This window comes from Lonchura striata, chromosome 3 (genome assembly GCF_046129695.1).
Source record: "Lonchura striata isolate bLonStr1 chromosome 3, bLonStr1.mat, whole genome shotgun sequence".
Lineage (NCBI taxonomy): Eukaryota > Metazoa > Chordata > Aves > Passeriformes > Estrildidae > Lonchura > Lonchura striata.
Window position 1 is genome coordinate 4,966,106 of NC_134605.1, and position 144,179 is coordinate 5,110,284.

General features: G+C 41.1%; 2 protein-coding genes and 1 long non-coding RNA gene across 5 annotated transcripts in view; all 3 read right to left on the reverse strand.

The window, feature by feature from the left end:
- Positions 1-10,782: 10,782 nt before the first annotated feature.
- Positions 10,783-31,709, reverse strand: BTBD3 (BTB domain containing 3). Of its 3 annotated transcripts, none has more exons than XM_021527823.3 (5): positions 31,668-31,709; positions 20,242-20,506; positions 19,594-19,684; positions 18,978-19,096; positions 10,783-15,168 (listed from the first exon to the last, which is right to left on the reverse strand). In XM_021527823.3, the coding sequence occupies exons 2-5, from the start codon at positions 20,382-20,384 to the stop codon at positions 14,136-14,138; spliced, it is 1,386 nt and encodes a 461-aa protein (XP_021383498.1). In that variant the 5' UTR covers positions 20,385-20,506; positions 31,668-31,709; the 3' UTR covers positions 10,783-14,135. The 3 variants fall into 3 exon arrangements, with proteins under 3 accessions (XP_021383498.1, XP_031360087.1, XP_021383497.1); XM_031504227.2 differs by lacking the exon at positions 31,668-31,709 and adding an exon at positions 22,205-27,124; XM_021527822.3 differs by lacking the exon at positions 31,668-31,709 and adding an exon at positions 21,155-22,180.
- Positions 31,710-51,656: 19,947 nt separating this feature from the next.
- Positions 51,657-81,634, reverse strand: LOC144245985 (uncharacterized). Its single transcript, XR_013339573.1, has 3 exons — positions 81,522-81,634; positions 52,401-52,435; positions 51,657-51,673 (listed from the first exon to the last, which is right to left on the reverse strand). It is a non-coding gene; the product is annotated as an uncharacterized LOC144245985 (long non-coding RNA).
- Positions 81,635-114,187: 32,553 nt separating this feature from the next.
- The window catches only part of KIF6 (kinesin family member 6), a 149,702-nt gene continuing 119,710 nt past the window's right edge, over positions 114,188-144,179 (reverse strand). Inside the window, exons 16-22 of the mRNA XM_077781856.1 lie at positions 141,374-141,424; positions 128,840-128,921; positions 127,751-127,886; positions 126,178-126,266; positions 119,167-119,256; positions 117,118-117,227; positions 114,188-114,293 (exon numbers count right to left, since the gene is read on the reverse strand). Coding sequence (XP_077637982.1) covers positions 114,277-114,293; positions 117,118-117,227; positions 119,167-119,256; positions 126,178-126,266; positions 127,751-127,886; positions 128,840-128,921; positions 141,374-141,424 — 575 coding nt within the window. The 3' untranslated portion in view covers positions 114,188-114,276. The remainder of the gene's footprint in view (positions 114,294-117,117; positions 117,228-119,166; positions 119,257-126,177; positions 126,267-127,750; positions 127,887-128,839; positions 128,922-141,373; positions 141,425-144,179) is intronic.

The window sequence follows — 144,179 nt, forward strand, 5'->3', positions numbered from 1 at the left end:
GACACCCATGCACAGAGATGTGCATCCCTTCAGCCTCCGACCTTGGTAGTGCTGCCCTCCAATAAATTGGTTGTAACTTCACTGCAGAAGAGTCTCCTCTGCCTTCTTCACCCAGTCCCTGATGCCTCATCTCGGAGCACCTCTGTGGAGCAGTGAGCTCTAAGGTTCTGCCCTTGGCTATACCCAGCCAGAGCAGTTCCCCACACTCACCACTGCTCCAGAGCATCAAAAGAGCGAGCCCAGACTCCAGGAGGCAGTGGCAGGCTGCTTCAGGAATTACATCTTGCCTTTCCCAATTGTTCCTTTTATTTCTAATTCTCCAGCACAAGTGCAGACCCACACACCCCCAGCAATTGGCTTGCAACCACCTGGGCCAGCAGGATCTGTCTGCTTTGTTGTGCTCCATTTCCCACATATCTTCTTTAGAAACTCTTTATTAAGATCTTAGACCTGATGTATTTTTAATTCGGCTGTGAAATCCTCACTTAGGGAAGATGCTACAAAGCTTCCACCCATCTCTGGCCCCAGACCATGCTCTTTCCTTCCTTTCTCTTTCTATAACCCCACTTTTTAAGGAGTCTATTTTAGACTACAGAAATAAACTCCCTTTTCCCATCCTGTCTTCACAGTGCCTGGTTTATACTGCTTACATAACAGCTCTCTAACTACTAAAGGGTAAAACTGCAGCCACAAAATTCATACTGCACATAGCTCTAAACTTGAGTTAGCCTTCCCTTTCTTGTGACAATTTGTATTGAATTACACGGTCCGAGGCTTTGCTGACCATTGCCAGCCCTGACCCAGACCCATAAGTCCACATGTGATTTCTGGAATATAAGATTCTGTATGACATAATGTATCCTATCCTAATCCTGTTTGCAGGTGATCCTCCTCTGCGTTGACTGGTCACATTTAGCCCAAAAAGGCCTTTTGCTCCTGTCCTGCATATGAGCATGGAATCTCTGAAACTCCCTGGAAAAGTATCACCATTCATGCCTTTGGCTCCTCAGACAAAAGGAACTAGACGACCTCACTGCAGAGTTGTACTTTCAAGGCATTTCCTAGGGCTTTTCCCCAGGGCATTTCCTGGATTGATGTGGGAAGAGATGACAAGAGAGTCTGCAATTTTTGGGAGGGGTGATTGGCTGCAGCCCTTAGCTGGTCATTTTGCAGCTCACCCTCTGTAAGGCATCTCTGTTCCACGTGGTAAAAAGGCTTTATTTATTCTTCACACATCTCATCACAAATGCTTTCAATGTATTCTAAGTAGACCAAGCAACCAACTTCTGTCCTTGGATACCCAGCCCAGTTCTCCTTGACATCACTGGCACACACAGACTATCTGAGGAAAGAATTCAGCTCACTGTAACATTTACACTGCATGCTGGTTATTAAAACAGCCACCGGCTCCTGTTTCATAAGCAAAGATATAAATTCCAGGCCATTACATAAAATGGCTTTACAGAGCATTTACTTAGCTACAGCTATAACTTGCAGAGCTCTGCTCACTTTTGGAAGGAGAAGCACAGACAGCCTCGCTCCCCTCTGCTGCAGAGGTGCTGGTACAAAGCAGGAGAAACAGGAGAAACAGGAGAAACAGGAGAAACAGGAGAAACATTGCACATCCCACTCACTGCCTGGCCAGTGGGAACCTGAGCTGCATTCTGTGGGCAGCAGGGGAGGGAGTGACTGGTGTGACCCCAGCTGCAGGGCTGTGTCCAGATCTGGGGTGGCCAGCATTGGAAGGACACAGAGCTGTTGGAGTGAAGCCAGAGGAAGCCACCAAGACTGTCAGAGGGATGGAGCAGCTTTCCTTGAGGAAAGCCTGGGAGATTTGGGGTTGTTCAGCCTGGAGAAGAGAAGGCTCAGGGGTGACCTTCCAGTACCTGAAGAAAGCCTGCAAGAAAGATGGAGAGGGATGTTCACTAGAGCATGGAGTGACAGGAGAGGGAGGAATAGCTTCAAACTGACAGAAAGTAGGTTTAGATTAGATATTAGAAGGAAATTCTTCCCTGTTACAGTGGTGAGACACTGGCACAGGTTGCCCAGAGACGCTGTGGATGTCCCATCTCTGGAAATATTCAACGTCAGGCTGGATGGGGCTTTGAGCAACTTGGGATAGGGAATGGTGTCCCTGCCCATCTTGGGGGGATTGGAACTGGATGATTTTTGTAGTCTCTTCCAGCCCAAAGCACCCTGTGATTCTGTGGCATATCAGGAAAACCAAGTGGAGATCTTGCAGCTGATCCAACTAACATGTAAAGATGAGATGGTGCCTTCTTGAGAGTAAGGCTGTGCTATAGAGCAGTACAATTTCCCTCTCAGGTGTCCTGTGCCTCATTTCTTCATCTGTAAAATAGGGCTAATACTTCCTTCTCACGCAGGTGATAGGGAGATGAAATATGCTCAAAGATTAAGTATAGTCCATAAAAACATGACAAGTTTGATTCAATATAAGCTGGCAACCACTGTAAGTTTCAAAGGCAATTTTATTCACAGATCTTAGTGCTGTTTCAGAACATTAATGTCTACTCTGCTACTGCAGTTTCCTTTGCAAACCCACAGCTGTCAAATAGAAGTCATTAGGAGAAGCAGGGAGAAGCCAGAGTTTTTGTAAGGAATGATCAGGAGCAAATTAATTCATATTGGCTATGAATTTTGCATCAGTAGATTTCAGTGCCAATCCAGTGGTAATAAACAGTTTATATTCTTGCACTGGTTATTGTTTTGAGCTTTGTTCAGATGCATACTGACACCCCTAAATTGCTTCATAGGCTGTTAACATCGCAGAGATTTTCTTTGCAGCTGATAACCCAAGGCTGGAACCTTCAGGCTAAAAGCTGACACGGGAGCTCATGTGTACCAGCTTACTGGAGCTATGCTGAGGTTCTGATTTCTAATTAAAGAGCAGAAAATTGACTTCTGAAAAACAATTGTGGGATGAAGGTGAAGTCTGCTACGAGCTCACTGGCCCTGGAGTTTCGGACAACAGCTTTTAAATTTTTCTGTGCAGGGAAGCAGCTTGTCAAAGGTGTGTGCTTCCACCACCTAACCTGTCACAACCCACTGCCCACACAGTTGTATCAACAAACAGAGCACAATATTCCAGGCTGAATTTAAAAGATATTAATTCTAGCTAATTTACCTAATCCAGTCACAGCACGGCTCTAGAGACAATTTCATGAGCACAGTCAAAAGAGCAGGAGTGTGTGTACATCCCTAAAACTGAGGATTGTCTGGGGATACAAACCTACTTCTGGTGGCTTTCCCAGCAGGTAGCCCTCACAGAAATCACCCTCACCTGATACCACCAATAAGCAAATGATGAGAGCCCTTAGACTAGAAGTCAATTGTAAGGAATGAAAAGAAAAGGCAAATAGAAGCCATCCTGACACTCGCTGTACAGAGCTTCATGTCCATTGTTAATAGCAAATAAAACAGAAATTCTTTGTGCCACTTCTACTGCCTCTCATACTGCTGGCTGGTGGCATCTGCAAAACTCTTCTTGTCAGAGCTTTAAACAATGCACACAGCTGACTCCAACTTAGATTTGACACTTTTCCTCAAGATTAAATGGGCTACTTGCAGAGACAAACAACTCGGTAACTTTAAAGCTCCCTGCCTGAGCAGCTTCCCAGTGACTCCTCCTGAGGGATAAACCTGTGATATTTGCATTGATTCATCTTTAAATGTAAAGCAGAATAGATTCTGTTTCTTTAATAAATTTTCATATTATTTAAATGGGCTTATTTTAAAAGCCAATAACATGTTTGCTTTGGGAATATTTTGCATTTATATTTACCTTTTGGCTGGCAGCTCATTATATGGGAAGATCTATTGCAACTAAAACAGTTGAAGATTATAAAGATTCTACAAAGGATTTACATGTGAGGCCCCTTTGATTGTGATTTTCAGCAATGTTACTTTTCCCATTTAGTGACATTTAAGGATGTTGGGAACCTTTTGGTGACAGAGCACAGCAGCAATCCTTGGCTTCTGAGAAGAGGGAGCTTTGCTGCACCAGTCCTGGTTCCTGCTGCCTATGGAGCAGGTTTGATCAGCAGGTACCAGATTTCAGATTTCCTTTTTGCAGCAGGGGAAAATGGGATACAGAAGAGTGAAGGGAACAGCAGAAGAAGGGTAATTTTTTTCTTGTTTGCTCACAAAAAACCCCACAGATTACAAGGTGCTAACTCATTCCTTCCTCTCCAATTATGGCAAAGTGCTTTGAGACCATTACTGGGGTATTCCTGCGATACCAAGTCTTGTTTTAGGATTCATTATCCAGCTACCTACGCTTTCCTCTGCTGCCAGGGGAGCTCTGCAGCAGAGCAGGTGTAGAAGGGATGACAAATCACCCCAGTGCACTGTCAGCACTTTAGTTTAAAAGTAGACTTCAGTAAAATGTGGAAGGACCTGAGGCACGACTCGGTTCTGGATGCATGTGCAAATCTGTGAGCTTAGATATTCATCAGTCATGGAAAACCTTTCTGGGACTTAGCTCCTCTTGAACCCAAAGGGCTTCCAGGCACTGACAGCACTGAGAAAACAGAAAACTCTGAGAAAACAGAGGTGCTGTGCTGTTTTCATTGCTGACCCAGCCTAGAGCAGCAACATGCAGCGTCACAGGGCATCAGCAGTGACAGCAGTGACAGCCCACTGCTTGAGCAGCTGCATCACTCCCAGCCTTTGTTTTAGCCTCTGATTAACTGTAAGAAATTAGCTGTCACACAGAAAACACACAAAAATCCCAACCCACAGCTTGGAAATGGTATTTGTGCAAAGATTCTCCTAGGCAGACATGAAGTTCTGTATTTTTTAATAAAACTCACAACTGAATATTATCAAGTGGTGGGGAAATCAAAAGTTTGGTCACTGGGTAAATACTTTGGAGTTCTTTGCTGGCTTTAAGATTTACTGTTTAGCCACTCCAATTCCTATCATGTTCAAATGTTTCCTATATTAATGGTAGAAGAGTGATTTGTGGGCAGTAAATGGGAAATAGGACATCAATTTAACAGGGCCATTTGGGGTTAGCATAAAATTACAGAACAGTAGGAAGCAGTTAAAAGCTTCTCTCCCAGCAATCAAAGCCCTGCAATTTTGAGTCTTCTCCTCCAATCAAGTGGTGTATTGATGAGAAGCCAGTTCTGATAATGACTTTTGAAAGACCTCATTCTGGCCTTCTGGTGTAAGTAATTTCTCTAACTATGGTGTCCTAACAGGAGCTCAGCAAATTCATGTCATCTATGCAATCATTTGAGATGGATAAGAAATGGCAGAAACCAAAGCTAAGAGACTTCTTTTTCCTTAAATTGGATATTTTTTTTTCCTTTGAAGATGCCTGATCTCAGCCTGAGTTGCTGGTATTGCTTTTTCTGTGTGCTGCTTCCTCCACTGTCTGTCCCAGCTCCTTGAAATTATGGATAGACCATCCTTACTAATTCATCAGTCCTCCTGTGACTCAATGCATGAGTTCCTTCCTGTGCTGCATATTTTTAAATCTCATTCTGTAAGGCTGCTCCTAGATCAAGTCACACTCACATTTCATTCCAAGCTTTATTTCAATTAATATCACTTTTTTGGCAGTGCTGAAAAGAAACTCTCATTCTTCTTTCAAAAGCAGACATGGAGTGAGGAGTGCCATACTTTCTAGAAAGGAAATGGTGTTTGCTCCCAGTCCTGCTGATGTCAGGAGATGTATTTCATTACACAAATACACCTTCAATCAGTGACAACAAACCTGCGAGCACAGACCATGCTACTGGAAAATCAGAATAACACAGTAGCTTCCAGCTGACATTCCTGACCCTTCCACAACCTGCTTTTTGAGCTCCAGTTTGCAGTTGTGAGCCTCTGCCTTTTCCCAAGGCTCCAGAGCCTGTGATACCTATGATCACCATGACTGCTCTGATGGGGAATTCTGCCTGTAAAATGGGATGAAAAATGAGCTGGTAGGAACCCCAACTTCTAACTATCTCATGTTGCACTTCACTGATTTGTAAAGCTCCTAATACCTGCTGAGAAATGCCGTGAAATGCTGACCTAGTATGATCTCTGTCTGTCAGTTCACATTTGTCCAAACCCTCGGTAGGTGTTTTGCCAGATCTGGGATCATCCATCCCCTGCAGCTGGCAGAAGGGTGACACAGAAATCCCAGCAGAGGCCAGCCTGTGTGCCCCAAATAATTCACCACAAAGGCAGAGGGTGAGCCCATGCACAACTCACACCAAGTCAGGACAAATGTTTGATAAGGGGTCACAGCACCCTGCTATGCCAGCCTGGAAACACAGCAGGGTGCAGAGAAAGCTTCCTCTCCCAGCTGTGCCTTGGAACTCCTGCCCTTTGCCATCTTGCTATGAGGCAACAAAGGTCCTGTGTAGAGGGATGAAGGAGAGTGCTCAATAGGACAATTACAGACTATACTTGGAAAGCATCTTCCTAAGCAGGGTCAACCAACCTGCTCATCCTCAGGCACTGAGAAGAAAAAGCATGTAGCTTATATTGTAAAGAAACTGCTGAATGGAGCATGGAGGACAAAGCCAAAATACGCATGGATTGTATTCCAAAGCAGCAAAACAAATTCTCCCTTTGTAGGGTCTAGGGAAGTCTTGAGCATAGTCAACTTTTGAAAATCATTTAAATAGTTATCATGACTATTCTGACCTTCTGTCTGTTAATTTGGCTCCCCTGATGCCTGAGTAGCTCTCCTGAAGCCAGTTTACTGTCTATTGTCTGTGCCTGATGAGAGCTGTTATTTCTGATTAGATGCTTTTCCTTTGTATTCCAGATCTCTACCCTTCATATCTCTCCCTCAGCATATTTTTCCCTCAGCACTAGTGGTGTCTGACTTGAGTACTACCCCTAGCATGCCCTGGTGAGTAAGAACAAAAGCAAGAATGTGCCACACCTGAGCCTAAGGCTTCAACCAAGGGACCATAACCTCACATCTGGAAGTGCCTTCATGTTGTCCCCTGGAAGTCCTGTGGGATTTAGTATTTCTAAGCTAAATTTCCATTATTCTTTTATTCATAAAACATCCCACTACAAAAACAAGCCAGACATGCCAGGCTCTAGCTCTCTGTGAATTTATCTTATAGCATCACAACTTCCTGCAAAGAGGGTGTTAAAGAACAGGTTTGACTGCTGCAGCAGAGGGTCCCCTGTGCTTCACACTGACTGGTCGATTTTTATATGATTTTTCTTGCCCGAGGCAGAGTCCTTTTTCTTCCTTTTTGGACTGCACATATTCACGTGGAGTTCTCTTCTCTGTGGCAAGTTGAACAAAACATGTCTGGAGAGTGATGAACACCCATGATTGTGTTCCTGGAATTTGGTATGGAGATGTATCTCCCTCATGGCTCTGGCTATATAAATTTTGGATATTTATTGTGTATTCATCATCCGGGTGTTCCTTGGACCACCTGGATGGATGATCCATCTCCAGGCTGGCCACTTTCATTTGCTTGTAAATGAAGTCCTCCCTCTCTTGTCCAGGTGGTTTCAACATTGTGTTACAATGCCTGTTGCTGGCTTGTGCGTTTTAAAATCTTCTTATAAGAGTATATCTTAACAGCACATAACTATAAAATATATGACAATTTTATTTGCACGAATTATCATATAAACATATAGCATGGATATCCGTAATACTTTGCTTTTTATTGTCTTGTAATTGTCCTGATTCTAAATTTTATTAGTCTTAATTGTATTAATATTTTTATAACCATTTTATTATTATTAAACTTTTAAAATTTTAAAAACCAAGTGATTGGCGTTTTTCACAAAAACAAAATGGGATTCTCAGCTGTGAAAAATCACAATCACGCGCCATTCAGCAGCCCAGCCATAACCCTCCATCACCAAGGGTGTTGTGATACAGGATCACGGTTTTTTGGCTCACAAAATCACCTTGCTCACCACAGCCCCACATGCACGTGGTCCCCAGGGCACTTCATGCTTCCAATCCCTTGCAACTGCTGAAGTGTTTGACACCATGCTCAGCAGGTAGTCGCTGCCACCACAAGGCAAGACAAGTTGTTTTGCCCTCAGGGAGTGGGAACCCTTCCTCTCTACATAGCTGTCATGGTTTACAAGTCAGGTGTCTGCTAGGGAAGGCAGAAAGCCTCCCTTGGAATGGAGAATGGAAACTTACTCCCTTGAATTATTATCATTTTGAAATAAGGGGCTCTCAGGCAAATATATGGCAATAGGACGCCTGGACGATGAATACTTGATAAATATCTAAGATTGAGATAGCCAGAGCCATCAGAGAGATACACCTCAATGCCAGGTTCCAGGAACTCGATCATGGATGAAACATCACTCCCTGGACATGGCTTTGTTCAGTTCATCGAAGAGAAAGGACTCCACATGAATATGTGAAACTCTGAAAGGAAGAAAAGGGATTTGGCCCCAGGCAAAATAAACGGTATAAAAACTGCTTGAGTGGAATGGTGGGTGTGAAACACAGAAGGACCCTATGCTGTAGTGGTCAGACCTGTGTCTCACCCAGCACTGATCCCAGGCTCTGTATTGTCCTTTTCTTTGTGGCTGGCTCAGATTGAATTTAATCACTAAGTAAAAACTATTTTTAATTTTTAATTTGGCTGGATCAATCCTTACTTATAACAAAGGGACTATGGGCAATTTACAGACACTTACTAATCTTAAAAGTATTTTATCCGTGCTATGCATCTTATGTTCTAGAATTCTATACACAGACTGTAAAAATATACATAAAGCCTTGTACAAATTTACTGTTCTGTCTATAGATTCATGGCTGAATATAAAGCATTCTAGCAGAAAAGCTTGGGGGCAGGGCACACAAAATCTGAGGAGCAGGAGTTCTGTTCAATTTAATAGAAACATTTCTACCTTTATTTCAGATAATCAGATTATAGTGGGATTTCAAAATTAATTTCCCTTTCTTTGGCAGTTTTATTTTGTGGTTTGGGAATAATCATACAAAATGAACACTACAAATGAAAATTCTGGATTTATTGAGGTCACTAGGGCAACTCCTACTGATTTCAAGTGGGCCAGGGCCTCATTTTATGAGGAAGTCTCGGGGAGAAAATAAATTCAGTCTTCTAGAAACAGAGCAACATGCCAAAAAGCCTTCTCTTAATTTTATTTTGAACATGGTCGCACTGCCATCTGAGAAAACAGCTCCTTTCATTGCCTTCAGGAAATCAGCAGGTAGTCCTGCTGCCAGTGATTTCCTGCAAGCATGCAAGGACAGGCTGGCTTTCAAATCCACTCCTTTTCACCATGGCCTGATACTGCTGATGGGCTCAGCTGCCCATCGTGTCTCACCCTGGGCCAGGATCTTAGCTCCCACCAAGTGCTGGGCTTGGGACATCCCAAAGGCTCTCTGAGCTTCCTTAAGCTTGCCCTGGGCTGTAGGATAGCTTGCTTGGCCAGGAAATACTACAGGTTCCTACACTTGAGAGCTGAGTATTCAGACAGGACCTTGCTCTCATGAGCAGCAGCAGCTGCGTGCTCCTCAGCAGCTTCCAACCATGGGGGAGCAGGGAGCCTTCTCCATCAAGCAGGACAAACAACTGAGTGCACCTCTTGGAATCCAATTCCTCCCAAGTCAGAAACATCCTAGCACTCTTTCCTTCCACTTCAAACTTCCTTTGTTGCTGGCACAAATAAACACGTGATTCTCTGCCTCAGAAAGGGTGCAATAGACTGACACTGCTCTCCCCAAAAATCACGTTCCAAAGCAAATGTCTTATCACTCCCATCATAGTTCAGGCAGAAGCAAAGGACAAAATGTCTTTGGATGACACAGGCCATCCTTCATTCATCTTGTCCACTTAGTTCTGGCCTTTTTTCCAAAGCATCTGAGGCTGCCAGCATGGTCCTTGCTGCACCACATCCCACTGATATCTGTAGTGTCATCAGTACAAAGCACAGGACAGTTCCTGCTTGAAGCCAGTTCCAAATGAGAAGTGTTGGGCACGTAAGAGAACTTGGATCCAGAATGGAGCAGTGCGGTGCCAAGTACTGAAATAAGAATTCTAGAAAGGCAACTTACCCAAAGTGGCAAATTTAATGCCTGTAAACATGCTTCAATCAGAATTTTGGATGAGCTCTGAAGGTATTGATTTTTTCTGGGGTAGACCTCCTCAAATTTCCATATCTCTCTATCCAACTGTATTTTTTATCATTAGCTAGTAATATATGAAAGGTCTTGGAGATGGACATCATGGAAGTGAGCCTTTAAAAGTGACCTTTAAAGTCAGTGAAGTCTCAAATCTTAAAATGAAGTCTCAAATCTCCTGGAAGAAAATTGTTAACACTCAGAATTCTGAATAATATTATATAATTAACTTTTCAGCAGAGAACAGCCTGTTGGTACTAACCATGTCCTTTCTGATACATCAGAGACTGAAAAGAATGGCCTTTCCTGTGCCAACTGTCTTTTAGAATAAACAAAAGGCCCTTCCCCTTCATCTCCACATGCTTAATAATATTAATAGAACATGAAAATATTAATGCTAGTAGACAAGGTCTTTCATAAGGTACATAAATGAATTCATTCACTCTAGCTCATTAGCTTAATCGTCAACCTTTTTACAATGTAACTGATTACCATTTTCATTGTTCTTTGATTCTCCTTAGACTTTTACTTCTTTGGGGATCAAAAGATCTCTGAATGCATAAGCTCAATAAATATCCTTGCACAACTGTACAACAATAGGAACTGTTAAAAGAGATAACTAAGGACTTTCACAGATCATGCTTCAAAGATACTGCAGGAAACAACAATTTAAGAATCATTTTTATTTTTAACATGATTATACACATTCATGAGTCCAACAAGATCTGCACTGTGACATTAAAGATACAGTACAATAACATTCAACATGAGGTACTAAATATATTTATATATATATCTGTTCCTTTATAAATAATGCTGTAAGCCTGCTAAGGTCAAACACTGCTTCAGCACAAATGGGTGCTGGGACCTGAAGTGAGCCAAGTTTATCACAACAACAACCAAAAAAAAAAAAAAACAAAACAAAACAAAAAAAAAAAACCAAAAAAAAACAAACCCAAAATAGTTCAGTGCAATAAGTGGGTAGAAATTAAAGGGTTTACTTAAATACTATTTTAGATATGCAGAAAGTATATTACATTATACTCTCTTATCACAGATTCCTCTCACCGGCAAATCAAAGATACAAGTAGCAAAGACAATCAGGAACAGTTCAGACAGAATCTTCCAGGTGATTTCTATCGACATTATGTTTACATTCCAGGCTGATATGGCTGATGCTTGCAAGCTGTAAATCAATATATTCAAGCTTGGGTGCTTCTGCTAAACCAACCAAATCACACTGAGACACCTACTGAAGTGCCCTGATGTCCCAAGGTGAGTGGCACTGGCCACCTTCTTACATCCCAGTACTTGTTAGCATCACAAAGTGCTCAGAAGCAAGTTATCCTGTGAGCATTCAAAGGTGCTTTGGATGCCTTTGTTTGATCACCCATACTTGAAACCTTTCCTGGCACCAGCTCCCAAAACCCGGAATGGATTCAGAGGAATTAAGCTAGAGGTTGCTTTCATCCTACCTCGTCAAAAAGACTTAATAAAAAATGAAATTAAAATAATTAAATAACAGCTTATTTTCTACATATTACAGCTACAGAGTATTCTGATCTCTGAACTTCTCTTCCAGCCAGTGAACATAGCAGATATGTCACCTTTATTTGCAGATAAGTCAAAATGAATAATAAATTCAAAGTGAGAACCCGAGACTAGGTAAACCAATGCAGTACTCTCTGACTTGTCCCACCAGCTGTAGCACGTTTTTCACCAAGCAAATTGGAATGCAGCTTGCTACCACAACCTGTCAATCTGCTTATCACTCTGAGTAATTACATCTGCATCAGCCACTTGCTGTAGAAAAATTTAATCAGATGATTAGCATCTTTCTCTGCTTTGAAATGTATGTAAATAAATGGAACTGCTGCTCAGATGTTGCCTAAAAGTAGATGACCGTTACCTCATCACAATCTCAGATTCCTTTCTACATCTCACAGCAACCCTTTCTCCACTCCACACCATTTACATTCTTGTCTATTTTCAGTTGTAGATATAAGTAACTGGAGGCTTTTATAAATCTCTCCTTGGGAGTTTTCCACAGAGCATTCTGTTTAGATTTCACAAACAGTCTGGATTATGTACATCTGTTACAAAAAACCAAAACATTTTTCTATGTATTTTGAGGGTATTTACATTTCAGAAAGAGAGCTGCTGACACACACATGTATGTATGTATACAAAATATTAAATGCTAAGATGGATGAAAGGCATAAATTCTGTGGAGTACTTTTTTACCTGGCTCTCTTTTTTATTACCTAGAGATCTGGGCTTTGACTACACTCCACTTTTCCTTACTGCAGATGGTATTTTGGACACTACAAAGATGCATTTTGGCACTTTCTGATGGCCGAGGGCCAGGATTTCAACCATCAAGCAACACTTAGAGTAACAGTATTAAACTGGTAAAATAATATGAGAAAAACATTTTTATTACAGAACTGACAAGTGAATTTAGGGTTATGCTATATTAATGTGTTGATATACCATAACATTAATCTTCAGCAGGTCTAAAGAATCATTTGGTCCTCTCATTTTGTAAAAAGGTACACAACAAACAGAACCCATTTCAGAGGTGAAACAAGATGCTTTACAATGGGCAGTGTAGCCTTTGAGGAATAACTGTCCCATTGCAGTGATGAAGGATTTTCTGATGTTTCAATAATACCTATAGTTCTTATTTATACTGGTTCCCTGCCCTCATACAAGGAGAATCCCTCATACTTTTGTAAAAATGATACAGACATGTAACTTCCTGTTACATCATCAAAAATGATACAGACATGTAACTTCCTTTGGGGGGGGAAATCTCAGGCAAGGAAAAGGTTCTAGACCACATAATCCTCTGATTGATGTGTAGCCATAAGCAATTGCAAGAGCTCCAACAATAATCCAATAGCAGAGACTTCTTCCTCCTCACTGCAATTGGATGGTATACACTAAGTGTAATATGACCACAGCTGGGAATCTTCTGTCTTTGTCTAAATTTCAACTCGTAATAAAAAGAAAAAAAAAATCTCCTCTTACAGAAAAAAATCCAAATCAAGATTGATACATTCTTTTGTTTCTCTAAAATCTGCCTCTACCATGTTTAGGAAGAAGAAAAAACCCAAACAAAAAACCCCAAAAAATTACCCTGCATCAGATGATTGATATAAATTCCCATTTATTTAGCAAGGATTCAAAGAAATGCTGTTTAAAGAGTAGATCAACTCCAATGTAGCAAAACCTGGGTCATGGGAGTAGAGTTTCAAGAGCTGCATACACAGTTTGAACACATGCAAGTACTTCCTTACCTTCAAGGTGGGATTCCTAGAAAATGAACTCCAAGGGCAACTTGCCCAGCCCACATCCCTTCCTCACCGTGAACATGAACATGCACTGGGGATAAGGCCAGTATGCCGTGGAGCTTCCTGAAAGAAGCTTCCTTCTTCCCATCTTCCCCTGGAGCCATCCCAAACAGTTGGCTACAGGAGAATCTCACAGGATGAAGGTTTAAACTTGTGCTTTTTCTGCTTATAACTGAAGGACTTCTTCCAGCCCCCATGTCAAAAGCAGCTTGGTTTACTGGAATCTCTAAAGTCTGCAGAGCAGACAGCAGAGAGAGCTACAAAACAAGACTCTTCATTTTCTATCCCTACCTCCCCAATACAAGCAGAAGGCAGAAAATGGAGAAAGAAAAAATAGATGAATGAAGACAGCGTTTAGTGAGATACAAGAGGGGGACGTCCTCTGGTGGTTCACCAGTGCATCAAAGAAAGGGTCAGCATCACGAGCAAACAGGCACCCCTCTGACAAAGCCTTTAAAACTTACTTGTTTCTAAGAGCTTCCAATTTAAATATTACACTTAATCACCAATGATGCTACAAGTATTGCAAACCAGGAACTTGCCCACAGCACTTAGTCACATATTCCCTGTACTGATCACATATCTGCAGATAAAAGCTAAGAATCAGTAGACCTGAACCAGACAGGCTCTTCATAGCAAAATGCTTTGTATCCACACACTCCCATTCAAGCATAAAATATGAGTTCGGGAATTTGTCCTCCCTGTACCCCTGTGCCATTTGTACTGTCCGAGGAGCACTGAAACTGAACAGTCACCTTGCCACACTGAACTTCTGTCATTCCTTCTTGTCCAAAATAGCTGAGTTCATTACCATCCAGAATCACGCTTGCTGTGTAAAAGGTGTCAGGCTCAATCTGCACTGGATACTCAAACCACACAGGAAAAGTGTTACTAGAACCATCTGAGAAGTATTTACTCAAGTTCTGGCCCAGGATAACTCCTTGTCGCTTCAGTTCAATCTTAGCACTGTACTCTGCTGACCCACAGCTGGAGCCGTAGAGCCCAAAGCCAGCAATAAACACTCTCTTATCGACAGCGAACTGGATGCTGTCACAGCGGCCCCGGTAGCGCCACTGGTTGCTGCGGTAGGCGCAGGACTGGAAGCGGTGGCAGCGCTGCGGGACGAGGCCTTTGCGGGGCTTGCTGACAAACTGCAGCTCTGGTTTCTTGGCAGCCGTGTACCAGAGGAAGATGTCGTTGGTTTCGTTCAGAGTCAGGATCCCGGACTGAGCGGCGCCGTTGGCGAAGTCGTCGAGGGCCATGGTAGGAATGCGGATCAGGTAGAGAGCCTTGCCCAGCACCTTGCGCTTGTTCTCGATGGTGGCCGTCAGCTCTTGTCGCTGGCACTCCACTTCAGCCCAGTTCAGAGCTGCCTCAAAAACAACAATTTCTTTGGCATTCAGAGTCTCCCTTCGGAGAATGCTTTCAAGTGTCTGAAAATCAATGTCACAGAAGCCCTCAGACTTCAAAGCGAGCTCAGCTTGGGCATCAATCACTTCCCAGCAGCGCTGGGTCAGGTCAGGTTCCTCGAATAAGCAGCTCTGGGAAAGCAGCACACAGGCATTCTTTGCACTCAGACTTGTCTCGAGAAAGTTAACGCAGGCACGGGCCAGGTGAGGGACAATGTACTTCTTGGCAGCATAAAGAGTGGCCAGGACAGTGTCTGCGGCCAAATCGATCTCATCACAATAGATGTACCTGAAATGAAGCACACAGGTGTAATGCTGCTGCTTAATGCAACACCAGTTTGTCAACAAGGAACACATACAAAATCATAAAGAATATTTAAATGACTCCACAGTAAAATCAAGCAGTGCTTTGGGGAGTATTGATTAGGCCCAGAAAGAAAGTATAATAAAAATTCATTTAAATCTAAATTAAACTTTCCATTTGGAGTGCATGCTATGAAACAATTGTTTAAAAAACTGTGGCCCCTGCAGCTCTGTGCTCCTTCCATACAAGTCTTGGCTCCCAGGCAGGAGCTCCTGCAGGGCTGCCTCACTTGGTTACCACAGGAGTCTGGAACATGTGCTGTCAAGAGTCCTTGGGTTGCCTGTCCCCTGATGGTGAACCGTGGTTTACTAAGCTGTATGAACAAACACTGGAACAAGTTTGTGGAGAGTAACTAGGTAATCTAAGAGAAATGCTATTTAAGTATATCAGGTGCTATCAATTTCTGTAACTACTGGATTGGGTTCTTTTCAGAAGTGACTTTTTTGGTTTTTTTCTTCAAAGGGTTATGAAACATATCGGAAATGGAAGATTTTCAGGTTTTTAATGCTCACAACATCCTAACTCAACAAGCACAGCATTTTCCCTCTGTCTCACTGCATAAGGATGAAAAAACCTTTATTGCTATGGCAGTGTGGTGGAAGAGATGAAGGTGAAATTCTATTTATGTGACTAAACTGCTGGGATTCATTGCTCAGAGAAATGAAGCATTGTACAGTTTGTTCTTTTCAATATCTCATGCTTCAGGGCTCCATTTGCAGCTGGTGAATGCAACGTGCTAAAATCATGCCAAATGCAATTTCACTCTTCACAGGGATAAGCAAGACTTGATGGTTACAGCTGATAAAATTGTCTTCCTCCAGAAAAGCTTAAGTTGTATGCAGCCCTGTACGAATTAAAATTTTCTAGTTAGCAGGTTTCCTTACACAATGAGTTTTCTGCAGAACAGATGTGCCTATAAAGAGGAATTAGTACCTACACTGATCTGATGATAGTTGTAAATAACTATTTGTATTTTTGCAGCTGTAAGATAGTATCCTCCATGCTGCACTTGGAAAACATGCAGAGGAGATACTGCTCCAGCTATGTAAAATCTAAGAGGTTACAGAGAAAAGAGAAAACTTACATAGAGCAAAGCTTATTTTTAGTGTTTACTTCTTGGTTTCAGCCTATTTGTGAAACCAAAGAACCCATCTGTATATCAATGGTTACAGGCTCAGCTCCTTTACTGCCCAAAAAAAATTCCACTTTCAATTAATTTGTTTTTATGATTCTCCTCATTGCTCTCCTACTCTTTCCTCCCTTCTATTACTTCTCTTTGCCCGATAGTACAAGAGAGAATGATGAGATCTGTTTTAAATTGAAACAGTTCAAGAGTTGCTATTTTAATATTCCTGAAAATAAAGAACTAATATCATTGATGTACAGCAGACACAGCACAGATCAATTGTCAGCAATGCTCCACACCTCTTACTCTGCCAATGCACCTCGGCTCTGGTTTGCAATTACTGATATTTTGGTTTCACCCTGTTCTCAAACACAGGATTCTGCCAGACCACAGGGTTTGATGGTTTAGTAACACATTTAGCCTGGGATGAGATGAGATCACAGTTCTAACTTGAACAGTCAAGACTGAGATAAGATATAATACATTAATGCACCAATTCAGTTTGGCAGCTAGACTGTGCATTTAACCCTGTTTTTAAAACTGTAGAGGACAGTCAAAGCAGTTTTACTGGGAGAATAACTAATGTCTACCTGTCATAGTATTTCCTATGTTACATCTGGCAATAGCTTGTTTGTTGTCAGAATGCCCGCTGTATAATAAAACACAAAAAATATTTATGCCATCAGAATTCATTTGCCTGGGGGGAAACAAACCAAACTTCTCGAGCAAGACGTCAAAACCAAAAAACCAAGGCTAAATATATTTTCTGACAAAGTTTATGATGCAGAAAGAAGCCTGTGAAGGAGAGGCTGCTTTGGCATAGGTAAAGTCTTTCTGTAGCAACATAGCCTTGCCATCCATGGCTCACAGCAGTTGCAGGAAACACTCTGGGATGGTTTCCCAGAGTGAGAGCAGTGAAGAGGACAGTGGCTCCCCCTAAGCTCCACATGCAGTGGATCCTGTGATTAGGGGATGCTGCACTGCTGAGCAACATCCCTGTGCCTTCCCTGCACCATCCTGGTGCTGCAGACCCTGGGGCACTCTGCAGCCTGACACACTGCATCAGGGAAGACACCACTGGCAGGGCTATCTCAACAGCCACACAGACCACAAACTGTTTCTGGTCTTTACGTTTTTTTCAATAAAAGCTGAGAAGGTGAAGAATCCCATGGTTCTGGCCATGCTCTCTTAGATAGTTTCCTAAATTGCCATGGGCTAAATAATATGCCAAGACCTAGATGTCAGTATTAATACTCTTTTCTGCACACATTTCTTAATGATATTCAGAAAGCATTCAGTTTTTATACAGCACATCATGTTTAGCCACAGTGAAATAGATTAGCTGTTCAAAAAGAAAGAGGGGCCGGAAGAACCCAAGTATCTTGTATTTGTGATTTGTAAAATTCAGCATGAAAGTGAAGTGTAAGTGAGCTCTGCCACAAAATCAAAAAGGCTCAAAGCAAAGATCCATAACACATCTCCCTACCTAATGTCACATCTTAACTTTGTATTCCAGGTCTACAGAACAGATGTGCAGCTCTTCTGGCAACTACCAATATTTGCACAGAGCACTCCTGATGTTGATTAACCTATAAGAACTCTATAGGCAACTTTGAATGTTCATCTATTATGCCAGTGAAATGTTAAAAATGAAAAAGAAACTCTTCTGTAATCACAAGTTAATCAAAACAATCTATGAAATACAATAAATTACTAGCTAGTGATTATATCATTACTTGCAAGAAAACCTGCAGCATATTAAAGGGATATACTACTGATGTATTTTTTTCTACAGGAAAGCAACAGAATTTATTAAAGCTGAAGAAAAAAAAAAACAACAACTCAAAGCCACATCATTTCATATGATAGGGCATTTCTCCTCAATAATCAGAGTTTACAGATACATTTAAGGACAATTCAGCAGGGAAGCTGCTTCATTATGCCCATTTAGGAAAAGAGAGCATTTCTTATGCAGTTTGCAAGAAGAAAAATAATGATCACATAAACTGACTTGTTTTCCTTGTCAGATAAAATTCCCTATTCATGTAAACAGCCTTTTTATCACTTTTCAAACACATCATAAAGAGAAATTTATTTTTCAGAGGCTATGCTGAATAACTTAGGGTCATTTTTCTAAGACAAGACCTGTGTACTGCAGGTTTATAAAAGAGCTGTAATGATGTCAATCTTCGAACCTAGCAATTTAGTGGGTCTGAGGGGGCTTTGTGCATACATTTTTAACTTTTCTCTATGCTTGCAAAGTAGAGGAGTTGATTTGGGGTTTTTTGTTACAGCTGACAAATCTTTTTAGTAACTCCATTCCTTTGTGTAACATTTAGTGACAAATCAGATCGATAGGCATTACAGTACACAATGTGCCCAAAGATCCCCTGTCAAAGTCATTATTTACAACTGCCTACATTAGTCTAATATGTGCGTGCCTGGAAGTACAGGGGGAGAGCAAAAATAGGTGAAAGTTTAAAACACAAAAAGAGGAGTATTTCAAGCAACTGCTTTCTTTCAGTTTATATGCAAGTTCATCTATGACATTGGCAGTGTATGTATACATCAGACAGGAACACGTATCCAGCAGATGAATGATGCTTACTTCAGCATTGCAAGAAAAGCAGCAGGCTCAACATCTGGTATACGGATTTCATCTTTGTCCTCAGCAAGCTCTCCATAAAACATTGCATGGAATACAGAGCTCCCAACAGCCAGGACATACTGTTGAGAAAGGGAAATCTTATTTCATGCTTTGAACTGAAAACACTGCCAACACAAACAATGTGGGAGAGCCACTCTGAGCATACTGGGCTGCACTGACAGGCTCTACAGACACACTTCAGTAAGAAATTAAGTCCAAGTTAAGAACAACTTACACGTTTTCCTTGTATTTTACTCTCCTGGGCATAGATGCATTAGCTACTGGAAAACACTCAGCTCCCCACAGAAGTTAATTATTTCTAGGAAATCTCAAGAGCAGTATTAATCAACAGCACAAAGCAGTATTCCTAACTCTACTGCCTTAGCCCAACAAATGTGCTGTTTAACTAAAAACACAAAGAAAAGCTAGGGAGAGATTATCCCACTGCATGTAGCCTTTCCAAACACAGACTGCTGCTTGTCCCAGAAGAGCTGAGCCTCCCACGCTCTGTCCTGCTGTAACTGTGGGAGCTCCCTCTGGCTCTCCCCACCCGAGCAATCATGCAGCTGTTGCTTACTTTGTGTCCTGGCAGCCGCTGGGTCCCACCTGGTGGCCCGACCACAAAATGAACATCTGCCATCAAGTCATTGTTGAACATCACTGCATTTCTACAAACAGAGGTAGTATGTTAATTTGTGGCACCCAGACACTCTCTCCACATGCCCCAGACCCAAGAAATTTGATTTTTTTAACAACTTCAAGTTGCTTGTTAGCAAAAAGAAGCAGGTCACACTTTGCTTCCAGCTACTTTACACATCATTGCACAAATATACCAGAAAAAATACTAAGGAGGTAAAAGTGTTTCTGCTCTGTGCAGGTGCAATAAAATAAACCCCCAAACTGCTGAGAACTTTCCAAGAAGTGGAAATCAAAGTCCAGAGCACTTATCATTGAAAATTCCCACTGAGGTCTAAAAGGAAATCTTTATGGCTATGCTGCAGCTTTTAGCAACGTTTTTATTAACTCAAACAGATGCACTGACTGGAAAAGAGATATTAAAATATTTTTCCATTACCAAAATTCTTTCCCACACACACATACAGGGACAAAAAAGCCCAAACAAATAAAATATAACCATGTTTTCTTCAGCAAACAAATGCATTCTGGACATTTTCCTACTTTTCACCCCTTCATTCAAACACCAAAAAAACTGCCCTGAACTTACCTCTCTCTGATGGTTGGATAAAGTCCTTGCCAATTAGGTGCAGGAATAGTGTTGTTGTTATTGAGATTTTGCTGATGGTACTGCTGGACAGCAGTTGTATTAGTATTAGCTGGTTTCTTTCGGGGAAAAATATCAGCAGCCATCTTCTTCTTCTTTTTGGTCTTCAAGGTAATGATTTCATAGCAAACTGGAGGCAATTTGCTGTTGCTACTGCTACTGCTATTTCCTTTCTTAGAGCTCTTCTTAGACCTGCTCTTGACCGTCTCTGGAAGCATCAAGAAGAAGGTGAGACATTTCATGTTCTTTCCTTTCTCATCTACCATCAGTATATCCGTGTGAAAAGACCGACAGCCTAACTAGCTAGGAACATTTAGGAATGCATGTGGAAGCTCTAACACCGAAAGCAGCAGAGCTGAGAGTCTGCTTCTTTTCCAGCAAGACAAGGTGACCTTTCCAGCACCCAGAGTAAGAACCCGAGTTTAAGTTTGATCCAGTACTTGAACCGTTAAGTACATCCCCATCATTCCCGCCAGCTCGCTCTCTTTCCAGCTTTGCCGATGGCGAACGGGCTGGCAGCGCTGCGGGCCGGGCGGAGGGCAGGAGCAGCGCAGGGTGGCAGTGCCAGGCTGCCGGCAGCCCAAGTTGTGCGGAGGCGCTGGGAGCGGAGCAGGAGCGGCCGTGTGCCGGAGCCAATGGCTGCGGGCACGGAGCGCGACTGGGCTCGCACGCAGCGACACCGACCGCAGCCTGCGCCGCTCCCCTGCAGCCACGGCAGCGCTCCCGCAGCTCCCACGCAGCCGGCCGGAGTCAGTGGCACATCTCTGTGCGGCTGTGAGCTCTCCTCGGCGCCGCTTCGGTTTTCACAGGCGAAGCAGAAAAAAGTTGAACTCGGGTAGAAAGATCTATTTATTACCGTGGGAGCTATTTGCACGGGCATTCGATATTAGCACAGCTTCCTCTGCCTCTAGCATTCCCACAAATGCCTCCTGTGAGATCTGTTCGGCGGGTGTGCGACAGATATCAGAAACGAATTAAAGCAATCGAGCAGCAGCACAGACAGCGATGCAGCCAAGCAATCCCTTTCAGCGCAGCTTCTACTCCAGTGTAACATGAACAGGGATGAGGTCACAGCTTCAGCTTTAACTCCTTCTGTTTCCAGATAACATAACAGCCTTTGACAGGGGTCCCAAATCACTAAGCAGTGCTAATTAAGCCAGCTTACACCAGACATGGCTGCACCGTATCAGAAGAAAACTTCTAGATGTGTAATCATATTAAAGCAAACCGGAGTGAATATATTTAATCAGTATTTCAAAGCATTAAATGAAAGGGTCTGAATAATTTAGAGAGTCTCAGGCAAAAATCACTCCTTGAGATGCAAACAGTCTGATTTTATTCACAAATACTTTCTGAAATAAACAGGATATAAGCTATGCCAACCAAACCATTTAAATAAGTCTATTTTTTAGTCATTAGTTTACTCAGAACTTAAATTTAGATCAGATTTCTTTAATAGCAGTCAGATGTATAGCAAACCCACCAAGTAAGCATAGCCAGTTAGAAACAAACACAGGGAAGTAAAAAATACGTGGTATGAAGTACCAACATATCATACCCTAAAATACTCAACACCTTAAAATACGGGAGAGCAGAAAGTTAAAATATTTTTTCATAACTACTTTCAGTTTTAAAGAAAAAACCCTCTGCTTTCAAAGCTAATTTAGCTACATTTTGCCTTAATTAGTTTTGCTGGACAAGAGTACAGCAGGGAAATTAAAGTGAGAAAAGGTTGGTGAAGAAATCTTGTTGAAGCCCCTGACAAATCTGCCACTGACTCAAACAGAAGTATTACTCAGGCTGTTTATTCAATCTCCATCCCAACTGCTTGAATCACAGCTGTGGCTGTGTAACACACACTCAGAATGTCTTTAACCTGAGGATATGCTGGTATTTCAAAGATTACCAGGTCTCCTTGGGAGATGCTCCACTCCAAGCACTCACTGCACGCCCCAGCCATCTGGAGGCTTTGCTGCAGTGGTTGGGGATGATGCCATTCCCAGACACATCTGTCCTCTCTGTCTGAAGGCACTGCTTGTGGAAGGGGGAAACACAGGGAGACGTGTCCATGGCTCAGCTGCTACATTTCACAATCCCACATCTTAGTGCAAAATGTCCTTGACTGCTGCTTTAAAGGAAGCTGGTGGGTTATGCCTGAAAGGCAGAGACATGTTCCTAAATACATTAAGGGGAGGTTATGTAACTTACAAAGAAATATTTCTAGCAACCTTTTCTTTTTCCTCCACACATTTTCTTTTTTATCTGCAATACACTGATTAGAAAGGGAAACTAAAAACCTAAACCATATTGAACTATAGAGAGGGAAAAGAAGGGGTAAAGGAGAAGAAACACATCCCACAGATGGGATCTTCTAACTGCTCACAGCTGAGTTTATAAAAGGAACACAGCAGGTATTCCCAGCACAGAATTTGAGTTTGTGCAAGTTTTTTTTTTCCTCTCCTTATGTAAATTTCCAGCCCTTCCAATTACAACAATAACTCTTTTGCCACTGCACAGGACAAACATTTCAAAAGGAAGAAATCTTTAAAAAACGTCTTAAAGATACAGAAAACCATAGACTCCAGAAAATGTGGTTCTCAACATTGCAGTTGGCAGAAGGCAAAAGACAGCAGAGTTTGGGAGATTTGATTGCCATTCCACAAATCCATTTTATAGTCCCCCAAAGTATATATAAATCAAGGTCTTGGCAGATTTCTTCAAACCAATGGCCAGGACAAATCCAATGATTTTACACACACACCACATAAGGTCAGTGGGAGGCTACAGGAGATAAAAAGAATGAGGGACAGACTGACCAGTTAACTCCATGTGGGAAAGACAGATTGTAAGCATGAACCGACAGGAATCCACCAACCTTTGAGTTCTGGAGAATAACACACATACACAGCACATTGTGCTTTCTGGGAAAGGAAAGGAGAGAGAAGCTGCAGCTGAAGCATGTTCTGCCTGAACTCAGAAGTCAGACACACCCCATTAGACCAGAAGTATCTGCACTACAGGATAAAAAAAAAAATCAAGTCCAGTAAATAAAAAGCCATTATCTGCCTGCTCTTAAGCCACCTACCAAACTACTCCAACTAGAAAATAGCACAGATTCCAGAATAGAATCTAAATAGATTTAGATTTTCATAGAATTTCTGTGAAAAACTGCAAACCTCTTACAGGTTCATACACCTTCCACTGCACTTCATCACCTCAGGAACTAAGTCTCATAAACTACTCATTAGATGGATGTGAAACAGGAAAAACAACCCCAAAAGAATTACTGCTGTTCTCTGTACATATGGTGTTTGTGGTAATTGGGCGTGGGGCTGCAGCCCAGCCTCATCCCCAATGGGCACAGCTGTAAGAAGCAGGTGAGCAGCACTGACACAATGAGCCACGGAGTGCCCAGGGCACTGAGCAACCACCAAAGGGCACAGAGGGCACACAGGGGCACTGCATAGCATCAGGGGTATAAAAGGTTGGGCTGAAGAACAAGAAGGGCAGATGCTTGCAGCTTTCTGCTGTGGTATGATGTTACTCTGTCTGGGCAGATGCCTGAAGCCTTCTGATGCTGTATGGTGCTACTCTGTGTTGTGGCCGTCTGGACTGCTGCGTCTGCTGCGACAATTCTCACTCTCTATTCCTTCTGTTTTGGCAGCAGCTTTCATTTCCTTTCATACAACGGTGTTTTATTATTTTACTATACAAATATTGTTAATGAATTTAGAAATTAATACCCTGGCAGTCAGTAAAACAACCCACGAACTACTGCATGCTGAAAACCAGTCAAAATCCCCAGTTTAGATCAGTCTGTCTCCAACAAGAGGATCAAGGAAGGTCACCTTCTTTGACTCATAGATCTGTTTCTGAAATCTTATTAACAACCTGCTCCTAATCTTCTTCAGCAAGTCTCATTTTTCTTCATTAATTATATATTAACAGAACTAAACTTGATATATACAACTGAGAAAAAGGGAAATACAGTTCTTCAAAGGCATGTTACTTTTTATTTTACAATATTTATAAAATTTATATTTAGTCATACCAGAAATAATTCAAGTTAAAGAATATAGGAAATTCCATACTTAAATCTTTAAGCTGGCCTAATGGGTATTCAAAATGCCAGAAGAATTAAGCAAAAGACTATATTCCCAATCTGAAATAATACACATCAAGTTACGTGTCCCTTCCAAAACATTAGGAGCAGGTTATGAGCCCTTGGATATCAGTTCCTGACTAAACATTGTGAAGTGAAGCAGCAATTTTGCTGTTCAAACCCAAGTGTATGCAACACACCTGCCATCCCAGCTTATTTATCCCTTAAGAACATAATATAACTTGTGTGGCACAGGAGGCACAGTATAGCCCAGCTCTTGGTACAACTTTTAATAGCATGTTACTACTATAATTATGCCTTTCTAAAGATAACTCCCAATTAGGGAAATCAGTTTAATTTCCAGACCTGATGGGAGTATTCTTCCTTATATTTCATCAATTTCTCCTGTTGCAATAGCAAGGATACCAAAGAGTTTCTATTTTTTTTTCTCCTTCTAATAAGCTGACTTTTTGTACATCTCTCATTTACAGGCCTTTTTCTCCATTTTTCTCTGTTTAGTACTTCATGTAGTAAGATTAGCTACACAGTTCTATAAAAAACAATCTTTCATTAAAATTCCTAATTGTTTATTACAACCACATCATGAATAAAGGAATGAATCCTTAGTAAGCAATGAGGAAACACATACATTTATTTTTCTGTAAAATTGCCAAGTGTCTTCTTTGGCAGTCACTATGCATATGCAGTATTAACAGTTTAAATTCTGAATTTCCCCCACAAGGAAACAAATTTCAGATGACACATCTTGATTAAACAAAATAAATACACAATGTTGCCCTTTAACAAATCTACCTGTCTGTCCACTGCTAGCTTTAATTGAATTCAAGTTAACTTCAAGTGCTCATTTAAAAATAGAATATTCATGTTCAAAAACTAACTAAACCAAAATAAAACCTCAATAAATCAAACACACACAGCTGTGGTGCCTTCTTCTGTTTACCTCCCTATGAATTATTTAGCCACTTGGAAGAGTCCTTCCCAATCACCATTCCAGCCCTTCTGTTTGTAAAAACAGATTTGGAAAGGGCACTGATAGCTCTACCCTTCATTTCCTCAAGTAAAAAAATGCATTGCAGTGGACAAAATCTTCCAATCTTCTCTCTCCTAAGTTTCTTATTGGCAGCACTGGAAGAAATTAAGATGGCATCTGCTTCTGTTGGCTGCATAGAAAAGCTGGCAATGATGTCTTAGTCAAGTCTTGTATAGAAAAAAAAAAAAAAAAAAATTAAAAAAGCAACCAAAAGCAGGAAGAAAGATGGGCATAATTGTAAAGGCTCTCAAAGAAGCCAAAATAGATGCTAAAAAAATAGCAATTACATCCCAGAATAGCAAAGAGGTGTGAAAGAGTAGAATAGTATCAGAGTAGAATTGTATCTTGAACAAAGACTAGAAGCTTCAAAAATAAAGTCAAAAACAGTTAAATACCATTTTTCTATAGAACCCATGCTACGCTAGCAACATACTTGTTACCAAATATTCTTTAGTGTTTATGAGGATTTAAATAGTTTGCAAAACATTATCCACTAACATAGCTTTTACTTTTTGTTCTTGAATGCCCTAAATGCTTCAAAGAAAACAAAAGCAGAAAGTCCTGAGAAGCCTAGTCAAAAAGTAAACACCAACTTACATAAAATAGAAACCTAAAGAATTAATATTCACAATTACTTTTTACTCCTGTAGTATTTCCTAGCATACAGCTGATACGTGGTATTTGTTTTAGTCTCTCTACCAAAGCAGCCTTTCTATTAAATCTTTTTAATATGTCATTAAGCAATATCCATTTTGAGACAAAGCAATCACAATAAAACATATAACATTAATATTTACTCCTATGTTTACCTGCAAATAAATGTGCACTTTCTTTGGATGGATTCCAAGTCACTTTGCATGAGCCTGTTCCTACCTCAACTGCAACATCATCTCTTCTCTTTTTTTCCTGTTACCTTTCTTGCTTAGCTGCTTGAAGACTGCAATTTAACTTCAGTGAGAGGTTGAACACATAATATTTATGTCCCAAACACTTTGCTATGCTGGGTCTTTTTCTTTAAAGTTAAAGGTTTTGTTCCCTAATGGACCAAAATAACGCATCAGAGTGAGGAAAATAAAGTTCAAAATTTTCTTGTATTGCCATTCTGATTTGAAGACCATGCCTGCTGCAGAAATTATAGTCCATATAAACCACAACTGTGGAAGGAAGGCCTACATTTAGACAACCTGCAATGAACAATATACTTGATCCCATTACAGTGAATCACCCCACAGACATTCTCTTCTGGGCATATGGTACAAAATAATGTCAAATGCTTCATTACAATATAAAATATATTATTTGACAAACATGCTAAGAGATATTCTCCAATATCATAGTTTGGGAGCTGCAGGAAGAAAATATCTCAGAGCAAAATTTGCAATGTATTCTACGTGCAGTAACTTGTTTATTGATAGTTCAAAGTAAAACAAAGAATTATAAATGAACTCTGTGAAGAGAAAACCTGAAACCACAAAATGATAATTCAATTCAAGGTCACAGGAGATAAACTGTTTTGTTACTAATTTAAAAGAGACAAATTATGCATTTGCTCCCCATCATGGCTACTCAAGCTTGTCCATTTTATTTCACATAGAGCTTTGCTCTTGACAGTCTGTGGGGTCAAAAAATAACTTCTTTCTTAGTGGCTTTATTTATTTATTTATAAACATGATATTGCAAACCTGAAAGCACTCAACCCTTTTCCTTAGGCAAAGGTCAACTTTAATTCTACTGTGCCTCCTACCAAAACTGACTGACAAAGGAAAGCTCAGATAGCTCAGGAAATTGGTAATGAGATACACTGGTTTTCATCTCTGGGTCACTAATTCTGAATTGACTAAGGTCAACAGTAATCAAAAGTCATTAGCATTTAATGATCTTTCAGTGCGCTGTGAGGAAGAAGCGAGTGATCTTAGCACACTTCAGAAAAACCACCACTACAATCAGCACTCACATGCTGCCTGCTTCAAGGTAGAGGTTGGCTCAGATGACTACAGACAGAACTTCCAATCTTGCAGACAGATCTCACCTCGGTAGACAAACCTTTTACTAATTTTAACTTGGCTCACTAACCATTATTTTCAATGGTTAAATTAATACAGGAATAGTTAAATTAATATGGGTTCTCTGAAGGGCAGGCTGTAAGCTGTCTGGTCCTGCTCCTGCTCCTTCACATCAGCAGCTCCCAAATGTCTTTGTTCCCCTGCACACAGCAAGTCTGAAGAATGCAAATGCAAACAGACCCTTCCTCAGAGAGGAAGGTTCTCACTTGTGAGAACCCATGGCATCAGAAGTAACTACTCCATCAGTAGTTCACAGAGGAACTGCATCACAGTTAATTATGTTGGTGTATAGCTCAAAGACTACATTTTTCATGTGCAGGTAACCTACATTCACCACATCACACCACTGTGTTGAAGCTCCCAGTGGGACAGAAGGGAGCAGAGGATATTGCTATGCTGCACAACCACACCTGCTCTGTGGCCTGCACCCTGCAGTCTCCTGGGGCTGTCATGGCAACACCTTCAACAAGAGCAAGGAAAACGGAGGGGACTTTTGGAGAGCTTAGGTAGATGTAATGTATGGGTCTATAACGGAAAACCACGTTGTGCCAATCCATAGTTTTACATCTAGGCAAGGTTAGGGAACATGCAGCTTAAAAACCCCACAGCAGATGAACAACCTGTGTGTTTATAGCAGCAGAGCATCACAGCTGGCAGCATTCAGTGTGTTAAAGAGGAAAAGTCTGGTACAGCATCTTGTTCCCACTGCATTTGAAATTAGAGAAGAGGAAAATCACAACAGCGAAAGAGGAATAGGTCAGTACCTTGGCAAACCAAGCCTTTGGTAAGAAATGCATTTTCAGCCACAGCGGCTCACGCTTCTCAAAAGTGAGAATTAAAACCAATGAGTAACAACTCTAGCAGTGATTTTACAATTGAATATTACCCCCAATTTTTAGATATGAGAAACTGATTACTGCTAACCTGAGCCTAATCCAAATAGTTTAAGGGATGGAACAGACATGACATCCATTAAACTGCACTGTCCTGAATGACTCTCCCTTCACCACACATGAGAAACTGTGTATCTTGTTACTTGGCCTTAACTGATTCCAGACTCTTCCAACACACACGGCCTCTGTTTGAATCCACAGGGAGATAAAGATGTTCCCAAATTTTTCTCTTATCCTCTGCTTGAGAAAAATGAAATTTATTTTCCTTTGCTGCACATAGTTCAGTCACACTTGCCTTCCTTAGTAGTCAGTTAAGCTTCAGTATTTCCATCAGTTTCTCCTTTTTACAAGTGAATGGCAGCTACTGCACCATCATGAATTTTCAAGAAAAACACATACGTACTGCTCAAATTCTGGTTTCAGAATATATTTTTGTGCCTTAAGATGTATTTGTCTATCAATGTTAGGATATCTTAAATATTCTTCTTCACAGTCACTCTGTGACACATCAGAACTGCAGTAGAGAAAAACTATGGAAGGGGCAAGTAAATAGAACAGCATAAGTAGGGACTGTACAAGATAAACATAAATACCAATTAATTTTATGTATTATGAACTTCTATATAATATGATAACTTTTACTTTTCCTGGGTATACATAGGGTAGTATCACTTTGGTCTCACAGAAGTGTAAAGGCAAAAGGCAACGAGCTCTAAGGAATCCTCACACCTCTCACACATGCAAACATGCCATCTGCCTGAAGGACTGCTTTCTTTTCATACTCTCAGAAAACCCTTGCAACCAAGCAGAGACAGGACAGCTCTAATTCCAAAGAAAGTACTTTTTAAAGACAATTACTCCTTCAAATTGCTTTGGATGTGAAGAGGAGAAAGTGTAGCTAGGGTGGTTATGGAGTGTAACCTGGTACATAAGTATCCCATCAAAGAACCATGTTATCAGCAAGTCACTCAGCCTGGTATTGAAGTGGTACATGATACTCTAGTGAAATATTTATTCAGGATATCAGGTAATCTCAGGCTACAGGGCTGGACAAGGTGATGTCTCTAGATACCTTCCAAATCTGTTTGTTGGTTGTCTTCACCCCACACAGCCAGGACAGACACCAAATACTCACAGACTGCCAATCAGCTCAGCTCCCCAGGGTTTGAAAATGCAAACACTTTCTGGATGTTGGACTGGCCTAGTTGTCACAGCAGCTTGCTGAGATAGCAAACTCAGAAAGGGCAGCAGAAAACAGATGAGCCAGGACCCAAAAATAGGAAGTTTGCAAGTTTGAATGCAGTGATGTCATACTTAAGCCTCCCCTCTCAGTTTCCTGACACACACATATAAAGTGCTTTTGTAACCAAGGTAGGGGATTGGAATTCAACTTAATGGCAGAAAACACAACCTTTAACAACTTCCACCACAAAAAGCTTGTAACCTTATCCTTCCAAGATTCCCAAATCTTATACCCCTTTTTTGCCTCATCAGCCCTTTGAGACAGAAACTGTTGCTTTATCACTCATTTAAATGCCTCACAAAACAGAGCTTCCACACCAGCTCAGGGACCCGAACATTTGTAAAACAGAACAACAGCCAGCCAAGTCCAAAGAGTTATCACAGACAGCATCATGGCAGAATCATTTTGAATTACCAAAGAAAGCTAATGCTGGCCATAAACAATATTCTGCTGCCAAAGTTATTTGCACAAGTTTCTACAACAGGTGATCTAAATTTCTTCTGACAACGTAACACATGGCCTATCATCATCAGACCTCTGTTTTTAGTGAGCCTATCCCTACGACTGCTGTTTTCATTGTAACTGGTAAATTTAGAAAAAAAACCTGCTCACAAGCTCTAACAAGCAAGTGGCCAAAACATAAAAATTATTGTTGCTACTTGCATTTTTTTCCCCCCCAGCCTTAAAGGGCAAGCTAAATGAATCCCACGTTGCTTCTGGAAGGTGTTTCCTCTGGGGCAGAGCTGACTGGCAGGGAAACATAAGGGAAATTATTGTGTAGTTAGCTGTGTACTTACTTACTTAGTGTACTTACTGTGAGAGATTTAAAATGGGGAAAAAAAAAAAGTAAGTACTACAGCTGACATTCAACTTTGGCAATCCTGCAGAACTTAGTTCAAATGGTGGCCCCGTGAGATTTGATTTGCAAAGCTAAATTACCCGGTAAACCCCAGATACTGCACACTGCAACATCCTGCACATACATTCTGCAGGAAATGGTGAGACCAGTTCTCTTCCACTAAAATAAAAGCTATTTTGAGCCTAACTTTGGCATAAAAGTTTAAGAAATGCCAAATAAAGTATTGTACACCTATAACCCATCACCATCTCTCTACAAAAAACAATAAAACCAAAAACGGAGCACAGATTAAAATTTAACACACACATCACATGCTGAGAACAAAGTACTGTGAGGACTTACTACAAGGAAAGAAATCCACACCAGCATTTCTCAGATGAGACAGACTGAATTAGGCATATTATTAACCACACTTTAGGAACACTTAGGTGTCTTAACTCCAACCCAAACTTTTCCTCGAACTTGCAACAACCCACTACTCTCTCCTATTTTAAAATGCAGCACTCAGAAAATTTCAGCACTCAGGAAACACTACAACGAATTGAATTTGTAAACCTCGAAGTTCACAGGTGGCTTTTTCCAAACAAAAACAGGATAATGGTGAATTGTAAAGGTGTGTGCCCTTAGATGAAACTAGCGAATCTTCAGAGACAGGTACAGCAAGAAGTTCGGCCAACAGCGTGGGGAAGGCAGGAGGCATTTATGCCAAACCGGCTGCAACTATTAATTGTTCCTCCGGGAAGGCTACCGAATTAATGCTTAAAGTACTTCTTCTACAAAAGAAGCTTTCCTTTAAGCAGGAGAAGAGCCGCCAAGCCCAACTTTGGGGCTGTTCCCCGGTGCCGGGGCTGCCCCGCGGCCCGGCCGCGAACCCCGCGCCGCTGCACGAAGGGCGGCGCGGGGACACCGCCGCCCGCCGGGGACACGCACCGCGACCGCGGCCGGCCCGGGCCGCGCCCGGGGCTCTTTGTGCGACGCGGCCGGGCGGCCCCGCTCCCCTCCCCGCCGGCGCTCAGGTGCGCCCGCCCCGCCCCGCCCCTCACGGCGGCGCCTCGCGGGGCGCATTCCCCGCCGGCCGCCGGGTCCGGGCGGGGCGCGGGGCCGGCCGCCGGGTCCGGGCGGGGCGCGGCCGCCCCGGGCCGGCGGCTCCGCACTGACCTGAGGCGCTGCCGGGGCGGCCGCGCGGCCCCTCCTCGCGCCGCCGCGCGCGCGCGGCCCCGCCCCGCAGCGGCGCGCGGGTGGCCACGCCCCGGCCACGCCCCCAAAGGGATGGGATTCCTGCGGGATGGAGCTCCTTCGGGATGGAGCTCCTTCCCCTTTCCTTCAGGATTGAATTCCTTTGGGATGGAGCTCCGTCAGGATGGAGCTCCTTCCCCTTTCCTTCGGGATGGAGCTCCTTGGGGATGGACTTCCTTCGGGCTGGAGCTCCTTTGGGATGGAGGTCCTTCAGGATGGAGCTCCTTCCCTTTTCTTTTGGGATGGAGCTCCTTTAGGATGGAATTCCTTCGGGATGGAGCTCCTTCCCCTTTCCTTTGGGATGTAGCTCCTTCAGGATGGAGCTCCTTCCCCTTTCTTTCGGGATGGAATTCCTTCGGGATGGAGCTCCTTCCCCTTTCCTTTGGGATGGAGCTCCTTCAGGATGGAGCTCCTTCCCCTTTCTTTCAGGATGGAATTCCTTCAGGATGGAGCTCCTTCCCCTTTCCTTTGGGATGGAGCTCCTTGGGGATGGAGCTCCTTGGGAATGGAATTCCTTCGGGATGGAGCTCCATTGGGCTGGATCTCCTTCGGTATAGAGCTCCTTCGGGATGGAGCTCCTTCCCTTTTCCTTCGGGATGGAGCTCCTTTGGGATGGAATTCCTTTGGGATGGGGCTCCTTCCCCAAGGGGCGGCCCCGCGGTGCAGAAGGGCCCTGCAGTCACCCCCACCGCTTCCCACCACAGCATCCCAGCACAGCAGGGAGTTGGGGATTCCATGTGCAAATAGAACTGGGAAACTACACCTTTTTTTTTCTTCCCCCAAATTAGAAATCACATTAGTGCCCGAAGAGGTAGCATATTCATACAGCCTAGACTTATGATTTCACCTAAGAAATAAGTTGGGAGACAACCTAGCTATACCTAACTATATAAGTTTTTTCAGTGAAAAACGAGGTTCGCTCTCCTGTAAAAAATCTAAAAAGAATTTTTTTTAAATTTTAAAAAAAAAATTAAAGTTTAATAAAAGACAGTAGGAGACAAAGACAATAAAGCAAAGATTTTACTGACGGCTCCTTGGCATTCCACCAAGAACACACCTGCTATTTCAGAGACCCTTTTAAAATACCCTTTCTATTGCATCAGTCTACTGCATATTCATAAACAATTATACATATTAAAACTTTTCCTCAAGCTAGTTCACATGTTCCAAGAACTGTTTAGCATAGCTCCTTCTCAGATCTGACTTTTTAGAGGATGTGTATTTCTCGGCTGTGATTTTAGTCCGTTCTTGTTATCACCTCCAGTTCGGGCTTTGGTCTGTATTTTCTACAGACAGTGGGTGGTAATAATTGGCATGTCATAGCAGGGGTCTCCATCATATGACTGTTATCCCAAACAAACAAGATATTTTAACACAAGCATACTATATCAGTTATTTCACTGCTATGTCTAAGTGTAGTTAACAAAAGAAATTAAAAACCTGTATCTTTATAGCAAAGTTTCTTTAACATTATACATAGAGCATCCATTTTAATATTTGTGAAAAGCCAATATTATAATATGTATTTATAACTTTTCCAAAAATGTCAAATCCTTTTTTTTTTTAATTAAAAATTCTGTTAGTGCTTGAATTGAAGCATATTCATGCTGCGCATATGAGAAGAGATGAGTTGGGAGACAACTAACAACATCTTTTTTTAAAACAAAATAAATTAGAAGTGACATTTTTTAAAATTAGGAATCTCATGAAAGTTCAAGGATATTTATGGCTTATTGCAACTAACCTGTTTGAGGATTTGCCCTCTAAGAAAAAAGTGATCTGTTTTTCTGTATATGCACCAATATCTCTGAAGAAGAGAGCTCACTCTTCCAAAGACAGCAGCTTTGTTACATTTTTAAAAGTTATAAGGAAAAATGATTGGTAGTTGAAATCTTTGTGTTTGTTCATCCACTGTTATTCACAACCTCCAAGCAAAAACAAAACAAAACAAAACAAAACAAAACAAAAAAAAACACAAAAAAACCCCCCAAAAAAACCCAAACAAATAAACCCCCCAAACAAACAGACAAAACAAAACCCAAACAAATAATCTCCAAACCCAACAGCTCACAGGAGAAACTCCGCAGGCAGCTGCAGCCACATTTCATCCCAGGGCAAACAACAGGCAGCCAGAGGGAAGAAACACCCTTCCCCATCTTTTTTTTTTTTTTTTTTTCCCAAATAAATGCAATCTTACAAGAAGAAATTAGTGACATACACCCTTCCTTGCAGGAGCTGGTCCTATCCTGCTGCTGATAGGGTGGCTTGGTTAAAAGAAAAAAAAAACAAAAAACTAAAAACCCAACCCCAAACACCAAAACATTTTATTTTTGTGCTGCTGAAAAAATAATGAAGAGGGATGGAGCATTTTCGGGACCAGCACCCAGGATTATCCAGGATTTATCATATAAATAAGGGATTTCTCATCATGCCAGTGTATGTAGACACAGGGGAAATTAAAATGCATTGCTAGCATTTATTTTTAAAAGCATAGTATAAGGCATTGCTTGAAGCTTTAGGGCAAGTTTGGGTTTTTTTTTTTTTATTATTATTTTCTCTCTGAAGAAACAATTATTTCTGGAATTGCTGCTGTGTTCCAGCTTTAGTCTCCCATGAACACTCATTGCCTATATTATATACACATTATTCTAGCAGATAACTTCACTATGTGGAATTAGGCATATTTGTGGATAATCAGCACTTTCCTTTTCCCATTTTAATATTTTAACTATTAAAATAGAGAAGAAACCAAACAGCAACAATAATGACTGTACACACACACACACACATTACACTTTATAGCTGTTATGGATTTTACCAGCAAAGGACACACTTTAAACTGCAGTGTGTAAACGATCATTTAATTGGGTCCTGGGAAGCCAACAAAATAATCATTGTCTGAAGTGAACTTAAACACACTGTAGGAAAACAGTGCAATTTTCCATCTTTTTTGAAGGCTGAAGGTAAAAGGCCCTTTTGCAATGGGGGTAATTGAGATGGGCAGTTGTGGGGAGAAGCTTTTCCTCCAGGTTAGAGGAGATTATTCTGTAGTCTGAATTCAAAATCCCATAGTAGGAAAACATATTCTGGCTTTAATTCCAGCATACACAGGAGTTAAAAGGTGAAGTTCTGGAACTAGATCATCTTTAAGGTCCCTTCCAACTCAAGCCTTTCTGTGGTTCTATAATTTTTTCTGCACATACATTTCTGATTGAGGGGCAGTTAGGGGGGCCCAAATTGGGGACTCCACTCAGTAACATTTGTTTTGATTTTTTTTTTGTGCTCCTCCTGCATTTCCAGCCCAGTCTTTTTTTGCTGTGCACAGTGGTTTGCACCATGACTGCCCTAGCTTCCCCTAAAGAGCCCCAGGCCCTGGTTTAATACCAGTATCAACACGGAATTGCAGTCACCACCACCTTGTTGGCTTTTCTGTCTGGGTTAGCACACCTCACTGTGTTTCTCAGGGATGCCTTTACTTCCAAGCACTGCAGTCTGCTGACAAGTTTCAGCTCAACTCCAGAGCAAATGAACCACCAGATAAGCCACGTCTGCTCAGAGCTGCAGAACTGGGGCACCAAAACCATCTTCCAGCAGAGGAGTTAAGGTGCCAAGCTCACAGTGCTGCTGAGTGTTTGTTCTCTCCTTGTGCTCTCACCCTCCGGGGTGGCTGTGTATATAAAACCTTTATATACAGCCCAGGAGGAAGGTGAGCCATAGCCCAAGAGCAGCTGCAGAGAAGGCCTTTGGAACACTCCCCAGATTTGGGGTTTTGCCTCATCCCAGCCTAGGTTCCTGAACAAGTTCCAGCATTGCCAGTGGCAAACCAAGGGCTGCACTACCAGAGAAGGTAAAACTCAATGCTCCTCAACGTGTTGAGGAGTCTGATCAAAGGATTTTAGCTGGTGTTTCCAGAGCCATTTAATTGGGATAGGTTCTGCTCCGTGGTGTTGGTGGAAAAAAGCCAGGTATTTGCATTGAGTCACATTCGGACTCATCTGTTCTTGTATTGTGGGTCTATTTTCCAGGTTTTGAGCAGTGTTACAGTGAGCTCATGGGCACTCTATTTCCCCTGTCCCCGGGACCCTGTGACTCTGATCAGATAACCCTGGACCCCTCCCTCCTGCCCCAATGGGGTTGGCAGAGAGCCAGGGAAGCCCACCCTGTCCAAAGTCTATACAGACCCCTGACATTTCCTGTTCATCCTCTTTTGCCCCTCTCTCCCCATGGACACCACAGAACAAAGAAGCTGAACCAACGTATTTTGGGGTAAGAGCCTCTTTTGGAAATCTTTGCCATCTCCTGATATTCCTCCCCTCCCAGCCTCGGACCTCTGGGCTAGCCTGATATTCAGGGGGCTGTGCAAGGGGGGGAACGTCAGAGCAGTGCTTTCCAAAGACTTACTAACTTGAAGAGCCATTTAAATATTCATTTTCCAGTTGAACTTGCATGCTGGGTAGGTTCTTCTCAGTGCTCCAGGGTATAATTATTTCCTCCAGAAGCTTCTTCCTACCAGACACTTTGCTAAAACCACATCTCCCCTCCTCCCCATTCTCAAGCTTCACTGAATTTCTGTGTATAGCCTCCCACAAAGGTTATTGTCTTATGCTTAATAGGGGGAAAAGCACACAAGATTTACTGCAAATGGAAGCCATTACTGGAGCAGTTATCAAATGAAAGAACAATACAATAATGTCTAGTCATAAAGATATGAAGAGTTGCCTGTCAAAGACAAACACCTGACTTGTAAAATTTGCCTGTACAGCTGCTGGTGCTTTTGGCAGGCAGGATGAGATCCTTGCAGCACATGGCTAAGCACCCAGGTGTTTTGCAGCTATCTGGGCTAGAAACTGGGCACCCAAACTGGGACCAGCTGGAGGGAGATGCATCGACATCCCAAGGCCACAGGACATTTCTATGAAGCAGAGCCAGGGGGATCAGCTCAGTACATCCCAAATATCCCCAGTGGGGTTATGACATCCCCTGGGTTGATTCAGGCATTGGATGCCTCTCAAAGCCAAATATGTTATCTCCAGCTCCAGCTGAAGCTCATTGAGGCTGCTGACCCCAATTTTTTGGTTAAGTATTAACTAACTAATAGCAGATGGTGTTGAATTTTGTCTGCCCCTTGACCCATGAGGTCAGGTCACACAGGCTGTGAAAGTGCAGCTAGAAGATTTCCAGTCTAGTGTGTGAACACAGATTTTTTCTCATCTTTCCCAGCCTTGCCCTCCTGCTAAGAGTCGGGGCAGAAACCCTTTCAGGCTTAACCAAATGGTCATTAACCTTTCCAAAATGAAAATATATGGACAAATTGGTACCAGTGCCCATCACAAGGGAGGAAAGTATTATATTATTAGCAGAGGGATGTTGACTCCTCTGTGAGTGCTGACATCTCCTATCAAGGACTGTCCAGCTTCTCTTACCACACACACTTAGCTCTTCCCCATCCCCAAGAAAATCACTTACTTTCATTAACACAGTCAGTTCTCACAAGGCCTTTTCCACCAGACAATTTCTGTATCAAGCTCCCAGACCCCTTTACAAGAGCTTGTGCTTCTCCTGCAGCTTTTATAGCTGGAATACGTCATCCTTAAGCTCCCAGTACAACAGTCCAGGTGCTTTTTAACCTTTTCTCATCTATTTCAGGAGGGTCAATGATACCTGTGGCAGCCAGAGGTGTTGCCTCTCTATTTGGTGAGTGCAGCGCCACTTCTGGTTTCTGGATGTGGAAGTGTTGGCCACTGTGACTTGTAAAACAGTTTCAGACATGGAACAAAGCCTGGCAGGAGCTGTCCCAATGCTGGCTGCTAATAGAGATGGTCAGCTTAACCTGACATCATAGAAAATCCCATCACTGCCTTGCTAATAATAATTGCTTTTAGACAGCATGAAGATTGATTCCTCCTGTCTTTAGCCAAAGCTAGAGAGCTTGAGAAAGAGCTGAAGTCCCTGTAGTAATTTCAGATGCATCTGCACTTCTCAAACATGCCAGACTAAGGTGTTTGGTGAAAGTCAAAGGGTCCAAAACCCAAAAAAGCTCTTTTTCAGCATTGTCTTTTGGAGACAGAGTTCAAAGTTTGTCTCAGAGTGAGTCCTTATGTTGTCCCCAGAGACTAAAAAGCATGGAGGAAATCTACGCTTAACTTGAAACTTTGTCTCAACCATCCGAACTACAGAGAGACTCCATTGTCTGCACGATAGGTGAACAAATTTCTGCTTCCATCAGTAAAAAAATACACATAAAAAGATGAGACATGTTTTTTGTTGTTGCCACGATTAAGGGACCCAATCTGTGGTCATGTTATTTTTTTTTTTTCTAGCAGAGCTTTTCATCAAAAAAGGGAAGATGGGAACCTGAGATTTTCCAGATAAGCATGGGCTGAAGCACACCTGTGGTTTTCCCCCTGACCTTGGAAACATAGAGAATTAAAATATATTCTCCAGTCCCTGTTGAGTAATGCCTCCCAAAATCTGTGGCTGTTCAAGCCTGCCTCAAGGTCCTCAGAAATACTCTTTAATAACTGGGAGGGTCTCTGCAAGCAGCTGCTTGGAGGATGTGATGAAAGAGCTGCACAAGTTTTCCCAGTTTCTGGCTGGTCCAGCCCACAGAAGCTTAACTTGCTTCTGAGTCCTGATGATGAAATAAGCTGGTGCTTAATGGAAAAACTAGACAGGAAAATGATTATTGAATTTTACTGCAAAGCCCCAAGGCAAGATGAAGAGTAGGATGTAAAACTGTTTGAGGATATTAAACCAGCAATAAGGAAGGGCAGAGTGTTAATAGAAGTAGCCCTAATTATCCCAGCTTACAATGGGTGCACCCTGTAAATTATTTCAAGCATCATTCAAGTGATCACAACAAGTTTGACCCAACTCTTCTTAAATACAGTGCTGTAATTATTAATACTCCTGTATTATCAGGAGCTGCCAGAAACATCAGATCAAGTATTTTATTGCAGAGCAAAAACTTGTGCAGAAATCTCACACTTGGTAATTTTCTGCATGTGGGCTATGGACCAAGCAGGAGACAGAGGGTGTGCAAGAGGGTGCACACAGCATCTACACAGCGTGTGGGAGGGGGTATGGGTGAATCTTAACATCCTGCAAAGTGACTGGAGATCACATGTGCCTTGTTTGTCCACCAGAGATATCCACTCACTCTTCCCCATCCATCCCTTTGCATATTTTTTGATGACAGTGTAACAATGGGTGGGTAGTTCAACCTCAGCTCCATGGGGAGGGCTGGTAGTTGTGATAGTCACTGGCTTTGCCTGCTGCTGAGGAAATTTGTGGGTTTTAATTCCATCCTTTCAGTGCCTGGGGGAAGAGAACGGGCTCCCTCTGCTCCTTGATTCTGTGCAAGAGGGATGGATTAGCCCTGAGTGAGGCATCTTGAGACTGGTGACCATGTGGCTGTCATTAGTTTGACTTTATTTGATGAAAATGGACAAATGCAATGATTAGTATAGCAAAAACTAATTAAAAAATAAAGAAAAATAAACGAAAATAAAAAAGATTATGGTAATTGAGGACATATTTTTAAAATATTTTTGCATGACTCAAAAAACTCATTAATTAAAATCAAGGCATTTTTTATTTATAGAATCATGAATCATTTAGGTTAAAAAAGACCTTCATGATTATAAAGGCCAACCACTAACCTAATATGGCCAAGCCCACCACTAAACTGCGTTCCCAAGCTCCACATCTACACGTCTTTTAAATCCCTCCAGGGATGGTGACTCCATCACTCCCCTGAGTAGTGTGTTTTATGCTTAGAAACCCCTTTGGTGAAGAAATGTTTCCTAATATACAATCTTATCCTCCCCTGGTACAACTTGAGGCCATTTCCTCTTGTCCTATCACTTGTTACCTGGGAGAAGAGGCAGAATCATTTTCAGGCAGTTGTAGAGTGATGAAGGTCCCCCCCTGGACATCCTTTTCTCCAGGGGCTCACCCTCATCTCCTTCAGCTTCTCCCCACAAAATTTGTGCTCCAGACCTTTCACCAGCTTTGTTGCCCTTCTGTGAACATGCTCTAGCACGTCCTCAATGTCTTTCTTGTTCATATTTTTATTCTTTTATTGGTTATTGTGTTCCGGCACCACAGAGTTCTTCTGTTAATATTATTTCTTAATATCATTTGTTAATATCATACTGTATCTTCGTACCTTAGAACAAGGTTAATCTCATCTCTGTGGTCCCTGAACCTGCTGACCTGTCCTCCACTCTCTGTTCCCCTCTTCCCTCCTCCTGGTTTGGGAAGCCACTGGATGGAAAATGCTTTGAGTGTGATGGTCCTGCCATAGCACCACCAATATGTGGTGGATGGTGCTGCCACCAGCCCCTGCTTGGGGGAAAGAGGGACAACCACCTTTTTTTGTCCATTTCATAAGAAAAACCACAACATTTGTTTTAAAAGGCCATGTAACAAAGAGGATTAATGAACCTGAAAATTATTATTTGGCTTATGGGGACTTTTTTTTCCTACAGTCTTCTCTGGTTCAGCCAGTGAACCAAAACTCCCAATTATTTATGACTGAGTTACACCAGCACTCAAGAATTAAATGCAATTAAATACATGTATGCAGCCCAAGAGCAAGGTGATTTCTCTGTGAGCTGTCTTGCTGTGTATTAAGAGTTGCTGCTGGTGGGCTTGTCACTGAGTTACATTATTTCCCCTGAGATCAAAACAAATCAACATTTCCCCACTCGGTGTTTTTGAAGACGATGTTTCAGTAATAGCTGAACAGCAGGGTCTAGAAGAAAACAGGAATATAGACAGAATATTAAAGGAGGAAAAATTCAAAGACTATAAGAACTCAAGGAGAAGAGATGGAACAATTATTATTATTATTATTATTATTATTATTATTATTATTATTATTATTAAGTAATTTGATAAAACCAGATCAGAATATGGCCAGGGAGATGAGAGAAAAAAAGATCAGGAGGTTCAGAAATGAGGGGACCAACCTCTAAACATGCCAGATTTCTTGTTCTGAAGGAAAAATCACAAGAAAAATATAACTGCAGGCTCTCACATAGGATACCTTGCAACGTATACAATTCTTCCATTTAGGGAGTAACAAGGACATTTTATTGCTGTTTTTTTCTTTGATTATACACATTTCTCTAAGAGGTCAACATCTTAAGATTATCTTTTTTGTAAAATGTTCTGGGAGCATTTTTACTGTGCTTTTCCTCTGTCAATCTTCAGCTTTCCTCTTCTGAGAGTTGCTGGCTTCCCTAAATGAAGGACAGGCTTTTCTGTAATGAAAGATGCTTTTTCCTTTAGGAAAAAAAAAAAAAAAGTCAAAACACAGAACAAGCAGGGGAATAGAATTGTACTCATCACCTGCAGACAGATAGATTCCAATTTTTATTTGATGTTTCAAGGATATGATGAAAAGTCCAGTTTGCTTATCTGGGTTTAGTGGGAGAAATTGAGATGGTTTACTGCAGGTGCATGAGAAACTGTGGGAATAAGGATCCCAGGATCCCCACAGACTCTGGTTGGACTGATACCCACAGAGGACATCCCTCCTCAGTCAGGACAGTCTTCCATCTCTTGCTCTGCCTGGTACCCATAACCAGTGTGCTCCCAGGTTTTTACAGGACTGGAAACCCCTGGAGGAGATAGGGCAGGCTTTTTGCTAGGGGTCTCTCTCAGTTCTTAGGGTGATCATTGCTCACACCACACAAATATCAGCTCTATTTTATCTCACTGGGAGCAGGACAGGTCTTGGGGTCATCTTCAGCCTGAGGGTAGTGTTCTGGTACCACAAGCATAATTTATTACTTAATAATAAGTGTCTGTATGCATTACTTTTATCATCCTTAATACTCCTGTTTGCAAACATCTTCATCAGAATTGGTGTGAGATGCAAATATCTGTGGGAATCCAGGGCATCCCTCTGGCTGCCCTGGAAGGTCTGGGACCCTGGAAGGGGTCAGGAACCCCCCTGGACAGAGCCCCCAGAGACACTGTCTGTAATCTCTGTCCATGGAAAAGAGTTTTCAATCTTACAGGATGAATTACAAGCTCTGAGTGTTTGATATAAGTAATAATGAAGTGTGGCACGGGTGCAAAAGTAAAATTTTAGGATTCTAGATTAGGAGTCCAAAGGGGACAAGATGGAGGAAATTGGGTGTGCCTTGTCCTTTTTCTCCTTCTTCATGCCCTCCATGTTTCACTGTGGTGTTGGCATTTTTCTGTTGGTTCAGGCTGGGGACACACTGTCCAACGTAGGTGACAGATATTGGCACGTTATTGTAAATCCAGCCCAGGGAGTTTCTGGTATTTAATGTTTGTAACATCCCACTGAGGGCAGAGCCCCACACACTGCCCTGCAGGACAGAGCTGGGCAGGGCAGCAGAACATGTTAGAGATTAACAGAATAAACAACCTGGAAACCAGCACAGACCAATTATGGCTTCTGCTTTGGCAGCGGGGCTGACAGACAGAGACTTTCTACAATCTCGGAATCATCAATACCTCAGATTCTGACAAATATCTTTTAATTTGATCAAATAAGCAATGTGTCCCATCTGGCTCAGCTGGCTGGAGCACCCTCCAGCCAGAGCAGCTGCACTGCTGTACACTTGCAGAGATTTTGGCTCACATTTTGCTATAGCTGAGCCCCAGACAGTAAAAGCTAACAGTGATTTTCAATTCTCCTAGTAGCAAAAAATGGGATTTTTTTTCCATGTTGGCAGGTGGAAGAATGTTACCACTGGAAAGGCTTTTCTAAGCATGGCACTGGGCTACTCAGCCTCTGGCAGCCTGCATGGTAAAGAGCATGGTCCCACAGAAATTTGGGAAAAAAAAGCCAAACTTACATTCAACAGAAATGTTTCCTCATATGTAAAAATGCCATTTATTTGTATCTTGGACCTACCTGAGAAGAAATAAACTCTACCCTAGGTGAAACCAGGACAGACATAATTCCTCACAAAAGTTTTTCTGGCATGTCAAGGCCTGCATTCCAATCTATTTTCCCACTATATAATTATAATATGGTGTGTCCCACCTGAAATACATAGAAAATTAGTTACATGTCTTTCCATGTTTCTGTCAGAAGTATCTTAAAATTTTTTAAGCTTAAAGATTACTGAGATCCAGGACAATGGCAGAAAATGCCAGAGAGCATCAGTATGCCCAAAATTATATTTTTGATGATTTTATAAACAATTCTATTTAATTAAAACTCCCTGCTTAGCTCCCAATGTCAGGCTATTTATAGGTTGTGAGCAAAGGAAGCTTTATCGAAGCTGTACTGAAGATTTGCACTTAAACCACAAATAAAACTCTTCTGTTTCACAATCCATTGTTAAGTTTAACTTACATATTATGGTCATGGGTTTTTCAAGGAAACCACAGCTTGCGCATCACATCCTGTATGAAACACATTTTGACTTTTCCCAGGAAGCAGTTAAAAATCACATTTATTAGCCCTGTCAATAGCAGCTGTGAAAATACTATAGCCCAGCTTGTTCATTCTCACAGCTGTAGCTCCTCGAGGAGAACAATGAAAGGTCAAAGGCAGTGGCTGCCCTTTTTCCTGCACTGAGGTCTAAGTTGTTCCTCAAACCTTATCAACTACAGTGGGAGAGCATAGCCTTTAGCAGCACAGAGCAGGTGAAGACATCACTTGCCCACTCTCTCTTCCAGCATAAAGGAAGTTTCTTTAAATGGCCTTAGATTGAGCTGCATTCAAAAAGAGGCAAGAAGAGATTTCAGAATCTTAGAATATTCTGAGTTGGAAGGGACCCACAAACATCAGTGAGTCCAACTCTTAAGTAACTGGCCTGTACTCACAGCCTTGGAGTTATTAGCACCAGGCTCCAGCCAGCTGAGCTGGGAGAAGAGCTGGGGCCTCCCTGACCAAGGATGCCAACGCATCGGTGCTCACTAAATTCAGGAGCAGCACTTGGACTGTACGAGCACTTGGAAATCTCATGAGGCCTAACAGAAAGGTGAAACAGTTTGAACCTCTTGGGGTTGAGGGAAGAGAGCTCCATTCCTGCCCACAGGCTTCAGTGCAGGGAGCACAGAATCATGAACTGGTTTGATTTGGAAGGAACCTGAAAGATCATCTGGTTCCAATCCTCCTGCCATGGCCAGGGACCCTTCCACTAGACCAGGTTGCTCAGATCTCAATCCAACTTGGCCTTGAACACTTCCAGGGATAGGGATGAACTGCAAGGTAGACAGAGACTCCTGCCTTCTCATGCCAAGAAAATTTTGAATACTCATCTTGTGCTTGACTGGTCCAAAAGCCAATGGAATCAGCTCTCTGACTATCAAGGGGCTCTTCTACTTACACAGCAGCCTGAATTATATAAATATGGGAATATGGGAAAAAAAAAAGGCTTTTGAAGCTTGATTGTCTCACTTCAGCAGATGAGAAACTGCAGACTTGTCTCCTTCCTAAGCTCCACTAAATTAATTATCTTTTGCCCTCAGCTCCAATTCCGATGCAGACAGCATGGACTGGCCCTCTGGCAGAGTGCTTGGGGAGGGTAAGAGCTGGTCGCCTTGAAGTGGCACACTCCAGACAGTGGCCTTGCAGAGCAAACAGACCTTCATTTCACACCAAGAGGACAGCAGAGCAAACTGAAATGCTCTGGGAAGCAATGCAGGCAGCATCAGTTTTCTGCCTATCTATTGTATGCACTAAAGACAAAACAGCTCCCTAAACCTCAGCATGCAAGTGCCAAAAGCAGAAAAAAGAAGAGACAACTATTGCATTGCTATCCATAATAATTTTATGTCTCAGAATCCTCTGTGTATGAATTTTTCATTTTTTTTCCCCAATAAGTACTAGCATGCCAGAAAGTATCATAAAAGAGAGAACATCAGGGATAATACAGGGAGAGGAATGAGTAAGAGCGAGCAGGCCCCACAATCTGGAAAGAGAGCTGGTTCTCAGACATTTGAGGGTGGAAACCACTTTTATTTTAATTTCCTGATTGAAGCCAACAGCCCTAATTCTTCCTTCCTCACTAATTAGATAAGTAACCATGACTAAGTCAATTTGGTTGGAGACTAACTAATGAAAGAGAAAAATTGCAAATTAACATATCCACTTGTAACATTAATTCAGGGAAGAATTAAGGTGGCTTGGGTGCTTATTTTTGCATTTCTACATCTTAGCAACGTCGGGCTTCTCTTTAAAATGTAATTTAAGGGTTTGAATTCAACTTCCTGCATGTGTGTTTTCTTGGGGCTTGAGCATCCCTGTGGTGTGCTTTGTCCATAAGCTCAACCCTAATTCTCTCCATGTTGCTTTCTAGAGCTGTAAGCAAATAGATTAATAATACCTGCTCAGGCCACACACTGTGCTCAACCTTGCCTCCTAACAGAGAACCCCTTACTTTATTGCAAATAAGTGTGATAGGAAATTGATGCATTTTCCCATTTATTTTTGTTTTTAGAGGAACAGGATTAGCAAAGGAAGCAGATGCACAAACATCACAGGAGCTACTGATAAACAGGAGCACGTGGGACATTGGCTGGTAAGATCTGCCACAAAGTCACCACTCACTTGTGTCCTCTGAAATATTAATCAGCTGCTGGCAGTGCCATTGCTGCCTCCACATTGAGCTCATTCCTGCTCTGTTCCTTGAGGAGGTGGCTGTTCCCTGCTGGAGCTGCTCCATGGTGTGGCACCAGGGGTGGGGCTGTGTCTGACGTCAAAGTCAATGCGAATTTATGAAGTTGTTTTTCTCGTGGAATCTTTAAGCTCAAATATAATTAAATAAAAGCCTTTTCTAATACCATTATTCTCCTGATGGGGTGCCTTTCTGGAAGATCAGGGTAAAACCTTGGCTGATAAAGGACTGAAGGTACAACCAGAGTTAAACACAGGGAAGGTGGTTGCTACACCCAGCAACTAAACCACTTTGTCCTTCCAGCTGTGCCCAGGCACTGCAGCCCCTGCCCCTCCTGCACTTCCACACTGAGGATTCTTCCACACTTTTCAGACATGGACCAGCTTCACAATGGAGATATGTAGTTAACAGACCTGATTTTGAACCCATTCTGTCTGTTACACAAACAGGCATTAAATCCTCAATTCTGTAGGCACCAGCTCCATGATGCCCTTGCTCTGTCACTCTCTGCTGGCTGTGCTTTCATGATTCAACAGTGCTGAAAGTCTCAGAGTAAAAAGGTAGGAATACACCACAGCTCTGTAGGTTGCTTTTAGCCAGACAGCTGAACTCCTGACACTCTGGCACTATTATTTTTGTTAACAATGTGAAAGATGGTATTGTGAGAGCAGGGTGTGGAGCTGGTCTGCAAAGGACACTGATCACCTGCAGAGGACTTACCTCTGTAATGCAGTGAGTAAAATTTCTGGTACCTGTGCTTCTGTTAAAGGTAGATTAGAAAAAGTCCCCTTGGAGTAGGACTGCCAGCAACTAGCTCACTGGATGTGCAGCCATCTAGTTAGCCAAGCTCCTCTCTGTGGAATTGTATTTCTTCTCTCTTTGTGTTCATTCCCTGCTCCCACACCTGCATCTCAACAGCATGGACATCTCCAATAAACAAGCAGGACACCTTTAGAAGCTTGTTTAGATGACAGAAAGCTCCAGCAATCCAGCCCAGCCATCAGGACATCACCCAGAGCAGGAGAGACCCCAGCAGTAACCTCCTGGGGAACTACCATTCACAACCCCAAGCTGCAGAACATTTGGGGTAGAAGACTCTGCTGTTTGAGTTCTGCTGTTCTTTATAGCACAATTAAGGGTTTGTTACACCAGAAAGAGAGGGAAAATATGCACAAGGTGCTGCAACTTTGGTGCACCATAGATAACTCCAAGATATAATGATACTGTGGAAAATATTTCCAAAAAAGACAAAATATAAATCAAACCTGAGATGCAGAGCTTCTGAGTTTCTGGGCAGTACTCAAACCAACAAAGGTCCCATGTAAGCAGAAGGATTTAGCAGCACCACCACCACCCCTGGTCAGAATTGTAAAAATATTTTTGGGGCTCAGATGTGGGTTTGAGGCACTTTTTAGTGCCTCAAGGTCAGCAGCCCTTTGGTGCATTTGCAAAGAGATTCCTGATCCCCTGAAACTACAGCACTGAGGCTAGCAAGCTTTATAGAACAGAATTAAGACAAAAACCTGAATGTTACCAAGATGCTGCAGCAGCTCCAGGCACAGCTAGAGAAGTTCAGTATAACAGAAACCTTCCACTACCATTGTTTCAGGCACTAAAACTTCAGAACCAGTACAACTGCTTCAGTAAATGCACATTAAAATATTTTTAAGAATAGTGTGCCTTCAAAAAAATTACAGAAAAGAAATGACAAGGCAATTTACTGCCTAATGAAGTCATTGCTGGAGATACCTTACAGCAGAGAAACCAAATCCTTGTGTTCCTTTGGCGAAATTTGGAAGGGACTGCCTTCTGGTTTCAACTATGAGTAGCCTAAAATTAATTCCATCCTCAGCCTTTGACACTGCCCACAGCAGACTTTTTCAACAGCAAGGTTAAACATGGGGAGACCCTCTGGAAATGTTCAAGGCCAGGTTGGATAGAAGTCTGAGCAACCTTGTCTAGTGGAAGGTGTCCCTGCCCATGACAGAAGGAATGGAACCAGAACTTTTGGATCTGGTTAAGGTCCCTTCCAGCCCACACCCTTCTATAGTTCTCTGATTTAAAATTCTGCAAAGCAGTCATAGTCAAACATAACTTCCCAAAAGTGCACAAGTAGCAATTCAGCAATCAGATAAATAAAAAAAATTAAGAGGTAGAACAAAGAGCACAAGGGAGATCTGTAGCATTATGGGAAGAACTGACCTCCTGGAGGACTTGGGGCTCACATCCCACTGCAGACAGCATTTTGCCTGCTAAAGTCCAGAGCTTGCAGTGCTCAAGGTGATGCTTGCCAGGTTGTGGTGTTTCTTATGGCAAACAACTGGCTTGAAGCACCTGTGTGCTGTGCAAAATACAAACTGATATGATAACTCAGTAAAATTACACCTTGCATCTACTCAGCACTATTAGGAACAAAATCTCAAAAGCTGCTTGTCCAAAGAAGCTGGGACTGGGCTAGCTTACCCAATATTTATCAAAGCAGCAATTCTGTAAATAAGGGGTCATTCCTCGCTGGTAATCCAATAAAGGAATGTGTGCTGCACACCAGAGAGCCCCAAGCTTGGTGCTGTAAGCCCTCCTCATTATGGATCAGGTCCAGCAGTTATATATGAGACTCTCCAGTCTGTTTTCATGGGTTCTTAGCAACTCACTGCTGAGCAGAAAAAAAAAAAAGAAAGCTGAAAAAAAGAAAGATTCTCAAAAGGGTTTGAGAAGCAAAAAAGCCCTGATTGTCTTACTGTGCAATGGAAACCTACTGCAGCTACTGAAGTCTAGAGAAAGTTAATATTAAAATTAGAAATATATTGCAAGCATGTCTAGGAAACTTACCGAGAACTCCCAAAGAACACTGAAGTGAGAGGAAAAACTGAGATCCATATTTTTACAGTACCCAAGAAAATGAATAGAAATCAGGGATCATCCCCCAACTCATCTCACCACAGCCAGAGTTTTCAACACATCCAACATTACCCTGTGAGTCTCCCATACCTCCAGCTAGTGATGGAAGATGCTGGGAGGACTTAAGAAATTACTCAATCTAACAATTTATCTAATTGTTAAATGCTTTAACAAGGGAGATGGTTTGGTTATAAAAATATTTCTGTCTGAGACTGGGAAGTGTTAAACTCCCCAGTTCTGCACAACTGCACAGGATTTTTTAATTCTTTGCCTTTATTTTTTCCTTCCTTTGAATGGGTTTGTTTGTTTCCCCTTGGAGGCTGCAGTCACACACAATAGGCAGATTTTTCAATTAAGCTATTTTTTTCCACTTTTAGTTTTCAATGGAGCCCAGGTGCCAATTATTTGCTGTTTGGTTTCTGCCTTCCCTTTCCTGCCTACAGCTTAACTCCTTTCTCTCCTTCCTGCTTTTGGGGCTGTCATTGGTCATGCAGATGATGCTGATGCAGATGGCTGTCATGGAGATGGCTGATAAATAATTATCAAACAGCTTGGGAATGATCTGTGTCAGATACCAGTGACATTAAAAAATGCAGTGTATGGACCATCCACCAATGAATTTAGCAACAGTTGGATAGTAACTAATCATCTCTCCTTTGAAGACCTCTTCATAGCATATTTATTTATAAAGTGAAAGCATTTGGTTTTTATTAAAAAAAATACTACAATTCACCAACAGCCAGCTTAAGTGAGCATGTCCTGATTTATTTCAGGAAGACTGACAAAGACATTGTAATGTTTTTTTTTTTTAAATCCCTCACGACCCCATCACATACTGGGGAGGTAGCTCAGCAAGTTTTAGCACACAGCTGCCATCCTGTGCTGGTGGAGAACAACCTCTCCAGCTGTCCTAGCCTCTGGAAAGCACAGAAGAAGGCTTTACACAGAGCAAGGATTAAGCTAGACCCAGATTTGGCTTGGCTCAGTTGCCATGTCACTGTTAGAAGTATTAAACCCTTCCTTCTATCAGGTTGATCGTGGTTGTCGTGCAGCCAGTGCGTTGCTGTCCACGCGCTCCGCTGCAGCCCAGCAGGACACGGTGATCAGGTGCTTGGGGCTCTGCCTCATGGATTAAACATCAAACCAGAGGAGCAGATAAAACCTCAGCCCTGCCACGTGCCTCACTCTGCATCACTGCTATGAGAGGAGGGTGAAAGACTCGATCATTTTTAGCTCTGTAAAAAGTTACAGCGCAGGGATGAGTGCCTGAATCCATCCCCTGCAGCCATCAGGCAAGTGAGGCCAGGGAAAAGGGTAGAGAAATGAGGTAAGTAAAAAAACAACAGAACCACCAAGACTGGGGTGTGAATGTCACCCTGATTCTTAAGATTTTCTAAAACCTTCTGAGTTTACATTCTGTTTGAGAATTTTCTCACACAACTTTCTGTAAACAACCTATTGTTTTGCATTCCTTCATAGAGGTGGAGAAACTTGATGTACTGGTAATTTGTCCAATGTCTTTGGAGAGGTGGCACCTTCACCCTCCAATCCACTGTCACCTTTAGAAAAGTATGAATGCTGGAGTCAGAAAATAAACTCTCTTTTTTCACCTTGCAATAACAGGGGCTCGTGTTGTGCTTTCACGTGTCCTATAACGACATGTGAGGCTGAATCTAAAACTATACTCTCCAAGAGCTGAAAGGACATATTTTTAAGAACAAGCCATCCAACCTGGGATGATGCACTTGCACTCTTTTCAGATCCTCCTGGCACTATAACCCATTAAAAAAAAAAAAAAAAAAGAAAAAAAAAGGAAAAGCCATCAGTGGAAATGGGATGCTCCTTTGCTCCTTTAAGCCTTGCAGAGACTTTCTCCAGCACTACAAACCACCCTTCCTGTGGCTCTTCCTTTACCGCTCAGAACTGAGCCATGGGGACCTCCTTTTTTTTTTTCTTTTTTTTTTTTCTGTGTGTGTGTGTGTGTGTGTGTGTGTTGTATTTCAGGTCTTTTTTAAACCAAGAAAAATAATCAATATCAAATTTAAAAAAGACCCCCCAGAGATTTGGGGAAAGTGGGCATAAATATCAAGCAAAACACGAAAAAAAGACTGAGCTGCTAGGAGATAATACTTAGAGCAGTGGTGGTGGGGTGGGAGGGAAGAAATATAGCAGACAAATTTAACACCATTTAGGGGGGTTTATACACAATGTTTACATCCCAAACAGCATTTAGAAGTGATGATTTAGTCATTTATCATATCCCAGTTCACTCCTTTCCTGTCAAAGTGATAAGCAGAACCAGCAGCACTTCTCTGAACACAGCATTCGCTACAAAGCACCACCAACAAACCCAGAACAGCTTCACCCTTGGCCAACACTGTCCCCCTGGGCCTTCAGAAGCTGGGATTTAGGATAAGAAAGAATTGAAGGAGAAAGTGTCTTAGCAGAGCATCTTTGGCCAGATAACCCTAAAAAGTCATTAATGGAGGATCTGAGAGTGAAGCCCAGCAGGAAATGCTGGCAGCATGAACTCCTGCCCACACAAGAGGGTCCCCAGAGACCAAAAACTCCATGCAAAGCAGACAGGATCTGACCACAACACCTGCCTTGGGCCAAACCTGCTCTTTATTTTTCATGAGCCACACAGAAATATGGTGTATTTATGATCACTTCTTTCACCAGACTTGGTTGAAATCAGCACTGGATCCCAAAACTGAAGGAGAAGCCTTGCGTAGACAATCCCTTCTTCAAGGCTCAGCTCCAGTACCAGGCTCAAGACCTGGCAAGCATATGCATTTGGCAGGGAGTAGTAAATCAAGTGAAAGAATGTTTCAGGGTTTTTTTTTTCATCTGATTGTTTAGGAATTTACTCGGAATAGCCTTCCTCCCCAAGAGGGATTTCAATTCTATGCATGCACAAAGAGGAGAAAACATTAATGCAGTGTTAAGACAGATCAGTGCTGAGAGCAGCATGCACAGTCTGAGCAGAAGGCCACTGAAGTTATGTGACACCCAAAACTAGGCATTAGCAATTTTTCAAGGACTAAGTTGTGAAGTGCCCAATGACACTTCCCCCTTGCAAATTGGCCCAGCAGACATAATTCCCCCTGAGACTCAACCATGTCACAGGACAGGTCTCCTCACCCCTTGGTGGGGGGACTGAAATGCTGCTGGTGCCATCAAGGCACACACTCACATCAGGTCCTCCTTGGGAGTTCTGAGGGACAGGAATTGTTTCTCTTTAAAGACACACTCAAAAGATTGTACTTTGTGAAATAAATCTAAAAAAAACTCCAACTGTGGCGTCCTAAAAACAAGGTATATGCAGATGAGACTTACCCCCTGGCTCTGCTTTCCATGCAGGTTTCAGGTTGGCTTTGCTTTCAGGATCCTGCCTGGTTCGGCATTACATAGCTGTAGTGATTAATTACAACATGTTACAACTGAGATTTAAGCTTCTGTTGAATTTGTGGTTTTTATTTACCCATCCTGACCAACCTGGGCAATCCATAGACTGGGGAGCCATCAGTAAAATGGTTCATAAAATACTAAGGCTACTGCTCTCCAATGACATGGGAGAGCTGTGGGAACTGAACTGGTACCAGGTATAATTAATTCAGCGTAAGGTTAATCATTATGTTTCCAAGCAAAATAGGGGTGCATAATAGCATTGGGTCTTATATGGCCAATGCATTCTGGAAATAGGCTAACATATGTAATCTTTTGTAAGACTCTGAATCCAAATCCATCTGTGGATGTAATTTAATGTACAGTGCTTTATGCAATTATACCTACAGATGCCTAAGTGAGAATTTAAATTAGCATTAACTTGATAGCTTTTGCTGAAGGCAGAAACGCAAACGGGTGCTGGGCAGATTTTCCTGTGAAGCTCTGCTGATCCCCATCAGTTCCCAAGGCACTGTTCCAAACATCAACCCTGGGGATCTTTTCAGCAATTAGGCCCATTCTTTGCACAAGTGGATTCAGAAATGAGAACCCATCCCTGTACAAACCACATGTCCACTGTGAAAAGTATCACCATTTGGGCATCAAGAGAATGATGCTCAAACAGGAGGATCCCACCTGTTGGGTTCATATAAGGGTATTCTTTACCCAGAAATTCTTACAAATCCATACATACCCCTGTTCTGACTCCTTTTCTTCTGCCCAGAAGCCCTAAAGAAAACAAATTATCAAGTAACACATGTTCAAGGGTCAGTGTCTCATGGTTTTTCTGCATTGAACCACAACACATCTCTTGTCCTTAATGATGTCAGCATCCAAACCCCAGCAGGACTAAAGGACTCGACAGGATGTCTCTTTTAAACACTGAGGTTTGCAGACAGAGCTTGTTGCAACTTCAAAGCTGCCCATACCCCAAAAGCAACCTTTACTCTGATCTCAACAAACCATGGAACTTTTCATCTACCCAAAGGAATTTCAGATTCCTCCAAACCAAATAATTAGTGGATTGTTTTCTGGCTGTGGTGACTACAGAAGCCTGCAATGGCAGTGAGGTTTTCTGCTTGTCACTAATGAGTATTAGGATGGCTGGCTTCCTTATGAGCCAGATGTGTTGGCAGCAAACACACAGCATAAAAATGATTGAGAAGCAGCCTGATACCCTAATTTTATGAAAAAACCAAAGCAACAGGACACATAATCAGCAATGACAGGGGAATTATCAGCTGGGGAGTGCACCATTTGTTTGGTGCAGAAGCAGCAGCAGACTTGGATCTTTCCCTCCATCCTGGAATCAGGTGCAGGTCAAGTAAACTGAGATATGCCAGAGCATTGAACCTCTTTGGGCATCTCCCCACTGGACAAAAGACAGACTGACATCAGAGGACTGCATGTCACCTGTTAAACAGCAGATTTCATCTTCCCCACTCTGCTGCAAGGAAACATCTGATGAGCTGACTCAATCCACAGCTGTAGGTCACCTTGGTAATCTACTACTTGAAGCAGTTTCTCCCTTCAGCAGCTCTTAGAACCAGAATTGGAAGGCTGATAGGTTTTTAAAACACCTGGGAAGCATTTCTGAACTCTCATCTGTTTGAGGAATGGCATATCTCAATGAGCACACACCACTTCTCCAATAATCCAGAGACTGAATTTTCCTCAGCACAGATCAGGTTAAGAGGCACAATTGCTTTGCATGAAAAACAGGTTGTAGTTTTTAAAGGAGTGATATTAAGACAAGCCTTACTCTTGTACCAGTGAGGGGACAGAGAATGTTCCCTCCTTTCTTGGGATCTTCTCTGAGGTCATCCATAACTATAGGACATTCTGCAATTTGGGCAGCCCATGTTGTAGCTTCTGGATTTCTGTGGAGAAGTTCAAGCAGCAATAGTGCAGCTATGTGTCCTTCAGCAAGATTCTCATCCCAAGGCAGCAAAGCTCATATCCTAAAACTCACCACAGTAAATTCTCAAGCTCACTAAAATGTTTCAAGCCTCTCCATTTCCCCCGCTGTGAAAGAATAATGTGACCTTGGAGAGCTGCTTTGTAGTTTGGTTTTCTTTTTTTGCTGAACAACAAAGGAACAGCTGTTCAGATTTTTTTTTTTGTTGTTGTTGTTGCTGTTGTCTTTTGTTGCAGAAATGCATGTACTGAATATTTAGGACACATTATCTGAAAATAAAACTACTGTTACTAAAGGAGCTCCTGAGCAAACACATGATGCTCCCACAGTGAGTTCCCAATTCCCATTATGGTGTTACCAGGAAAGTGGGATGGTGCCCTCTGGGCAGCATCAGGGAAGCAGGTGCTGTTGCAGGAAGGTGCTGCAGTGGGCAGCTGGATGGAAATGCCTTTCTCAGAAGCACAGGAGTGACTCAACTTTCTTAATTCTGACACTGTGGGGGAAGACAAGCAGCAGCTCCCCTCAGTGCTTCACCATAGCTCATAGCAGTTTTCCTGAATATTTCATTTCTTTCATCATTAAACTACCAGACAGGAAGGTATTAACAGCAAAATGGACTTGTACCTGCTGCCCCTGATCCTGACCCAGTCTCATCCTAGGGCTTTGCTCTGTCCATCAGCCCAATTCCTCCTCTCTCAGGTGACTCCCTGAAGGTTGTGTTTCTGTGCCAGAACATAGGGAGGATCCTGAAGGCAGAGAAAGCCTCACACTACACTACTTCAGCTAAGACAAATCCAAATTCTTCTCCAAGGCTGGGAGGATGAATAGCTGATGTTTAAAATCCATGTGGTTTACTGCTAGCTGGTAGGAGGCAAATGGCACAAAGCCACTCCTGGGAGCACCTGCTGGTTTAAAAAGCAGACAGAGGTCTGGTTCCATTGTATTACAATTAATTGGCTAAAGATGATTTTTTAAGAATTTTAACAGGTCTCCCAAGGGAGAAGCCACCAACCTCAGCCTAATCTTTGCTACCTAAATAGAAGGTCTCTGGCCCCACCTATATGTCCCAGAGTGTGGAATCCTCAGGATCTTTTCCCCTCATGGATTTCCTCAGAGCCCTCCCCTGGAGAGACTTACCATAGAGTCTCTCTCCACCTGGGCAGATGGAAAAGACTTCCCCATGGACTCTTGCTGATCCATCCCAGTTCATGTCCCCATATGTCCCAACTTCCTCTGGTTTCTCCTTTCTTTGTTTCCTCATTAGTTGTGGTACCCCTGGTGGCCAGCCCCTTCTTCTCCTGGTATCACCCCCATAGTCACCCCTCTAAAAGTCTTATGCATTCAGCAGTTGCTTATCAAGAACTGGATGGAAGTGATTTTGAAACCTAGACTTAGAGGTGTTAAAAATGAATTGGTCTTCACTTCCTACACTCTCATTTCTCAAAAGTTTTCATGGCTATTTAAATAAAAGTATTAAACTGATCCTGATTTGAGCGACTGCTTAAGTCGCTTGGGGGAATTAATTTTAAATAAATCCACTTCCATTTTGTTTATCTCAAAAATGTCTGCAGCAGTCAGAGAGAATTTGCACTGCTGTTAATAAAGCTTTGAAAGAAACCTCCTGCTATTCAAAACATGCCAGACTTGGGCATAATGGAGCATAGGCCAAGATGGGGCCCCTGTGAAGGCTACTAAAGGAAAGCCCTCAGGTTTAACTGTGTTTTCCCATTTTGTGGCATTCCCATGGTTAGGTCCATCAGCTGTGCTGCCTGTAAGCAGAGCTTATGCACGTGGGCCTTAGGGAAGATGAAAGAAAAAAGCAATTTTCAAGAGGTGACATTGCTGGTGCTCTCCCTGAGGCAGCTCTGGGGAGTACTGCTCCCCCTCCATGGGATCTGCTACCCACTGCTTTGGCACTGTGCTAGACCCCAAAGTGTTGGAACTCAGAATGTCTCTCAGACATTTTTAGAGGTTCCAGGCCTTGGTCAGAAGCATTTTAGACCCTGACAGACAGCTGGAAACAGCTGTGATTTTGAGTTTGAGCCATGGAATTAATTACCAACTTTGGAGGTGGAACAAGCAGTCACAAAGGGTTAGATAGTATAGTAAAAGTAGTTACAAAACAGAGGGGAAATTTTTTTAGTATTGTACAGGGGGGTTTTAACACCTGCACAGGGGGGTTTTTACTTTGTACATGGGGGTCAGAAGTTCTAAGATGGAGGAAAGTGGGCTGATCCTGTTCTTCCTCCTTCTTCTTCCTTGCCTCCATCACCTTGCCTTCTTGGTGATTTTGGCACTTACAGATTGGTTTAGAGTAGAAAAGCACTTGGTAATATAGGTAGTAGGTATTGGGGGAAAACTATAAACATGTAATATGTAATATATCATATAAAAGATAGCAGCAGCCCTGGGCAGGGGGAGAGAAGAAGACAGCAGACAGAGAGGATGTCAGGGTGTGTGTGTGCCTCTGCCCAGGCTGCTAACCAAGCAGCCACAGCCCAAGAAGAAAATCTTTTAGATAACTCACAATAAATCACCTTGAGACTGAACAGCAAGAGCCTGCACAGTTTTTCTTTGGAAGCACGGGTTGGAGGAGGAATTTCACCACCACATGGGACCCCAGAGCAAGGCCAGGGTTCTCACACCAAAGCACCCATCCCTGCAGTTAACAAATGAGAGTGAGAACCCTGACAGCTGATTTGGGTCTGCTGTCTTTGTTCCAGGCACAAATACACGCTGGGCAGAGGATGGATTGAGAGCAGCCCTGAGGAGAAGGGCTTGGGATGTTGGTTGATGAGGAGCCCAACGTGACCTGGAAATGGGCACTGGGAGCCCAGAAGCTCCTCTGCCCTGGGCTGCATCCAGAGCCCTGTGTGCAGCAGGGAGGGAGGGCATTCTGCCACTCTGCCCCATCAAGTGTGACCCACCTGCAGGGCTGTGTCCAGGTCTGGGGTTGAGCACAGGATGGACATGGAGCTGCTGGAGTGAGGTCAGACAAGGCCACCAAATTGATTAGAGAGATGGAGCACCTCTGCTGTGGGGTAAGGCTGAGAGAGTTGGGGTTGTTCAGCCTGGAGAAGAGAAGGCTCAGGGGTGACCTTCCAGTACCTAAAGACGGCTACTAGAAGGACTCTTGACAAGGGCCTGGAATGATATGACAAGGGGGAATGGCTTTAAACTGACAGAGGGCAGGCTCAGATCAGCTATTAGGATGAAATTCTTCCATGTGAGAGTAGTGAGGCACTGGCACAGGTTGCCCAGAGAAGCTGTGGCTGCCCCATCCCTGGAAGTGTTCAAGACCAGGTTGGATGGGGCACTGAGCAACCTTCTCTGGTGGGGAGTGTCCCTGCCCATGGCAGAGGGGTTGGAACTGGATGATCTTTAACTTCTCTTCTGACCCAAGCCATTCTGTGCTATCCTCGATTTCTATTTGATATACACCACTAATAACCAGGGAATGGCGGTCTGGAACTTTGAGGCAGCAGATGAAGTTTACCCAGACTGACACATGCAGAGCTTTGCTTTTTACTCACACAGACTAGATTTTGACAAGGTAATGTGTCCTCTCCCATCACCTTTGTATTTTTCCTGAGTATAATGCACAGCATAATATTAGAGCAGAATATTTTTTGCCTTTTTTTTTTTTTTTTTTAATTAAGGTAGAAAGCTGAGGGTATTTTACAAGGTGAGGGGAAAAGCATTTTGCTGCTGGTTTTAGAAGCCCACAAGCCTCACATGACCTGTGCCTCCTGGGAGCTGCCATGAGTTATCCAACCTGTCACCAGAGCTGGAGGCTGGAGCACAGCTCTGCCTCTACCTCTGAGGAAAGGAGGCCTCTCATCTGTGTATGTGACACAGAAAAGCTCAAAAATCCTTCAGGGAAGAAAAATAAAAAGGAAAGGAAAAAAGGCAGAAAGAGAAATGTGCACAACAGACACTACATGTGAGTAGACTAAGAGCCACTCCTCCTTTGGGAAAGCTGTCCTCAAAAGGTGAAAAACACCTTTCAAGATTTATCTCACTCACTGAGCAGGAAAATATGCCCCTGACCCAGCTTTATTTACCCAGGGCATGCTATGGAGGGAGGTTTTAATCCAAACACAGTGCTGAAAATAGGATGGATGATTAAAATGCTGACATAGCACCCCATTTGTGTCTCTAAAGGTTGAGTGCAATTTTCTGCCTTTCATAATTGCTCTGTCTATCCCTTTCTGCCTTTTCCAGTGCATTTGCTCTTCCTAATCCGGCCTCAGCTTTCTAAATGTGGCTTTCTATTGATTCCAGACTTTCTGTTCACTCCAGATGAGCATCACTAAGGCTGAGAAAATGGTCAGCAATGCTTTGTCCCTGATAATATTTTTTTTCCAGTTTTGACACATATACTATAAGCACAGGATGGAAACCTAATCCCTGCTGCCTGGCAAGCAATGCTGGCACCTCTGGTCTGATCCAAACAAACACACACACATGAAGAAATGGGTCCTGACAGCCAGACCATCCTTTAAGTCCTGTTTGGTCTACACTGGAGGCTCAGCTCCCCTGGACAGCAAGTATCAGTAAGACACTGCTGTGGAGCTAATATTTTAGATCCTTGCTGATCCAATGATATAAGGTATGATTGTCCACATCCAGATCCCAGTTGTCTTCCCTTGGACCAGCTATCCTGCACTTTGTCTGATCAAATCCCAGTGTCTGTTGTAAATCTTGTGTGATTTCACAAACACAGGTCTTAATAGCTGCAGATGTCTTTTGCTCTTTTCAGCCAGGGTGCAACCTTGCTTCCAGGTCAAAGAATCATGGAATGGTTTGGGTTGGAAGAGACTTTGAAGGTATATCTGCAGCAGCTCATCTGCTTCAGAGCTGTTTGCTTTCCTCATGCCTTTCACAACCAAAGCCTGAAGGGCAGGACCTCAGTAAGGAGCTATTTACAGAGAGACTTGGGAGTTTATCCAGAGTTGTTTCATCACTAGCAAACAAACAAGGCACTAGGCCTGTCCCTGATCAGCAGGAGTTTGTTTAGGAGGCTGCTCTGGAAGGATGGAGATCAGAGCTGTAGCAAGTCATGTCCTTATTAAAACCAGATCCTTTCCAAAGGCTTTAAGAGCTGAAGCTGCTTGAACATTCATGTAGCCCTAACACCAGTCTCTAGCAAAGCCAGAAGCAGATCTGGGAAATAAATAAGACTGGAGCAAACATAGCCATGTTGCTTTCAAATACTCCTGCAGCCTCCAACTGTTGCTGTTTATGGAGAGCACAAAATGACATTTCTGCATCCTGTGCTGCAAAAAGCTAGGATTGCAACTTCTTACCACCCTCAGCACATTTTCATAGAGACAAATGTAGGTTTTGTGTCCCCCTAGAGTGTCTGGGGAAGGATAAGCAAGACCTGGCCAGAGTGGTGGAAGAAGAAAACAGCTGTTAATTTATCAGGAATTACAGACTCCAGGCATGCTGGGCTGAACTGAAGTTTTAATTTAAACACTGCTTCTAAACCCCCCAAAATACAAAACTGGTTGGTAGAGGCCAGCTTTGGTACAGCTTCCTCTGACAGACTGACACCCTGGAAAGACAACTGCCTGAATAAGCTTCATTTCTGTATTTGATGAGCATTTTGTGCATCAGCCAGCCAGCCAACTCCTTGCAGTTCACAGCACCGAAAAAATACAGGTTTTGCATCTTCATTCATCATCATCACCATCATCATCCCTTCCCATCTTTGGTAATCTGGGGCTTTGCAGATGAAGCCTGCAGATTCCCTTTCTTTTGGCAACCATGCAAGAGCACTGGCATCCAAGATGGACTCTGAGCCTTTCTTCCTCCCTTTCCTTGAAATTCCCCAGCAAAGGACACAGTCTCTGTGCCAGCAAGGCCAGCAGCAAACAAATCCCCTCACAGGACATGGACTGGCAAATTGCTGCTACCTCTGCATTAAAAAATGCATTCATTTCAGATGATCTCTCACATCAGAGCGTTATAAAAGACTTACTTTTTCATCTGAGTAATTAAAATACGTGAAGCACAGAAATTAACTGACAAACATCCAAATAAAACCTCTCAGGCAGGAGCCATGTTCAGGAGTAAGCATTTTCTTATGCAAACCTGCAGAGCCCAGTGCTCAGGAGCATCCAGCTGGCATTGCTGTCAGGGGAGGTCACAGCCCTAATATCACACATCAGCAGGAGCTGGACTTGTTGAAAGCTGAAGAGCAGTGTCACAACTTAGTGCAATGAGGGGATCAAGTTCTCATCATCTTTCATCACTATTTGGCACTGCATGGCAGAGAATACCCCCCAAATGTGCTAACAGTTTTGACCCTCTGTGAAGCCCTTCCAAGCATCAAATGAAGAGGGCTTGGGTTTGGTTTTCTTTAATTGCAAATTTAAATAAACATAATTTATCAGCTTTCTTTTAGTGTTGCACTGCTTTCTGTCATGGCACTGCCCAAGGAATTAAATCACTGCAAATATTTGCTGGGTTTAATTTGTTTTTACATAACTATTTAATCCCTCCACAGGGAAAAAAAAAAAAAAAGTCACTGTGGGTGCTGATAGCATCTAAAATGAAGTTGCTAGAGGAGCAGTTCAATGTATTTCCAAAAGTCAAGGTCTTCTAGACACAGCTTCCTGTCAATTATGGAATAATTTCAGACTTTTAGCAATGTGCATTCCTCTTCCTTTCTAGTTAAACCTGGAAAAAGGTTTTTCCCCTCCTCCCAGCAGCAGGTTTATTTTCAAATTTGGTAAATAAGCACCCCTGAGCAATGGCCTTAGGGATTCATTGCCCCTGCTGACCTCTCATTGTGCATTTCAGCCCAGCATCTCTTTCCCTAACTGGAAAATAGTTGTGCTCTGCAAAAAGCACTGGGAGACTTTGAATTAGCACACTGAAAGTTAGGATTAGGAGGTGGTCATTAACAATGACCTGAAAGCCTCTCATTTAATGGAGTGGTGAGAGATTATTACACTGTGACATTAAACATCCTGATAACCAAATGTCTCATCAGCTCAAGATGTGCCCTTTAATTCCTTGCTAAAACCTCATGTCAAACCTGCATGGACTCTGCTCACACCAAAAATGAATCACTTCCCACTGCTGGAAGGAAATTTTTCCTGACCAGAGTTATGTATCTGGGTAATGAGGTGTAATAGAAAAGTGCTTAGGAGTCTCACATCAGTTTAGATGAATGGATTAGCACTTAAAGAGAACAGATTAATCTTTACAAGACCCAAAATCATCCCCTGGCTCCTGCCAGAGAGACCTGCTGTGCCTAAATTACTTCCTCTAACACGTATAAAACTAAAATGACTTAATTTATGGAATTAAAACAGAAATGGGCACGTGGTACAACTCAGACACAGACCTGTAGATCATCTCCACACAACCTTGGACTTTGTGATTAATTAGACATTGAGAATACAAGCTGTGTACAGGACACACTTCAGTGCCTTTCAGAAATACTGGAGCAGTTTTTGTGGCCAGGCATTGCCTGGGCAGGGGTGTCAGAGCATCCCCACTGCCTCCCTCCCTCCCTCCCCATCCACCAAGACGTGCCATACTGTCTCACTTGACCCTATGTTGAGCAATTGTATTTCTTAAATACATCATTAATTTCATTAACTTTGATGTTTGGGAGATGTATTTTTTTTATACTCCACCTAAATCCAAGAGGGGCTTAGAGAGAAGATAATCACTGCTTGTGCAGAAAGATGAATAGGCCAAAGGGGATCATTCTGATGATCTCTTGCCATCTCCCAGCAAAGTCTGAACAGTCTGCAGTAAATAAAGTCTAATCTTAAACTCTTAAGAACATCTGACCCTAAAATGACAGGTCTTTGACAAGGGGTCACCTCCTCTGGTATGGATGTCCCAGGAATGGGAGTCAATACCAGACAAAGAAGGTCTACATATTAATATTATTAAAAAAAAAAAAAGTAGGCTTGAAAGCCAATATTCAAAATGCATACAATTAATATATTCCAGTTTTTGCATTATTTTAAGAAGTTAATCCCAGCTCCCAGCCACTATTGAATGGCTAGAAGAAGGCAAGAACACTGGGACCAAGGTCAGACTTCTCTGAGCAACATGTTCCAGAGCTTCACCACCCTCACAGTGAGGAATTTCTTCCTAATATCCAATTTAAAATATTCCTTTGTCAGTTTAAAGTCATTCCCCCTTATCCTATAACTGCATGTCCCTGTATAAAGTCCCTCTCCAGCTCTTCTGTAGACCCTTTAGGTACTGGAAGGTGTTCTAGGTTCTCCCTGGTTCTTTCTCTTCTCCAGGCTGAACAGCTCCAGCTCTCTCATCCTGCCTTCATAGCAGAGCTGCTCCATCCCTCTGGTCACCTTCATGACCCTGCTCTGGACTCACTCCAACCTGTCCACATCCTTCTTCTGCTGAAGACCCCAGAGATGGATGCAGCACTACAGATGGGATCTCACCAGAGCAGGGCAGAATCCCCTTCCTCGACCTGCTGCCCACACTGCTTTGGATGCAGCCAGGATAATTTATGCAGATTACTTTTCATTTTAGACCAACCCAAATATAGAAACCCCTATAATAAGTTGTATTATTAATTTCTCTTCAATAAGTTATATGCTAAATCATATTGAGTGGCCAACCCCACACTCAGATTGCTCCAGCCCTGACCCCGGAACGTGATTGTGGTAGAAATTGCAGATAATTCAATGATTCTTTGTGATAGCTCAGCTCAAGGCTTCTCTTGAGCCCAGAGTTCAGTGCTATGAAACTGGCATCCCAATAAACCAGGCCTGTGACAGAACTGGTGTCCATTTGCTTTGGGCTGGAACCAACGTGTTCATTAATCCCAGTGCCTCGGGATGGGCTGGGGCTGGCTCACCTCAGAGGAGAGGTCACTGCTTTGTCAGCTTTGCTCCTCACATCTTCTCATTAAATTTCCATCTAGGTCCCACATACTTGGCTTGCTAAGAAGCAAGGATTTTTTTTTTTTTTTTTTTTTTTCAGTTAGCTTAATGTTTGCCAAAGCAAAGAGCCAGACTGAGAGGCACGGGACTCATGGACTGGGACAGATCTGCATCCCCAGAGATCCAGCCAAGTGTCTGGGAGCTGACACAAGATGATTTTTTTAGGTCTGGTGAGTCCTGACTGTTATTTTAGGGTTGAGTAAAGGGAGGAAGATATTGTACTTGGATGTTTGACCAGACTAAAGCAAACTTGCCTCATTAGGTACTAAATCTTTTTACCCCTGAACGCTGAGCTATAAATTCAGCTACAAAGAGCGAGATGAAGGAAAAAAATCTGAGAAGACAGCACAAAGAAATATTAGGGAAGATTCAATCCTGTTATGAACTAAAGCACACAAACGAGATAGCCCAGCAACTGATTTCTGGAAAGCAGCTGGCCAAGTTGGGATATCAACAGGCTGGAAATATAATTTTCATAACTTCAAGCAGATGCTAGCTCATCTCCCTGACCCAGCAAAGAAAGGTCATTTATAGGCCCTGCTCATTTCTGAGAGCTGGAGATGGCATTGACAGCTTTGTGCTGTAACAAGGCTGTCCAGAAGTGTCATTTTGAGAAGCAGTAGGGTTTAGAATTAGTTAAGCTCTGCAATCCCCACGGGGGATCTCAAAGTCACAAAGATGTGCCAGTGATACTTTCTTTCTGCCTCATGAGAATTCATAGAGGAGTGCTCCAGAAGCTATTCAAGAAATCTATTTCAAGCCTAAATAAAAACTATACTCTCCCTATGAAAGGATTAGGTAAGCTTTTCATCCTCCTGGGAGGAGAAGCACAGATGTCACATTGGAGAAGCTCAAGGCACATTGCCAGCAGCAGAGGGGGATGGTTGATTCCTTAGATCATCACTTTTCTCTCATCAGCATATACATTCAGCAGAGGTGAAAAACCCATCTTGTGATGACAATCCTTTGTCAAGCTCTCCTATGAAGAGAAAGGGCTATAACCAGCCTGCTTAGCACAGTGCCTGCTGTAAAGTGACCACAGGAGATAGCCCTGGGTGGGAGTTTCAATCAGCAAGCAGAGTAGCACACAAACCACATTGTTCCCGTTAACTTTTCCTTGCCCCTGGTTAAGATACATTTTTTATTGTTCATCAACTGGATAAAACTGAGCCTTCAGAAATGCAATGTTCCCACTTCATACATCCCATTACACTGTCACCAGCGGCAGAGGCAATTCCAGGAAGGCCAAGATTTAAGAAACAAACTGGAGAAGGCTCAGACTGCCTCCAAAAGTTATTACTGTTTTTTTCACCCCAAGCTTTGTAGTCTTTTCTTTCTGCTCTCTGCTGTTCTGTATCTCCTGCAGATTGTCCCAGCTTGGGGTAATTTGGAGTTCATAAAACATCAACTTCACAATTTTGCTGCTGTGGCTGGCAGGTAAAAACATGCTTTGCTTTGTAGCTGTTCATTGTACATCTGCTAAAGCATTCCAAAGCCACAGGGGTAGGAAAAGCAGAAAAAAGTACTTTTCATCATTACTGCAGTGGGCCGAATGCACAGCAAGTGCAGATAAGCATGAGATCCTCCACCTTGTTACACCACCTGCTTTGCACTTTAGTCACTCAATTCAGCCAAAACTACAATAAACATGTTATTTCAGATTGCCCAGCAAATTGTCTACATTTAAACAGCCACACTGAGGGGTTTGGGATGTTTTTAAACCATAATGACCATTCAAGAAGGCTTCCAGCTATCCCACTGTTCTGCACTCAGTCTGAACTAGACTTCACCAACAAGCAGGGCAGCTCATATGTATGAGCCTCTCCCTTTTTTCAGGTAAATTGGTGCAGACACAGGAATATTTTGAGTCCCCATCCACACCCTCTCCCTGTTCCACCACCCAGCCTCCTGGCAGGCATTCACTGCTAGCCCAGTGACATCCCAGAGTTGGTTTATCAACACTCCTTTTTCACAAGAGAAGGTGCCCCAGGGTAGAGCTAGCACTGAACAATTATTTCCTGGAACTGAGGCTCTCTCCCCACACCCAATCAGCAGCATCACCTGGGCAAGACAGCTGGAGGTGCTTCCCCCAGCAGCACAAACCAAACTGGTGCCATTTACAAACAAAATGTGCCCAGATCTTTGCAGAAAAAGAAGTTTAGCAGCAGGAACAACAGCTGCAAAATATTTTATATTTAAACTAAGCCTGCCAGGAAGAAGGTGACTCAGATGCATCTTCACTTTCCTCCTCGGACCTCAGTGCTCATAACATCCTTCATCAGCCATCAAACGAGCTCTGCTTTACTGCTGCAGGAACCTGCTTTTCATGTACTCATTTCCTGCCCGATGGTTTCTTGTGTGGGAGGCAGCAGAAAGTCTATGGCACAACATTTGTAGGACCTGTCTGATGAGAGATGATTTCATTTCTATTTGAACTGGGGAAATGGGGAGTTTATCCCTCTGGTTCAGCCTGGATAACTTTGTTTCAGCTCACATTCCAAAATGGTTGAAGAAAACAGCTCTAAGGCATTTCTAAAATAAAAATATGTTAGCAAATTAACAGTGATTTTAAAGCCTGTGTATTTCCGAGAGGGTGAAACCTCTGTGTTAAACCATCTGGGATCATCACTTTGGCTTCCTGTGTTTCTCAAGCTCTCAAAATAAAATTGACCCACCCAAACTGAAACTCATATTTGTCTCAATCCTAATCCCTGCATCATCCTTCATGTGTATTTTCTCACAATGAAATTGGAGTAGAAAATGCTTTAGGAAATGCTTTGCACCCCCTTCTTGCCCAAAGGCCCAGTCTGCTTTAATTAGCAATGTTCTTCAAGCACAAGGTTTGGATGCAGCCAGTGAGACACACATTTCAGAAAGACCATCAATGGTCTGATAAAGACATAGCAATTTCAAGCAGGCTACTGGGATTTAGGAAATATTTGAAATCTGTCAACATGCAGTTCTAATAGTGGAAAATGAAATGCTGTTAGACAAGCCTGCTCCCCAAATTTGCTTTGCCTGGATCCACCTGCCCTTCAGCACAGCCTTCTCCCTTTCTCCTTACTGCCCTCTGCTCAGGATCTACCCAAACCTGGGGTATTTCAATTCCTGTTAGACACAGTGCAGCTGATGGGCAGCAAATGCAGTCTTCCCAAAGTGGCTGCCGATGAGCTGGCTTGCAGGGAAGACTTCAGGGAGGAGATGGCACTTTCCTCAGTGGGTTTTCATGCCCTCTCTTTGCCACGCAGACGATGGCATGCATGGCATGGCTCTGTTTTGGCAGTGTCCCGAGGCAGGACTGTGGTGAGGACAGGGTGAGCTCTCTCCTCCTTGCTCTGACACCTGGGCTGGCAGTGATGGCACGGTGACCTCGGTGAGCCGATGCTGCCCGTGCCATCACCGGCTTGAGCTGGTCTGGGCAGCACCACAGGAAGATCTTGCTCTGCTCATGGGCTCAGTGATGACCCTGAGACTGGTTGGAACATGGTGCTAAGGATACCAGAGTTGTGGCTTTGATCCTGTCTGGGCCATTTGATGATCCATGGGAGTCCCTTCCAAGTCAGGATAGTCTGTGATCCTGTGATGGGATACTTTGTACACAGCAGGAAGCTTTGGCTCCGAAGTCAGTGCTACCAAGGCCTGGGGGTACAGGTTCCTGCTGTAAAAATCCTTTTTGTCTACCCATATTCTTTGCATTAAAAGAAACAAAACGGAACAAAACACCTTCACTGTCTCTTTTCCGGCCCCATTCAAAACCCCAGTGATGGGGGGTTAACAGCCTCAGAGAGCTTCAGTCACCACCAAAGAGCCACCACCCCTCAGCTCTCACTTTGTACCATCTCCCATTATGGTTCAATGCAAAGCATCACAAATAAAAATCTCTCCTTGTTTCTCTCCAATCAGTTGTCCTGCAGGAGGCAGAGAGGAGGAACCCCCTGAGCTCAAGAAGTTTTCCAGAAGATTTGCACACTAACAAAGTCCCTCCCTTTCTATTTCTGAAATTGGAGCTATCAAAATCACATCAAATGTTGACTTTTGTTTGTCTTTTCTTCAGTTTGAATGATTTCTAACATTAATGAGTTCTTAAAATTGGTATGGTTGGAGAAGTCGATGGATATGTCCCACCAGTAGACCATTCCCAGGAATTGCTGGTGAGTCCTTCTCAGGGCACCAACCACTCATGGATCCTGTGATGGGGGTTTCAGGTCTTTGGGGCTTTTTTTATGTGTTCATTTCCAAAGGCTTTTCTCAAGACTTGCTCCTTCTGGTAGTCACTGTCTCCTGCCTTTCCTGTTTACAACTAAATGACACAACACTCATGGATGTAATTACTGCTGAGAGTTCAATGCTTCCAGCAAGCGTGGTTAACACTGGGCAAAAGAATTTTAAGGAGAGATTTTAAGGAGAGTCTGATAAAAAGGAAAGGCAGAACAACCTTCAATAAAGAGCCAATTGTTTTCTTTCAGGGAATAAGACTAAAAAACGTATTTTTTTTTCTGTGCTAATGATGACAAAGTCCATTCTTCACTGACCTGAATGCTGGGGCTTAGGGAAAGAGCCAGTGAAGGTGTTTTGTTTTGTTTTATTTCTTTTAAAGTAAAGAATATGGGTAGACAAAAAGGAATTTCTAAACTCGACTCCTGGTGTAGGTACACAGATACACAACAAAATGAGTGACAGATTTGCCCAGCACATTTCAAGCAGCAATATGAATATTTTCCCTGCTAATTGAATCATTAGCTAGTCCACCCTCAAAGTTAACAGGACTTGTGATAAAATTACTACTGTGATAATCAGCAATATGATCCTTTTCCAGCTCTGTAGAACAGTTCTCTTGCCCTCTTTCTGCCTCTGCTTTCCCATCCACAGAGGTGATAATTTCTTTTTTGTTTTTTCTTTTTTTCTAAAAGCAGGAGACTAACCTCAAGAAAATAACACTTTTTTTTTTTTTTTTTTCATGGAAGATAGTGCATCAGACAAACTATTTGTGGGTATTAAAAAAGGGAAACTTTGAGGCATATGTGCTGTTTGTCTTCTTTTTCATCCAAAGGATAATGAATCCTCAGGTCCTTTTTTTCAAGTTTATAAATAAGGTTTGGAAGTGCATTGATCATGAGGGGAGTCATCATCATTCTAATGCTGTTTTGCAGTGCTAAGACCACGCTGGTAAATTAAAGCCCCTTTTATCAGTCCAGGTGAGAGATCTGCCACTGAGTTATCTCCTGTCCTCTTTGTGGGACAGATTACAGGGAGAAAAAGGCAGCCTGCCAGGGAGGGATGGCTCTTGCTCTTTAAAATTGTGAGTGACTTGTCACCAGGCTTTCTTTTTTCCCATTTGCTCTGAATTTCATAGTAGCTTCTTGACCTCATTAGAAGACTGAAGGCCTGTCTCAGGACTGAGGTTGGTAGAAAATTGAACCAGACCCAAGGAATATTCAGTTCAAACAAATGGATCACAGAAAAGCCCACAGTACAATTAAACCTGAAGATAATTCAGTGGCTGTGAGGAAGCCAGCAGTGTTGCAATGATGCTGCCATTGCTGCAGGTTGGGTTTGGGAGCACTGAGAGAGCAGGAATTCATTTTTCCCCTTTTTGTTAGCATGAATTCTTCTCCTGGCTAATACCAGCCATTGTCCTGATGCAAGAACATGTGAGCCATCCAGCAACATCAGCTGTCCCTCCCTGCCAAGGGCCTGAGGAGCAGCAAGGAGCCCACACAGCATGAGTAGGGCAGGGAGAGCCAAAGCTCTCAGTGCTGATGGTGGCAGCTGAGCCAATTGTTCCTTTTTTTGACTTCTTATATGCCTACTCTGCTCATGAAATGGTCCAGCAAGATGCAAGCTGGCATCAACCCTGATTGCTCTGGAGCTGACTCTATCTAAGTTTTTCTCTGAGTTGCCCCAGGAGGAGTTCCAAAGCCAAACCTTACCTACAGGCAGGCTTTAGGGCTTTTTTCCTTCCTGAAAATTCAGAGAGCAGCAAAGCTGGGAGATTTTTCCTGTGAGTGGTCATTGAAACTTGGCCATGACCAACCTGCCCTTTTCATGCTGCACATGGATAGAGGAGTTTGCAGCACACAGCTCCCCACAGCCCGTGCTGATCTTCAGAAACACGTTTGTGCTGAACATGCCCAGGGGCTGAGCCCTGCCTGGGGGTCACCCAGTGCTGGTGCTGTGCCAGGTGCACTCCCTGGCCTGGGTTTGGCCTGTGACAAGTCGCTCTCAGGTTGTGGTCAGACACGGGTGACACCATCCTGGTGGAGGGATGAAAAGGTCTCAGCTGAAGGGCACTGGCTGGGTCACACTGCTTTCCCTCAGCACTGGCCTGCTGTAATTACTGTAGTCATACTCTCATGTTGAGGCAAAGGTTGTTGAAAATGTCAAATAGGCTAATTAATGCAGGTTTTCAGAAATACTGAGCGCTCATGAATTCAGAGAACCACAGAATGGGGAAGGTTGGAAGGGACAATGGTGGGACATCTCCCAGGGGCACCCTGGAGTCACAGAGCTGGTTAAAAGGCTGCTTTCACCTGCTCAGCCCCTTTTTGTGATGAGGTAATGGCAGGAGCAGGATGAGCTCAGCATGGATGGGTGCTTGGCAACCCCAGCAGCTCCGTCAGCGGTGACCACCTCCTAAGAGCACAATACATCCAAAAAATACCCACAGCAATGCACAGGGCAGCTGGGAAAGCAGAGACAGCTCGTTGTCAAAAGCCTTTTTTGGTATCATTCAGGTATGCCCACATGGATAGAGAGCAGTGAGGGGATAAATACAGAGCAAGCCATTGAGACCATGAAGTCTGCACTAGCTCCTGCTCCTCAGCTCTTGCCAGCTGAAGTGTAGCTGTCCTCAGCTACTCTGAAGTGTAGACTCATCTCTAGAGAATTTTTCCAGAATTCTCTTGTATTTCCCCTCTACCACTGGTAGCAAATAGGCACAGATAAACCAGCAGAGCCCATGTCCTTGTTAACCACCTGATCCCAATGGAGAGTTTCCAGTTCCAGCATCCTCTTTTTGGGATCTTAGACAGCCTTGGTTTTACAAACCAAGGTCCTGCAAACTAGAAGCACTTATTTCTTGAAAAATGCCACCCAGCTTCACTTCTTATCTCCCAGTCTTACTTGTTGGAGGTCACACATTTGCCTCAGGTCTGCTTAGGCCATGTGAAGAACCCCAAGTCATTCCCTCACCAGGAGCCATGGCTGGGATGGGTGTGGGGCTCAGAGGTGCTGGCACCCCTGCAGCAGAAGCTGGAGCTGGCTGCCTGTGCCGTGCTGCTCCTAAAGCAGTGACATGTTTCCATGCACGGCTGCTCCAAAGTTAAAAGCTTGTCATAACATGTCAGGTGGCAAGGCTGAAACGCGAGTCTGATGAGACAACTTTCAGTCCAGAGCAGACAGCCTGCTCCAGGTGCCAAAGAGGGGGAGAGTCAGTATCTGAGTACTGGGAAAAGGGCTTCATTTTGCTTATGGCTGGTCTTTCCCCCTCCCCTTGCTGGAGGAATACACCAGAGAAAGGAACTAAGGAACCAGTTGAGAATTTAGAGAAATGCTAGTTTTAAAAATTGTAACCATTAATTTTCTTGGAGCTGTAAAATATTTCCATGAGCTTCAGAGTTGGGTGAACAGCAGGATATGATTTTCATCCATCTCTCTAAAAAAAAAAAAAAAAAAAATAGAAAAAGCAAAGAACACCTGAATTTCTCAGTACAGGGGAAAAAATCCATTTTTCAAGTGTTAGGCTGGAACGTAGAAAAATTTGGGCATTTTCCACTGCCAAAATAATGTGGCCCAAGCCCAAATCCCTTAGTATTTGGGAAAGGTAGAAGAAAATTATTAGTGCACATTGGTTGCAGAAACAACACTGGCACAGGTTGCCCAGAGAAGCTGTGGCTATTCCATCCCTGGAAGTGTTCAAGACCAGGCTGAACGGGGCTCTGAGCAACATGGTCTAGTAGAATGTGTTCCTGTCCATGGCAGGGGATCAGAACAAGATGATCTTTAAGGTCCTTTCCAACCTAAACCATTTCATGATTCAATGAACTGGGTTTGAATTTTTTTAGGGGATTGAATGATTCAATGATTCAATGAATACTGGGTTTGAATTTTTTTTCATGGGATGGTCAAGTGCATGAAAGAGGGCAAGACAGCTAGCTGTGGATATTACAAAAGATAAAGGCGAAAGATAAATGAAGAAGAATCCAGGCTGATGCACCTTTGCTGACACTTTCCCCTTCACAGCTTTTCTAGGGCAGTGCTCAGGTCCTGAGAGAGATGGGAAGATGCTGGTGCACATGAAGACTGAGGTGAATGAGTACCATGGCTGTCTTGTGTAGGACACTTTACCACAGATCTTGGGTGACATGGGGCTTTCAGTTCTCTGAAGGGAAAAATAAAAGGGCAAACAAAGAAAACACTATTGTTTTAAATGCACTGCATATTAAGAATTGCTTCAGCAGCACAACCCAAATATGTGCCCTTAATAGATTATTAATAGATTATTCCTGTTTCATACCTTTTAGACACTTGTCAACATACCAGCGCTAGCAAGGAAAAATCCTTCAAAAGCATTTTTTTCTATTTTTATCCTCTGAGTGTCCAACTCCTTTTGCTGAATTTCTACAGATTGCAGCTCAAATTACCATTTCTGACCAGTGCACAGACAAATGATGAAACATTCATGAGTTATTCTTACTCTTCATCTTACAGAAGTACCAGCCACTACTAAAGTTGCATGATCTAACCAAAGTAGACATTTCACAGAAAAGCATTTTCTATGGCCATATTGAAAAACTTCTATCTATTGAGGTAAAACCCTCAAGTTTCTGCCCTTGCTGGTGCAAAGTCACATGTTGTTTGAAGAGCATCCCACTGAATTTTCTAAAGAAGTGTAAATGTGTCATCTGGACCACAGGAGATAAAGCAGGGTTAAAACACTGAGCAAAACTGAAGTTAAGAAGCACAAGGTTCATAAACCTTGCAATAGAAGCTTGCAGAAACCTTTCAAGGCTCATCCAATAAAGCCCTATGGCACTTTGTTCTTCCCCCTCCTCTCAAATCTCCATCTGTCTGAGCCAGCATCAGCAGGAAATTTTGCATGGAAGCTTGCCAGATAAAATAGCGACTTCATCTGCCTTTCAACTGCCATTAGTTTTAGAGAGTTCTTCAAAAATATGTTCAAAATCTCTGTTATTTTTTAGCTATGTCCTAAGTTAGAGATAGGCCAAGTCTTGTGTCTTTGTATGTCTCACAAAAAGGTGATTCATGTGTGCTTTAGTATATGCAAATATTTCCAATCTGCATTCTGCCCTCCTTACCTCATCCTGTACTGAAAGCTGAAAATGCTCCTGCTTGTTGGAAATGCAAAAAAGTTCTTTAATTTATTTAAATCTACCTCACTGCTGTCTGAATTGTCCCAAAACCTCCAGATACAGCTGTCTCACAAGGCTAAGTGGACTTGACCTTTAATCCTTGACTGGGCTTGGACTTCCATATCCCTGTTCAGTGCCTGACACAAACAGGAGTTTGCCACCATGAGCTGGGGTGACAATTGACCTCCTGGTATCTTGTTTTACAAATAACCTCTTTGATATTCCTTCCCACAGCATGCCACAGGTCATGTAATGTGCCCATAAATGCTTTAAAAAAAAATCCCTTTAATTTGACACCTAGTAGATTTAGTCTCATGAGGATGGAGACTTCCTCAAACAAGAGCTGTCTGTGTGGATCAAGGTGCATTTTTTTATTGCTCAGTTTTTTAGGAGATGTCTGCGCGTTCCTCTAGAGTGTCTTTGCAGCTCTGATTAAATTACAGGTATTGTGCTCTGTTGCTAGAGCAGATCACACCCAGAAGACTTCCAAAGTGAAAGAAACTTCATGTTCCTGTGGTGAAATATCCAATTCTATTATTTGTTACCATCTGCTTCTCTTGGAAGGCTTCCTGGGACATTCTCATAAATCATGGAAAGGTTTGGGTTGGAAGGGACCTTAAAGATAATCCAGTTCCATCACTCTGCCATAGGCAGGGACACCTTCCACTAGACCAGGTTGCTCAGAGCTCCATCCAGCCAGGGCATGAACAATTCTAGGGGTGGAACATGCACAACATCTTTAGGTAACCTATGCTAGTGCTTTTTATCAATTCTATGACACAGAATTGCTGGAAATTTGCAGAGAAATGCAGGAAAATAAGATTCATCATATTTGACATTTACCAAACTTGATGGCATCACCTTAAATTTGTAGAGTGAACATTTTCAGAATAATGAATTTTATTTGGTCTTCTTTATTATTACAGAAGTGACTTTTATTTCTGTATTTTTAACAGTCAGGAAATGTCATTTTTGATCTACACTTTAATAATGAGTGGAATATAATTTCCAATGAAAAGTGCCAAGAAGGGTACTTATGTGAGGCTGTTCTGCCTCGAGCATTAATGAAGTATGAGATGGTGCAGCAGGCACAGTTGTGTTATGTGTAATGATACAAATTGAATGTACATAATAGAATTATTTGTGGTGTAACACAACTACTGCACAAATAGTGCCCCTGGCAGTAAATGTTGCCGTTATGATAGGAAGGCACTGTTTTTTGATTGTAATGCCACTAAGCATTACAATCAATTCTTGAGAACATCATGTGAACCAAGCTAATAAATTGGGAATCATATGCCTCCTGCACATTTCTGCCTAAGTGAACCAGGATTTGTTTGATAATAGAGCATCAAATAATCCTGCTGCTGCTGCAAAAAAAAAAACCAAAAAAAAAACCCAAAAAAAAACCCCAAGCAAAAAAAGCTGGCAGTTAACAAACCAAGAAGAATCTAAATACAGCACTGAAATTATGGATGTTCCACCCCTGGGATTGTTCGAGGCCAGGCTGGATGAGGTTCTGAGTGACCTCGTGTAGGGGAAGGTGTCCTTGTCCTTGGGGGTTGAAAATGGATGATTTTTATAAGTGTGTGCCAAGGCAATCCAACCCATTGCCTGATTCTGTGATGCTGCTCACCAGCTTGCCAGATGCACCCCTGTGAAACACAGGGCTCCCACCTGCATGAGCAAGGGGTGCCCAGGCACCTCTGCCCAGACCAAAACATCCTGAGGGAGTCAAGAGGAGTTGCAGGTTGCTGATGCTTTGGTGGAAAGGTTCCCTCCACCCCCCCCAACATGAGGCAGTGCAGCAGGTCTGGAAAAGGCTGTGAACCACACATCACTAATCTGGAAAAAGAGAAGAGGGATTATCCCAAGAAGCTGCACAAGTTTCCATTTAAACCACTGCAGCTCTCCTGGGATGGACTGAGAGGAGGGATGGGGGCTAGCATAAACCTCATCATCTGCTAAAGGAGAAATTGGAGAAATCACTCAAACAAGGCAGGGATTAAACTGAGACTGTGTTCTGGTGAGACAGCTCAAGGAAATTTAGGTTACAATGATGGAGAGGAGAAGAAGATTAAAACTCAGGGCTGAGGGAGTAGTGCACAACAAATGCATTGAAATTAATCTCTTCCATCGAGGACTTCCAGGACTACCATCACCTTGCAATCTTTAATACACTCACTCTGCTGGAAGGAAGGCAGTGCTGCTATTTCTGTCTTTCACTTGGGGAATGGAAAAACAGGGAGATTAAATACCTTTCTCAAGGTGACCCAAAAGATCTGTTCCAGAACAGACAGCCAGAGGAGCATTTTTCCCACCTGCCTGTGAAGAGCAGGTACCTCTGGGGGACACATTTGCTCCTCAGGTGTTTCCTTCAGCTGGTACTTGTGGGCTGCAGATCCCTGATCTAGGTCTCCACACCAAAGAGCCTGTCAGTGCCTTCCCCAGGCTCCTCTCCTCTGCTCACTCCTGGAATTCTGCTGAAGGCACCAGGAATTTTTTGGAGGGCACCAGGAGGTGCAGGGTGAGGGTGACACATCCATGCTGGTATATTTGGCACTTCTTTCATGACTTCAGCAGGAGGTGGGAAGGGTGGAGCTGCCTGCATTAATGACAGTGTTGAGACTCTGCTGTGGGAGGGAAGGAAATACTGGGGGAACCTGCCTGACCACTTGATTTGCAATGAACTTGTCTCCATTTGAATTCCATGAAGATGCATGGATCTTGTCACTGCAGAGCTGGATCCTCTTCTCTTGGCATCTGTGGTTGAAGGAAGCTTCTGGCAAGTATCTTCCTTGTGTCTTCTGAGTTTCAGTTGACAAAATTTGTGAACAAGCTCCTGTGGTTATTTAATTTTCATCTAACTGAATTTGCCCAGAGCTACTGGAAATTGCTCTGCTACTCCTTCCACTCCTACCAGACGGTCTGTTAGTACCCAAGAGTTTGTCACAGAAAAATCCTTCACTGATGGCAGCCACAAGGGGAAAAAATTCATTTTAGAAAAAATTCATAGCTGTAGTGCAGCTTGTCCCCAGTGCTCACACCATGTCCTAGCAGAAACCATCAGCTCTCCTGCCCTGCCAGCAAGGTGTGAAACAACAAATGAAGTGTCCAGGCAGCACAGACTGAAGCCAGCCAGGGGAATGGTCCAACAATTTCATCACAAGTCTCCTCCTTCTTTGCGCTGGGGCCGCTCCTGTTTGTGGCTGCCCATTGGCCTGGCTCCAAGAAGGAGGATGAGTTGCTGCCAGAGCCAAAAAAGTGCTTTCCAGGCAGAAGAGGGCACAGCATTGACTGCAGAGGACAGCCTGGACCCAAGTCCTGGTGAGCAGGTGATTCCTGGGGCTGGTGCAGCAAAGGTCAGCTTAGTGCATTCTGAAAAGTGAGCCCTGCTCTCAGGAGATGCCTGCAGGCTCCTGCTTTCAAACAGTGATAAAATGTGCTCTTTAACCTCATGGCCCCAGATCTTGCAAGAGGTGAGGACGATTTTTATTTTGTATTTAATTGAAAAATACACCCATCTGGAATAGCCCAGCATTTGTCATTTTGTAGCTTGCTGTCCGTGGTCTCCCATCCAACCTTTATCTCCAGAAGCACCTTCATCTGGCCCTGGAGCCCAGAGCCTGCTCTTCTCCTGCTCCCACCCATGTGCCCTGCCTGGGACCAATCCAGGTGCTTCATTTTCCTTAATGAAAAACAAGTTGGATGCCTTTGGATGCTTTTCAAGGCCTTGCTGAGTCTGTGCAGGGTTTCTGGGAATGTGAGGGAGATGGAGAGCCAAGGCAGCTCACAGGACCTCCCCTGGGCCATCCTGCACATGCCAGGAATGTGCAGGGATGCCACCAAATGCAGGCTGATGGGTGGCTTGGAAGAAAAAAAAATATTCTCCTGGGGAAAAAAATCTTAGTTCTGCATGCACATCTTGGATTAGCACTGTCCCTTGAGCATGGCAGCAATTTTTAGCCCACCTGTATTTTGCCTGGGATTTCACAGACCTGTCCAGCTGCCAAAAGACATTTTTTGTTACCTCATTTGCAAAAGGTTTTTCATTCCTCTTTCTCTCTTTGTCACACCACACTTATCCCGAGTTCTGCCCCAAGACAGGCCAACTCCTGGTTGTTTTCTCCACTGTGCAGTCAGCTTGCTTCCATGTGAAATGTTCAACATGCCCACAAAGTCTCATCAAACACTCTTGAGTGCCCCCATCTCTGCTGGGCATCTCAGAGGGCTGCAGGGCTGGACTGCAAGGGGCAAGTGGGGCAGCTCCTGTCCCTTCTCCTGGGAGTGTATTTTAACACAGAGCTACATCCTTTTACTGGTTTTACTTTGGGCCAAATCCCAAACCATTCTATTCCAGAGAAGTGTTTCCATCTGCTTCAGGAAGTGGATGGATGGACTCACATCCTTTTGAAACGGAGCCATGCAATGTCTGGGTAATTTTTGTCCCCATCCCTGCCTTGAGCTGCTTCAGCATCTGCCACCCTGCATCTCACCCAAAGCTCCCAGCCATCATCCCACCACCCCATTTGTGCTGTCTCTCTTGCATGGGCACAGGGCTCCCCTAAATCCCCGGGCACAGGGATCCCCTAAATCCCTGGGCACAGGGATCCCACAAATCCCCCTGCCCACCACAGCCAGTGCCAGCGGCCAAGGGAACGTGGTAGTAACTAATTGATGTGGGCATGATTTACATGCTTAATTAGCTCTGCTTTTATTTGCTGGGTTCACAAGGCAGAAGATTTTCCCACAAAGCTCTATGCCTAGAGCCTGTTTGATTATCTACAGAAAGGGAAGCATTCAGCAGCATAAAGCTGAACCACCAGAAAGTCAATACGTTTTAAAGGATTTGAAATGGTGTCTCCCTGCACCCCCTAAATAAACACATTTTACAAACAGCAGGAAATTCTGAATTCAGTGCTAGTTATTAATTTTTTTCCCTTGCCGCACTGTCTCAAGGTCTTTAGGTTTTTTTTTTTTTCCCCCACTGGAGAACAAATTAGTGATGCAGAGCCTGGAATTTTTCATAGTCCAACTTATTTCCTCTATATCATTTGTAAAAGGGCCAAAGTGGAGATACAAAATCCGTTTGGCAAGAATTCTGCCCACACACCAGCAGTCCCAGAGAATTATTCAGCACAGAGAAACTAAGGTAAAAAGTTTGCTGTTTGCAGCAGCTCCCTAAAAACAGGAATAATAAAAATTGGATCCCGAATTGCAGAAAGCTTGTGTGGCATTTTGGGAAGAAACCTGGAGCAGCCGTGTGTGCCAGCACCATCTGTTGGCTGCATTACTGCTTACAGGGTGCAAGCTGCAGCCCATGGCACAACACGAGGGACAGTGCCAGTTTTAGGAAGCATTTTCTGGACAAACAGCAAGGCAGATGGCAGCAGGAATCACCAAATAATCCAGCAATTTGCACAAAGTCACCCAGCCTCCAGAAAGGGAACTTGGTGTCTCTACCTGAGCCCACCATTCTGATACCCTCTAGAGCAGCCTGACAAATGTTACAGTTAAGGATGGATCATTCCCTTTTCCTAAACAGAAAACATCTTTTGGCCTCAGCAGCTAAGAAAATTAATTCAGCCAAGGTTTTGGGAGCATTCAGGGTATTTGGCCACTACTCCTGTTCAATCATTTGAAGAACAAAGGGCTAAAAAATCTGCAGCAATTTACAATCTGACTTTCTAATTAAGCATTTGATGTGGGTTAATGCCTTGAAAGTGACAATATTTGTTCACCATTTGTTCAGTGCATTGTCTGAATCTGCAGTTACACAAGAATTGGTTTAATTAAGGTTAATTCATGCATAATTAGAGCCACTGCCCACACGAAGAATGGCTGCAGACCAAGGGTAGAGTCCATTTCTATCCAGATCCAAAAGACAAATGCTGTACAGGGGACAATACAGCTGAGTGGTAAAAAGCTAAACTGCTTCAAATTGTAGCTCAAATTTTCATTAAACCACATGCCTGACTGCCTGGCAGGGCTCTCCCCAGGACACAGCCCTGTCCCACTCAATGGCTCATTTTTCGTGGTAGAAGGTGTTTGTGCTGATGAATCTTTGCAGCTGGATACTCTCATTTCCCAGCACAGGGGAACCATGCAGGATGAGCCTCTGAGAAGCAAAACTGCACGAAAAGGATAGGAGGGGGGATGCTTTGAAGAAGCTGTGATTTATTGCACTAGAAACTCAACTGAGATTGCTGCTCTGGCACAAACCCAGTGGGAGCAGCAGCTCAGCCTTTCTGTGATGCTCTCTGGTTATGCCACCAGCAGCTGAAGGAAAACTGTGTGGAAGTTGTGCCATTGGTGCCTTGTTCTGCAGCAGTCCACTGGGATGATCAGCACAGAGCACTTGTTGTGTTTAACTTTCCTCAGAGGTTACCTGAAGTTTTAGCAGTGAAAGCAAAGCCAAAAGAACAGTGCCTAGCTGTGAACTCACCTGCTGCCTCCATCCTGGCCCCACTTTCACCTCTCCAAGCCAAGGGCTCCCAGCTACCCCTGTCCAGAGCTGCTGGAAGCAATGTCCCCCTCTGCTCTGATGTGAAGGTTGCTGGGACAGGGGGTCCTGGGCCACCATGCAGCCCCTTACTCCAGATGCTTGTGGACACACAGCACTGGCAGCCTTTCCAGATGGCAAACCTTGTTCCAGCTGTGTGTGAAGATTTCAAAACGATGAAGGAACATGAGATGTGGTGAGTGGAAGTGTGTAAGACAGAAATGAATCTACTGGAAACAAGGAGAAGACCCCCACCAGACAGCAATTAAGGTCTGACCATTGTGGTCCTATGCCAGCACGGTAAATTAGGGAGGGAGGGGCTGCCCCACGGGGGCAACTGCTTTCTCTGACTTATTATTTCAGCACTGACAGAATCCTGCACCTGCTGAGGGAAACATGATCCTACATTTGCTAAGGAATTGCAGGGATCTACCAAAAAGGCAATTGCCTCCTCTTCTCCCATTGACAATAGAGTTTTCCCAAGAAAACTCTCCACTGGCCCTAGTAAAATACTACAGACCTTCCCATCCCCAGTGCATACAAATTTATCCTCATTACCATGGTGCAAGGAGTAGCAGTGACTCTCCCAGCCAGATCAGCATCAACTTCCCCTCTGCCCTCATGCACAAGCTCCTCAGTAGACAGCAAAATGGTCAACAAGACAAAATCAGAAAGAACAAAACTCTGTTGTTGGCAGAATCTCCTCATCTGTCACCTTGTCCACAGCAGCTCCTGAGAGACAGGGAAGTGCTGTGGGGAACATTACATGCAGCTGTGTCAGAATTACTGCAGGCAAGTTATGATTTTATTGATATTTGAGAAAAGACAGGGAAATGGCTCTACAGATTACAGAGAGCTGCAGATAAACTTGCTGGCTGTGCAGCGATGTGGGCTGGAAATGAGGTTGGATCCTCATGGCCCAACATTCCCATACCCCTCCCAGAATATCACATTATCAAAGTAACTGCTGTCAAAAAAGACTGATTTTTTGGGGAGGGAATCCTAAAAACACCAGAGCAATTTTTCAAGCACAAGCTGAACTTTATGATATGTAGCATTCCATCTTTTTGCCCTCATTGGAAGATGTCCCTCTTTTCCACCTTGACACTAAGGCACGATGGCTGCTCATGCCAGACCTGCCCCTCTGCCTGTGCAGCCACTGTGAAAGTTCAGGATCTTCTCTGAAGAAGAAATACTTAATTCTGGAATTTTAGGCCTGTGGGTTGGGCTCTGTTGGGCTCTCACTACTTTGCTTTTGCTGATGCACCTGAGGGCACGATTAGGATGTGAAAAGAGGTGTTTCAGCACTGAAGACTCCACAATATCTTGCTTCTACCTCAGAGCACCATGGTGTAGTCAACGGGATCCATCCTCTCTAATTTAGCTGTCTGGGAATTGGGTGTCCAGTCAAGATCACTCTGTAGACACTGAGACAACTTAAGGACAATTCTTCTTTCCTAAGCTGAACATCCCAGCCCAGAAGGCAGCCCTGTAACTACTGTACATGGTACAGCTGCTTCATCTGTCTGACTTCATGACTCATGAGCCTATGGAAAGCTGTACATCAAACAGACTTCCATACTAACCCCCTGAGCAAAATCTAAAGGCAAAGCCATTTCCAGACCAGTCCAAAGGAGCAGTCAGCATTTACACATAAAAAGCCAATAAATTGTGAATCAAAAATGAGCTAGGGAATTGAGGAAAGAATTATATGCCTGAGACAGGTTTGTGTTATACAGGTGGTTTCAGGTTGCTGAGCTGCAGAGAACAATTCAGGAAAAGTTTCCAAGGGACAAAGTAATGAAATCACGATGCTATAGAAATCAAAGTGCTCAGAATGTGCATGAATGGGAAGAGCAGCTTTACTCAAGCTACAGGATCACAGCAAAAATGTAAATAAGTAAATACTCTTTCAGTATGGTATGAGTGCATTAACAAGAACTGTTATGTATTTTTAATAGCTATTTTAATGTATTTAATCTTTGCACTGTGATTTTCCAGATAAACCCTCTCAGTTTTAACTCTAAGCAGTTCTCTTGACTGTGGAGTTGCAAAGTGTCAGAAGTGCAACAGCCAGATCTGGGGTGCAGGAAATGTGGTTTGGCACAAGGCATGGAGAACATCAGGCTCTGCCATCCACCCTGCTCAGCCCATCACAGTCAACCAAACAGTTTGACATTGCAGAGGATTTGTAATTTCCACAGTACTGCTGTAAAAAACTACTTCACACCTTGATAAGGGAGGGATGGGCTTATTTCTCTGCTGAAGTACAGGGCAATTCCAGAATGGCAAATTCCCAGGGACATGAAAAAGCTTTAAGTAAAGATTAAAAAATGAAAAGAGTTGCTTCTTCAGTTTTCTACACAGGACCCAGGTGACAAACTGGCAGAAGTCAGCACAGCTCCACTGATGAACTGGCTGGGGCCAAGTCTGAGCCCAAAAATAAGCAGAAGTTTTCTTTAACTGTAACTTAAGGCAACAAAATGCTTTATTTTTTTTTTTTTTTTAACTACAAAATACCTTAACCTGAGAAAGGAAGGGCAACTCAAGGGAGTTGCATGTGGGATGGGATCCTCATAGTAAGGTTGCCAGGAATTTCTCCATGGTTATTATTAATTTTAGAATTTAACACAGCTGTATTGATGCTCTCAATCCCTAAAGGCCAGCCTACGTTTGCTATGACCCTGGGGGTTCATGAATGAGGCCATAGATTATTAATATGATCATTAGTTTTTGGAAGGTAAGAGCAGCATATTTCTGTGAATAAAAGCTTTCCAAACATTTTTTAATCACCTCATTGTACCCAAAGGGACACAACTCCTCTTTGGTTCAAGAAGGCAACAGTTATGTTGTTATGTTAATGTCCTGGCTAAGAGATTGCAGAGATGACTTGAAGGAATGGGAATTTGCTGCCTCTAAATTCACTAAGACCTTCATGCAGGAGTAGGACAAACATCCAGGTGGACCCTTGTGTGGTATTCACATGCCCTCTGAATAGTGAGAGACTTGGCTTTCCCAGGATTTCTCCTGAGAGAAGCTCTGAGAGAAGCAGAGAAAAGAGAATCAAAACAATTCTTACCTCACTCGCTGCTCCCTGTTTGTGCCCATGTGGAATGTGATATGGAGATTGTTCACCCAAGGTGATTGCTTGATTTGATTCTGGTGATGGTGTTTTGGATTCATTGACCAATTGGATCCACAGCTGTGTTGGGACTCTCAGGAGAGTCACAGGTTTTCTGGTTAGATAGGGATAGTACTTGTTAGTGTAATATAGTTATAGTATAATATATTTTAATAAAGTAATTAATTAGCTATCTGAAATCATTGGAGTTCAGAGCTCATTCTTCCCAGATGTTGGGGGTCGCTTTTACGATACCCTTGCTCCCCTGCTTTCTATCTGGGTTTTCTCTCTTTCTAGATGGGCATTGCTATTTAATGTGCTCTGTTGACCAAACTTTATCCCAAGCATGTTTCTTACCAAAGGTTTTTGCTGTCAGGCTCAGGTTTACAGCTGAACAAGCAATCCCTGGTGGACTGGGAAGTGTATTTGTTGACCCAGATCATCCTCTTTAAATGTTGATGTATTGGTCATCCTGTTCAGTGGTTGTAGGCAATAATATATTCCCAGTGAATTTCTAAATACAACAGCACAGGAAATTGCTCAGCTCCCATATTCCTTTCCTACACAGACTTGCTTCAGCTCAGAGTAATAATATTCCAGATATCTTCTCTACAACTGTTTGAACAAGCCTGATTTGGGGATCAGAAACAACTCATTATGCATTTATAATTTACTTGTTGGAGCAGACTTGCTGTGCTATCTATGCAGTCAGTTATGCAAGGAATTAGGTGCCCATTAGCTGCTTTTACTCTTTTAATGTGATGAACTTTGCTTTCTCATTAATAAGTCTGTTGAAACAAAATGCACAATATATGGAATGATTTTATGGCTTGTATAATGAAACATATGTTAGGCCATAACTCAGGGGGCAACTAAAAGTCATTTGCCTATTAAAAGGAAATTGTGCTTCAGGTTATTCAGTCACAGTAGTGTGTGTGGGAGAGGAAAAGAAAATGGGAGCAGCAAAACAGCAAAAAGAAACAAGTGAAAGGGGAAGCTGAGTAGGTTGGTGTTGGCTCTTGGCTTTAGCCGAACAATATGAAGAGTACTTTTTAAGTGCAGGGGTCAAAAACTAAAAACAACTAAAAAATTCTCCAACCACCAAGCAGAAAGATCCATGACAGTAAGTATGGCACCAGTAATTACACTGGCTTTTAGCTGCTGGTAATGTTTTCTAGAAAAGGGTGGATAGGATAGGATAGGATAGGATAGGATAGGATAGGATAGGACAGGACAGGACAGGACAGGACAGGACAGGACAGGACAGGATAGGATAGGATAGGATAGGATAGGATAGGATAGGATAGGATAGGATAGGATAGGATAGGATAGGATAGGATAGGATATTTTGGTATTTGGGATCAATAGTCCCCAAGTATCTACAGGGCTGTGGCACTATCTCAGCTCTGGCTGCAGTGCTTTCACAGCCTTGCTTTCCTCTGCCAACCTTTGCCAAGATGGAGTAACCCATTGGGCATAAAGCATTTCCACTCATGTCCTAACTGTCTTCTTTGCTACCTACAAATGATGTGAATCAAGGTGATGCTTCCAGCCCTACATGCCCAGATGATTCCTCAGATAGTCTGTGAGGACCAAGTCAGGGCAAAAACTCTGCCAATGGCAGAAGGAGGTGGCAAGCACCCTGACACTTCAGCCACTGGGTCAGATGTGGCAGCTGATTCCTTTTCAGCACCAAGCAAAAGTGTCCGTGATGCAGCAATTTTCCCTGGATTGTGTTATTATGTGCACAGCAGGGATTTTTTTTCCCGTGCACCTTGGTTTTGTGTTTGGGGATGCTGTTTGTTGCTTAGCTACTGGATGCTGCCACAGCTGAAAAGCGCTGCTTGAAGAGTTGACAAGAAAGAATTGCTTCTTCAAGGGGAGGAAAAGGGAGAGGGATTATCTCCTGGAGGCACTGCTGGTACAAAAGCACATCAAGGAAGGATGTGTGAAAGTCAAGGCAGGATTTTGCAGGTACTTCACTGTCTTAGGTTAAAAAATGATAGTAAAAAATGGGGGTACTTTTAAAAATAATAAAAAATAATTGCTTCAGAATCTGAACGTATTTCTTATGTTGGAGCATGAAGAGGCCCTGTCTCTGGTGGTACCATTACCATTAATGGTGCTGCACTGGCTCTGTACCTGTAGGCAAAGTTGCTTCTGTGCAATTTGCACTTCTCTCCATATTAATGAAGTAATTGGGGGTTGGAATTATTTTTATTGCTAATTACATTGGTTTTTATGCACTTCTGGTTTGCTTCAATAAGCATTTAAGCAGAGAGAAGTGTAATAGAACATGAAGTAATATGGAGAATTAAACAAACAGCTTAGAGTGATAGGTTTTAGCTACACTTTTGAAGGGAATTACATTGTGTTGCTGGATGAAATCTCCCTTTTGTGCAGATGAAAGGAGGTCCATTACTTTATGATGGTACTGAAAGTACTGTCATCTGCCAGGGATGCTGACCACTCCTGGAATCACACCTGGGTTATCCAATATGTGGTGCCAAAAGAGGCTGCAGGAAGCAATGCCAGACAGCCAGGGCAGGGCTTGGTGATGTGCTTTCCTCTGTGGCTGGGAAATGAGGATGTGTTTGAAAATCTCTGCAAAAATATGAGTTTCAGCCCCTGTCTGCATCTCCTCTCTCCTGCAGACCAGGCTGCTTCTGCCCGTCACAGCATAGCCAGAGTGGGAAACTAAAGAGATTGAACTTCTTCAGACTCAGTGGTTCTCAAAACCAAAGCAGAAAAGCTGTTCCAATTAGTTTTGCAAATGCTCTGTATGTGGCACACACATATGCTGATACCTCCCAAATAGTAGCTTTGTTTCCCAAGCTCATGTAATGGTTTAATCCAACTGGTATATGAATTAATATATGGTATATGGATTATATAAGGATGTGCAAAAATTCATTTGTATTAAACTTATGGTGTACAAAACTCACCATTTTCAAACAGCACCTGAACCTTGGGGTTTTTTCTGTATTTATTTATTTGTCTATCTATTGTCTGAGTTGCCGAACAAGAAACAAGAAACATCCAATGTGCTTTTTTAACGGTGAGTACACATCTGCCCAAAGAGAAAAGCACTATCACAGCCCCCCAGCTCCTTCTGCACACATCTTTTTTCTTTCCTGAGTTGGTTCAGAAGAGGCTGAGGTTCTGCACCATGCAGAAAACCACCTTGAAAATGGCCACACACCTTTGGATCTGGAGCTGCAGCCAAATACGTTTCCAGGTCTGTGGATGCTTTGCTTTCATGGTTTTCCCACCATTGGCCTCCTCCACCCTGAGTTTAAAGCATGCATTTGTTTTCCAGTGCCAGTACTGACATGACAGAAGTTTTCCTCTGGCTTTTGTGGGCATATGTTCACCCTTCATTTAACTCTTCAAAGTCTCATTCCCAGTCCCAATGGAGGAGACCAATCTTCCTGCACATGGGTGGATGGGCTAAGTTCAAAGTCTGTGTTTATAAACAGAAGTGGGGTCATTTGGTTTCTGGTGCATGGATGATGCAGGAAAACCTTTTCATTGATCTCAGGGGAATTTACTGGTAGGCAATGCTACTGCCTATGTAATCAGAAGGTACTTTGCACACACAACAGCATCGGAATCCAACTGATGTCGTGGAACTGGTTCTGCCTTTGGTGTAACTGGGACAGTCCTTCAGTGACCCCGAGGGGCAGATGTTTGGCTGAAATACAATATACCATTGACTGACTGTTGACTGCAGGGGAGAGTCAATTGCAGGTTTTATTAATGCATAATTAAGACAGATAAAAGATTACTTCCCTTGGCTAATTTTCTCTCCTGAACTTGGTCACACTCTCAAAGTTAGCAGGACTTAGAAAGGCAAAGCTGGTGTGCTGAGCATCACAACTGGCTCCCTTTGTCTGCTGAGCATAATCCTAGTTGGGCCTGGAGGGTGGCTCCCGGGGGATTCTGTCCTTACAAGCAGATAAGGCAGTTGGTGCAGTGCCAGAGCACATTTATCGCACAGAATAAAGCTGAACCAGCAGCTCTGCCTGGCTGACTGCCTGAACCACTCCAGAGCAGGGAGATTGGGTGGGCAAGCTCTGTCAGAATGGCACCAAAACTTGAGCTGCTGTTCAAGGCTGCTTTGCCCTCCTGCTCCCAGCAAGGCAGCTGCATTCGGAGCCTGTGCTGCAAGGCAAAGCAAAGCAGGGCATCTTTAAATGACAGTCTCCTGTCACCTCCAAAATAGCAAATCCCTCTCACCACCATTCCCTGTGCAGCTGATTCATTTGTGATGGGATATTTACTTGCTGTTGTAGCCTTACTTGGTCACAATTTTGTTAACACTGACAATCCAAGAAAAAAGTGAAGCTAGAAAAAAAAAGAGGGACAGTCCTGTATCTCGGGCTGGCTGTCATGCTAGTTACTCTAGGGTCTGACCTTCAAAACAGATGTTTTTCTTAGAGCTCAGGCTGACTAGGAGCTGCCTGGCACAAGTTTTGGCTTGGAGCAGGGCATAGCATAATAAAATTATTAAGGCTGGAAAAGACCTTTAAATCACTGAGAGCAAACACTAATTCAGCACAGCCGAGTCCAGTGCTGAACCTTGTCTCAAAGTGCTGCATTTACACAGCTTTTAAATAACTCCAGGGAAGGTGATGCCACCATTTTTAGTGCTTGATAACCCTTTCAGTGAAGCAGTTTTTTCCTAATGAGCAACCTAAACCTCCCTTGGCACAATTTGAGATCATTTACCCTTGCCCTATTGCTTCTTATTTGGCAGAAGAGACCACCCCAAACTCACTACAGTCTCCTGTCAGGGAGTTGCAGAGAGTGATAAGGTCTCCCCTAAGCCTTCTTTTCTCCAGGTTAAACACCCTCAGCTCCCCCAACTGCTCCTCATAGGAGTTATAAGTCCTTACAGGTTAATGGAGTTCAAAACCTGGCAGAAGCCTGTAGACAGTGCCATAATGAATTTTATAGAATCAAGAGCGTAGATGTCTGTATGTTGTGAATGCAGTCAATTGAAAAGGGAGAAGACAAACCAGAGACTTTTGAAGGGAAGATCAGCCCACGGCACCTTGAGCACAGCAGCTCCGGGACACCAGCAAGCCCACCCCAGAACAAAGGCAATCACACAGGGAGGCACACTCCTGCTTCCAGAAACAGCAAACAGTGCAGGATATCAAGTCCCAAGAAAATGCCACAGTCTCCCAAATCAGTTCCACATGTAGGGAAAGCAGCAGAGTGAAGATTATTTGGCACAGCTTCTTTCCAATGATGATTTAAGAGATGAACAGTAATAAAAATGCCTGTGAGAGAACATTTGTTGCCACACTGCAAACAGGGACTTCCAAACTGGAAATGGCAGGTGTGGCCACACCAGCTGATGACACTTTGTTTCAAGGATAATGACCAGCACCAAGATACTTCTGATGGCACCATGCCAAGGGACAATCTTGTCAGTATTCATTCACTGAGAATACATCATGCTTTCATCTAAAAGCTGCAGAGCATTTGCTAAACAGAAGTTCACAGAATTCACAGAACAATGAGGTTGGAAGAGACCTTAAAGATCATCAAGTCAAACCCATGCCCCAGCACCTCAACTAAACCATGGCACTGAGTTGGTGCCATGTCCAGTCTTTTTTTAAGCACATCCAGGGATGGTGACACCACCACATCCCCGAGCAGGCCATTCTGGAACTTTATCACTCTTTCAGTGAAAAACTTTTTCCTAATATCCAACCTATATTTCCCTTGATGCTTGAGACTTGTGACCTCTGGTTCTGTCAGTTGCTGCCTGGAGAAAGAGCCCAACCCCACCTGACTACAACCTCCCTTCAGGGAGTTGTAGAGAGTAAGGTCACCCCTGAGTTTCCTTTTCTCCAGGCTCAACAACCCCAACTCCCTCAAACGTTCCTCACAGGGTTTGTGTTCCAAGCCTCTCTCCAGCCTTGTTGCCTCCTCTGGATGTACTCAAGGGTCTCAATATCCTTCCCAAACTGAGGGGCCAGAACTGGGCACAGCACTCCAGCTGTGCCCTCACCAGTGCTGAGTACAAGGGAAGAATGAGCTCCCTGCTCCTGCTGGCCACCCCATTCCTGATCCAGGCCAGCAATAGCAGCATTTCAAAACACAAGTATTATTAACCCAGTTTCCAAAATCCTTATTGCTTTCAGTTGAGCAGTTTTCATTTATTTGATCACATCTGTTATGCTTTATTAGTGAGACTCCAAACATGCACTGTGAACCAGCAGTGAAAACGCACTGGATTCTGTTGTTGTGTTGTGGGTAGAAGGCTTTCTCTGTCACGACTCTCCTTTAATTTGAAGCTGGCAGGTTTATTCTCATTCTGAATCACCCATCTAAGAGACATTTTCTTGTTAGTCTGCAGCTAAAGATTATACTATATTAAAGGTAAAATGAAAGATCTCCATTGTCTGAACCAAGGTACATTTTCCTCACATACTCATGCACAAGGGGTTGAAATCACCACAGAAAGCTGGAAGCTCCTACCAGCAAGAGCAGGGTAGGAATCACCAAACCATGTGCACCTTCTAGGCTCAAGAGGGTCTTCATGGCATGGCTGGAACCACAGATGAGGATATGTGAAATTCACAATTCAACAGACATTCACCTGGAGACCAAACTAGGTCTCCTGCGTAAAGCAAAACTACCTAATTTTTCCATAAGTTTCCTGAATGAAGCAAATAACATGAAACAAAAAAGTTTAAAGTCAGCTTCAAATGAGGAGTGGAGGTAGAGGGGGTTTGGCAAAACAAAAGTAAAATAGATTGTTCAAACTAAATGTCTGGCTTGAACCAAAATTAAGTGGCTTCACTGAAACTTTTAAAAATAAATTCAATTTAGGTCTGTTTCTAAAGAAAATACTGCTTCAACATGAAGACTGCTAAAAGCTCTGCCTTAAAAATGCCTAAATGAGCTTTCTTCTATTTTTTTCAAGAGTTTCTCTTAAAACAGCTTAAAGATTTTGATGTGAATTCCTGACTGGTATCTGTCCTGTCCAAAAGACTTATTGAATAGAAAAAGTAAAAACAATTATTCCAGTTTGATCTTTTTCCCCTTCCCTGCTCCAACATGTCATAATCACAGCACTACCATCCTGCAGCAGAAGTTTTCCCAGTACATCCTAACAGCAGGAGCTGTGTGATACCCATTTCCCACATTCCCTCAGCATTACACATCCAGGCAGGGGCTGTGCAGCACCTAACAGCAGGACACCTTATTCTTATTTTCCCCTAAGCATTATAATGATTAGCAAGATTATCATTTTTTGGGTATGTGATTAGCATGCTAAAAAAGGAGAGCAGTTGTTATTGTAGCTTTTTAAGGGTACAAAGAAATCCAGCTATTGAGTAGATCAAATGCAGCCACTGGGAAACAAACCCTTTCCAGATATTAGTCTTTTTCTCTACCTGTTTATTGATAACTCATGTTACCAAAAGATGAGTCATGATTGATCCTTTTGCTTCCCTCCTACACTTTCAGTTATTTTTCTCCAACTGTTGCCTAATTAACAGTTTCTAAGCACAAAAAAGCACAACGTCATTGCTAATTACAGGCATTGCATGACCAGGATTAAATAAGGATTGTGAAACAATAAAAACATTAAAAACCAGCCCTATCTGCTTTGGTCACCCCAATGCTGTGCATTGACAATTTATATCCAAGAGTAACATGTTTTGTCGATACTCTTGAAAGAAAACAGAAAATATTATGCAAGGTGCAAGTTTACAGATTGGCATTCACCCTTTGAGTCTGAAGGGATATTCAGGAATAAAAGGAGGATACAGTCAGAGCAGGTCACAAACTAACTCCCCTCCTAATCCACAGTCTGGGATGTCCAATTCTTCTAAGCAATGTATTAAAACATTTCAGAAATTGCTTTATTATTATTATTATTATTATTATTGTTGTTGTTGTTGTTGTTGTTGTTAAGTGGAGTTCAAGCTGAAAATTTTGGAGTGGATGGAGGAGAGCTAAATGACAGCAGAGGTAAATTTTGAAATGAATATATATTTCATTTTTATGGCAATGGACAACTTCATTTTGAAAGTCTTAAAGTGAAACAATGCTTTGGTTTTGTTATTTCCTCAAGCAAAGCAATGCAGAAATCCAACCAAAAGCTTAAGTGATTCCATTTCCCTGAAATTACAGTTGTGAAGTGAGAGAAGAAAAGACAAATTCTACATACTCCTTGGCAATAATATAGAAAGGAGCACCAGGCAGAGCAGTAGGTGCCCAGGAATCACTTGGAACTGTTTCAGGGTGAATGGAACATTGTTTTTCACCTTTCTGGTTTTCTCTCAAACTGGCACTGTCAGTCAGAGGGCGCAGTGGGTGTCCAAGGTCATGCTCCAGGTCAGTATTTCCATTAATTGGGGACATCTGAGCCTGTGATCCCCATGATCAGTTGGTTGCAGGGTGCTTCTTCCTGTGGGGTAGATTTGCTGCTGGCTGGTGCTCACACATGTGGCTGTGGGATCAGGGTATCTGGACATGAGTGTTCATGGTTCCAGACGTAACAAGTTTGGGATTATTGCCTACAAATAGTTGTGGCTTTGTCTTGGTTTGAAAAGACAGGTGCCTGCTAAGGAAGGCAGGAGCCTCCCCTGAACTGAAAAATGTAAACCCTCTCCCTCTGAACTGTTATAATTTTGAAATTAAGGGGGCTCTCAGGCAAAAATATGGGAACAGGAAGAACAGTGCTTTACAGGGGAAGAAAATTTTTAAAAAATTTAAGCAGAAGATAAAAAGTGCAGTAATACAAAACAACACTGATAGAGCCAGAATACGATGTGATACCTGAAGGCAGTCCAATTAAAATGGTGGCTGCAGTGACAGATGTCATTCTGTTGAAGCAGTGATCCTGTAGAAGGGTGTAGTGTTTCTCTGAAGATCCAGTGGTGGTGTAGATGGGCCTGGTCTTCCTCTGGGAATCCAGTGGGAAAGGTCTCCTCCACTGGGAATCCAGTGAGAAAGTTCTCCTCCACTGGAAAACCAGTGGGAAAGGACTCCTCCTCTGGGAATCCAGTGGAAAAGGCTGCCTGTGGTGTTCTAAATCTCAGGTTATACCTAGATAGGAATGCTTGGCTCCTCCCCCTGGGCAGAGCATCTCACGAGAGGGTGATGCAATTTTATCAGTCATGTGTTGAGACTCAATGTTGAATAAAAGATTGGATGTGGAACTTGGTGCCATGGTTTAGTTGAGGTGTTGGGGCATTGGTTGGACTCGATGATCTTTAAGGTCTCTTCCAACCTAGCAATTCTGTGAATTCTGTGAATCTGTGATTGTATATTCACACCAAGGTTACTGAGCTACTCCTTGTGCCAAGGGAAAAGGCTGTGAATTCCTGTTCCACCTCTTCCAACAACCAATCTCTTTTATCAGTAATGACACAAGTGATGGGCTGAAGTTCACCTTCATGGTGGTTGGAAGTGAAGGAGTGAAGTGTCTCCCCCATCCTGCTTGGGTGACAGCAGAGCCAGAGCCTTTAGGGGCAGCTCATCCCTGTCTTACTTGTGAGCCTGAGTTTCACATCAAGAACTCACACCTCTTTTGGTTTTTTATCATATAAACTGTGTTGCAAAGTTTAGAAAAGAAAGTATTTCTTTTAAAAGCTTTTTGAGTGCTTCAAAAATCAGTGTTTAACTACTTGGGGGTTTCTCCCCCCACTTAGTGTTTCTCTGCACTTATTCCTACCTGAAAAGTTGGTTGAGATAGGTGGGGATTTTTTTCTGAAAAAAAATAAAAGAATAAAGGAATTTAAATTATATTCTTCCAATGGTTTGCAAAACCAATAAGTATAAAGCTATTTTTGATCTCTTCCAGAATAAATCCATTTCTAGAAGCTTGGTTGGCAAAAGGTGAAAAGTCAATTTGCAACTAAAATCTTTCTCTCACTCACTTCTGTTCCACTTTGAGGAACTGCAGGAGAAATTCAAGGTGGCCTGATGTATGAGTCTTTTTGGGTGTTGCTTGTCATTATTGAATATAGAGTGCAGGAGGCCCATGACTGAGGCTGCCTTTTCCCCTTCCTATCTGTATTTATATTGTCATTCAGCTTCACAGCAGGGATACAAAACTCTCCTCTTTTGAATTCCTGGCACGTCAGTAACTCACCACATGCTGCTTCCTGAAGGAAAAATACCCTCCAAACCTCATCAGATGTACATTTTCTTTGATTTGGACAACATTTCCAGATCCTTATTTCAGTGACATATTAAGTAATTTGTTCAATGACCTCTGACATGAGCATTAATACCTCAGTCCTTTCTTTCTAAATGCTTGTTCACTTTGCCACCAGTGTTGGTGAGATATCCAAATATCTAAATATCCAAATGCATGAGAGGGCATCTGAGCTATGTAGGGATGCTTCTTCTGACATCCTTGCCTTGAAATTGTTCTTTTAAAAAACATCTTTCCACATGCTACCAGATAAGCCTGGTCAGCTTTGATCTGATTGGGAAGCAGCTGGGATTTGGAGCAGCTGGAGGATGTGAAGTCACAGGACAAAGTGTGCTCAGAGTGTATTTGCCCATCACGGGATTGAAACCATGTCTGTAAATCACAGATACTTTTAATAAGCTCTTGAAAAATTAAATCCCTGGCACTGAGTCTCTTGAAGAGAGAGCTGCATCTCCTACAGCAAAACAGCAACATGTCATCTTTTCTCTCTGCCAAGGTAGAAAGGAGAGGGACAATGCTCCTGACTCCCCACATATGCAAAGGAAAATCTGCATCTCTTCCATCAACAACCACACTGAGATCCATTGGCTGGAAAAACAGCTCCATTGCTTCTTCTCTCATTATTCTCCAGAGAGTCATTGTTAAAAATATATTTGCTTTTGATGTATTTGCATAGATTAGAGGTAGAGAAGCTGCTGACCACAGGGGTATACACACAGAGCTTCCCTGTTAAGCACTCACCCTGCGTCTGTGCCAGAGACACAAAGCTTTGCAGTCCAGGCCTGAACTCCGGGTGAGCAGTTCAAACAAATCCCAAATCTCCAAGCTGAACTCAGGCAAACTGCTCTGTTCATCTTCCATATCAAAAGCATACATAATTATGGAGATAAAGGGATACACAAGTCGTGGAATACTCAGAAGAGAGGTGAACTTTAGCCTTCATCTGGAGATGGTTCTCCTTTGCTTAGATCTGCTTGGGAATGACATATTTGATGGGTTTTTTTAAATGAGCATTAAAAAAACCAGTGATTGCATGGAGCTGCTTTTGCAAACAGATTCATATCTCATCATTTCCTGAAGAACCATTATATTGCTTTTTTGTTACTCTGAATTTCAGTTTGCAAAATGAAAGATGTACCATTTGGAAAACTAAAATCCTCTTGGTCATGCTCCATGTAACACCACTCACCTACTAAAATTAGCAGCAGCTTCTTCCTAATTAAGTTTTCAGAAGGGGAGTAAATATACTTGGAAATGTTTTCCACAAAACCTGCTGTGCAGCCACAGACCTGAGCTTCTACTTTATTGTAGACCTCAAACCACACTGGGCTCCAAACTAAAGTGTCAAATGCTGCTGTGAGCAGTTGTGGGATAAGAATCCTGTATTGAAAGACAAGGTATCCGTGTCCTTTAGCTACAGGATAAGCTTTCTCCTACAAAAGCCATCAAGCCTGCTGAGCCCACAGGAGTGTGGATAACCATGGGCAGGTTTTGGGTCACGTGTCTTAACCTCTTCACTTTTCCTTCTTTTAATAAAAGGCAAGCAAGCCTGAAGTCCTTTTGTGAAGCACTGCACTGAACAGGTAACTTCAAAGCTAAAGCCAAAATAAATATATCTCTGTTTTTTGTGTATACTCCAATTTATGAAATAAATATTTTGCTAACCTGAGGCTGAAGTAATTTTCCTTATGTCAAATACATACTTCTTTTGAAAGAAGTGGTTTCTAAAAGTTCTGGTTGCAGGGAAGGAGGAAGATATGCAGGTCCAGAGCTGTTTTACAGCTGCTCTGTACCTCTGCAGCACTTGGCAGCCTTTGGTAGGTCAAATACTCTTTTGCTGGGTTTGGTCCAGTCTCCTGTTAGCAGTGGGAATATTGCTCAGGAAGAATGACACAACAGGTCTGATGCAATTTAGGAGTCCTTGTGTGAATATTTGTTTACTGTATAAGGAGAGCCAATAAATATTTGCATTTTAATTGACATTAGTTAGGGGTGCCAGAATGCTCCTCAGAATGAAAATACCCCAAATCCACCTCTGTGCCCAAGGCACTGATCAGGACAGACCCTCAGGTCTCTGAGCACACCTTCAGGCACAAGGCTGTGACATATGTCAGGCACTAAGCTGTGACAGCATCCAAGTGCCTGGGAGGAGACACATGACAAAACCCACAGCCTCAAACAGCGATGGAGGCATGCAGGCATCGGTCAACATGAATTCTGCATGCTTCAGCTGCTGAGGAACCACAGCCAGACTGTCCCACAGAGCTGAGCACAGCCAATGTCTCACCTGCAGCATTGCCAGGAGCATCCAGGATAAAAGCAGAGCAGTACCCTTTGCCAACTGCCCCATGTGAATAAACAGAGTATTAAGTTAGATTTTGTGGGTGGGTTTTTTTTGCAATAAATATATTAGATTTTCTCATCTAAAGGCTAGAAATCCCACAGAACACCCAAACCAGAAAACACCTAATTTTGCCTTTCATTTACTGGCCAAAGTACTCTCTGGATAAGATCTGAGCCTCTAAAAACAAAAGGCAAAACCTTGCACAGCAAAACCTTGTCAGCCTCTGCTTGCAGCCAGGTACTGAGCTCAGCCAGCTCACCAAGCCAGGTGCCCATCCAGCTGTGACTGGAACTGCTGCAGAGCACTAGGATTTCTAATTAAAATGGAAAGAACAAGAAGACTAATTCAAGAAAAGCAGAAAATCTTGGACAAAACACTTATTACATGCAAGAGATGCAAAGCACATGTTTGTGCTGCTGGCTCCATGCACTTCTGAGCTTGCCATGCTGCTGGAAAGCTGCTTCAGGCTGTGGGTTGATGTTGGGATAGAAGCTACTCTGGTCATCTTGCTGTGAAATCCCCATGCCTCAGTTTCCCCACCTGTGGAAAAGAGGCAACGTTTCTCCCGTAAGGGCTGTGAAGAACCAAGCAGGAAAGGAGAAAACGTGCCCAGCTTCACTAACATGATCAATGCTCAAGTAGAATTCCTGCCGTGTCTGTTCAGCAATCTTGCCCTGGCTGGGCTCATCCTCAAATAATGGGAGCCTAAGGAAGCCATGCAGCTGCTGCTTCTGCTGCTCCTGAGGCTTTGTTTAATCCTCATAACCAAACAAAAATGTGAGAGCTGCCCTCCAGTATTTATGCAGTTAATCACTGCCACTTAACACGCCAAAATGCTAAATCAACTTTGGGACCCCCCTCTGACAAGCTTGAGGTCCTGCCTGGCTTGCAGGGACAGCAGAGCATCACTCAGGTCAGCATTCCTATTCCCACTCACACGGAGCCTGAGCAGACTGTGATCCCCTGGGGCATGGTAGCTCTTTAAAGGCCAAGAATTAGGTAAAAGACAGCCTGGTGGCTCTGACATAGCTGTTCTGTCTCCTGCTACGCTGGTAGAGGGCTGCATGTGTGTCTCTCCCTGTATTCACAGAATTCCTGTGTTCCCCACAGCCCTTCCAAAGCTTCTTTGCTGTATGGAGTGTGTGCCTCTCCCAAAGGACACTCAGCTGAGATGCTGCAGGGCAAATCTGAAAGCATCGAGGACAAGTGGTTGAAGAAAAGCAAAGTGTCAGTGGCAGAGGAATCCTAAGGGATGTGAGGATTTCAACAGAGAGCAATTCAGCCTGCCCAGGACATACACACCCTCTGAGGGACAGAGAATATTTGCCTTGTTACAGCAGCTGTGACTCTAAACCACGCTTGTGCTGACACCGCTGCGGTGGCAGCAAATCTGCCCAGATCAGGCTGCCCAACAGCCCTCCATCCATGCATCCATCCACCCATCCATCCATCCATCCATCCATCCATCCATCCATCCATCCACCCATCCATCCATCCATGTATCTATCTATCTATCTATCTATCTATCTATCTATCTATCTATCTATCATCTATCTATCTCTTTCTCCATGCCTGTCCCTGCCTCTGGGTCCCAAACTCCAGCCCAATAGAGATGGTTTTAACATTCTGTTGCTGTGATCCACTGAAATACAGTTGCCTACCCCTACAGGTGGGGTCTGCTGAGCCAGGCCTTGCCATCTTTCCTCTTTTAATATGTGGAAGAAAATGGCAATGCCTTTCTCTAAATGGACCAGATGCATTAGTGCATTCAGTATACGGTGAACAAGAGTGGCTGAAATTGAAGGTCTGTCAGTTTTTTCATTACAAACTATATTGTTGAAGCTCTATTCCTCAGCTGCAAATGGCTGTAGGCTGGGACTTGGCAACATGATCTCTGACGAAAAGCATGCTTTTATTTTCTAAGCCTTCTTTTTTAATGCCCATTTTTGTATTACTCATAAACATTGGACTGCTGCTAGAGGTGCTTTTGCCACCCTTATGGAATGCAGAAGAGCTGACAGCCTGTGTTTAAAGGTGAATTTAGTAGTGCATGCTTGTGCCTGACCCATCAATAATTTTAACACAGCTTTTGGAGTGTGAAAATAGAGCTATGAGCTAAACCTACACTGGCAAAGGAAAAGAGCAATGAGATCCTCCTCGATGTGCTATAGACACACGGTGGCTGCATGTGACATGTTTTTCTCTCTGATTTTGCTGTCTCTGTTAAACTGACAAGCTGTTCTGTGGAAATAAAAACACCCAGCACAGCTGTCTGTCTGTCCAGGGCACTGTACTTCCCAGCAGGATTCTCAGTTATGCTTGTACCTGCAAGAACCTGACTTGTGAAATTGTGGGCAGGAGGCAAAAAAAGGGGGGGAAATGGCTTATGGCAGAAAGCACCAAAGCAAATAATGTTATGGACTTTGTTGTTATTCTTGCCTTAAATTATATCTGTCTTCTACTGGAAAATCTACCCCTCAAAACTGGACTCAGGCCTAGCCCTGAATACCTCCTTGCTTTTCTGTATCATGTGTCTTTTTCTTCTGCCTTTTACTGTCACAGGGGATTTTTTGATGCTCTTGCTCCTACAGAGTCTGTTTTCCAAGTGCTGTGGCCATGAACAGCCAGAGAAGCAGAGTTCCCAGGAACCAGAGTAGGTTCTGTGGTTGGTGATAGTTCAGCACAGTATTTCAAAGGAATAAAACAAATTTTCTGACTAATACATCACATAGGCTCTGACATAAAGTTCAGGTATCAGACTTCAAGCCTGGCAGCAAATTGTTAGAATTTGGGAAAAAGGACATATTTGCCTCCAGGATTACCTCAGTGTGTCCAGGTGGTGAGAAATCTGCAGTCAATTTAAGAAATTTCATGCTCAAAACTAAAAAGCAAACATCACAAGAGATAGAGATTTTAGCAGATCTTTGCTTTTCCCAGTGAGTTTCTTTAATGTTGTTCCAGGAGGTGTGGTGGAACATTCTGCCCAAATGTACTTTTGCCAACAATTTAAATCACCTCCATGAGCCCTGTATGAGATCTGGAGGCTGCTTCCTGGCAGGAGATTCAGAGCTGGGATGGATTTTCTCATGGAAGTTCATTCTGATGTTAAACCTGAATTGAACCTGGGGACTCTTGAGACCATTGATGTCACCAAAAGTTGCCAAAACAAGAGAAAAACTAGACGGACCCAGGAGGTGCCCACAAGGACAGTTACAGTGGGAACCTGGGGACATGAGTGGCAATCAAGAATTGATATTTCACATCCAATTCCTTGTTCCTGAATGTAGCCAACTTCAGATTATGATGAAAGGTATTTTCCTGAGGCAAAAAGAACTCAGCCCCTTACCAGATTAACCCAACTCCCAACTGGAAATATTTAGGGCAATTAGACAGGCCTTGATATTTTGCATTTTCTGCTTCAATATGATAAAGCTGTACTGAAGAGAAATGGAACTTTTTAGCCTGAAATTGCATTCATTGGAAAACATTGATTTACTTTAGCTGAAGCACTGTACAAGCCCATATCAAATCCCTTGGTTAGAAACCAGCACAAAATGATTGAAAGGCAGAGTACCTACATTCTTAAAATGAAACATCCTGACCTGCTGTTCTGAAACCAATTCATCTTGAGGTTCACCTAACTTTCATTTTAGAGGATAAAAAGACCTTTTCCATCTCTTTCCCAAATTCCTTACAACTTTGTGTTTAAACCAAAGCAAAAAGCAAAATTTGTGCACTTGTACACTGGATGCTCTTCTCACCTGCCAGATTCTCTATTTCACTCCACATCTTATTACACTTTCAGTCTTAATGCTGTAACAGATGAATTGTCACATGTTAAGAAATTATTTTCCTCCTTCATTCCCTCCCTTCCTCCCTCCCTCCTTCCCAGCTAAGAGCCTGCCCTGATCCTCAAAACTGATTTCCTTAGCATATTTAAATAATTTGCAAGCTTGCAATGATACACACTCATCTCAAGGTTCATAGCAAGCATGTAGGAGCTCAGGCTTACTTGGTTCCATGGGTCTGTGGTTTAAATAGCTGAGAAAACTTCTGATTACTCTCTATTCCAATAAAGTGGAAGACAAAACTTGGGTCAATCTCAGAGGCTCAGTATGAAGTGGGAGCACATCCAGCTGACCCACAAAAAATCCCTTCTTGGGCCACTGAACTGTGCTGAAATGGGGAAATATTTGCTAGTGACCAGCAGCTCAGAAAGAATTATTTTCTAATGTTATCTACTCGGGTCGTTTTCTGCTTGTTTCCTTCTGCTGTGTGAATGCCTCTGCTTCATCGAGGTCTGGTTCCAACTTGGAGAGCAGCAGGCATCCTGCACAGCCATTTGTACAGAGCTGAATTTGGATATCAGCAATTTGTTATGGATACCTCCTGCTGCATGAGAGGGATATTTTCTGCAGAGTGACAGGTGAGTAATCTCTCACTGCATGTATTGGAGATTTAAAAATCTGAAAATCCCTTGTCAGTGAAGACTGCCAGGCAAGCAAACATAAGGAGACAATGATCAGCTGGGACTCCATAGATAAACTAAATAATTACCTGGTGGTTATTAACAGCTTATTAACACAAATCTAATTTTATCATCACAGGTAGAATTCTGTATGAAAATGTTTGATAAGCAGCGACAAAGTTGTCACTCCCTGCTACACAGCCTGCAACACTCTTGAAAGGGCAGAGCAGCAAAATCACAAAATTCTTGGCATGTGGAAGGGTAGAAGATTATGGTGGGTGGCATATAGAAAGAAAGGAAATGGTCCTATAAATGCACAGACATTTGGTTTCAGAAGTCCAGAATTAAGGATCTTCTCTAGGAAGCCAGAGACAGAATTATATTAGTAAGATTTTCTTTTTCATTGAAGGAAATATATGTGTATATATACACACCTATACATGTGTGTATGTTGTTTTTTCCTTTTGAAGCTACAAGAATGATCTTCCATCTTTAGTTATTTAGGAAGAAATGGTCCCTGTGACTCAGGACAGAAGGGCTTTTTGATCATGACAGGGTTTAACCTGGAAGCAGCAGCAGCCATAGCTGAGGCTCAGCAGAGGCTGACCCAGGCCAGCCCCTTCCTCACTTCCATATATCACAATGACTTCCAGGCAGAGGGATGCAAAGCAGCTTTTTGCCTTTTTTCTTGAGTGCAAATAGGTAAAATATTTAGGCTTTGAAATAACTAATTACCCTCTCTTTGAACTATCCCAAGGACAGTTTTAAAGAAAAGACAGAAGATTGCTGATGAATCCATATTGGATAAGGAAAAAAGCAGCAAGGATCTGAGGCCTGAAGCATGTCAGGCAGTGTCACATCCCTGCCACCTTGTGACAAAGCACTACAACTGCAAAGCCCCAAAGCCTGCAAGCCCTGGAACTGTCAGATGGATGGACCTGTTCTCTTTCTGGGACCCCAGAGGGAAAAACAAGGGCAGGTGTCCACCCCAAGGCTGCACACAGAGCTGCAGGCAGGGCTGGAGTCACTGACTGCTGTCTGGGAATCAGACTCTCCCTGCAGGTGATGGTGGCATGTCTCCTCCCTGTGGGACAGGGACCTCCAATGTCTATGACCAGCCTCATTCTGTCAACATCCAGGTGCTGTGTTAGAACCAGAGGCGTCAAGGCTTTTTAGAATCCTTTTAGGATCCTTTAGGCTGGAAAAACCTTCTAAGGTCACCGAGTCCAATTGTTGCCCCAGCACAGCCAAGCCCTCCCTCCCAAACCAAGTCACCAAACACCACATCTACATATATTGTAAATACCTCCAGGGATGGGGACTCAGCACATCTGTGGGCAGCCTGTTCCAATGCCTGACCACCCTTTCAGAGAAGAAATTTTTCCTAAAATCCAGTCTAAGCCTTCCCTGGTGCAACTTGAGGCCATTCTCTTTTGTCATGTCACTTCTTACTTAGGAGATCTCGTTACTTAAAACTTACCTGCTTGTTACCCAGGACGTCTCTGAGTTGGCTGGATGAGAGGAGAAATGCCCCCACCACAGGGAATGGAAATGCAGGAGTTCCCACACCAAGGCAGAGAGAGCACCAGTCCTCACCAGAGCTCAGATATCAGTTTTCAGTGGTTGGCTCTGCTTTTTCTCCCAGGCAGATCTCTGCAGAGTGCTTCAAAGTTGGCTGTTTAGGAGGGGGGAAAAATAGGTTAGCCAAGCTTTTTATCCAGACTTGTCTGATGTTTTTGACTGCTTTGCCTCTTCCTGACTTACTTCTGCTAAGAAAACAGTTGTCTTTGGTCTTCTTGGTGGAACTTTTGTGTAATGTTTGAAAAGGAACAACAGAAAAGTGCCTTATTTTTAAAGACTCGGCCAAGAAGACACATTATTGCAGTTTCTCCATCCCCACTGCATGCAGACCTGTGGCACCAGGCCAGCTCTGCTCCTCCTTCAACTTGTTCCCAAATCTGCTGGAAGAACTGAAGGCTTTGATTTTCCATTGTCCTGGTTTTCCTTAAAAAGATCTTTCAGTGCTGTTATCCCTCGATGGAAAGGCCTTCCTGTCTCACACACTCGGTGACACAAAGGTTACACAAAGCTGCAGCAGCCTCTGCTCCAGATGGGAAGGGATTTCTTCCTCCTTTGGCACCTGGTTGGCACAGGCTGCTGAGAGATGCTGTGGCTGCCCCATCCCTGGAAGTGTTTAAGGCCCTTTGATGCTCTGGGATGAGGCTCTGAGCAACCTGGTCTAGTGAAAGATGTCCCTACCCATGGCAGCAGGGTTGGAATGAGGTGATCTTTAGAGTCCCTTCCAATCTGAACTATTCTATGATTCTATGAACTCAAAAAAATCTGGAGAATAAATCTGTAAAGGTCACAAAATACATAAAAACACATCTCCATCAGCATATTTTTGAATGAAAACTAAATCTTCAAATTAGTTTTCTTCAAATTTGCTCTTTTTACCTTTCAGGTATACTTTTATCTATCACTTAAAGTTTTAAAATATTTTCTTGTAAAATAAAAAAAATAGTATTAAAATAGCATTTATAACTTATGCAACAATAAAAATTGCTGACAACAAAGACATGTCTTCCTTTATGGAGCAGAGCCATAATGACAGAAATTTTACAGGATAAGCCACTCCACGGTGAGTACACTCTTCTATATGAGTTGCCATTCCTCAGGATTCAGAAAACACTGAAACTCCCATGTTTTCCTGGTGGCTGCCTGCTTGCAGCTGCCCTCCTCCCACCACCTGGATCACCTGCCAGGCTTTCTAGTGCACATGGCATGGCAGCCTCTTAGGGCAGTATTTGTCTGTTTGAGAGGTGATCAAAAGCCCGAGGAACAAAAGGTGAGTGATACTGTAGCTCTGAAGGTGCAAGAATCATTAGCCCTGGAGATGTGAAGGTCACCTGGTTTATGTTGAGCACACTCTCTGGTCACTTTACCTGAGTGTTCAGCTGTAGATTTCCATGTGCTGGGGTTGGTCCTTCTCCATCCCTGCTGTGAGAAGATGTTCTGAGGTGATACCACTGCCTGCTCAGCACAGGCTTCACACCCCTGCCATCAGCAGGAGCAGCCTTTGAGGCCACACCAGGCTGGCAGAGAGTGAGTGAGCCATTCTGGCAGTGTTAGTATCACCACTGATGCCTGAACTTGAATCCCAAATTTTACCAGAGCAGTTCTTCCTAAATTTTCTGCTAACAGCTGTACAGTGCAGCTCCTCTGCTGCTTCCCAGCTGCAGATGTGTATCCATCCCATGGAGCCCCGAGGGAGGGACCCTGGGGAGTCCTCTGTGCTCACTTGAGGGGACCAAAGGGTCCGATCTCGAATTTAAGGGCTGTTCTACCCAGGGCCAGGATCCAAGCAGACTGTGCAATCCAACAACCCCCCCTCAGAGGTCTTGAATCCCTTTACTTGCCTCATTCCAGGAGGTTTTTGCTAAAGAAACCAGGTCACAATTGTCCCTCCTCTGCTTCAGACTTGGTGGAGTAGGTTCAGCTGGCCAGTTACTGTAAAATTTTCACTGGTGCAAGCTAGAAATTTGACAGAAAAACTTCACACGACAAAACTTATCCCAAAAGTAATTTCTAGTCCCTTTCAGCTTTAGAGATGTTTGATGACAAAAGTCAAAGAATTAGTGCAGACTGATGTACAACTACAAGGGACAGGAAAGTTGGACACAGATATTAAAATATTCAATCTTTTTAACTGGCAATTCTATATTTCTTTTGGGAGAAGGAAATAAAGAATCATACAGCCATTTAGGCCAAGTAAAACCAATAGAGAATAATTAAACTATAGCCAGTACTGATAAAAGCAGTGTATTTTTTTCTCAGCATCTGTCTGATAAACACCTTTTGGCTGTAATATTGACATTTTTTTGACTCATTGGAAACTCACCCACAGTAAAATAAAATAAAAAACCCTCTAAATTTAAGTACCAAATTCTCTTTAGCAAAGCAAGTGTCGTACTGCTGTGCATTTGGGCATGCTGGGAAGCTTATTTTCATTCATAAATATAAAATAATCTTTCCCAGTACAAAAACACTCTCCAGCAGCAGAGGATATGCTGGCAATAGTGTAATTAGAGAGGTCAGGAATCAGGTAACAACACCAACATTGCTTTATCCTTATAAATAGAAAAAGTTAAGTAAATGCCTTTAAAAAGTTAAAGCTGATGAGGTTAATTCTTTAAGGGGATTGAGTGTGCTATATTTGTGCAGTAAATTTATTTGCCAGGTATTGTAAGAGCACAGCAAAGCATGATGTTTGCCTGGAATTTATGAAAATTAAAAGACTGAATTGGGACACAGTACATGATAGTATAATTTGTTGGATTAAACTGGTCTGCTGGTGAAAAATGTTTTGAAAGATTTTAGATGTTTGGGTAAAGAGCTGGCAAAGTCTGCAATCCAATTCCCGTTATGAGGTAACCTATCATCAAACACTGGCTTCCAAAACAAAATCTGGCAAATCTGAAGTTTACCACATTATGTCTCCCAATCTGCTTTCATAGCCTTTCCCTTCCTCAGGCGCTGAGGCTGTGTTGTGTTTTCTGTGCAATGCTCAGAAAACAGAACACTTTGCCAGTGCACTCCTTACTTTTGGTTATTTTTAAATCTCCACAAAAGCTCCCGCTTTCTCCTGTAGCCAATGCCTTTTGTTCATGAAAGCAGTTCCAATTTATTTTCTATCAGGAAAAAAAATCTACTGCCTCAAAAGCGCTGCAAGTATCCATATTGTCCTCCTGCATTGTTTTCCTTATAAAAAAGGAATTCTTTGGAACTGCAGAAGCATTGAGTGGCCTCCACTCATTCTTTTTGAACCCCTCTCAGCTCTCGAATAGTGTCTTTCAAACAGTGGCCTTTCCTTTTTGTGAAGGCCAGCTTGTTATTTTGGGGCGAATTTCCCTGCTGATTGTTCTGCCTTTCCTCCCGCATTGCTCTGCCATGAAGCTGCTGCCGCTGTTCCCACTGCCAGAGGGACAACCAGGGTGACCACCCCCTGTGCTCCTCCCCCAGCCCTGCCTCTTTTGGGGGATCGTGTTGGGGGGCTCTCCATGGGGAGAGCCATACCCCTGGCAGCCTTTCCCATCTTCACATGGATGGCCAAAAAACATCGACTTCGGATAACAGCCATGAATTATAAAATCCTAGCAACAGTGGCCATTTGTACACGGGCATTATAATCATCATTCAGATGCTCAGAAATGGAACAGCTTTCTAGAACTGCTCTCAAAGAGCTTCACCCGTGGGTGTCACAGGAAGGCACATAAAAACCTGACCTTTCCAAGTGAAATTGCTGATCCACTTCTCTGCATGGGAATAAACACCTCGTTTATATTCTGTGAGAGTAATTTTTTGTCATCCCTTTATATTCTCTTTCTTGTAACAAGTTTTTCCTTAATATTATAAATCTTTTGGAAGGACATGCAGAACCTAGTCCTTTTCACAGAGTACCTCTGTAGGACCTGAACTAGTCTGGGTCGCTACAAAATGCTGAACCCACCAGCAAAAAACAGGAGATATGTAGGATTCAGGATGAGCCTTAAAATCAGTCAAAACCTCTAATATAATCTTTAAACAAAATATTGGCTACCTGAAGAAGAGAGGTGCAAAGTCCACCCACTCCAGGTTGTGGGTTTTTTTTGAGAAAGCCAAGATGTAAAATACAGATTCATTGTGCTGAAGGATCTCATCTTGACTTCTAGACTCTGACACTGAGTCTGGCAACAAGTCCTGTCAAAAACAAACTGGGACATCTCAAATACACTCAGCAGAAAAACATCTTGATTCCTTGAGGACTACTGCAGGCCTAGGAATCTGGAGCTCTGAGCAGACAGGTTTTGTTTTAGGAGCAACATGTTCTACTGTATTCATAAGAAAATATTCTCTGAAATTCCAGCTTGCCAGGAGTTTAAAAACTCCTCATCTTGGTCTGGTTTTGGGATGTAACCTGAGTGTGAAGAGATGATGTTTCTTGGTGTCTTGTGAACTTGAAGTGCTGCTTTTCAGCCAAAGCCCATCTAGACCCTGCACTCAACTTGCATTTACAAGGTACAGAGAAAATAAGTGGAGTTTTCCAAATATTCATTTAATTTTGAAGTTATAAGTTTGTTTATATTTCAGAGTTCAAATTGAGACAAATTGTATCCAAATACAATTGTATCCAAATCCAAAATATTTGTAAAATTTTTCACTTCTGTTTCTTTCCCAGTAATAGTTTCCATCTGCCACTGAGTGCATGGAGAACCTCAATGTCAAAATTTTAAGAAATGCTTACCTATTTTTATATCAATTTGGTAATTTTACAAACTTCAAGTAAAGGAAAAAAAATATTATTCTAATACAATCTTTTATCTTGTACTTATTTAACTGAGAGGTGTGATAGGAGGCTGAGATCCTGTGCTAGACAAACTTTTAATGCATTACACTAACAATAGAGGTAAAGCCTTAAATAATTGAAAAAACAATAAAATAAGTGGGAATGAAAAGGAGAAAATGACCCACCTAATCCTTCAACCTTGGCAAGTATCTACTGTGTTCAGAGAACAGTGTGAGACAGAATGAAGGTGACAAAAAAGAGAAAAAAACAACATACGAAATCTCAAAATGTTTTCTGAAGATTAAAACAGGATGAAAATTTAAATTTAAGGGAAATATTTTGGTGCACCAAATACATTTTTATACAAAAGTCGCTATTTTGCAGGATAAATGTTTATGACACAAATGTTGGCCATCTGTAACTGCAGCAGTAAGTGAGGCAGCAAGATGGAAAAGGTGTCATGGCAAATTGCCCTGCCTCCCTCTGGAGTGCTGCATTGCAATGAGTTGGTCCTGAAGCAGCAATGCCATATTTGTGTTGTGAGAAACACAAGGTGCTCAGGCCTGGGAAAACATCTCTTCTGTCCACACTGCCTGTTCCAGAACTGCTTTCAATACCACATTTCTCACTGCATCCACAGTGAAACATTTCCTCATCTTTATTTCTGCTTACAAGGCAATTTTTTTTCCTCCTTGTGATTATTTTGGGCTACAGATATAGCAATGAATATGCTATCTAGTAGGAAAAAGGGAAATAAATATGTACAAGTGTCTCTCCTGCTCTTTGTGTGGGCTTGTGTGTGTCTGAGCACAGGCAAACATAAATACATACGTATACTATGTCTACAAAATATTTGTGTGTGTGTGTTCAGCAGCTCAGTTGCAGTGTAACTACAAACACCTATGCTCATTTTAGGAAAATGTGTCGTTCTTATTTGAAAATTCGCTGAAATCTCTAAAAACATAAAGGTACCTGCTTTACACAACTTTTCCCCGAGCTCATTTTATCAAGCAGTGTTTGTTTATACTTGGAGTGTATGTGACACTGTTTACTTGAGATACCATTATCCAAAATTTCTCCAAAGCTTATTCCAAACTATCTGACAAAAAAGTATCAACATCCTTCTCTTTTAACCAGTTCTTAACACATTTCCTCACCCCCTCATTGATCCCTCTGCCCAGAACTGTTCTTCATCCCACTGAAGAGAGGCAGATTGATTTCTATAATTTCACCTTCCTCTGCCTTATTGAGGCACTGCTTGTCCAGAGAGAGGACAGTCACCCTGTGGTGGCAGTGGCAGAGAAGCTCAGTCAGATGACATTGATGCTCTGGGCTGCAAGGAAGTGGGAGCTATTCTGATTTACACAAATTTGGTATCTCTGAGCTAAAGTTAAACTATAAATTGATCACACCTTCCCAGCAGCAGGAGTTTGGTCTTAGTTTTAAAATGAATGGCTGTCTTTACAGAATCTTAGATTATCTGCTAAGTTATTACATACCTACACATATGGCAAAAGATTGTACAGGTGATGTCCTTTCAGAATATAAAATGTGTGTACTCCCCAAATGGACCAGTGACTGCAAGGCACCTGTATCTTCCTCTGGGCTGCAGAGTGCAATGTTAGCTCACCCCCTTGCTAATAGCCCCTCTGGTATTGTTACTGTGAAAACATTAACTGTGATTCTTCACTGACATTTAGCACCACTTTTAAATCAACTTTCCATAGAGATATATTGACTACAAAATTAGCGTTGACTGTATTTTCTCTCTGAGAATGCAGACAGGAGATGAAAATCAAAGTTTAAACCTGTTGCCTGCTGTAGCAAAGCACAATACAATGCCAATCTGTGATATAGCATCTCTCTTTTTATTTATCTGTTGTATGTCTCTGCCTGAGACAAGTATGTTCTTTCTCTGTTTCCAAACAGAAGAGCATCACAGGAAATACCTGTAATGAACAAAACAAATGCATCTACTTTTCTTGTAAGGCTTTGCATCAGCTAAAAAAGAAATCTGGCTACAGACAACAGAAGGGTCTGACTAAAACTAGGTGGAGGGTTGATGGAATTTTGCTTTGTCAAAAAAGTTCTCATCATGGAGCTCTGAGGGTTATAAGCAGGAGGCAAAACAGTTCACAAGTGTTTTAGCTCAATTTTTGCAGACCTGAAGTCCAGCTGTAGGAATTTTGGTGCTGGAGCTGGGTAAACATTACTGCTATTGGCCAAAAGGTATCTCAATGGCAACACAAAGGAAATATTTTCTCCAGTGCCTGCAAAATGGGTTCTGAGCTTCTTTGGAAGGTCTGGCCTGAGAAAGTGGTACAATGAAAAAAAAAAAAGGGTGGTAGGAGGCTTGGGGAATGAACGTTTGGGGAGCACTCAGCCCCTGGTATGAAAAGTTCAAAATATTATTGTTTTGGCATACTTACTCATCGAGGCAGGGAATACCAAAGACTTTCTCCTCCTACTGGCTTGGCCTTATCTCAAGGAACTGTTGGTGGGTGGTGATTGTCCTCAAGAATTGGTGATGATAGAGGAGTGAAGGCACTCACTTTGCTTGCAGAGCTGTTCTGGGCACCCTCCTGGTCCTGCCAAAGCTCTAGTTCCTCCTTGGTGCTTTTTGGTGAGCACACACCCTGTTCCCAGAGAAAAGCCTGGAAAGAAAACACAAAGCTCTGACACCTGGCTAATGGAAGCACTCAGGCAAGGCCTTTCACTTACAGCTGGTACACTGGGAAATAATTGGTACAAATTGCTTCAGACATTCAAGTCTGCTGGTCCTCCTTCCCACAGCCACAGGCTATTTTTAGGCTCAATTAGGCAGATTAAATGACACCAGAATTAATCTGGGTACACTCACATGTTTGAGCTTTTTTTTTTTTTTTTTTTTTTTTTTTTTTTTTTATGCTTTTCTCTAGATATATGGCAAGTTTCTGAACTACAAAAAGTAGATAAAGGGATTATTTTCTAACCCCCAGCCCCCCACCACTAAATGATGTTCAAGCACTGAAAGACTTGCTCATTGAAAAACCACTTAGGCCTGATTGCTGGGGAATTTACTCTCTCCACCTTACACCCAGAGCAAATAACAGGATATAAAATAACAAATATTCTTGGCATCAGGCTGTATGAGAACTCCTCTGGTCTGTCTCAAAGCAAAGGCTACCAACCCACCCATTGGAAGATGAAATACAATTAACTAATTCATTATACAAATACTTTGGGTGGGGAGATATAAATTGGCTTATCTCTATTATTTGTTATCATTATTTTTAGCTGCTGTTTGCTAAGACTAAGTTTTTCAAAAACTTCTTTCACATCAAAGGTTGAAAGAGAGTGACTGGGTGTCACTATTGGACACGAAATGAGTACACAGAAGCTTGGGACATTCCAAAGAGAAAAAGATCCACTTTTATTCAAACATCTGGTATCTCTAGGATTCCAAAAGCTTTCCATTTGTACTGTTATCATAACCTGGGGCCGGCCATCATCCAGAGGAGGTTGACTGACCAGCAGCAGAAGGACACTTATCACCCTGAAAAGCTAAAAGTATTGTGGATAATTCCCAAGAGATCACCCTGGTCTTTTTCTGGGACTGCTCTATCAGTGTGAGTAGGAGAACAGAAAGATTTCAATAAGGAAATGAAATGTGTAAAGATTCAGAAACTTGGTAGTCTGGTATTTCTTTTTAGATGAAAAAGTGAAACTTTTGGGAGATGGAAGTTGTAATAGCAGTGATATTACTGAGCACTGCAACAACATTATGAAGCAAAGTGATCTGAATCAGCTGAGACATCCACTTATTATCACTGATGGCAGGCTTTCTTTGTTCTGTGCTAAGGATGACATTTACTTACACAGCATCTAGCAAGAACATCACTCTTGTATCTCACTTCCATAACTAAAAGGTACAGGTTTTTATTCCATTCCCAGTGCAAGGGAATGGGTAGACAAGCCTGGGGTATTGCACTAGCAGGGCTGTCTCTGGTGGGAGATCCAGGTGGTTGTTGTGTGGCTGTTGATAGGACTTATGACTACCAGAGAATGCCAGCCTCCTGGTTTTCTGGAATGGATGCAAACCATGGAATTGTGCACAGCTGGGCTGGGACAAATTTTCTCATTTGAAGAACATTTCACAATTAAGGGTATGAATCTGTACTATACAGATGAATAAATACAGAACATAATCAGATTTTTTCTTCCCTCTGTTGTTTCAGTTCTGATCAACAAATCATGCCAGCTGACAAAGTTGGCAGTGTAAATTATGCCTTAAGAAAATATGTCCACTCAGAATTACTTTTGGGATTTTAATTTTCTAAAGTTTTTCAAACTGAGTCACTAACACCATCAAAGTGTGCTTATTTCTATAATACAGTATTTCCCCCTCTAGTGTCAAGCTGCAATGTAGGAACCAAATAAAGCCAGAATCTGTGCAGCAGCCCAGAAATGATACCTTGCCACAGGAAAAAAGAAAGCCCAATATATACATTTGGAAGTAAACTATGGTAAAATCATTGGTTTTGTGTGGGTTCTGAAGAGGAATTCCTCTGGAAGAGGAAGTTCAGCATGGCTTACCACACTGGAAATTAAATTTGGCTTCCAGGTAAAAAGACATCATATACAATATGCTGAAATAACAATACTAGCAAATAGCTTTTTATGACAGGTTGACAAAGCACACTCTCTTAGTCTTAACTTCTCTTGTTGCTTTTCTAATGCTCTTCTGATTAAAAAAATGAACAAAACCTGAGTTTACAAACTTTAGGAATAAAAATGCAGTTTCTAATAGTAGCTGAACATGGAAGTAGACTATTCTTCCAAGGACCTGATTTTCCAGTGCTCCCTGCCAATGTAGAATGGAAAAGTGTGTCTGGTCTTAAAACTAGGGAATGACATCTCACAAAACATATTTTGAATCCAGGACTGAGCATGTTCTCCTTGATTATTCCTTCACTTGTCTTTCTTCCTCAGTGTGACTGACCCAATAGGATACAGCTTTTCCCACTGAAAATCTGAGCCATTCTGGAAAAGACAGATACCAAAATGACATCCTGGTTTACAATATACATAATAATCACTTTTCATGTATTACTTGGAGCAAATAAATGGATTCAGTATTCTCTAAATGCTTCACCTATTGTTCTTACAGCCCCTTGAACATGGATAGATGTGAAATAAAAGATAGGCCAAAAAAATAAGTGACATGGTTTGCTCACTTTCCTCACTGGTTTTCAAAAGAAAAAACCAGAAAAAATACCACTGTGATCAGAAGTACAATTTACATCAACACAAATGTTTCTAAATTAAGTAATAAAATAAGTTGAAAGATATCTTGACTGATCCTGTTATTATCAAGCTTCTGATGGAGAATGATTTTTGGACTGGTTTTTCTGGTAGAAATGTCTCTGTATAGAACTAGTTGACAAAGTGGATGCAAAGGTCCAGGGATTCATGTTTTCACATGCTAAGCATTTCATCCAGAACAGTTTCTACAAGGAAATACTGCATTATTTTAATTGGTTTTGCCCCTTGAATGACTTTTAAACTCTACACTGCAGAGAAGAATTAAGGAAATTATTTTAGAACCATATTAAATATAAACAAGAGAACCATTGAATTTCTTCAGACATGACAGTTTACTTTGCTTGTCTTATAGATGGAATTTCAAAGCAAGCATTGCAGGAAGTGAAAATATTAAGAAAAAATTTAGAAAAAGATAGTTTAACTTTGATTAAAGCAACAATAAAACTGATTAATATGAAATAACATAAAACCAGCACTTTGATTGTTTTGTGGTTATTAAAAATTTACTTTGAAAAGACAAACACATTCTATATAGAGCTACCAAATATGCTATATGTAACAGGGTATTTCCTGATGTTCATCTCCTTGGCATCCATATTCACCAGCTGCATATTTACAGTAACATTTATAAGATCTTAGCATTTTATTATGTTGAAGTGCTCTCAGTTTATACTAATGACATAAAATACTTGCATCCCATGATTGATTAAACCAGGTAAGAATATATTACATTATACACTTACACTGTTACACATGTGAACCTCATTATTCCTCTTCAAAGCTTCTTTAAAAACCACAGGAGTGACAGAGGGAGATTGAGTTAGGGCATGTCCATCTTCCAAGAACAAGAAACTCAATATAAGGTTATCCATTTTCTTCTTGGAGCTCTCTGGAAAACTGCAGTAGTCAGGAGGTAGTGAAATGCCCAAGCCACCAGCTCATGGGTTAGCTCATGGGTTTCACTAATGCAGGTCCAGACTTTGTACAGAACCCTGGCAGATTCAATATAAATGAGAACAGACCCTTGGCCTTTATTATAATCCATGTCATATCCTGACCCTCCCAGAAGCTCCAGTGCTGTAACACAGCAGAGAACATGCATCTTCTGAAATTAACTATATGGAAGATTAGAGATGTGTTGAAATAAAAGATAAGACGATAAACAATGCCTAGCATCAATTAATCCCAGAAATATGCAATCTAGCACTCTAGAGCTACTTCTTCAAGAAACCCACCCCCCCCCCCCCCCGCAAAAAAAAAAAAAAAGAAGATATTTGGATTTGTTCTGGTTACAGATAGTAAAATCCTATGAACACTGAAAAAAACACAACTAGATATCATCTGAATTGACTGAAGTGAGATGTGCATGAGGAATGCCATGCTTAGCAATGCTGTTTTAGAGGTGGCTTATAGAGGATTCAAGGATAAATGAGGGCCTCTGATTGTTACTTCATGTAGTAAATTGAAGCTTGGGTTATTTGAAATTAATCTTGAAGTTATATGAAGAGAGATTATTAAAAGAAGAAATTTTGCTTGTCTGTGGTCAACAAAAATTTCTTGAAGCAATAAATGCTTTCAGAAAGATACACAGGCTTAGAGAAGAAATCCAGAAGCCCTCCAGCAGCTAAGAGAAGGCCATCAAAAGCTGGAGCCAGGATTTTAGCAGTGTGGTTTGTGAGAGGAAGAGAGATAATGACAAAAAGAAAAGTTCAGGCTGGACATTAGGGAAAAACCTTTTATCAAAATGACAGTCAAAATTAGAATGAATTGCTTAGAAAGGTTATGTGGTCTTCATTCTTGGAGGTTTTCAAGAGCACATTGAACAAAGCCCTCAGCATCTTGGTTTGATTTTGTAGCTCATGCTTTTTTGAGGAAGAGGTGGGATTAAAGACCAGTTGAGATAATTTCCAGCCTAAATTTTCCTGTGAACCCAAGATGCAATTTTTGAAGAGAGGAGCAGTTTTTTTAAGAAAAGAGAATGTTTTACATCTTAACACTATTATTTACTAAATGAACAATCTTTTCTTTCCACATGACCTTATGAAAATTTTCAAAAGAGGCAAGAAAGACTACCTATTTATTTGTATGATTTTGTATATTTATATGGTTTTATATTACTAGATGTATCTTTTGTCAAAGATCTTAAGTTTCTGGTATAATCTTAATCTTAGATCATTTTGCCAATCAGGCACTTCTTTGTTGATAGTGATTGAATTTCACACCAAATTTATGATAGAGTGAAAAAAGCCTAGAGAATTTTAAAACAGAAGAGTAAGGAATTATTTTCTCTCTGTGAGATGTGTGGCAAACTGAGAACAGAACACTGAATCATTAAGTAATAGCAGCATCACATAACTCATATGAAGATAGCACTGAGATCCTTCTTTTAACCAGCTACTTAAAGCTATCGGAAATTCTTCAATGTCAAAAGGAAGGAAATGTTGGACCAGTGATTCCCTTTCAGCCACCTTCAAAAAAAAAAAGGTGGTTGCTTGACCCAGCAACATTTTGGAACCCGTGGCTCTTCTCCAGCTAGCAGTGTTGAATGGAAGCAGGAATGTGGCCCTGCTTTCCTCAACAAAGATGTATTAACAATAATGCAGTGCATATTTAATACAATGCTTATATATAAAAGAGTGAGAAGAAGAAAAATAATGACAGACATAAAAATTCTGGAAGAAGGATATTTTAATATAATCTCCAACAAAGCAGACATATAAAAGGGAGAAGGTCTGTGGATTTTTCAAATTCTGACCAAATGCTTGAACTCTTCTCAAAGCAAGAGTAGATCTGACTTTTATCTCAGTTTGCACATACTAAATTCTGCTAAAGCTTACCAATTTATACGTTACCTGTGTTGACTTTTATAGAAAATTAAAATTCAAAAAAGGGTACAACTTTAATATTTTTCAACTTATTGCATGTTAATTGTTAATTTGACAAACATATCTTCTGTAGGTTTGAACACAGCAATTCACCGTGTACTTCTGTATAATTATGAATTTGACAAAGAATCAAGTATCAGCATGTATATAATGAAATATGCATCCTTGAGAATATGTGACTCCTGCCAATATATTGCTTTGTTTTTATGTGACCAACCTATACATTTCTAAATGCATCACTATAAAATTATAACTAGCATAAAAAGTGACAGTTTCAATATAGTAGATGTATATCTCAGAGAAATAAACTGTACTTTGCATTGCATTTTTGATTTTAATTTGACGTGTAAAACAAATTGTTTCATAACTGGATATTATGCAATAAAATAATACCAAGTCAATAGTGAAATTACATTGCATATAAGATATAAATGCATTTAAATTTTCACATCTTATTGATATTTCAGAAATATTGGCTCTGTTCTGTTTAAAGCCTATTTAATGTAGTTCTTTCTTCTGAAACCTGCATATTCTGGGAGGGTGTGCATTTTGCACAACATTTAATCCATTCTACACAACATTTAATCCATTTAAACAAAAAGAAAACAGCTGGGAAATTTTGAACTCTAGAATTACTTTCTAAAATACATTTGGTTTTATATTACAATGCAGTCTCAGTATCCTAATGATCTGATATGAAAATTGTTATTCCTTGAGAGAGGAAAATCTCAAGTGAAATTGTATGGAATTTTATAACCCAGATAACTACTGCTATTGAATGGATATCTCTTGATGTTCAATAGGTTTAGTTAATAAAGCCTCATGCAAATCAATGCAAAAACACCCTACCAACAGTAATAAGCCTTTCCCAGATTAAAGATGTATAAGAGCATTAATACATTAGATAATTTTAACATTTAGAAATGTACAATGAATTCTCATAAACAAACAAGTTTGGCAAACTTCTGATTAGTTGTTTCAGTTTTGTTAATCCAAGGTGAAAATACTGAGTGCAAACACTCAGATATCTATTGTCAGAGAAATGGATTTTGCTGTTAAAGTTAGTTTATATGCCATTACCAATAAAACCTGTACATCTGAAGTACTTACTTGTACCTGTTTCTAAACAGAAGAGAAAGGGAAAGAATAAAGTTCTTTTACTGTTTCTAAAAGGAAATAGTGGACTGTGACAAGAATTTCATTTGTTCCCCAGGCCTGAAAAGAGATAAAGAAATATATTAGACTACATTTCAGGTTGCATTGTCAGTTTTAAAACAAACTTCAGAACTACAAAACCAAAGAAATGTAAATATATGCTTTAATATAAATCTTTTAAGACACAAAAATAATTTATCTACTCTTCTACATTTTCATGTTTTTACCCCAACACTGAACGTGGCATCAAAAGCAAGTTTGCCAAGTAGCCCTTTTCAAAAAAGCTTTCCAGTGTTAGTTATTACAATGCTCTAACAATCCCAGCAAGATTGGGATCACACCCAGCTGTGAAGGTACCTGCTTTAATTCTGCTCTGTTTAGAAAGCAAATGGTAATAACCCACAGTCCCTGAGACTTATGTTTTTTTGGGTCTCTTTACTGAGACCCCTCATTCCCACCCCTGCAGTACTGTCACTAAGGATATTGAGCATTCCCATGCTTTCTATTTATGAAACTTATTTTCCACTCTGTTGGCTTCTGCACACACATATATATTTTTTTTTCTTCCCCTCTATATGTGTAGTAGGGCCCTCAGTTTGCTTCTAAGATACTAATATAACAGTTTGAAAGGGTCAGGATTAATAAAGGAAGGAGCAGTAAGGATGCTGACAGTTTTTAAGCCCAGCAGATTTTGGCTTGGCTGACCCTATGCTTCCTCATGTTTCCTGAAGGGCACTGTGTGTGCAACAGTCATGCAGAGAGAGAATACATTTGCATGCAAATGTAGAAAGGATTGTTGGACATCTCAGTTGAAGAGAGTTTAGTAAGGAAGCAACAGAGCACTCAAGTGGGGCTCAGCACACCTAGGTTCTGTGTGAAAGGATCTGACTCAGCTTAATGGTTCTGGGTAAATAATTTCTCTTTGGTTATTTTTCATATGTTTGAATTTTTTTCAGGAAATTTATGTGACTGATGACAGTGTTTATCCCCTAAAGTTTGAAGTGAGACTACATTCTTCTTCTATTCTTCCTCTCTACCTAACTCTACATCTGAAAGCTTTATTTTGTGGGGGCAGGAATGGGGGCATCATAGCCCACATCCCTGCCCCCTAAAAGAAAACTAATTCTCCTCCTTTATCTTGCTAAATTAAAATTTTCAAACTTTATTTGCTCAATGGTTCATTCTGTCAGTGGCTCCATCCCTTAAATCTAGAATGTTTTGCCTTCCCTTACAAGGAAGAAAAGCCTTTTTTTTATCTGCTAGGTTGACTCCAAATCCTTCTCAGAACTTGCTGTTGAGCTGTTTCTTGTCTGTGACACATCAGGTCCCTACATATTTGTTGAATTGACATAACCTCTTTACATTTTTATTCTCCTACTTATACTTAGCAATTTGTTGAGTCATCCAGCCCTGCACTGCCAGGAAGGTCAAATGTTACTCCATTTCTTTTTCACCTACTTAGGGCAGCTCATCTTATCTGACTGAAATTCAGAATAATTTTAAAAGTGTTGACTGTCCTTTGTTCTGCGAGAATATCTTTTATGACTTGGGGTCTAAATAATTGTCAATGTTGATAATGTCTTGTCCCTTCTGAAACTGATGGATGATGCCAGGTGATAGCCACTGGCTGAAAACAATCAGGATGGAAAAGGCATTTGAGAGAGATATTTTTGATATGGCCTGGTTCAGGAGATGATCATAGGATAAGATGTGCTCTTTTTAATTATATTACCCTATGTCACAGATTGAGTCAGATTTGGGCCTTCTGAAGGCCCAAAATATTTGTTGTAAGACATTTATCACTAACTTTCTTCTGATGAGCTGCCTATAAATCCAGTGTAATTTCATTTGCAAAAAGAAACCTGACAACAGCTTTTCTAAATAAAGACAAAAGGGATCCCAAAGCCTAAGCGTGCTAAGTGTTTGATTTGGATGAGTGTAGGGAGGATGTTTTTTCAGCCAGTGTGTGTTTACCTGGCAGTTTTCTGATAAGCAGTGTGATACCAAAGCCCCACTTTGTAACAGTGTTAACACCATCTGCCAGGTGCAGATAGATTATTGGAAAATGCTGTCATCAGCACTGAAGTGCTGATGGAAAGCTATTGCTTCAGTAACCACAAACACACTCATATTCTGTCTAACTGGTTGCTGCCACTAAAAACTATTATTCAGGAAAAAAAGAAGCACAGGTAATTTTTCTTTATCATAATAAATTTTAGGTTTCCTTGCAGTGCCACTGTTTATTTATTGCTTTCTGCTTCCTGCCAGTTTTACTTATCTACACTCTAGAGTGAACTTTATTACCTTCGTATGATTGCTCTCGGTAGCTGATTTGGTGACAAAGACTCATAGAAATTTTCATTAGACCCTGACATAGTGAAATACTTGTTAAGGATATTCTCTTTGCCAGGCACAGTGGGCCAGTTGGCCTCCTGGGGCAGGGGTACAGTGCAATCATTTGAGTTATCTTTACTTGATTTCAACTGTTACAACTAAATTTGTACCAGATGAAAACCAGGACACATAGTTTGAAGAAAATCTATACAGGAAAATTTGTATCATCAAGGAACCTCATTCAAATGCATTTGCTTAAGAGTAAAATAATATACTATGCAGGTTGCACAGCCATGCATGCCCCAGATATTCACTGATGGTGGCTTAGTAAAACAGAGAGCCTTCATAGTTTTTCACTGCAGCATTGAGCTAATTAGAAATACATGTGAAGAACCTCAAGTGTTTAGAACAGATGAGAACATAATGTAGTATAGCTGAAGCCAGAATCAGTTTTTATTTGCATCAGTGTAATGTGGACTAAAGCTATTTTGACTTCAAAATGCTGTACTGGAGATTTTGGTTTGGCTTCTTATTTTTTGGCAGGCTTTACCTTTCTTCTGCAGGATGTTCTGTCTTGCTTTAATGAAAGCTAGGATGTCAGCATCAGCCTGGCTGTCTCCAGTCAGAGGAATAGATGTACTTGAACTTGGTGGTGGAGTCCTGAAATAAGAAAGTATGCTTGTCAACTTAAGGGAGCAAAAAGGCTAATTTTTCCGTCTCTTCTTTTTTTTTGCCACAAAGGATTTTATTCTTTAGATGCATTGTTAGATACAGAACAGTTTAGCAGAGAATTGATCTCAGGACCTCTTAATTGCCTTATGTAGGTTCCTAAGATAAGTCACCATCCCTTTGGTGTGGGAAGGTTACCTGCTTATCAGCTATAGACTTCTCACAAAGGGTTAAAAATATTGTAGTGCTGAGCTAAAAACTTAATTCCCAAGTGGAAAAGCCTAATGTAGTGAGTTTACCAAGGAAATGATGGATGTGACTATGCCATGTGTTGGATTGCTTCAGGCTGCTATACATCTGAATAGATGAATAGAATTTTTGCCTACTGTGGGGGAATTAAGTTGTCGTACATACACAGAAGTAAAGAATCAGTGGTACTCAGGACATCTCCTGACAGACACAAATCCTTTGTGCTGCTGAATGTCCAGTCTCAGCTGAACTCATGTACTTGTGCTGTCAAATCATTGACTTTTATCAGATCCTCTGGTGGTGTAAGATGATGTAATACCATGAAGCTGTTCTGATCAGCTGAGAAAGCTAAGAATGTCCACCTGCATCTTTAACCTTATTTAAAGATTGTGCACTAATTGGGAGATGAGGAATACAAGGACAAGGGGAACTGAAAGGAAAAACTTTTTTTTTACATATCATACCTCTGTAATTATAGTTATTTTTACTGTTTGTTACTGACTATAGCAGTAGGTGGTTTGTATGACTGACATATGCAGCAGTGTAATATCCTTGTCATTGTGCTATTAATTGTCAGTTGCTAGACCAGTGAACCAAAATGGAAAAACAAAGAAGAAATTACTCTGAACTTAAAACTCCCCTATTTTTATGCAATTTACAAGGCAATCACAGAACACCAGTAAGGGACTGTTCTTGACTGATTTTCATTTACTTCTCAAAAATATAATAAATAAAAACCCACAGTATATTGAGAAGGTACTCTCTAAATTCCATTTTAGTTTTATTCCATTTTAGCTTTATTTTTCTTCTGATCTTCTTAAACCCAAATGCAATTTAACATATTAGGTTTTGGGGGATGAAATTTTCCATGATTTTTTTCTGCTCTAGAAATGGATTGTTTTGGAAAATGAAAGAAAAAAAGAAATTATGCTTTCTTCTTACTAATGCAGTAAGAAAAACAGTAACTTGAACATATTTTCCTATGGGCATTGATAGCCAGAACTGTTGAGCACAATAAGAATATAACTTCTGGAAGTAGAGTGACTTGGCATAATGTTTCAGTGGTAGAAAAGAATGTGGAAATAAACACACTAGAAAAAAAAAGAGAGGCTCAAAACCCTAGTAATTTCTGTTAACTTGATAAGCTAATTTTCACAAACTAGTACCTCTTTTGAGAAAACATGACATATAACCTTTGCCAAGCCTGAAACTGTTGCTATTTTATTTTAATAGAATAATTTGTGGGTAGGAGATGTAAAATATCTTAAAGACAAAATCACAAGTATGAAAAGATCTCTGCCTAGTTCCTGAATTCTACAATTCTGCAATACATACACACTCTGATTTTTCATATTTTCAAATGTTTTTATTTACTCTCTTTCAGATTATCTTTCTCTGGGAAGGCACAGTCATGAATATTCATAAGCTTATAGAGGAAAAAAAAGCTTCAGGCCAAACACAAAACCACCTTTGTAATACTGATGATGCAGCAGATTGGTGTAAAGCTATATGGCAGCCTGCAGTTTGTTTGGAAGTTGGAGGAAAATCTTCAATTTGTAAATTTTGTTTGTTTTTACATTTCAAGGAGACTGTTTTTAAATAGACTGATGGAGGATTGTGAAGGCATTATATTATTTTGTACTTTGCTTTTTCCTCTGAGTAGTCAAGGTACAATTCCTACCTTGTTTTTAAAGTTGGGCTACCAAAAGTGACTGAATTATTTTTCACAGCTGGATCTTCATTAGGGCTGTCTCTACTGGTATCTGAAAAACTGAATGGGAAATTAAAAAATATGAAGGAAATAAAGAACAGAAAATAGCCCTTGTGTAGGCAATATTAATACATACACTAATGAACTACAAAGATGTTTTTCAAAATTTAAAAAATCAATATAAAACACTTGTTTACTGAAAGAAGATTTTCAGTTTAATCCATATGATGATGATGTTTATGTAGAGAATGTGGCTGTGAAAGAATGACAAATACCTTCAAAAAAATATCCTTTTAGTATTTGCCTTCTAAGTGCTGTAAAGCACTTTGATATATCTGATGTACAGTTTGTAATGATATATTTAGTTCTTAAACTGAGCATTAGCCAAGTTTGGCCCTTGCTCATTTTCTATTCTTCCTTTAGTCAGGCAAAATTGTTAGCAAAATCAGTGAGAGACTGGGTAAAAACTCAGTGAGGGCTTTGGGATGGGGCTTCTTGATGACAGCCAAATATATTGCAAACAGCTGCCGTGCATTCCTGTCTCACAGATATCATTATCAAGGAAGCTCACTGCTAGGGAGGCAGTCTTCCACCTCTGGATATCTAAGGACTCTCTGCTTTTCCTGATGGTTGCATGTACTGCCAGATCTGGTGCCAATCTTGGAGTGGAAAAAGTAAATTACTCAGTGTAAGGATTTTTCCAGTAGATGGCAGGATTGGCAAGTTCTTGTTTTTCTAACTCTGCAGTAGTTTGTTCATTGTTGGCTGGTGAATTGATATTTCTGGCAGAGAATTTGAAAAGGGAAAGAAATTTATTACTAAAATTTTACTGTATTACACCGTGCCAGGTTCAGTTTTGTAGAAGATATTGTGCCCAGGAGTATAAGTCATTTTCAGCTGTACAGCTCCAGGTTTGCTGAATGATTGTCTTTAACTCCTTGAGTCCCACACCATTCACACCTGCCTAATTCAACTAAAACAATATCTTATTTAATGTCAATAATATTCTGTATTTTATTACACCTACATATTACAAGAGCTAGAAAGGATGTGTGGTGTTATTACCTACTGTGTGGTTTAACAATATCTGGGAACCTCATATTGTCATTATGCTTTAGAATTTCCTGAACATTTTTCACACTGATTTGGCAGTTCTTAAAAATAAAGTGATTTATGTTTTAAATTCAGTTTTCTAAAAGGCTTCTGTGTCTGTGCCCTGAGATACTGAGGCGTCCAAGTCATATAACCGAGGTTTAATAAATTGCTACACATCAACTGAACCATAGCAACCATCCCTGACTCTATTCTTAGCCTATAACAAACATAATGTGACTTAATGTGATTCTTTTTCATTGCTTTCTTTTTATTAAAATAAGCATCTTTGCTTTCTCTTTGTCATGCACAAGATATATGACTACAAATACTGTGAGTCAGCTGAAGCATTTTAAGTTGCAGTAGTTTATATATTTGAACTACCTCTTTTTTTTCCATTGAAATTGAAAAAAAATATTGCCCACAATGTTAAATGCCCATTTGAAAGGGGATTTAGATTTAGACTGATTTAAACAAAACAAAACAAAACAAAAAAACCCAAGCTATATACTACAGGTGTGGCATGGTTGGAACTCTAGGGATGTCACTTTCAAGTACATTCCTGGACCAGAGGACAATATGGCAAAACTTGCCTTAGGGTGCTCTGGGAGAATTTGGCACAGAAAGCAATATTAAAAATCCCACTTAGACCGAGTGAGATGATGCCCAAAGTCAGGAAATTAACATTACTGCACTTAGAGATGGACATTTATCTCCTATCCTGTGCCTGTGTGGTTGCAAGCAGACATTTTTCTTGTGGGATGCAAACTGTTCTCCTGCAAATTAAGGAAATTTAGAAGGAAGATTATAACTATTTTTTAAATGACTGGAAGTTGTGCTTCCACATAAGAGGTTAACTATTAGTGTACTAATCTAATAAATGAGTCCATCAGTTTGGCACAACTCAAATCTATCTCTTTTATCCTAGATTTCTCTAATTCCTAGGCTAGAGCGATGGTCATGGGGATAACTTGCATCCTTCAAGATGATGAAGCTTGAATACTGACATTGCAAAATAGATTGAATCATAAGGCTACAAAAGAGGGTAATTCTGCTGTGCAGTGGTTTGTACATTCAGATGCAACTTGTTCCTAGCCTGTTCTTAGAAGTCAGGATACTCCTTATTCATCTGAGTGTTAGATGCTGTTCTAGTAATGCAAAAAATGGAGAAATGTTCTAGTAATGCTTTAGATTTAATGGAAAGTCATATACCAGCATGGGGTGGAGGCAATGATACCCCTCACTGTGTGACCAGCATGAAGGTCACAGAGAGCATCTCAGGATGCTCCAACAAAGCCAAACAAAACCATGCCTGACACACTTTAGTGTGATGAAAATCTTCTTCAAGTAAGGGGTTGATCCAGAGATCTCTAGAGGTGCCATTCAACACTTCTCTAATGTGCAAACAGACATACCTGTATCACATTTTGGATTTGGGTGCACATACAAGGTATGTAAGTCTTGCTTCTGTCTGCCATCCAAGCTTTTACTTCTAACATTATTCAGCTTGTTTTGACAGTGTATAATTCCCATTTTCATTCTCAATCAATCTGATTTTTCCATTAATTGAATTTAAGAAATCCCAAAGGCTGTTTCCTGACAGCTTCAGTAAAATTCCTACTTTTTCTGGAGACTAAAGATAGTCTGTGAACTTTATATGTCTGTTTGCTTTCATAACCTAGTACCTGATGTTTCACCCAGTGGATAACTTTCTTTTTCTGGGGGGTGATGGGGGGAGAATCCTCTGCTGTGGGTGTATTTCTCACTCAGGCATGGGGCAGGGGTCATAGAGATGTACACAGGGTTGCAGCAGCTTTTCCCTTGCTGCAGGAACCCAAGGACCAGAGACAACTGGCCCATGGACTGATCAGCTCCATCAAGTACCCAGGGTAGAAGAGCTGCAGAGATGATGCATGTCATGGTATGAGTGCTTAATCTGGCAGCTGAAAAATAATGGAAAATCAGGTAGATTGAAATGGAAATTGAAAATTTGAAGGTATGGAACATCTGTAATGTTAAGAAAACCTCAGCTGCAGTTGTCCAATTATCTGAGTTTTGGACATGAGGGGAACAGATGTTCAGTGTACAGACAGGAAAGATTCAAGCTGCTTAATGCTGAGCATTTTAGTAGTTGGCTACAAAATTAGATTTGGCCTAACTTGCCAAATTCATAGATAAATTGTTCCAGTTGTTACCAAAGAATGTGAAAACTTTTGAGATGTCACTAATTGATGATGTTATTCCCAGATTATGTTTTTATCATTATGTAACGCTGCAGAAAATTGGCAGGGATAAAAAATTATTAGACAGAAAGTGCTGTAAGATATGTAAACATTGGCCTTGTTTTACATAACATTAGTATAGGGAGCAACTTTTGGAATCCAGGACAATAATTTTTAAAACAATCTGATGCTCAGAGTCATCAGACAACATGAAGATTTATTTGAAAATGGCTCCAAGGGAATTTAAAGTGACAGGAGGATTTTGAATAAGAAACAGAACAGCTGAGGAGTTTGAGGTTGAGCATACTGAGGGTCTTGCTGGAATAGGACAAATGAGATTCAGTAAAAGGAAATGAGTGAGGTTAAGAAAGATTTGACTGAGATAAAAAGGAATGCATTCCATCTAAGAGAAGGAAAAAAATCCAAAATTTTATAAGATTTGAATAACTATCAAACATTTGTATGATTCAAAGAGCATACAAGAACAGTGCAACACGACCAAAACAAAATGTTCAGTGAGAGAAGCAATTTGAATAGACAAGGATCTGATAAATTCCTTAAATGAAAGCCATTGTAGGAAAGACTGTATGAGGAAGAACAAAAGGCTGTGCTCAAATTCTGAATGTGTGGAGCACATATGGAGTGCTGAGCCCGACATGCATTTTCAGACTTCTTGCAGACTTGACAGGAATCCATTAAGAGACATGAACATATATTCAGTGTGAGTTGCAGGTAGCACCACAGCTTTCAGACCTCACTGACTGAGGCAGAAATGGTCACTATTCAACTCTTTTATTAACAGAGACTAATTTTGACACTTTAACACTTCAGCCATGTTTTCAACTGAAAAAAGAGACATATTTGGCCATGAATCAAGTGCCGTTTAGGTGTGTGTATCCTTCTTAAGACTCAAAATGATCACCAGCCTCCATTCTCTGCTATTTTAATTATAAGTTAACTTAATATAAAATAAAATATGAGCTTTCCCAAGGCTTAATTTTCTCTAGAAACATGACTAAGGTGTGTCAAACAATAACAATGTACACAAGTCATACATTAGAAGGTGATCAAAAGACTTTGTTCAAACACATACAAAGATTAGGAATACACCTGTGTCTTTTATATGCTGAGTTATTGAAATTATGTTTTCTAGCCCTAAAGATTGTATTAACATCCATTCCCATTCAGGATGGATGGTTTTACTGCATGCTTACTCTGTCAAGAATCTTAGAATTTAGCCTACTAAGTTTTAGATCTTATATCTATAAGATATAGAATATCACCTGTTAACTGAATTCCATCTTGGAAACAGGCTTTATTTACACCACATTATATCAAACATAATTTATGTCAGCTTTTGCTTTGGTGGCTGGCTATTCTGCTGGGTGAAGATAGCAATATCATTTCCAAAGAAAGATATGGTTGATTTCCATACAAGTTAGAAAAAAAGAGCCATTTGTGTCTCAGGAAAAGATGGGCCTGTAGCCTGGATTCATTCTACACAATTATGGGAAATGGTAAGTAAAGTTCCTGTGACAACTGGGGCCTAGGAAATCCTTGGGAAATAAATATTCTACTATTTTATTCTTTTAAAGTCTGTGAAATTTGAAACCATTACTCTAAAATGTTATTGACTCGGGTAGGGGAAAAAGTAAATTTTCATGCACAGTGGGAGGTTAAGCCTGTAGCTCCTGCCTCAGAAAAAGCAGAAATAGTGTTTCTACTTCCATATATATGCCACTTGAAATGTAACTGAGTAAAATATGTTTAAACAGCCTAACATAAAATAAGATCAACTTTCTAGAACCATAGGAATGAAAGAGTGTTTGACTTTTAAAGATTTTTGCAAGAATATTGATAGAGTTGGGAAAATAAAACTACATTAATCCCAACTCTCTCTACAATTTTAGTTCCAGAAGATAAATAATCTGCGTCTGTGATATTTATGCAAGGATCATCCAGTCAGCCTTAGTCAATATGCCCATTACTTAGACACAGAGAAACTATTCACTGTAAAGAACATCTTTTTGCAGGGAATCATGTGGGGCAGTACAGGACTCCGAAGTAAACTTGGCAGCTGAAAGCAACCATGCACCTTTCCCCATTCTAAAATGTCAGATGGACTTTCCTTAGACTTGTCCTCCAGTAATAAACATGAACAGTAAAGGCATTTGATAGAAAAGCTTAAAAAAAACCATAAAGAAATCAGTTATGCAATTTTGTTTCTGAGCTAGGATAGGGAAAGGAGGATTCACCACTGCTGGAGGCCAGTCCCCATTGCACTGGAAAGTACCTGGGCATTACTACATGATCTTTTCAGTTCAAGCATTTTTAATTAGAATGCAAAAGGTATTGCTCTCCTGAGCAATGCATCAGCACACCAACTGAAATTTGTTGTTCCCAAGATCAGTGGAGCAAAGAGGTTGTGCAAAAAGTGCTTAGTTCAAAGGACGGTACAGACAGTGACAGTCATGGATTGCTGGAGCTAATTTTCCTGAATTTTGCTAAGCTAGACCAAAAATGCTCTCATGTTCTGTTCCTGGGCTTTTCTCTAGGACAAGTAACCTTCAGCCTGAGGCCAGAAATGAACAGCACAGATTAGGCCTAAAACCTGTCAGCCATTTGCAAAGTGATTAATGCCTAAGTCTTGAGAGGACACAGAGCAAGAACCAAAGCAAAGCAGAGAAGACTGGAGTTGGTTTTCATCAGTTTGAGAGATCAGAAAATGTCTTCTCAGAAAACTTTAGAGGACAATGTCTATCATTTCCTGTACTGATTATGGAGCATTTACTACAGATACATGAGAGTGTTAAATAAAATTTAGAAGCTATTTTACAGTTTTAAGAAAACAGGAAAACATCACTTATGCAGATTGCTGTCATAAAAATGTAGGTAAAGGCACTCATCAGAGAAATGTTAATTGCATAACAAGGAGGAGAAGAGAGATGCAGGAAAAGAGGCCAAGAGAAAGATGGCAAGGAAAAGAGGAAGAGGGAGGAAGAAAGGAAGAAGGAAGAGGACAGAACACCTCCATTTATTGTCCTTGAATATGGAAACCTGTACAGCTAGGTATGTGGTTTTTTGCACAATACTTTCCCTGATCATTATGAAAAACCTATTACTGCAAATTTAAATAAGAACTTTTGAAATCAGAGGTGACTGTTGATGAAACAACCAAGATGATTACATTTTTCTCCTGTAGATGACACAGCACCATCTTACAATATCAAATATAATACCATTGTGGAATAATGTGCTGCATAAATGTACTACTACAACATTTTTCAGGAGCAAGTGTATCTAGGATATATACAAAATAATTTTTTTAATCTGTTTTGAAGTCCCCTACATACATCCTAAAGGAGATATAATTTCCTCATACACAAAACTGACTGATAACAGGCTTGCCTTTCTTAGCTGTTAAGGGGCCCATAAAGAAAGGTTTCCAAGGTTCCAAGACCAGCATGTCAAAAGAACTGAGGTCCTACCTTCAATAGGACTTCCAAATAACTGAATGATAAAATTTAATTCTCTAAACAATTGTTTCTATTGTAACTGAAAATACAGTGTTTCAGTGTGATATTTGAAAAGCGTTCTGGACAACTTCACTTTTATTAAAAGTGCATTTTTCTCATGTAAGGAAGGAAGAGAAAAATAAACAATTTACCTGATAGGTGATAGATGCTGTGAGGATCTGATAAACTGTGGATAAACAGTGACAGTATTTGGTGAGGTAACCATCTCTGACTTTTCCTGCTGGGTTTAGATTGAAAAACAAAATTATGAGGCTAGGATTTTTTAAAAGTGCTTCATATTGGCCTATGCATTTCAGCAATAACAAGGTAAGCAATGACTAATTCAGAAAACACACAGCCTGAATCACACAGTATTTTCTCCACTTGTACAAACACTTCTGAACAAAGAGAAAAGTATTTAGGACTGTTTCAAATATTTTTAAGCTCAAGTTACAGGTTTTTAATATGTAACAGAATATGTTCACTGATTCAGTTTCTTAGGGAGCTCAGATGTATAGATAGGTCAAGATCTAAGAAATTAATCCCAATTATGTTTTCCAGTTTTCTAATCTTCTACTGATGAATCATGAGAGGTTGAATCCTGGAACTCTCCTTTTAAGGGATGGAGAAAGATGTGCTGCTGTGGATTCAAGAATATTACTTGCAGTGCTTTGTAAAGCCTAAATATTTACACAGGAGGGTGACTAAAATGTTATCCTCTTTGCCACTAATATAGATAGGGATTTTAACTGGAAAAGTATTTGTGTTAACTTGCAGTTAAGCTGCTTAGGTGGCAGTGTATGGATAACGAAGTTCCCTAGGTTAAGTTCTGTATTTATTTTAAGCTGTTTTCTTAAAAATATGGTTTAAATTTATACTAATGAGAATTAACCAAAATATAAGCTAAAATATTTTTTGCTTATAACAACTTTTCCTCAAGGAGTAAATCTTCTCTTCCAGTTAATAATTAATGAAATGGGATGGACTGCACTCAGCATTCTTTTTCATGAGGCTGATGTGTTTCATGGCTGAGCTCTGCTGTGAGTTGCTATGCCACTACTTGCAAGTCATTAAAAATGTGTCAGAAGGGGAGCACAGGTTGTTTCAGCAGAGTGTAGTTTTCAGACTGATTGTGGTATGAACTTCCAATATGCTGGTTAAAATGGCAGGTCTTTAGTTCATCTTTACATGAGACATTGTATTAGAGCACTCTGTGCTTAAACACTGGTGAACTTCAGCTAGAGAGTGAGAAAACACACTGTGCTGGGAGCTGATGACCCTCTGGGAGCCTAGGGAAGCTGAAAAGTTATTAGAGTCTTTACAAGCAAAGGAAGCTAAAAATTAACTATAGTTGCTGCAAAAAATGCTAATGAAATAATAGTTTTGCTAGTAGTAAAAAATATTATTCTTTGCAATCTGATAATATTCTTTCAGAGTTGTTGGCATTTTGGGCCCATACTTCCCTAGTAATCAAGTTGTTTGGGAGAACATCAAAAGAGAAAATAGAGCAGGAAAAAAATGGGTTTGTTTAATTTTTTTTAGCTTCACACAAGTATAACTCACATTATTTTTGTCCAGTTAACTTTGGCATAAGTACAGGTGAACCAGACCCTGAATTCCATCCTTCATACTCCTTTTAAACTAGTCAATTAACTACTTCTTTGAGAAATTATTGAAGATATTATATTTATATGAAAATGGAAGAAATACAAAATTATTTCATACCTGGAATTTTTTTGCCTCTTCAGCCCACCAGATTTCAAAGTCTTTTTGCAACTTCATCTTCACTTTTTCCATAAGAAGCTGCAAGTGCTCAATCTCTACCTTCAGCCCTTTGAAGCGACTGTACACTGTTTTATAGCTAATAAGAGAAGAAAAAAGTGTATTACAGATTTTCCAACATATATCTGAATAAATGTTAATCCTACATAGAACTGTTAGAGATTTAAACTATAAAATAATGTATAATAATCAGAGATGCAGAGGACACGAGACAGATGGTAGAAGGAAACATCTCATATTTTACAAAAGCTTCATAGGACAGTAAGTGCAAGAAACTTATTCCACAAACCTTTTATTTCATAATGAAGTTAGTGAAATTCAAGTGGGATCAACATTGATAGACAGTAAAAATATGTGTTTGATCAACTATGAAAATTACTTCTTTTGTATTCTCAACTTGCTACCATTAATAAATAACTGGTACCTTGGATTCAGATAGGAGCTGAGACTGGTTCCCCTGCCAGATGGAAGCTTCATTACCCTCTTGGCTATTAGACACTTGGAGATTTACCAGGAGTAAGAAAGAGCCAGAATTTTCCCCAGAGATTGTGAATAACAAGCACTAGCAAAATATTTCATACTGACATTCTTGTATCTATTTTTTTATCTGTTTGGCAAGGGTTGGTTAACCTATGTATTCTGTGTATTATTTACATTTAGTGAGTCCTAAATGTTCTCTTTAGGTCAAGAAAGGCAGGACTTTTCTGAATCCACCCAAAAGGCTCACAATACATTTGGATTCAAGCACCAAGTTGCAAACACTAATCCTCAGGGAGGACATTTAGCTGTTTTTATTTATTTTTAACCTTTAGCTCAAGAATAAATTTTCCTCTCTCTTCTACTGTGGCATCTGATAGACAAACCAACAGCACATACACAAATTTAGAACTATTAGTGAACCACAAAACTGATATTTTTAAAATGTCAGAGAAAACCCTGAGGGTAGCTGTGTGTGCAGAATGGTAATTGGAATATCCTATCAGTATAATTTATCTTCTGAAGGATGGTAGAAATCTGAGGCAGAAGTAGTACCTTTTTTTTTCTTCTTCAATTTGCATTCGAAGTTTCTCTTCTACTGGATCAAATGTTAGCTCTTCAGAAGGATTTGAAACAGCTGTAGGGTAAAGGATCAGATTTAAGCAATGGCTATATGGTGTCCAAAGAAGCAGCTTCTAATTAGAATAAAAACTATCTTTTTAGAGGCAGTTAACAAAACTGGGGTGATTAACCATTTCTCTCTTCTGGAAATACTTCTTCAAATTCCCTGTTTAGGCCTAACTTAGTAGAGGACATAGTCAGTAACTAGTGATTTGAATCAAATTGCTTATAATTAGGCTTTTTATCATTAAAGATTGGAACATTAATTTTAGATATAAATAAAAGGAAGGAAGTTAAACATTCATGTTTGGCATAAAACACATCCAATGTGTTCAACCACTTTTTGCAATGGTTTTGGCAACAAAAACAAGACCAGAAGCTGTTGCAAAAAGAGGAGACGCTAGTAGCTCTTGAAAGAGAGATTAACTTTAGAAAGCAATAAATTAGTATTAATACAGAAAATATCCTGAAACTATGTGAGAAAATTTTCAAGGTAAAGCCTGACTAAGGAAATACCTTAAGAATAGCCTAAGTTAGCTTAAGAAAGCAGCTTATGATTTCTCTATCCTGTAACAGAGCTAGTTAAGATGCAATACACAATATGCTTATTCTGAGAGATTGTGAAACAGTCTTTCCATCATGGTTTATATGTTCAGTGGTGAAAGGAAATGTAAAGTTACCTACTAATGTTACAACAGTTTCTGTTTCTGGGATGAATGGGAAGAGTTTTACGTTCCCAAAAAAATATGTTTGACCTTTTTAACTAAAGAAAAATTTAAAAAACCAAAAGATTTGCTGTACAATACATACAAGTTTCCACCCCAACTCTTATTTCTGCCAAGAAAATAAATCCTATGTCAGTCTGTCACAAGGCCTGAGGAGTGCACCCTCTCTTCAAGGAGAGGAATTCTGTCTGGAACAAAAGGGCAGCAGTGACTCCTCTCTGCCTGTCAGCACACCAGCTTAAACCATTAATCTCTTGTAGTAGCACCCTATAGTTTAATACAGATGATGTTGAAAAGCATTTTATTTCATTACTTAGCTGAAGCATGTTAATGCAGACAGTCAAGGTGGACAAAGCTCATGCACAAGTCTCATTTCATACATTGAAAGGCATTGCTGCATGTGATTACAAAGAAGGATAGGGTGAATACATTTGTGGTGGGGAGAGTACCCTTAAAAGATTAAAATATAAACTGCTTGAACAAGTTAACTGTTTGTTAAAGTGAACAAACAAGACAGGAGGCAGAGAGATGATACAACAGTGACATTGTATAACAAGTTTTATCTGAACATCACACATAATAAAAAGGTCATCACAACCATGCCAGGACCTTTAGGAAAGGAGCAAACCTTTCCATGATTACAAGGGATGAGGATTTTCTGATTTCTCACATTTCATCCCCAAGAGAAGGCATAATGTGGGAAAGCACAGCTACAGATGGAACTTGTGGGGAGACACTCACTGCAGAGCTCCTAAGGCTTCATGCTTTTCTGAACTCCATGAACACAGAGCAGCCAGGCTTGAGGGAAATGTGCTCTTGTGGAACAAACTGAAATGATTTAGGGAGTTACTGGCTCTCAAGTAAGCCATGCTCACAGACCATGTGAGAATCCTTATTGTGTTTCCATGAATATTCCAGCCAGACCTGGTGTGAGCCAATTTCAGGTTAAAGGGACTTTCCTGAGCACACTGAAGTGCATTTGTCCTATTGGCACAATCTGTGACTGTGTCTGAGTTCAGGAGTCAGAAGCTCTAGCCCCTTATAATGAAGGAAAATAACAGGATGGAAGAGAGTAACATCTTAAAATGTTAATGCTGTTTCTGAAGTGAGCACTTCCCTACATGACAACATCACCATTCTGCTAGTTATTACAGAGTGATACAAGCCAGAGTAGAGCTTTCCTCCCTTGGTTTATTAGGACATCTAGTACTTGGAAAAATATTTTTTATATTAGCTCTGAAAGGTCAGCCAGACTTAGGCAACATTTTGTCACTTTTATATAGAAACAGAAAAAGAATGGTTTTCTTTCTGCTGATTACATGCTGTAGATGGGATTATTTGGTTGCAGGTTACCTTCAGAAATAATAATAAAACCTTTTGTCTGAAATAAAAACCTTTATCATAAAAAGGGTGCAGCATCCTCACCCATGAATACAAGCCTGCCTGTCATCCCTAGCTGGTGATGAAAGGCAGAAGCACAGCTGTGGGCAAGGTGAGCAGCACAGTTTTTGTGAATGGAAAGAGATGAGTATACTGCAAGCTGGTGTGGCCCCAGCAGCAGAAGTAACATCGGATAAATGGCTAAAATTTGCATATCCCTGTGCATATCACTGGACTTGGGTCACAAAAGCAGAAGAGATTTGATCATGGTGTCAGGTGAAGTCCAGTAGCAAGTCAAGTCCAGGGCATGCCTGCTGGAGCACTGCTTTTAAGTTCTCCAGTATCTTTTCCCAAGCTCTTGCAATGTCCATTTCAGTTTCTTGTCTTGCCTGCTCATTGCAGCAATATGTTTGTGAGCTGAATAACATTCTGCTCTAAAGACTAGACCTTAGAAATGTACCTGCTGTAATATATACAAATGATCATGTCTCTTTCCTGGTGTTCCAAGCAAGAAGACATCTAGAGGCTGGTGGACCATATTTCAACACTTATGTTTCCTGTTACTTCTGCCTTCTCCTCATTCCCTGCTACTTCTCTTCTCCCCTCCCCTTTACCTTTCCTGATGAATCCCTGCAGTGGCCTCTTTCTGCCCCATGGTTTCTGCTGCCTCACACCCCTCTCCTCTTACCAGTCCAGACAATATCAGCTGCAGCTGAAGAAAGGAAGCTAAGGCAGAGTTTAGTGGCTCACTGCATCTCATATCTAATGTTAGCATTCTTCAGTACATAGTCTCAGTCATTTTAAAATAATGTTAGAGGGACACTGGATGAATAGACTGTAAAACAGACAAAGCATACTATTTACTCACAAATAAATTTAGACACCTAAGAAAAAAAATATTTTGGCTACAGCTTTTTTTCCTCTAAAGAGTTTATTTTTATTGTATATATCTGCCTTCTCATGCAGAAAAAGAAACTATATATTAACTACACATATACAAAGTACATGTAGATTATGAAACACAGAAAAATCACGACATCAGCTTTCCCCACATACATGAAAAAATTTGCAATACATTAAAAGATGTAGTAGAGGTGCTACTGCTAAAATATTAACTATCAGATATAATTTCTACAACTGCACAGAACACAAAGTGGTATCTGCTTTGTCAGTCAGGATTGACTTTTAAATCATTGATTGACAGTTTGCTATATGAAACTCAGCTGTACAGTTTAGCTCTATGCTTTTAGTGCATCAGCTGAGATGATTTAATTCAGTTGGAGTGTAATATCACATGCACTTTTCATGCCCCACTGACTTCTCCTGGGCAACGAATGCAGTTACTGCAATTTAACCCTGGATAATGCAGCCCCAGGTTTCAGGGGTGCAGGGAGGTATGACATGCATGCTTAGGAAAACATTGGCTCTGTGTATACCAGGGGCTTCTGCTGGCATCTAGTTCTGTACAACAGAACTATTTTGGCAGCAGTCAGCAACAAACTGATGAGGAGTACTGGTTTCTTTACATTAACATATCTGCACAGAGAGCTGAGTGGCAAAAATTATGAATCCTAAGTTGTGATGCCTTTTATAAGAATACTGAGTCATAAGATGTAAAGAAGAGACTGACAGTGCTACACTGGGTAGGAAATAGCTGGCAAATTTTATGCTTACTTTAAGGACAACTGTTTTTGCTTTATTTTCATATACAACCCATTTGGTGAAGTGAGCACAGGATACAACTGATATCAGCTGCCTGCACAGAGATGAAGGTGAGCTCTGCATGAGTTGACAGTTCATATGATGTGAGTTTGTAATTTTTGGTGCTTTTTTTCTCATAAAGAAGACTGTAAGAGGCATTTTAAGATATAATTATTTTATTCTAATGAAATGGCCCATTTTGGAATTAGTAAATTTTACATCATGTTCCACATGATCAAACCACACAGTACCAGAGAGAAATTGTAGCACCTGCTAACTGGATCACTACTTCCAAGCCATGTGGAAAGCATGGATGAAACACACTATTTCTAGAATGATACCAAGTGTTATCACCATAGTTTACTGCAAACTGGCAACAACCTGAAATACTCTGGCAGATTCTTGTCTACAGTCAGAAAATTTTGCAAGAAACTCTCTGTGAGCCTGAACTTTATACTCTCTGGGGTGCTCATATATTTCTCAACCTGAGTGTATCCTGGAAGTCAAACTCCTAGGGATTTATTGTCTTGTGCCTCAAATAACATTGTGTCTTGCCCTCCAGCTGTACTTTTGCAGTCAAATATTTTCATTTTTTTCACTGGATAGTCTTGTATTTATCTGCTTAAATTTATAGTCACTTGAAGTAACCAAATTTAGAATTGACTTTAGTATTCCATTAATATATTTACTGCATAATTTATCAGCTTTTCAGCTTTTGGCAAACTCAAGCATTAGTTCTTTCAAAATTGAACATATGTTGTAAGTTGATTTTTTTTTTAAAAGGAATACCCATCTATCATTATTCAGCATCATCTTACAAGTAATTCTCCTCCTTTTCTTTATATTTCCCCTGGGCCATGTCAGCCTATGTTTGTCACTGGGCACCATGTGTGTACCTTATACAAAAGAAAAGATGAGTAGGCAAATGTAACTCAGAAGAAGATGAAAATATCCTAATGTCTGGATGAGTTTATATTGTGGGTTTAGAGCAATTTACTTAACCCTAATGTAATAGATTTAAAAAATTTTCACCCAGTTTGTCATAGAATACACTGAAACACACTTTCCTATTTTAGGCATTTTACAAGTTAACGGATGTTCAGGGGATAAAGGATATGTATTTTGTTGATTTTGATTTTGATCATTGAATTTAGTAAAAGGGTCCATTGGTATGCTGCTTTATTCTTTGTTTGTTTTTTTGGGTTTTTTTTTGGTACCATTGCATTGCTTATTGTTTTACTGGCTTAATACTCACTCAAACTAACTTCCAATGTACACCTGGCAAACAGAGCTACTTTTCCCATCTCAGTGAGTTGTTTTTCCTAAATACAGTCACACTTTAATTCCCTCAAGTTTCTTCTTTGAAACTATTAATCTATATTTTTCTTCCTGAAAATACATGGCATACAAAACAGGAGGTGTTACCTTCATGTCAGCTGCACTTAAGCCATGTAAGCTTCTGAAACCATCATGGCTAAAAATTCCCTGTTGCTTTCCAAATAATACAATTAAACTGGGGGGAAAAAAAGCAACAAAGCAGCTTCAAAGTTTAATATGATCCATACATGCCAGTTAATCTAATGAAACAGTAACATAGCTGGGTCTTAGCCAGGAACCCCCTATAACTCAGATTCTCGCCTAAACTTAATAAATAATTTTACCATTTGATGACATGTGATTCCTCTTGCATCATTTATCTTGTTCATAGTATTAGATAAAATCATACCTGTTATGTTTGAGTGATCTTTCTCCTCCTCCCAAGGAGTGTGATTTGTCATCCATAAGCTTTGAAGTTATGTAAACATTAATTTCTACAAAATCCAAGAGCTTTCATAGAAAAAAAAAAAAAAATCTCTTTTCTAAGCTTTGTCATGAGACATTAGGAATACCCCATCACCAATATCCAGACTGCAGTTCAATAAACACCACAACATTTGTAAAGTAGTGCCTAGTCAAGAGAAGAATTTGACTGAGAATAATATAGCACAACTTTCCTAAGAATAAGACATACCTAAAGGTGCTAAAGGTGCAGTCATAAGGAGTGTCACAGATTACTATGCATGAACTACATACACAGGCATGGGCAGCAAAGTCTGTCCTTGCAGATCACATTTAGGAATGCAATGCACATAGCAACTGTGAGATTAATTCAATAGGCCTAGTGTTCTCTAAAAATAGGGGGTGTTTTACCTGCATTCTGCATAGAACTGTCCGTAGACATAGAGCTGTATTGTGGCTGTCAGTACAAATGCTCATGACAATGCACAGAAGCATTTAGTCTGGACTGCACACTAAATTTGTAGCAATGTCATTTGAAAGGATATTAATGAAGAACAAGCATACATGCTTATCCTTAACTGCTTCTGTTTCAGCTGTGTATAGATATAGATGGGCCATGAAACTGATGTTTAACTTCAAGTTAGACAATAAAGGAGGTTTTGATCTTGATTCCAGAAGTGAATACTAACCAAACAAATGTATATGGCTGTACTAGTCTGAAAAAAATTTAATCTTTCTGCTACTTTCATCTTAAAAGAGTAGAGGAGATGGAAAGTGCAAAGGAAAGACATATCATTATTGGTGAAATAAATAGACTATGAGCATGAGGTTGCACTATAAATTATTTAGTTTAACTCTTGGCTTAAATAAGACAAAGGATGTTGGGCTGAAGCTCCTCTATCATGGATCTGATTTTTTTTTTTCTATGCAAATAGCAGAGACATGTGCTAAGACCCCACCTCAGTTAAGTGTAGAATAAAGACAAAAGTATTACAGAAGGTTTAGTTTCCACTCTCCTAAATGGCTACTCCACTGGTCCTCTAAAACAGTTTCCTAAATGATTTTTTTAGATGTTGGTATGATATATGAGTTTTCCAGAAAATTTCTGAAACTACAACTGTAGGATTTAATGAGATTTTCTCTGACAGTTCAGGAGGACATTTTTGCAAAGACATCCAGTAAATATTGGTATTCTCTTTCTTGAAGACAAACTGAAAAAGAAGACTCATGCCTGCCTCTAGAAGCTAACTTTGGACATAGTAAATCCTGCTAATAAAAGTAATAGAAAAAATAAAACTACAAAACACCCTAAAAGGACTGGAGAGAACCCTGTGGAAATAAAGGTCTGTGTGAGATTGAGGCCTGAAGGGACAGGTGGAAGAAGGAAGAAGTGTCTTCTTATTAAAACATACTCCTTCAATTTTAAATTTAGTTCCTATGTAATACTGGGAAAACCCCAAAACACATTACCTAAGGAGAAACCTCAAGTTTCTTCAAGAGCATCATTGCAGCCTGTCTAGGTGCTACTTTGAATCCACGGCTTTTTTCCTGATTCTGATCATCTTTACAGAAGAACTTGGCAGATACAAAAATAAAAAAAAAAACTCTTCAAGAGCTCATAGTTTTAGCCATAAATGATGCTGTCTTGAAGCACAAAATAGCATGCAAAAGCAAGAGAATAAGCTTGTTACAATATGTAGCTTCACAGTTACCAAAGGATATAGTCTAACAACTTGAAATGTCCAAATATAATGCTTATATATATATATTCAAAATTAATTGTCCCTTACTGTTGCAAGCATTTGATTAAAGATTACTTTGGTAAATATTTCTAAAAGTACCTCATATATTGCAATAATTGTACAAAGCAAATTCAAAAGTATCTGTATCTTTGGCAGAATAAAACTTGTTAAAAAAGGCAAAGCAGTACTGGCTTTGAATTTTCATCCAGTTGTGCTATTGGTATCTTTGTCTTAGCAACAATGAAAAATAAATGTCCCTTTAGCAAGCACAATCTTACCTGCTTTCTGTCACTCAGAATTCCTATTTCCTTTGAAATAGACTAAAGAAATTAAACTCATGCCTAAAGAAAATGGCCTTGATGCCACTAGAGGTCATCCTAGGAATAAATATCAGTGTGCTGCATGCGCAAGAAATACAAAACCAGCACTGCTATTTGATACTTCAAGTGCAAAGGTACAGAAGAACATAACACACACAAAGATTGTGAATATCAAAATTTTGAATTCCTAAGAGGAATCTTTCCCTTATTCTGAGACTATTACAAACTGACCACACTGCTCTCTAGCATATTTTAGCCCTTGGATGCCTGGTAGTACTGGGGCCATTGGCTTATCACTTTCAAAAAACAAAACCAAAAAAAACCCCAAAAACCCAACCGAGCAAAAAAAATCAACCAACCAAAAAAAAAAAAAAAAAAAAACAAATACAAAAAACCCCCCCCAAAAAAAACACAAAAAACAAAAAAAAAAACCAAAAAAAAAACCCACCAAAAACCAAGAAAAAAACACCTCCTTGAAATCTTAAAATTATGGACATGAGATTATTTCTCTAAAGTGCTTTATTTAGCACATACATATCATTTTTCATCACCAAGAATGATGGTCTTAAAACAGGCCATCTATTATTCTCCATGGACTATGCTGGATTTATGTGGGAAAACACAAACTGCCAGTTTCCTCAGTTTCTGTCATTTTGTGATTGAAAACACTTGTGTCTCTTCATTTCATGGCATTAGTACAGCTCAAGACTCTTCTGCTTCATATGAAAAAAGTTAAATGTCATCTCAGTTACAAGATGCAAAGCAGTGAAAGAAACCAAGCTCATTTTATTTAAATATGGATTTACTTAAAGAACAGATTAACTCTGATGCAAACCAGCAGTTTGGAAGTGCTATGTGCTTTCCATTCACACAGATCACAGCAGATAAGTTCAAGACAGTCATAATTATTGGACTAATTAATGTTATATATGTCTAGAAGAGGCCGCAATGGTTGCAGAGAGGACTACCATACACTTCCTGAACATACCTTATATCCAGAGCAGGTACAAACCATGGGGGACCTGTATTTCTAGTGGTATGAGCCACATTGGAAGGGTTCAGTGACAGGTTGGATGGAACTTTGGGCAACCTAATGTAGTGAAAAATGTCCCTCCCCGTGGCTGGAGGATTAAACCTCCTCTCCAAACCAAATCATTTTGTGACTCTGGATCTGACACTGGACAACTGGGAGCAGCAGGTCTCCTTTGTAACTCTTCTGATATACATAAAATTGTCAGACAATGTATTTGTGTCTCAGTGTTGGATATGTGCTCGTGGCAGCAGCAAAGCATTGGAGGAATTATTGCTTGAAATCCTTTCCTAAGACTGGCTGGAATATTCCTGCAGGGGTAGCCTGATGCATTCATTATACAGCACTGTCTGTCCTCTGTGCTGGTCATGCTCACTCACTTCCAGAAAGGAAAGGTGAGCAAGCAGAATGAAACGTGCTATAAAGAAACACACAGTAAGGAATTAAAAAAGGCATAGACTGATATTAACATTTTTAGAACAGGCATCCAGCTTTGAAAATGTAGGAAAAGATGGTACAGATAAAGCTGTAAAGGGAAGAAAGATAAGCAGGAATTTCCCTATAGTTGCTTAGAACCAAATATGTGTTACAAATCCAAATATAAAAATAACATGCCAAAATCTTTGCTCTCAGGCATTTGCCACACCAAATCAAATATATTTTCAGGGATTGAAACATATCTGCTGTTTCTGACTTACCTCGTTAGTTTGGTTTTTTATGAGGAATCAGTTTTTCAAGGGAATTTTGCTTAAAAAAGAACTTTGGAACAGCTCTTTGAATAACATGAGAAATACAGAAACTTATTTCTATAATTCAAGTTAAAAAAACTGGAAAAACAAGTTGTTTTCCTATTTGCTTTGGTTGAAGTTTTTAATAAAATATTGATAAAGCTCTGCCTTAATACTGAAATCTGTATAAGAGATGCAAATTCCTTACTAAGACCCACATGTGTCCTTTTTTTTTTTCATTTCAAGTAGATTTACAAAGACAACAGAGTTGGACAGTAATTTGTTCCTAAGAAACCTCCTCAGAAGTAAAAAGGTTTTGCCATCAGGCTCCGCATTTTACAGAAATACTACCTTAAAGCATAAGATAATCCTTAACTAGAATCAAATAAAACACCAACTTTTCTTCTAAAACACTGCAAACCCCAAGGAAGGTTTTTCTTTCCAGTCTTTTCTCCCATCTTTTCCACCCTGAAGCATCTTTGTGACTCAGTGTTTTTGCTGTCAATACTTAGGCAGTGTGCACATTATTTCATTTTAAATACTCCTGAAGTGCAGTTAGGCATGCAAAAGGAACTTTAAATCTGCCTAAAAATGTAAAGTGTGTGAAAGATTTTCATAAAGATAATTAAATTATTTATTTGCATAATAAGGTATTTTTTTGCATTTAATAAAGATGAAAGTCACACTGAGATGGATTCTTGCAAATTTACATAAAGAATTCAATGTTTCTGGTAATGCACTGACAAACTTTGAACATCCTTTTTCTCTGATGATACCTCTCATCTATTTGTGTCCTTTTTTAACACCCAGAATATGGTGTTTTGAAAGAGATAGCTAAGAGCAATGGGCTGGGTAGCAGTGTTTTCCTTCAAAGATAAATCCACATCTTAAGCACAGCCATAAGGGAAATAGACCTACACTCTCAAATTAGACTAGAATAGTTTCTTGAAGAGTTTTAACCATAAAACGCTTTACGTTAAGGAGAAGAAAAGAAAGGCAGCTGGAAGATGTTAACTTAACTTGGTTTCTACTTGAAACAATGGTGTGGTTTATTTCATGTTGGGATTTCAACAGACCCTTAATTAGACTTTTGACCACACAGTTTTCAATTTAAAATGTCTTGATTACATTCTGATCATCAAGAAGTTCCTGGGAGACTTGTCACCTGTTACTCTTTGAAAAAATATTCATCCAGAAATGTAGGCAGGCAAATAATATTCCCCATCTCATAGAATAAATATTAAGTTTAAATATCCAGAGTATTTCAAATAATAATGTAAATACTGGAAAATACTTTGTGAAATTTTGACTTAGTGAGAATAAGCAGACAGCAATGCTCAAAACAAAATGGCAAAACCACACAGGTTGCCTGCTGTGAGGTGAAATACTAATAGAATATTCATACTGTGAATGTATAGCTGGTAAAATCACTACTATGGCATTTCCTAAGGACATGAAAAATTATACCTACCTATGTTATGAAAAACAGCTTAGTTATTGAAAACATCATTTGAAACACAATTTTTCTATGTAGTAAAAAAGTCAGTGTACAAGACCAGATATTATCATTCAGATTGAAACACACATTCAGAATATATTAGTTCATTTTTCAAAACATTGAATAAGGAATTCGCATAAACAGCTGTGCTATGATTTATCTTGATGTAACTTGTAAGTGTTAAAAAAATACTAAATAGATGGTATTCAAATCTGGAGTGAATTAAAGAAAAAATTCCATGTTATTCTGAAGATGGCACCTTTAAACTGAACTTCAGAGGAGGGAAGGGGAGGGCAGGGAAGGGGAGGAGTTGGGCAGGACTCAGCAATCATCTGGTCCTCTTCAGGGCTGACCAAAAGTGAAAGCATGTTACTATTAAACCAGGATGCCCAAATACTTTTGAAACAATCAGTTATGGGACACTGATCACCTGTCAAGGAAACCTGCTCTTGGTAAAGCATTTTTTTCTAATATCATGTCTGAACCTCCCCTGATGCAGCTTTGAACCTTTCACATGTGTCCTGTCACTGAATAACAGGAAAAAGAGACCAGCAATTTCTTCTCTTCCCCTTCTCATCCTGATAAAAAATAACTGAGTTTGATTCTTAGGCTTTTTTGACAGAAAAAAATATTTTTATTGCTGATTTTTAAATAAAAATAAAAAATTATAAATATGTGAAACAATAACATCATCACCAAAGCTTGAGATGCATGGGAAAATTAGAAACAGAAACAGTTTTCTTGTTTTGAAGTAACATACTCACCTGACTTTTGGATGAAAAATAGTCCCCAACTTTTCTCTCTCTTATTAAGAGATAAATGTTTTCTATGTTATGTATACATAGAAATACACATATCAGCTGCAATCTGGTCCAAGTTACCTCCATATTTGATGTCAAGTAGGTCCATAAAGGCACATTTTGGGATTCTTCTATGGATCTAAACTGATTGCCCCAGTGGTTTTCTGTCAAATTTTGGCTGAAGTTTACTGTCCCCAGAGTGGAATTCTCTTATGAACACTCTTAGGCCATTTCAGTACAAAGTCAGGGAAGTCAGCTTAAAGCATCTTAATCCAAATTTGGATGACTACCCTTTTGTGAACAACTTACACAGACAATTTTAGCTTTACAGCTGTGTCAACAGAAACTGCAAGAATAACTTCTCAAATTCAATAACTAGATGTAAGAGAAATTAACTGTATATGCCTTTAGTCCCTCTTGGAATGAGAAAAATTAAAAAGAATGTTAGATTGTGGCAGCATGGCTACTAGCTTAGCCTCAGGACGAATCAATGTCTGTTAGTGGGAATTCAGATTAGACTAATCAGAAACCAAACTCCCAAATCTGTAAGAATTGTGTATTATTTTTCTCAGCACACATAAAAAATAGGCCTTTTTGAGTCAAAATTCAGGCAAAGTTCACATGTTCTTTGTGGCATAGAGTATTGTAGATAAACTGTGGAAAAATATCTGTCACAGAAAATACAACCTGCCTCCCAAACAGATTCAGCCCCCGGGAGAGAGCTGGTCTCTGTTGCACATCCTATCTGAAATGTTACACTCTTACCTAGAGCTGCTCTCTGTATCTGCCTCTGGATTACCTTTCCTTTCAGATGGTCTGTAAAAGACACAAAATGCAAATAATTAGAATTCAAAATGTCAAAAATCAATGACGTCATTGCATATTTCCCACCATTTAAAACTCCCTGCGCTGCTGGCCACTTTAGGAGTTTTTTTGTGATCCATGGGACAAGTTGATTTCTGAGTTCTGTCCTTCTTTCTACTGCAAGTAAACAAGTGGGCACAGTGTGACTCTACATATATTGAGATTTAATTTTCCAGTAAGAAAGACTGAAAATTAAGCATTTACTGTCAAGCACTTTCACAGGATAATGATCTCCTACTGCTAGATACAAAAGAAGTCCAAATGGGACCAGAAGACATATGGAATTCCAAGTGTTTTTCAAACAGACTTAGAGGCACTTAAAAAATAGTAGGTCACTAGTCCACCCATTTGCCAGTGAAAAAATAATTCCCCAAAATCCATTTTTTCTTGTCTGTCCTGCTCAGTTTTAGATATCCCCTGTACTAGAGCCTCTGCAAGTTCTACTGTCCTAGTTCTGGGCAGGGTTAATTTTTTCAGTAGCTGGGAGGGGAGCATGGGGTTTTTCTGTACTACCTCACATCATTGCTGGGGGCAGGGGAAAGGGACACCCTTCTCAGGAGAAGGGTCAAATAAACATGGCAGAGGGAGCCATCCTATATTGTCTAATATCAAGGAGATTTTCTGTGTGAATTGTTTCTTTTCCTGTAGCCTCTGTCATTAGCATTGTTGCTGTTACTGTTCATTTTCTTGTCTCATTGCTGTTTCCAGTAAATTGTTTTTATGTCAGCCTATGATCTTTGCCTTTCTTACCTCAAATAATTCTCTCCATCCCACCACAGCTCAGAAGGTTGGGGGAGAATGGGGCAGTGAGGGACAGCACTGTGTGGTTTGGAGAGTCTTGGTGGGGGCACTGAGTTGGACAGTAAAATTCTTAAATCATGGCAACTACTCAACAGGACTCACTGTGTAGATGGCACTGGTTTTCAATCAAAAATTAACCAATCCCATTATATCAACATTCCTAGTTAGACTCCCATGCCTCATGCAACTAATTTTTATCCTTCTTTTATCAATTTCCTACCTGATCTATGACAATGGGCCAGTTCCCAATTATTCCAAACAGTAATTAAATTACCATGAGGGAAGCCATTATTCAAATACATTAATGGAACAAATAAAGGAAAAACATATCCTTAAATATAGAATTTCAGCAGTAAATGTATTCTGAAGAGGGATGGGATTATGTCTCTCAAGTTTTCAAATTAAAACAATTTCTAAGCAGAGATTTTTTCATAATATTTACTAAGATGTAAATCTGGATATCAGGGAAAGAAAAAAAATCCATGCTGGATTCACTTTTTCCCCCCCAGACCTGTGATTTCCTATATCATATTAGTGTGCATTGTAAATTAAAAATATAATTTTGCTTACAAATGAAATCTTGCAGAGTATGCTAATCAGAGGGAAATTAAGTAATTAGAAGTTGGCAAATATGTAACCAGAGAATATAAAAAGCCATTTACATTCACAGGTCATGAGAATTAGATAGTTCTGTGAACACAAAAGAACCATAACACATTGAATTTCCTTGGAAATGATGAGAATAGTTGTTAAATATTTAGTAGCATTGTAGGAAATGTATTATTTGAAATACATTGCAGTATAACAGTCAAGTTTTGTTGTTTTGAATGTTCATAGAAAACAAACAAAAGAAAACACTCTACCAACCCTTTGACTATAAAATAGACTTAGAGTTGTATTCTTCTGCAGAAGAAGTTTTAATATTTCAAATTATTTTTAATTAAACCATTGACTTTTTCCAAAATTAAAGTTACCTGTAAAATTGGGAAAATGTAATATGTAAAATAAGGAAAAGCCTTCAGCTACTGAGAAACAAGTTAAGTGAAGTAGCTGACTTCATCTAACACTGTGATAAAAACAGATAAATCCTTCCTTTCAGCTGTACCAACACTTGACCAAAAAAACCACATTCCATTAAATAAGTTGATTCCTGTAACTATAGAAATCAAATGTCTTGATTACTAATTTTTACTGATAAAAACCAGGTTGAATGATCAATATTCTTTTTGAAAGCTCTATAAAGCTACTCAGTTGATTTCAATACTCAATGAAATGTGATTAAACATGCTACTTTTTCCTCAAATTGCTTTTTGCTATTCTGACTATATAGATCCTTGTCTGCTATGGCACTGTTTCAAACAATGTGGTGTTACTCACTCAATATTGAGCCATGAGACACCCGTGAAATGATTTATAGGAACCTTGAAACTTATTTCAATAGATTACCATTAATCAATAGATTACCATTAATTACCTCATAACAGAGGTACCTCAGAAACAGTCTATACATTTATCTTTGTGTAAGGGATCAGAAACTCTCTTAAGCACTGTGAGCTGCAAAAGCCAACAGCCACTGTCATGTGAAAAAAATGGTTCCAGTAGGGACAACAGGGTTTTCATCAAGAGCCATCTGAAAATAAGGGTGACATATAGTTCTCAATTTTGTCAATAAATGTCCTTCTGTAATGCTGCTAGAAACAGATCATCAGCAATCTAAATGTTTCGCATTTCAAGTGGCAACAAGGCCAATGGAAAAAAGCAGGCCAAACAAGTCAATGAGAGTCAGATCAAGCAGACAGACAAGAGCTTGCCATCAGTATGAAAATGTGGAAACACAAGAACATTGAGACTGGGTTTTAAATTATCATGGCCAAGAGGCTTGTCTTTCAATTACACAGAGTTTTCT

Bases quoted from the DNA above. Each gene is read 5' to 3' on its own strand.
- BTBD3 (XM_021527822.3), bottom strand. From the start codon at position 21,212: ATGCTAGAGGCAGAGGAAGCTGTGCTAATATCGAATGCCCGTGCAAAT. The intron at 19,097-19,593 runs GTAAGCAACAGC...CTTTCTCAACAG, and splicing joins AGCGGCTGCCAGGACACAAA to TATGTCCTGGCTGTTGGGAG. The intron at 15,169-18,977 runs GTAAGCATCATT...GCTTCATTTCAG, and splicing joins GCTTTTCTTGCAATGCTGAA to GTACATCTATTGTGATGAGA.